The sequence below is a fragment of the Chamaea fasciata genome, unplaced genomic scaffold (assembly GCF_029207755.1).
Source record: "Chamaea fasciata isolate MVZ Bird 193981 ecotype frontalis unplaced genomic scaffold, bChaFas1.0.hap1 SCAF_1, whole genome shotgun sequence".
NCBI lineage: Eukaryota > Metazoa > Chordata > Aves > Passeriformes > Sylviidae > Chamaea > Chamaea fasciata.
In genome coordinates, this window is record NW_027094086.1 from 107,399,317 (window position 1) to 107,504,258 (window position 104,942).

General features: G+C 40.0%; 5 protein-coding genes across 12 annotated transcripts; 3 read left to right on the top strand and 2 right to left on the bottom strand.

Annotated features, from left to right (window-relative positions):
• The first annotated feature begins 1,953 nt into the window (after nt 1–1,953).
• On the top strand, nt 1,954–9,395 carry RP9 (RP9 pre-mRNA splicing factor). Its single transcript, XM_066192562.1, has 6 exons — nt 1,954–2,171; nt 3,834–3,864; nt 4,645–4,774; nt 5,118–5,209; nt 6,626–6,687; nt 7,778–9,395. The coding sequence occupies exons 1-6, from the start codon at nt 1,969–1,971 to the stop codon at nt 7,995–7,997; spliced, it is 738 nt and encodes a 245-aa protein (XP_066048659.1). The 5' UTR covers nt 1,954–1,968; the 3' UTR covers nt 7,998–9,395.
• Nucleotides 9,396–13,679: 4,284 nt separating this feature from the next.
• LOC136294641 (uncharacterized) lies at nt 13,680–22,115 on the bottom strand. Of its 3 annotated transcripts, none has more exons than XM_066192582.1 (6): nt 21,844–22,112; nt 20,859–21,019; nt 18,266–20,158; nt 17,158–17,283; nt 15,186–15,311; nt 13,680–13,952 (listed from the first exon to the last, which is right to left on the bottom strand). In XM_066192582.1, exons 2-6 carry the CDS (start codon nt 21,004–21,006, stop codon nt 13,915–13,917), a joined length of 2,331 nt encoding a protein of 776 aa, XP_066048679.1. In that variant the 5' UTR covers nt 21,007–21,019; nt 21,844–22,112; the 3' UTR covers nt 13,680–13,914. The 3 variants fall into 3 exon arrangements, with proteins under 3 accessions (XP_066048679.1, XP_066048670.1, XP_066048688.1); XM_066192573.1 differs by having other exon boundaries at nt 21,837–22,112; XM_066192591.1 differs by lacking the exon at nt 17,158–17,283 and having other exon boundaries at nt 21,837–22,115.
• Nucleotides 14,007–38,040, top strand: KBTBD2 (kelch repeat and BTB domain containing 2). 5 transcript variants are annotated; one of them, XM_066192615.1, is made up of 5 exons: nt 14,007–14,179; nt 22,727–22,836; nt 31,453–31,980; nt 34,741–34,906; nt 35,322–38,040. In XM_066192615.1, exons 3-5 carry the CDS (start codon nt 31,811–31,813, stop codon nt 36,855–36,857), a joined length of 1,872 nt encoding a protein of 623 aa, XP_066048712.1. In that variant the 5' UTR covers nt 14,007–14,179; nt 22,727–22,836; nt 31,453–31,810; the 3' UTR covers nt 36,858–38,040. The 5 variants fall into 5 exon arrangements, with proteins under 5 accessions (XP_066048712.1, XP_066048721.1, XP_066048730.1 ...); XM_066192624.1 differs by lacking the exon at nt 14,007–14,179 and adding an exon at nt 22,299–22,379; XM_066192633.1 differs by lacking the exon at nt 14,007–14,179 and adding an exon at nt 22,563–22,600.
• A 3,407-nt stretch (nt 38,041–41,447) lies between these two features.
• AVL9 (AVL9 cell migration associated) lies at nt 41,448–82,455 on the bottom strand. 2 transcript variants are annotated; one of them, XR_010722474.1, is made up of 17 exons: nt 82,330–82,443; nt 66,802–66,922; nt 64,656–64,741; nt 62,410–62,481; nt 61,478–61,567; nt 61,041–61,107; nt 60,718–60,758; nt 59,585–59,623; nt 56,086–56,155; nt 54,938–55,485; nt 51,996–52,130; nt 50,989–51,208; nt 49,480–49,597; nt 48,696–48,749; nt 46,878–46,966; nt 45,147–46,041; nt 41,448–44,309 (listed from the first exon to the last, which is right to left on the bottom strand). XR_010722474.1 is itself a non-coding variant. In XM_066192660.1 (16 exons), exons 1-16 carry the CDS (start codon nt 82,393–82,395, stop codon nt 45,947–45,949), a joined length of 1,911 nt encoding a protein of 636 aa, XP_066048757.1. In that variant the 5' UTR covers nt 82,396–82,455; the 3' UTR covers nt 41,448–45,946. The 2 variants fall into 2 exon arrangements, 1 of the variants encoding a protein (XP_066048757.1); XM_066192660.1 differs by having other exon boundaries at nt 41,448–46,041; nt 82,330–82,455.
• A 5,969-nt stretch (nt 82,456–88,424) lies between these two features.
• LZTFL1 (leucine zipper transcription factor like 1) lies at nt 88,425–98,999 on the top strand. The gene is made up of 10 exons (XM_066177590.1): nt 88,425–88,469; nt 90,418–90,542; nt 91,004–91,198; nt 91,703–91,763; nt 92,631–92,699; nt 94,091–94,156; nt 94,294–94,371; nt 96,719–96,892; nt 97,379–97,482; nt 98,056–98,999. The coding sequence occupies exons 1-10, from the start codon at nt 88,467–88,469 to the stop codon at nt 98,072–98,074; spliced, it is 894 nt and encodes a 297-aa protein (XP_066033687.1). The 5' UTR covers nt 88,425–88,466; the 3' UTR covers nt 98,075–98,999.
• The last annotated feature ends 5,943 nt before the right edge of the window (nt 99,000–104,942 follow it).

Consider the following 104,942-nt stretch of genomic DNA (forward strand, 5'->3'; position numbering starts at 1 on the left):
AAGAAAGATAAATGTTTTACCAAGTAAAAGCTAAAGTAATATTAAAACAGTGCTCAATTATTACATTGTTAAATAATGTATAAGATTGTTTTTTACCTTGTAAAGGATAGGCATTCTCAGGACTACGTTTGTCTTACTGCACCTCAGAATCACAGGGTGCTGTAATAGCAGTTACCAACGTTTGCCTTTGATGTGCACCTTTGAAGCACCACAGTGATCACAGTTAAAAAACACTTTCAGTTCCTGGACTTTTAAGATACATTTTCTGCATTTCGCTCAGCTCTTAAGCAATTCCCAAAATCTCATGTGCCCTTGAATTTCAGCATGAAACAAAAGTAGAAATTTAAACTTTGCCTTCCCAATACCGATCTACTCCTACTGCTCATCCTCCAGAGAGATCACAGCCGAGGCAGGAAACTGCAAAGGCTGGGGGTAGATTTGCCTCTCCAGTGGTGCTCATATACTGAAGAGGAGGTTGCCCTTGCTTGTCAGCTAGGTCCCACCACAGCAGCATGGTCCTAGCCAGACCTTGCTGGGTTTGCTTCCAAAATAAAGTCTCTATTTACAGACTTTTTGGCGTTAGAACCTTGCCCCACAACCAACATGTACCTTCTGAGGCAGCAACCCACCCACTAAAAAAAAAAATAAAAGGAAGAGAAACCAAACCCAAGTCTAGGTTTTGGTTTGGATGCTGACCTTCTCCTCCCTCCAGCCACATGTATTTTGGTCACTGGCAAGCACAGAATCACAGAACCGTAGAATGGTTTTGGTTGGACAGGACCTTTTAGATCATCTAGTTCCAACTGCTTTGCCACAGGCCGTGACACCTTTCACTAGACCAGGTTGCTCAGTGCTCCATCCAGCCTGGCTTTGGGCACTTCTAGGAATGGGGCATCCACAATTTCCCTGGGTAACCTGTTCCAGTACCTCGCCACCCTCACAGTAAAGAATGCCCAGTGAGCACTATGATGGGGCCCTCCTTGCATACCCAGACCCCTTCCCCAGCCTCACTCAACTTGGTGAGGGAAGCAACCCCCTCAGCCTTCCCTCCACTCTAGAGACACCAGCTCCCTGACACCTCATAGCTAACCCACTGCCATATGCCCCCACGTGCACCCATACACCTCTCAGTCCCGATGTGTGAATCACAGAAGGCTTTGAGTTGGGAGAGGCCTTCAAGATCACCTCGTTCCAACCTCCTTACATGGGCAGGGGCACCTTCCACTAGGCAAGACTGCTCCGAGCCCCACCAAACCCGGCCCCAGGGATGGGGCAGACACAATTTCTCTGGCCGACCTGTGCAAATGCCTCACCACCCTCACAGTATAGAATTTCTTCCCATTATCTAATCTAAACCTACTCTCTTTCAGTTTTAATCCACTCCCCCTTGTCCTGTCACTACACACCCTGGTGTAAAGTCCCTCTCCATCTTTCTTGTAGCTCCCTTCAAGTACTGAAGGCCACAGTGAGGTCATCCCGGAGCATTCTCCAGGCTGAGTAACCCAAATTCTCTCAGCCTTTCCTCGTAAGAAAGGTGCTCCAGCCTCTAATCAACCTGGTGACCTCCTCTGGTACCTCGCTCCAACAGGTTTATGTCCTTCCTGTGCTGGGGACCCCAGAGCTGGATGCAGGACTGCAGGTGGGGTCTCACCCGACCGGAGTGGTGGCCCTCCCGCAAGGGAGGAGTGACTGCCACATTGGGGGTTTTGTTTGTTTTTTTAATTTTTAAGTATCAGTGTTTTGAAGGCACAACACTCCACACGTTATTCCCAAGCCCCGCTAAGGCGCCGGGCGTGCTGAGACTGCGGCGGGGACAGCCCGGAGCTCAGCCGGCTCCGTGAGGGGCGGGGTGCCGGGGCCCGCCAGCGCCGGAGGAAGTCGGCGCTCGGCCGGAAACCGGGATGCGGAGGGCGGGCAGGGGGCGTCGCCGGGGCCCCGCCGTCCGCCGCGGCTCCGGCCGCCGCGCCCATGGCCCAGCGGGCGCGCCGGGGGCAGGGGCAGGACGGGGAGGAGGGAGTGGAGGAGGAGGAGGCGGCGAGGGGCAGCCAGGCGCGGGCCAGGAGCCATGCGGAGCCCGCGGCGAGCGGCGGCAGGACCCAGGACCGGCATGAGAGGAAGCGGAAGAGGCAGGAGGCGCAGCAGCTCCAGAAGATCCAGCACCTGGAGTCTTTGTAAGGAGCGGAGGAGGGGAGGCTGCCCGCGGCTCCCGCCCCGGCTCTGCCCTGAGCACACTCCGCCGGCGTTTGGGGCTCGTTTTCAGTGCAGGGTTTTGGGGTTTCTTGGGGGGTGGTGATTGTTCTTTCCCTGTCCCCTTAAGGGGGAGTCGGCAGAGGGGCTTCGGGACCACTTGCAGAGATGGCTGGTGACTTATGAAGTTGTTGGGGCACAGAAGGGGCTTGTTGGGACACAGAAGGTGCTCTCCTGGGTTCCTCCAAATCTGAGAGATGCAGCAGAGGTTGTTCCACTAGAATGGACTTAAAAAAAAAAAAAAGAAAAAAAAAAGAAAAAAAAAGAAATTTGGATTAAAAGGTGCTGTAAAAAGTTTTTGTTATTTCACTGAAAAGGAATTATTGTTTTAATGGAATAAAAAAGGTCAGAAGGTACACAAGAACATGATTTTGTTTTTTTTCTTTTCCGCGTGGAAGTGAAAATCAGCTTGTTATTAAATGCACCAAACGGCACTCCGAAGTTATTGTTATAAAGATGGAATGAACATACTTTAACCACCTTTTCCTTGCTGTTCTTATTGTATGAGTATGATTGTGCCTAGAAATCCTATCGCTCTGTGGGGTGGGGGGCGTGTGTGCGCAAGCTAAGCCAATGAAATATCGCCCATGCCATCAAACTTACGGCCTAAAATGATGCACAGCCAGTACAGATGTTTCGTGTCCTGCTGAGTTAATATGTGGATAATGTCTGGAAAGTCCTGTTGAAAAGAGTCTTTCATAAAGCAGAAGATCTTGGGACTCTGGGCTTGCACAGTGCTGTCCTTCTTGTTCCATTGATAAACAAAACCAAAAAAATTTCCATCCTCTTCTAAGGTCACTTTACACTTTCACTAAGGCGGCAGTTTGCAGGAAACAGTGTATCTGTTTAAATACAGAAGAGATTGGAGGGGGGAAAAAAACTCAATACAAATTCAGTTATACAGACCTGCATCTTTCTAAGTAATGTGTATTCTTTACCTCCAGGACCATTTTGTATTGCTTTGGCATTTAGCTCCTTAGCATATGCATTTTTTTTAGTTGCTGTGTGCTCTATGTAGTACCTGTTTGCTACTTGGATTTTAACAAATGTTTCATCTACTGCTAACCCCAAATAAATGCTGCAGAAAATATGGTACTTTGGTCAGTAGGGCTTTGTCTTTAGGTTTAATATGCAGAAAATGATGAAATTACTATGTATTAGGTTTGGTTGGCAAAGCTACATGTAAGGAACAGTCTGACTTGACATTTTCAGCTATGTCTATGATTCAGCAGTGCTGGAGTAAAGAAGTTTGGAGACTGTGGGGAGGGGTGCAGCAGAAGAAGAGGATAAAATGATGAATGTATGGTAACTGAAGCTAAATCAAATATACCACATATCCCCAGGACGTAGCTGTGCTCCCACAAGAATATGAATCTGAAAGATGTTTGCAAGAGATGTGTACTAATAAATGATAAATGCTGTCTCTCAGCTTGCTCTATCCATGTTTTACTGTAGTTATTAGTTATAGGGTAAAACTTAAGGAAAATTGTGAGCTGAAGGTTTTAACTCTATACCACTGAAAAACTTTTTTCAATTTATTTGTCTGTGCTGAACTGCAGAATAACAATATTTCTATTGCTTTTCAGCTATGAGAAACCTCCCCCTGGGCTAATTAAGGTTGGTAATAGCGGTAATTTTTTAGGATTATGAGGGATTTTCACAAAATATGTTCTTTAAGTGTTTGAGTGTCTGTGTTACCTATATAAATTACAGAGAGAAGTAAGTGCTTCCCAGGAAAAACTCAGAGGATCATTACAAGCTGACCACTTTGCCTTGGTGATGCAGAGTGAATTGCCCAGAATCAGATAGAAGGAGACCAGGTCTTTCATCATCTCCCAGCACACTTTGTGCAGTTTTTAATAGTGTGGATAGAGGGGAGCTGTTTATGAAGAGCAGATTTTTGGTTTGAATGACATCTTTTCAGGATCCTTCTCTGTTGATTAGGCCAAAATAATTCTTTAATCATGATCATTACTTTTGCGAAATTTATATACCTAAGCCATAAAGCAATGCTTTTAGCCTAAAAAATAACTGCTCTGTGTTGTAAAGGCTTCCTTGTAATTGTTATGTCTTACTAGCAGGAAGAGGATGACAAAGTCTCTGCTTTGTGTTAAGTCTTCATTTCTATTATTTATTTAAATAAATTACTAAAATCGATGGGAAGGAATGAAATTCCTGTGCAGCAAAGTTCTGGCTGCAAAATTCAAGGGTGAGAAAAAAAGAAAGGGTCAAGTATTTTAGATCTTTTGTGTGTTACAAGGTAAAAAGGTAATGGGGAAAATATGTTTCCTATTAAGTAAAGGTCTGTACACTTGAAGTACTAATTCTTGCAAAGTTAAAAAAAGGAAGTTATTTTATTGTCTTTACCTTTCCTCTTTTTTTTTTTTTTTTTTGTAGGAGAATGAAACAAAACCAGAAGACTGCATACCAGATGTACCAGGCAATGAAAGCGCACGAGAATTCCTGGCACATGCCCCAACAAAAGGGCTTTGGATGCCTTTGGGAAAAGAAGTCAAAGTTATGCAGTGTAAGGCTGAAAATATTCCAGATGTCATTGGACCCTCGTGTATCCATCCGTTTATGGTGGGGAGGGCAAAATATCTGGTGAACAGATGATGAAGTCCAGGTAGATTGACATCATATTGATGTCAATATAAATATAAAAAAGCAACCAGTATCTTTGAAGGCTGTAATAGCCGTGTATTTTCTGGACATTACATTTATCAACATACTAGTTCTATCTATCTGTTTCTTCCAATAGATTGAAAATGTTTTACAGAAATGTGGTTCTGGCTTTTTATACTTCTTCTGATCTGTCTCAGAGGTGCAATTCACTGCTGCTTCTTTTTTTTTTTTTTTTTTTTTTTTAGGTTGGAGATGTAAACGTTATGGACACAGAACAGGAGATAAGGAATGCCCATTCTTTATTAAAGGCAATCAGAAATTGGAACAATTTAGAGTAGTGAGTACCAATATTGTAGTATTACTGTTTGTATTCTTTAGTACTGATAATGTATAATCTTGCAACTGAAGATAAGCCTGTTAGATGATGCTTTATTAAGGACTTTTCCTCTGTCTCTAGTATAATATAGATGCTGAACATCTACTAATAAAGAAAAAGCTACAGATGTGGTTGGATGTTTGACTACTTTGCAGAAAATCTACTCCTCAAGAGGAAAATTAATAATTTTTACACATAAATCTTCAAGAACCTGTTTCAACCATTGTATTTTTTTTTTTATTAAAATGTCAACATAACAAAAATGTTTAGTCAAGCTTGAGCTGCCCACATTACAGCTGCTTCAAGCCTTCTGCTCTCGCTGTGAACAACCACATCATGAATGCTGTTGTCTAGGTCTGTAATCCAGTCATTGTCTCCAAGTCTCATCTCTTCCTACATGAAGCTACATCTCAGTTCTGCGGATTCTTCCTGTGTGATCTCTTTAACTATTTCTGTTGCTATGCATCATTAACCTATATTTCAAGCTGTCATCACTTCATGTCATATATTCTCATTTCTATCCTTGAAAAATGTAGTCTTGGCTTAGTCTATCCAGATTCTGCATTGGTACTGATTGTATGCAACTGCAAAGAGTATTTTTAGCCCTTTCCCATGACCAGACTGTGTCTATTCTTAATTTTCCCTCAGGCTTCTCTGTTGCATCAAACTCCTGTCGTATGTCCAAGGCCCTTCATGGCGCATTCCCAACATCTTTGATTTGCTCCTGACATTTCAATTCCCACCTCTGGTCAGCATCTGCCATCTCTCCTCTCTGTTGGACTTGTTTGCTTAATCTTCCAACAGAAATGAGCACCCCGCCTTTTTTCTGCATTCTTGCATGGCATGAACCCACCTTAAATGTCTACAAAGTTTATTTGCTGTCTTCCTTCACAGCTATCTTTTGCTGCAATGCTATTTGATTTAAGAACCAGTAATGGTAGTGCACAGCATGATAGGACAACTCCCAACTTCATTATCCATGTGTCTCACATTCCTTGCTCCTGTATTCCGGTTTGTTTATATCCAGATTTTTTAAATGTACCGTAAGGGTACAGCTCATTATTTTGAACTTGAGCATTCCATCTATGTGTCACTATTCCCACAGATTATATATGGGATTCTCATAGTTGCCTGTGATTGGAGTGGTAGGGGACCTAAGGAGAGTCCCCTTCTTTGGAGATGTAGCTAGAAAACCTTTCCCTAAAGCAAATGCACCAGTTCAGGTGTACAGTGCTGAGTCTGACAGTGAATTAAGAGCTTGCTAAGCATATTCCATCTTTTGATAAAAGCCTCTTGCATTTGGTTGCTTTGGTTTATTTTTTTTAGGAAATAAAACTATTGGTAATAACACTGTATTTCCCGTTTTCCATTTTAAAGGCACATGAAGATCCAATGTATGATATAATAAGGGAAAATAAGCGTCATGAAAAAGAAAAGAGGTGAGTGTGTCTGTAGTAAACTGCACTTTCAATTTAGTTTTTATTTTGGTAATGTGGCACTAATGTATAGGTGACCTTTTTATAGAAGCTTACTTTCAGCTCAGAACCCTTTTTTAATGGCAGTTTCTTTCTTTTCAGTACTTCTAAATGCTTTTATTCTTTAGCTTCTATATTTTCCCTGAAACAAAGTTTAAAGAGCAGTTGTATGCATTTATGCCATAATATTCAGGTACTTAGGTGTGGTTCTGGTTTAGGCCTGAAAAAACAGTTTGACTTTTTTTTTCTTTCACTGACTTCACTGAGATGTTGTTTAAAATTTGGTCTGTCAGAATGCTTTCAGCAGAAATGAAGGGAGGGGTTTATAAAGCTAGTTCTAGGCACCTGCTATTGCTACTTTTGTGAGGTCATTATTTAGTATATAAATAGGTCATTATATTTAGTATATAAAGGGGCAGTTTTTGATGCTTTCTTGCTTGAGCTGCTTCAGTGGCGTAACTGAACAAACTATAGGTAGCCCATAGAACAGCACTCTTGGAGAGGAATCCTTGAAGAGAATACAGAAGACAACAATAAAATAAGCAAACGCTTTGTCCCTATTTGCCAGTAATCCTTGAAAGTTCAAAGGAAGAGTGCCTTTCAAAAGTATTTCTGCATCCAGAGTAGAGCCTGCTCTGTCAGCTTTGCTGACATCCTCTCTATATCAGCAGGGCAGTGAATGTCATAATATCCTGATCCCAATATGCCTCTGTAGGCATAAGCATAGAACTTTTTATCACCGGGTGGGCTGATGATAGCTGTTGCTTTATTATTTTGCACACATAAATAAACCAATAAGGTAGTCTGCCTTTCCTATCCAATGGGATGGGAAGCCCCTGAAAGCAGAACATCTGCCTGTCTCAAAGGAGTTGCTTTTATTAGCCCATGATATTATCTGTAACTAGAGTATAATTAAGCAAAAGAGGAAGCGTTCCCCTGCCCTTTGCATGCAGCTTCCATTCCTCAAGCCAGGAAGGAAAGATGAAAGCTAGGATAAATTACTAGAGGTAGAGGATAGCTAGAAAGGATTCTCATTCACGTATTTTAAACTCAGGATACAGCAACTGAAGCAGCTCCTGGAGGACTCTACCTCAGAATCTGATAGCAGTGATGACAGTGATGAGGATGAGGAAGATGGCAGCAGCTCCAATTCCTCAGAACATAAACACAAGAAGAAAAAGAGGAAAAAGGAAAAGAAAAAGAAAGAAAAGAAGAAGAAGCGAAAGAAGAAGCATAAATCATCCAAATCTAATGACAAGTCAGAATCTGACTGACAGCAGTCACCTGCTACAGGGTCATTGACCTCTCTACTTGCAAACTGTGAGGAAAGATCCAAAGAATGAGGAGGAAAACACCAGAAAGGGCTTTATTAAACTTGGAACATACACATGTATGCATACAGCATCCTACACTGGCATCCTCTTCTGCCCCTCTGCAGTCAGAAAGAAGAAAGCTGCATTAAATCATATCTTTGTTCTATAAAACCCATGCTGAGAGTCATCCAGCTTGGTTAAACGGGGCCTCTGCACTGCTGCCTGTGACCAGCAGCAGAAAGCAGCGACCACCAAGGGATCACCGACAAACCTGCAGCATTAGCAGACTCTCTGTTGAAGTGTCTTTACTCCATGATGCTATTTTATTATATAAAAAGCCTCATTGTAACAGGACTACAGTTTGCACCATGCAGAGCACTGATAGTTCCCTTACAGTGCTTGTAATGAGCAGGTTGTACTGTATTTTCTTCTCCTCATGCGTGCTGAAATTGTGTACTTATCCTAATATTGGCAGCTAGGGAAATAAAGATTGCTGCAGGTGAAGAAAGGTAATCAAGGGGATTTACTTTAAGACAAAATAGCAGCATCAGCAAGACTTGATTTTTTTGTGTGTGTGTGTGTAACAAAATCTCAATATCATCACCATTAATACATAGTTCTGAAACATCTACAGTGTCTCTACAGAGGTAGTGGGTTTAGTTATTTAAAAAGGGGGAGTTTCACATAACAAAAAGATTAATTTCTGCATATTCTTTAATATCAGTTGTTCTGATACAGGTTAAGGGAGGTTTCCTTTTTAAAAGGTTTGGGAGTAATAAATTCCCACTTTTTATGTTTACTAGACTGGATGAGGTAACATTTTTTTTTTAATCATCCCATAAGAATATAAGTGTGTAAGGCTCTCAAAATAGTTTTCAACCATATGCATGAAGCCACAGAGCAATAGTAAAGAACTTGGAAGCAAGAAGAGAAAGTTCTCTGTACTTAGAAGACCTCATGTACTGACCACACTTTTCTTTTAAATAATCTTGCAGACTCAACCAGGAAGATGGAGATAGCTGTAAACAGCATTACAGTAACCAACTCTCTTTAAAACCTCAAGGTCCATTAGTACAGAGCTGTGACTTGAGGAAGTAGATGATGGATATTGATAGTGTGCAAAAGGAAAGAGAAAAGTAGATTTGCTTTGAAAGAACTTTTATGGAATTTAGTCTCTGTGGGTATGCTAAGATTAAAAAAAACCAACCCACATGCTAAAGCTCTAATATAGTAGAGTTGAGCATTAACAGTGAAGTCAAGGAACCATAGACTAAAATGCAAATAAGATTTTTTTTTTCAAAGCTTTGGAAGACAGAACAAGGGAAAGTATAAATTAAAATGTTTTTTCTCCCTCCTACATGTCTAAGAGTGATTTAGTAAAAATAGCCCCCCATTCCTTGCCAGTCATTCACAATATGTTCTGAGAAAAAAAAACAAGATAAGCAAGGCCTACTTACAAAAACTTTGTGTATCATATTCCCAGAGCTTGAAGGTGGACTTGTATTTTTGCTTGTATTTAGCAATTCCCCGTGATGGGATTTACAGGCAACTCGTAGTTCCCCATATCAGCAGCATCATCAAATTCTAAGGCCCTTGCTCTTTGACTAGAAAAGGATTTAACAGCTGAAATAGCATGGGGAGATCTATAATGGACTGATTCTCTTGGCCAGGTTGGACAGAGCTCTGGGCTAGTGGGAAGGGGCTCTGTGTGTAGCAGAGGGTTAAAACTAGATGATCTTTAAAGCTCCTTCCAACCCAAACCATTCTAGGATTCTTGTATTGCCACACTTGGTGCTGAGATGAATGTCTTTATAGATTACTGAGCAGATGCTGGAAACCTGATACTCACCTGATGCACTCCAAGAGAACTCTTACTCAGGCTTGTCAAGAGCAGGGCTAACTGAAGATCTCTTCAGTTACTTCAGCTTTTGTCATTTAAGATGGCTCTGAAGCTTAGTTTAATAAAAACAAATTCAGTTTTTCCTTTGCAATTCCCTTCCTTGTTAATGGGACTCTCTCTTTGGATCTATCAGGGTTTATTATTTCAACAATTAAGAAAAATACATTAGGAAACCATTTCTAACTTGCATCAAATCTAATTTAAATGTTTGGGATGCCAAATCACTTTTCTATGCCTGACTAAAAGTTTGCTACATCAGTGTCTTTCCAGTCATGGTTAATAGAAGATGCCTCCACAGCAGAGCAGTGCAAATTCTGCTCTTATTTCTGTTACTTCACTGCAATGCGCTCTCAGCCTCTACTGCTGAGAGTACCTGTGGTGCAGGTACTCAGAATCATGGGTTAGATTTTAGTGTTTAGTGGCCTAGGATATATATTTCCTTTTGTATCCACTCACTGCTTATTAACCTTGCCATTTTCCTCAGCAATTAATTCTTCTTCATTATTTATTAATTAGCACTTGGCTTTCACACTGCTTTGTACTAGTTTAATTTCACACACCTTTAATCTTACACTGGAAGGTATGTGAATAACTGATTCCTGTTTGTTCTCCCTATATAATTTCCAGTTTTATAAGTCTCTGTCATATTCCATGTAGGTCTTCACTACAACTCAAGAGTAGCATTTCAAAATTTAACAGTTTCAAAAACTAAGATTTATAGGAGCACTTTTAATAGCCAGGGCTAGAGTGCTGAGAAGCAAGATTCAAGTCATCATTTGGCATTTTAAACGTGCCAAAGCTGTCATTTAAGATAAGTCTTTATAAAATGTGTAGACTAGAGATAAATACCAGCACCCCTTTAGATTAACGAAAAACAGTTCTATGTAGAAGTAAACCCAGAAAGCAGGATAGAAAGTCATGGTCTTGAAAGACTGACTAGCCTTATATTTTAAAACATAACCATTTAATGTTTTAGTTCCAAACTTTTTTTTTTCTGGCCGCCTTTGTAGGCATGTTTTTCCATTTGAATGTTTTGTTGAAGCCCAAGCGATAGTAATAACATAATTATATAGTCCCATGAAACTAAATAAGTGTAAAATGCAGCTAAAACAAACTTCAAAGGCAATACAGCTTCCCAGGTCTTTTATCTTAGTACTCTGCACCATTTTTTGTTAGAAAGGTATTTCAGGTAAACTACCGATGTGCTCCTTATTTCTTTGGCCATTCAGTTAACTGGGGTTTATAGTCTTTTTGAGTGAGACAGGCCATGGCAGCAAGTCAGGGGAAGCTACGGACTCTAAAAAAAGAATTAATTTGTTTTTCCTTGGTATGCCTTCAGTTAGCATGCCAGGAGCATTATGGGCTTTTAGGGTTTAGGTTTTTTTGCCATTGGCTCTGATCTTCCTTTGTTTGATTTTAATAGAAAGATCTGTAGTTAATATTTTCCAGTATAAGGCAGAACACCAGACATTGCAAAAGGGAAAAAAATTATGCCATTCAGGTGCTACCAAACTGAAAATTAAAATACAGAATTAATACCTGGCATGCCAGCAGAACCCACAGCTCCACATCAGTAGTAACACCACACCCACTTTGCAACAGAGGTTTCACTTAGCTACAAATAATGATTTAGAAATCCTGAGCCACAGACAGTAAGTCTGTCCAAACAATGCTCTCAGTATGGCAGTCCCAGAGGCCTCTTAGGTTTGTTGCTAGCGTGCCAAGCAGCAAATAGATTCTTCAGCTGCCTTTCAGGAGATGCTGCAGGAAGTATGTGAAGACTTCCAAAGTAATGCAGTACTGCGACAGTTACAAGTCCTCAGCACTGCCAGCTCTGCAGTGAGTCACTGGGCAGTCAGTCTGGCTTCAGTGGGAACAAAAGCTGACACGTATGTGCATCTGCAAAATTAAATATCACTGTGCCTTAGTTACCTGGCTGAATAAAAAGAGCCTGGGCTTGGATGCACAGCCTTTTAAGTGCAGTTTGTACTTCACAGCCTTTGTGAAGCATGGCTATTTTATCCACTGGAACATTAGATTCAGCTATAAACCAGTTAAGATGCAATTCACAAATTGCCCATGCTGCTGAGTGGGGAAAAAGCCAAGTAGAAGATTTAGTTTTAATGTCTACTGTTGGAGTAGAATACACTGCATCTAACCCTATCAAAGAATAATTTCTTGAACACTGAAGCATTCATGAATACTACTTTAAGTATTGGGCATAGCATGGGTATAATACAAGATATAAGTAGTTTAAAATAGCATTTGTTTTCAGATAAAGAGCTGTGTAAAGTCTCCTACTGCTACTCCCTCAAGTCCTCTCAGGAGCATTCACCAGCCCCTAAATTGCTTATTGCATCTGAGTAGAAATCACACTGAGTAGTGCCAGACTTGTAAAAGGATGACCAACATGATTATTTGGGGTACCTGTCAAGTATTACCGATTCCCAAAAGTAAGAATGCCATCTGATTGTGAGGTCATGAATATTCCTTTATCAGATAAGCAGCAAAAGATACAACTAAGGCTATCAGCAGAAATGGGTGTTAAAAAGCTCCATGCTTGAATTCATTTTAGTCTTTGAGGTTCTGATGCAGAGATTTTGTGCAGCACAGAAGCCAAATAAGTATTTTTATTGCATTCATTTTCTTTCATTGCTTTGAAAACTTGTCATCACAATGACTTCTTCCCCCTAACAGCTTGTGGTAAAGGCTGTAGCTATAGCAGAGCTTTAACTATTAAGCAGGTGGTATTAAAAATAATAGATAAGGCAAGGAAATATCAGTACTCCTCACTAAGAGGGAACAGTATAACTTCAGCTACAGAACTAGTAATAGGTAGGCACAAAACCTTAACACAGTCACAGGAAATGCTGCTTTTATCCATGTAGGTTACTCTAGGGCACAGATAAGAATAAGAACATGGGAGAGGAAGCAAAAGGTAAGTTCTGTCTGCCCATTCACCCCATCCTTTTTTAAGGAAAACCAGATTTTTTTTTTTTGTTGTTGTTATTGGGTTTTTTTTGTGTCCCTTTCTTCTTTACTGACACTATCACTTTATTTGGGAATTATTCAAGACTGGCAACATCATATTTATTCTTCTTACACAGTCATAATAGCCTTCATAGACATGGGGAAAAAGATTACGTATTTTTGAGCTGTCCACCTCATCTAGATCAGTCTGTTACCATTATTCATAAGACAGCTCAGCACAGACCTAGTTTTATCATCTTAGTTCTATAAAAAGACTTCCAGGGACTATATCAACTGTAAGTCATAGAAGTGATCAGTAAGAAGTCAGAAAACAGGGCACACCACTGAAAACTTCTGTTTTACCTTTCAGATCCATCTCTCCAGCTTAGGGTCTCCATAAAGGACTCAAAAATCTCCAGAGAAAAAGGGGAGGAGAGGAAAGCATCACATCAACTCAATGCTTTAATTTTAGTCCTCAGTCATGAGAGAGATCTGAGGAACTGCATTGAAACTTTAAAACAGCACTTGACTTCATACAGCTGAAACTATAATCCTTTCCATTTTGACAAAAACAAATGCTGCTGATAGAAAAGAATCTTGTACTTATGTGCACATCATATGACTATGAGATGACATGGACAGGCTTCACAATCCTGCAGAGTCTAGGAACAGGGCAGCAATAACCGTCATGACATAATAGCAGTTGTGCACATACATTGCCATTTTAAGGTTTTTTGCTACCGTGTAAAGATGGAACACAAGAAGTCTCAAAGTGCAATTCTATGAAATTTATTATTTAAATAGTGGATGTGCTAATTATAAAAAGGTGACTTTGGTGTTAAATAACTTCATTCCATTTTACTTGTGTCCTCAGTCTTTACAGTGTCACTTCTTGCCCTTTTAGAGTGAACAGCAACTTACAAAATATACAAGAGAATAATAATCAAATCTTGGATTTATACAAAACAAATCTTTGGTATTTCCCCCCGTCTGCCCCAATTTTTGCAATTATCTTTTCTTAGAGAGGGTCTTCCTTGTTCCATGCCCTAAAGGTAAAAAAAAAAAAAAAAAAAAAAAAAAAAAAGTTGAGGCATGTATATAATTCCACTTCCAAACTATGTCAATTTACTTCTAAAGACAGACTAGATATCAGTGATTGCCTTTTCCTATTGCAGGCACCAATGGTTGATATTGGAAGTATGTACTCAACTTCCCAGCAAGTATTTAAATGTGCATTAGTGGTGTTGGACTTCAGAATATCCCAGCATAACAGGTAAGAGCTCCATATGAAGCTCGCATCACATTCTCAGTGTGCTCTTATAACTACCTTGTTGAATGTATTCAAGAAATATCAACTATTTCTGGGAAAAAATATAAGTATTTTGGGATTATGCAGGCTTCCTGCATGCTTTTACTAAAAGCTGATCAGCAATTAAAGGTTTAGGACTAACGTTCAAACAACCTGGCTCCAGGACTGACACCGATTTTCACTAGTAAGACACTTCAGCCTAAGTTTGTTTCCAACCTTCCTTACACTTCCAAGATTAAAGTTTAATCCTTTGTCTAATATATGAGAGAGAGACTACCTTTAACTCATGTAATTCCTGATGGAATATTTGATTTCATTTTACTATGCTAACTTGTTCTTTTCCAGAAAGAAATCTGATCTTTTAGGTAGCTTCTTGTATCTACTGACGCTTTTCAATTTACAACCTTTTCAGACTCTTACACAAATGTACAAAAGCATATTTAATGCTGAATCTACTTCATTCCGATTTTTCCCTCCACTGTTTTTCCATCTTCCCCCAAAATAGCCAGAAGTTCCTATTCCATAAAGCTGGAGATCTTAAGAATTATTTATATGCATTTGTGTTATATCAAATTACGAATCATTCGGGCTGAGACAGATAAGTAGCTTAAATAAAAGCATACACTGCAAAGTGACACAGGACCCAGCTCTTTAAAAACACAGTACAGTAGTCTGAAAAGCAACTAGACTAAAACAGCAGGTTTTGGTGGGGGTTTCCTCCCCCATCCTTACATTAAACAAATGAGGAACTTAACCTAGTCAAAGCTACACTGGCATTCATAGCAAGGTGATTAAGTGCTCAAAGTTTAGCTTGCTTCCCCCCGCCACCACCTTGTCTGCATACGTAGCATTTGCTAGTATTTCACAAACTATCCAACATCCCTGCAGTTCAAACCAAGAAAGATCAGTCCCCAAGATAGAAAAAAATGCTTGTAATAGTCATTTTTGTAGCTTGTCACTGTATACCAACCTTTGTGTACACTGTGTTTAGGCAGCTCCCACATTTCTACTTCTTCCACCTCATGTCTCATGGCTCTACGTTTTGACCGTGGCTTGCCCATTCTTTTCTTCTTTGGTTTAACCAAAGGTGGGCACACTAAAAAACAAGATACAAATGGTGTTATTTCCCCAGTGCATAGTCTCAAGGCAAATTTAACATCGACTTTCACCAGCTGGTCTGTGGTGCTCCTCTTTCTCCCTGCCTTTTTTGTACCCATTTTAGTAACATAAAATTGACACTACACGTGTCAAGCAAGTCTTGTCCATCTACAATATTTAATCACTGCCTCACCATAATTCTGGACATATTGAACTTCGTGTAATAATTTGGATAGGTGTTAATGTGGTAAAAAGGGAACCTAGTGCACTGGATAATTCTGCTCTAGTTCACTATTCAAGTGTTCAAGACTAGTTGGTGCTGTCCAAGTGACCCAATTCACCCACTGTCCTTAATAAACTTCTGACTTTTGAAGTTGTGCACTGCAAGTACACTGCTCAAGAAGTCAAATTTAGTGTATGACATTACTGCTAAAGCAGTAATACATCTTTTTTTTAGACAAACCTCCTTACTTGAGGGGCACTTTAATGTGAAAAAGCAATACTAATATAGGCAACATTTTTAAAGAGGATGTAATTTTAATAAGACTTCTGAGGCATCCATTGGCACAAAGAGGGTTTGGAAACCACCAGTTCCTGCTTCCTAACACTGAATGTGATGACTTCTTCAAACTACCTGGGCTGTAAAAAGAAGAAGAGTAAGCAAGGAATAGACCAAACATCCTCAGTTTGCTGCACCATCTATGAGTTCAAAGATGTGGAAGAAGCATGCTGAAAGTTAAAGGTAACAGTTATTTTAGAACTATTATCATATTTTTAGACATTGTTGTAGAGGAGCCAAGAACAATGCTGCTTAAGTAAAATGTTTTCTAGAGCATTCTAGCATTAAAAAAACAAAACCCTACAACACTGAAGTCTGCAGATAGAAAGCCTCCAATGCAAGAGGCAAATAATCCCAAACCCCAATATGCTCAAGCAGGAAAGCAATGCAGACAAGGAACTCTAAGGAATATACTCTGTCTGCTTGGCTGTTGATATAGGAAAGCTGATGTATTTTATCAGTGAAATGAAGAGAAGCAAACCAGTCTGTTCTGAAGATAGCCTCACACCCCATAATTTGATAAACTGATCCTGAGTTACTTGAGATACATGACCCGGGAGAGTGGCAATACATGCACTACAGCAAACTCTATACCCGTTCCAGCAGCACCTACACTCAAACACCCTTGAAAAGCATCCAAACCATTTCTGAACTCCAAGTGAGACATTAACTACAAAGAATAAAAAACCCCAAACATTCTACTTCATGAGCTAAGAAACTATCTAAGCTTTTACCTTGTTAAAATAACTGATTTCTTCATCTTTTTCTTAACTAGAGCACAATGATTTGCACTCAATCATTCTTCAGCGGTGTCAGGGCAACTGCTGGTCCATGCTAGTTTTTCTGAGGACTGGCATATGAAGCTGCCACATAGAACTCCCTATATGTTTTACTGATCAAAATTAGGAGCTACCACCGCATTTGCTATCAAGAGTAGCATTATCTGGATAAAGAATTAATACTACCGTTTTTTATGGCAGTAACAACTTTGCACAAATAAAGGCTTTGCTTTGGCCACATCAAAGCATTTAATGCTTTGATCTTCTATAATACCTTTAAAAAATCCCCAGAAGTAGCTCTGATGCAGCCTTATTACCCTGTTTCAGTTTGAGAAGGCTGTAAATATATCCAAGATATACTGACTAACAGGCATTTCATCAAAATCAAAGCAACAAAGATTAGTTTTATTATTTTCAAATCTTGTACAACTATTACATGCTTGCTATTGCTTCATGTCATGCTTTTGAATGTTCCTTAAGAACAAAACACACAGGGAAAGTTGTACCTTGTTCTTTGCTCTTTACTGGAGGTGAGAGACTACCACGTACATGGCTGGTAAATCTGGGTTTAGCACCACTTCTAATCCAGTATTCTTCAGGTGGTATCCCCATGTTCTCCCTTAACAGCCTTCCTAATTAAAATTTTTTAAAAAAAGTCAATACTTAGTCTTGGTAATTAATGCTGGTGTACTGTTTGATCCACAAGCCAGAACACAAAGTCAGCTACTGGATCTGATTGTAGGAGTCTGTTGAAACAGTTTTCTGGAGACCACACTTAAAAATTACAAGACACATTAACTCTACATATTTTGAACAAAGAAAATAAAGTTTAAGAACACTAAACCTGCTATTAGAGGTAAATCACCCTGTTTTGGTTGTTTTTCACAATACAAGACTGTACTAAACCACAGCCACCTATTGAAGTGACCACATAACTCTTATAATTCTCAGTTTAGATTAATTCAATTGCTAAGAGTATTTTTTTATTAAATGAGTATCAAATAAGTACCTTTGATTAATTAATTAAAAAATAATTTCCAGGTCAAATTTAATACAGTTTCACACCAATTTTCTGAAAATACAAAATTTTTTTTTTGCTAAAAGAGAGCAGCAGCTACAATTAAAAAAATTTGACTCCTCCACTGCAGGAAAGTTACACAAGGTATGTCCACCAGATTATAATGAACTTAATTCTATTTAATGCACCCAGCATTAGTCTGTGATAGGAGAGTCAGACTGTATAAACTTAAATGCAGAGCTTATAAAATATTAAGCAACAGTAAATACATAATCCAAATTATCTTAAGCTTTACAAATTAATAAATTGCCACTAATGTCAGAGAGTTAAATATATCAAATATAACACAAAGGAGAGTTTCTGCATTATTCTCTGCTGCTGTGAAAATGCAGAGTCCTTATGCAATAGGTTAAAAAGTTGCAGCAAACGTCCTCTGCTTCAGAAAAGGTATTCTGCAGGACTTCTGGCTCTTGGCCAAATTTGAAGCTAGAACATGCTCTAATCTTCCCACTAGTTTAAGCTACAATTTGAAACTGCAATTAGGTGTTCTTTGTGTATGCTACTAATCAGCACTTTGTCCTCGGCAATTAGCTCACCTCCCAAGAATTTCCGTAGCATTCTCTGGTGTTCAAGTCCTTCTCTTCTTGTCATAGGCCTCTTTCTTCCATAATACCCATAGTCACTGTATACAACTTCATCTTGTTCTCTCTTCTTTGGCTTGTAAACTACACCAATGTTTTCAACAAGCCCACTCCTAGTTTTTGTTTTCTCTTGAGCAGGCCAGCTAATTAATTGTGCTGGTACAGCATTTTTAGGTGGTTTCCAAAGCACTCTCTGGTCAACTTGGTAGAAATTTCCTTTACTTGGCCTCAAGATGCCATATGGGGGGGCTTCTTGAAAGAAATACTCGATTTCATCCATGTCATCATCCTCTTCCTCCTCATACTCATCCTCTCCATCTTCATCATCCTCTTCTCCCTTCACAGAATATTCTTCAGAGTCCTCAACTTCTGACAAACTCTTAGTTGCCTTTTTGTTGAGAGAATCAATTTCCTTCCTACTAGAAGACCTAGAAAGGGCTCCCAGCTTTCTACCTTTATTGGAAGCCTCTTTGATCTTCATGTTTGAAGAGTTGACATCTTGGTCATTCAAGCTGTTCACATGCTCCTTTCCTGCCATTTCATCTACATTAAGGGACCCACCACTTTTAATTTGTTCTTTCTCTAACTCCTCTGTACTTTTCTGAAAAGTATACATGCTTTTCTGAAGCACATAGTCAGGCACAAAATAAGACACTGGGGCATTATCAATTGATGAGCCTTCCTCTCTAGAGGACATGTCATCAGAAGACAGACTGATTACACTTTGGCGCTTCCTTTGTGGCAAACAAACCTCATAGTTTGTGTCCATACTGTCCAGACAAGCCAGCCAGCTGCTAGAGGGAGCAAACTTCTCAATTGATTTGTCACACCAAATACTTTTTTCTGTCTGACTTTCATTGGTTGCACCATGGCCTAAATTCAGCTTTTTCTGCTGAAAGTCACTCATTACCTCCATATTAGATGGAAGTAGTCCTGCTTGTTGAATAAAGCTGGGCTCTTCTTGAGAAGTTTTTGAAACTGCAGACCTTTTAGTGCTAGATTTCTTAGCTATTACCACTGGTTGATCTACACCAACAGATCTTGCCAAGTCTGTGATTTGCACTGCCATGGTATCACCTGGGGGGGATTTTGCCCGCTTTTCTGCATCCAGCATCACTTCATTTTGGACATCTTTCTCTTGCACAGTTTCAGCACCTTGTTTGGAGGTGACAACAGCTTTTCTCTCATCTAAGGAAGCTCCTGGCAGCATATTCTCCCTTTCACGAGGGCCATATATCATGCCTTCACATGGGCTAACAGAAAATAAGTCACGTGGCACTAAGTTCTCTGGAACTGGTTTACCACTTGCCACATCATACAACGGGATTGTTTCTTTAAAGGACTTCCACAGCTGGATAGCTGGAGAGCCGTTTCCATACTCTATCCTCACTTCTTCCTTCTCAAAGGCATAGCTTCCAGTAGGAAGACTCCTATACTGTGTAGAGCTGGCAGGGTTCTTATTGTGAAACTCTCTGTCTACCACAATAGAAGAGCCAAATGAATCTTGTTTCTCTGAAGTACTTTCAGTCTCTCTACCTATACCAGGAGAAACACAGGCTATATTTCCTGCATCGCAACCTTTCGTTTCTGTACGGATATCTTGATGCTTTTTTTGCTTGCTTTCAGGCTGTCTAGGATCAGTCTGTGTTTCTTTTGTCTCCATTTTCTTCCCAGGGCTATAATGTCTAAATCTTGTTGCATGATAAAACATAGGGGAAGGTGGGGCAGCATTAAAATAAGGCCTTCTGTTAATTCTTGCATGCACTGGATGCTGCGGAACAAAAAATCCAGGGTACTCATGGAGTGCAACAGAATAAAATGGAAAATATGGATTTCCACTTCGAAAGCCTAGACATTGGTGACAGAAAGAAAAGACATTCTGAAATAAGTCATCCTGAGTCATATTTACTTGCATAGACAGGGACAGCTACAAGATCAGACACACTGGTAAATAAAACAGGCCACCTTTGCTTAGAAGCAAATCTGGTGCGAAAACTCAGAGAGAGTTCTTTGTTATGGAATAGCTTATGTCAACATCTACACTTTAACCAAAGCTTGATTTCATCCCTTGGAACATTCCCCAAGTTGTTTTCTGTACTTTTTTTTTTTTTTGGCTGTTTTACAGACTATTACAATAGCATTGTCTTTGAAAGAGACAGCTCCAGAGAGAAGTTCACATAGGTATAGCACTTACAAGGTGTATTTAACAATATTTTTCTTAAGGTTACATTTTTCTATACCTATCATGCATGTACATACGGAATTCATATATGGCCATGCATATTAATTGCTAAGTATGTTCTAGTCTAGACCTGTGTCTGCAGGATGACCATTACTTAATATTTTGCTTAGCTTCCATTCTCCAGAAGCAGATACTTCCCACCACACAAGCTACATATTTAAGGCAGAATTAATGTAGTGCTGAAGTTGTCAAAATCTGATTTATTAAGTATTAGTTAAACACTCAAGAGGCTCATTAACACAGATATTGCAAGAGTAGAGGAAAGAACTAAGCAAAGATCCCACAAAGAGCTGCTGTTTACCTTACCTGGAGCAGGTACACAGTATGGACTGTAGGCATGACCAAGGTACCATGGATTTGGATAAGGCTGTTGAGCTGATGGCTGCGCATAAAAAAAGGGTCTTGGGTGGTTTGTGGAATACGATCCACTTTCTGAAGTTGAGCCAGTATTCATTTTTCTTTAAACACTGAAAGAGGGAAGTGATCATTATCAACCACTTTAAAAACTGCATGACTTTAAAAACTGCATTATTTTTATGCTCTGTCAGAATTTAGCAGACGTTCCTCTCCCTGCCTAAAGAAAACAAAGCTACTGTCTTCCAAACAGAAGGTAGAAAACTGACATTGCTATCAAGGTCAAAGATTTCAGCTGGGCTTTGCTAAGCAAGCTTTTGTACACAGCTCTCAATATTAGTCCTTCAAGGCAACCTTGTAGCATGCTCTAAAGCTGCAGAACTTCAGTAGTCTTAGATGCATACATCTCTAAGTAGTATCCCAGCCAATAAACAAAAAAGCCTTTGGTGAATTAGCCTTGAGCAAGAGGCCACACACACAAAAAGAAGAAGGAAAAAAACTTCACACATTCAGCCATTTTATACTTCACAAAGAAAATGCTTCTTAATGCTAATGCATGTGTTGTTGCATATTACAATAAGAACTTCTTTTATTCAGGATTTGCACTTTATACCATACTTAAGAACAACAACAGCTAACTAACATAGTAAACAAAGTATTTCAGTAACACCCTGCTTCCCACGCTTAAACCAAATGATAGGTAGCAAAAACAACCCCACCAAAATCCTCACATGTACATTTGCATTCAGAGCCATATAAAATTCACAAGACAGAACTTCCTCCCACACTTAGATGTCTCCTCAGTTAACTAATACTTGCAAGCAATACAAGACCATCACACAGAGCTTTATGAGCAAGACTCTAATAAATCAGAACACAGTAGCTCAACTCTTTAGAAGACTCAAGACAAAAAAAAAATTATGTTGAGACCTCTTACAAACTAGCACATGGTTCAGCCTAGACTTTCAGAAGGCTTTAGGAATGCTGGAGCTCTCTTCAGCTTCCATCTAGGGTGGCCCGTGCAGCTCTTGAAAGCACCAAAAATCCTACAGACTCCCTCAGGCCAAATAATTACTTTGACCGTTTAGAAGGAGAGTGGTGCATGGAAGGGGAAAAAAACCCACAAAAACAAAACAAACCACCAAGCAAAACCCCCTACAAGAACTAAGCTAATCCTACCCCCTTAAAGCCCCAAAAACTAATGTCAATGCTGCTGCTGCTGCTGCTTACAGCCCAGCAAAAAACTAACCCAGTCCTCTGCTTACCCTCTTTATGGCAGGCAGCTGCTACTTGTCCACTCCTCCTCCCACCTGAGGCTCATTTAACAGTGATGCAGGGAACGTTTTTCCATCATTGTGTGGGAGGAAAATCAAAACACAAGGATAGGAATAGTTGTAAAAGCCTTCAGCTGGCGTACAGAAAGCTGGCAGTCTCATCTTGCAGATGTTTAAGCTGCATCTCTAAGTAAATCTGGTATTTCCCTTTTATAATGTTGGAAATTCCTTTTTTTTTTTTTTTTTTTTTTTTTTTTTAGAAAAAAAGGAAAATGCTACCAATCTTCTGATTCAAACTGCAGTTAAAAGCACTCATGAAAAAATCCTCAGAAGACACAAGACCAAGGTTTTTTTCAAGGTTTACCAGTTGTTCAGTACTGAGTAGAGGGAGCAATGCTCTTCCATCCTGACATGGCTGAGGTGGCTGACAGATGTTATGTTTTTTCCATATGAGCAGGAGAAACACTTCTTCCCATACTCCACTGGGTGTCATGGGAATTTATGAAATGTGAAGCTGCAATTTGACTCTACCTTGCATCTTTACAGGAGGTGAGAGTCTGAGTTACTGCTCTGGAATTGCACATCTCCAAATGAGAGACCCCTGGTACTGGGAAGGTGGAAGGAGAAAAAGCCCAACGCATGTGCTGTGCAGGCTGGTGAGTGATTAGGAAAAACAAGGAGATGTGGATGCTTAGAGACTCTTCGTGTTCCTGTGTTGGGAAGTTCCCAAAATTTATGGATTTTTTCTTTCTATAATGTTCAGATTAGACGCATCCTTTGTACTAAAACACAAACTATAAAATGTTTGGGAAGGGTTACTGATCCATTCCTTGCGGACCAAAGCTTGTCCTTTCCACTGACAGCAGTTTGTATGACTTGTAGTGACAGGAAAACGAGCAATAGCTACAGAGTGAGACAGGAAATTTAGGCTAGATATTAGTAAGAAATTCAATATTGTGAGGGTGGTGAGGCACTGAAACAGGCTGCCCAGGGAGGCTGTTGGATGCCCTATACTTGGAAGTGTTCAAGGCCAGGTTAGATGGGGCTTTGAGCAACCTGACCTAGTGGGAGGTGTCCACACCTGTATCGGAGGGGTTGGAACTCGACGGTCTTTAAGGTCCCTTCTAACCCTTAACGTTCTAAATGACTCTATAACTTGTCTGGTAAGTTTTAAATCCCCAGCTCTACTCTGCATCCATCATAGTTTCACCTCTTGGAAGTGAAATTCACAGCCTTTCTCTTGGTGGATGGAGCCAAATAGAAATAAAGAAAATAAACAACACTGGATGGCTTTTAAAAAGGTGTATTTTCCTTTCCCTCGTACCTCCCTTCAGCCTCCTGTGCCCCTGTCAATTCCTTCCATCCCAAAGTAAGCTCCAATCCCCACCAACCTCAGGTGAACTTTGCTTTTAGGGCAGTAAACCCACAACTGGCCAAAGGACATTCTAGGATTCCAGGACGGCTGAAGGACCAAAGGCAGGTCCCAGGGGGAGAGGACCCTGCTGGGTGTTAACCCTGAAACCCACAGACCTCCGGGCTGCAGCAAGTCTGGAGCGCAAGTCCTGTGAGGAGCTGGTGTTGTAAGCCCGGAGAAAAGGAAGCTCAGGGCGGACCTTATCGCTCTCTGCAGCTCCCTGGGAGGAGAGTGTGGCCAGGCGGCGGTCGCTCTCCTCTCCCAGGCTGCCAGCGACAGGGTGAGAGGAAACGGCATCAAGTTTCACCGGGGGAGGTTTAGGTTGAACACTAGGAGGAATTCCTTCACAGAAGGAGTGAGTAGACGCTGGAGTGGGCTTCCCAGGGAGGTGGTGGAGTCACCGTCCCTGGAGGTGTTAAAGGAAGACTGAATGTGTCCCTCAGTGCCAGGGTCCTGTTGACAGTGTGGTGTCCGGTCAGAGGCCGCGCTCGGTGATCTCGAAGGCCTTTCCCAAGCCGAGGGATGGATTCTGTGGCTGCGGGCCGCTCCTGCCAGCAGAGGGCGCGGGGGGCCCCGCTCCATGCCGCGGGAGGCGCCGCTGCCGGGCCGCGCGGGCAGGGGGCGCTCGCGGGCGGGAGAAGGGGCAGGAAACCGGGGGCGGGGCCGGCCGCTCCCCCGCGCCGCCGCGCCGAGGGCCGAGCATGCGCACACGGGGCGGGCGCGGCGCTCCGTATCGGCGGGCGGGTGAGGAGGAGGAGGAGGAGGGGGAGGAAGAGGAAAAGGTGGGGGGGGTGGGGGGGGCGGCGGTAACAGCAGCAGCAGCGCCTGCGCGCCCAGGGGCCGCCGCCGCCGCCTCCGCAGCCTGGGAGAGAGACCGGATCCGCCGCCGCATCCTCCTCCTCCCCCACCGCTTCCCCGCGGCCGCCCGCGGTCGGGACGGCCAGGCACGAGAGGAAGCGGCGGTCGGAGGTTTGTCCGGAGCGGAGGGGTGTGGGGGGGAAGGATGGCGGTGGTGGTGGCGCTCCCGCGCTCGCGTCCCGCCGCGCCGCGGCCGCCGGGCCCTTTCCCGTCCCCGCGGGGGAAGCGGCCGCCCCGAGGGGGCCTCGGTCCTGGGGGGGCAGCGGGGACTCTGCGGCAGCCGCTCCCCCCGCCCGCCCGGGCGCGGCTCCCGCCCGCCCCCTCCCGCCGCGGCCGCTCCCGCCCCGCGGCCCCGGGCCCGCCGGGCACCGCCGGGCACCGCCGGAGGTGGCAGCGGGGGCCGTCTCCGCGCCCTCGGGCAGGGCTGGCTCCCGGGAGACCCGGGAGGAGAAGGAGGAGAGGCCATCGCGATCGTTACTAAGCCCGGAGCGCGGCGGTGCTGGAGGAGCGGAAAGGTGCCCCTTTCCTTGTGGGGGAAGCAGGAAAGGGATTAAGGCTGTGAAGGGACGGGACGGCACACCTGGGCATCGGGGAGAGGGAAGAAATGTGTTCCCTCGCCCCTAGTTCAGCATCGCCGCGTCCCGCAGGGGGTGGGGGCGTAGCGGGGCTCCCCTTGGGCCGAGCAGGTGGGGATGTCTGAACCTCGGTGTTTGTGTTGGCAGCGCTCGCAGGGACACACACCGTGGCGGCTTGGAGGAGAACAGCAGGGTAGTGGCACTGCTGTTCCTTGGGGCTGCCCCTGCCTTCCCTACTGATCCATCTAGTTGTGCATGTATACACTGTGGGTACCTGCAGTGACCCGGGGTGGGCTTCTGTGGTCATATGTGGTTTTAAAGAATCACTTAGTTCTTAGTAAGCTTTTCTGGACTAACACATAGTATAGTTTTGACGTTAGCAAATCTGCATGCCGAAAATTTTTCCAGCGTTTACCATTATTTCTGCTATGAAACGGGATAAATACCTGCTGCTTTTCAAATAACTTTAATTATGATTTAGAAATGGATTTGTACTGCACTTAGCATGTGCAAATGTAGAGGTTTTATTGCAAAGCCCCAGCTTGGCTTTTCTACATCATGTACATCTATTTTGTGATCATAATGGGCCCGAAAGGCTGTGTGCTGTTGTGAGCTCAGTTAGGACTGTAGCTACATGAATTTTGTTCAGATGATGTATTTAAGAGGTTATTAAAATGCACACGGAGTATAGTTCAGTTTCTTAGAAATGTATCTGGAGAAATAGGTAATTGCTAGTATTGCATGTACTCTGATGTATAAGTAGTCTCATGATTTGAGTATAGGTGTCACACCTTTTTCCTAATTGTTTTTGTGTGTCGAGTAGAAAGGGCCCTTTATACTCAAAGATGTGTAAGCAGCATCTTTCAGGAACAGACCAAAGAGGAAGAAAAGATGTTGGTGCTTATTGTTGCTGCTTATTTAATATTTTTGACTACATTTTAGACAGACGGTTGTTGTTGTTTTTTTCTTTGCTGAAGCAGGCTTTTTTGTTTTGGTCACATGATTATGAAACTGAGCAGAATTGGTGCAGACCCTAAAATTTCTCTTTCTTGGTTTAGTGGCTGTTGTGCTTTGAGAATAAATTTTATATGCATGAGTATGATATCCATTATAAGACTTAACCTTTCAGGAGCTAACTTACAATTAATTAAGCTACATTAATGACTAATTAATTTCTTACTGCTTGAATTTATACTCGAGTGTCATGTAGTGAATATTTAAGAAAATGACGTGTGCTTTTGAGCTGGAATTTAAGTTGTTACATAAAACAGATTAGCTTCATTAATGTACTGTAGTTCAGAGAGAAAAAAAAATTGTATATACAGGATACATGGCTGGATCTTACTGGAGACATCCATGGCCCACTTTTTTTTAAAGGTTAATTTTCCAAAACAGGTCAAGTCTTCCGCAAAACAGAAACACCCTTGGGGATGGAAACTACCTGTGCTCAGCATAGAAGTCCAGTTGCCAATTTAAGCTGTTGGTTTATCATGTCATAAATGCTAATTTTCTTTCTGAGCAGGTATTTCCTTTAGTGTATAACTTCCTTTAGGAGCAGAAAAACAGGAGTGCATTGTGACCAGACATGTTGTTAACATGGAGTCTGACACTTCTAATCTCTAGTTGCCATGTAGTTTCAGAAAACTCGCCTACCTCAAAGTTGTAACTCACCTCCCAAGCATAATATGTATGGAAAACGGTAGTAATTTCTAAAGAAACAGTCATTTTCAAGATAACATTGTAGACGAAACCTCTCCTTGTTTTTAGTGAAATTTCACATTGTTGTCTTATTAGAATCTCCTTGATGTCGTCAGTTTTCTGGAATACTGTGCTATCAAAGACACCTTTGATGGCTGTGGAAGAAAGGAAAACTTCCAAGTCTGGAACTGCTTCATCAATTACCTTTCTTTCTCACTGCCAAGGATGCAAATTTGATACATTACTCAAGAATCTAGAGCTTCCAATTCCTTTTTCTTCTTTCTTTCCTATCTTTGGGATCTGTTGGCTAGGTGTGTTGATTTACATAATTGATACCAATCAGTTTCAGTGCTCACATTCCCCCTTGCTATTAGCGGGTATGTTAAGTTTGAAACTGGCTGGTTTGTAACTCAGAATATCCCTGAGAGTAACCAAGTATTGAAGTGCCTGAGCTGGGCACAGCACTGTGTTGCTGGCTGGGAGGATTGCTATCTCCACACACCAAGGCTTGTGTAGTTTGGCTTACAGTTGTTCAGGTCTAAATTCTGACCTTTTATTATGTTAAAAATAGTGAATGACTCACTTCTTTTGACGTGTTTTTACTTGTGATTTGTATGAATCTGCCCTTGGAAGGAAATAGGAATTTGATTAAAAGTGCACAAAAGTAGTATTTAAACTTTGGTTTGGTTTTGTTTTAATTAGTTAAAACTAAATTAAATAAATTGAATGGGCAGGGAGATAAGTTTGGGTTGTTGGGCTTTTTTTTAAGTTTTCTTCCAGACATATGGAAAATAAAGTGTGTTTTTTAAAGTGTGAATTGTAGTTAGTGAAGTTAGACTTCAAGAGGTATTTAGATGGCTGAAGATGCAGATGGTAACCTGTGACACTTTCACAGATCTTTTACATGTTTCCCACCATTTTATGGGAAGTTAGGCATCTACTCTGACAGACTAATTAATGAGATTTTCAGAAGGACTTTTCTGAGAATCAGAATCTCTAAAAAGTCCCCCCACCAAAAGATGCCTATATTTATTTTGCCGTTGTTATAATTTGGGGGGGAAAGAAAATATTTTAAAGAAAGTAAGTCCAGTTGAAGAATGTTATATCTATGTATCTTATACATTTCCCTACTAAACTGGAAATAGTCAATATACCTATTCCATGTTACAGAGTGAAGTATAGTGCTCACACTGCCATGTATGTAATGCAATATAAATCTCTATCAATCTTTGCCTGACCTCAGAAAATAAACAGATTCAAGGAAGGCAATTAATAGCCTATCCCATAACTCATTAACATTTGATGACTAATTTTTTGAATGGTCTCATTCAGATTTGAAGTACATGAACAAGTGTTAACAAGCCACCTCATTAAAATTACTTAAGCAAAAAGGAATAATTACTTGAAAACAAACCCTCTTATCAACTTAATGTTGCTCTCCAGTTTGATAGGGAGGTGCTTTGTATCACCCGGTAATTACTTGGTTTCATTTGCAGTGTAGCACCCTGTGGCCTTCCAGCAGCTACCTGCCAGTCCTGTTTTGGATAGCTGGCTTCCAAGAAATACCCAGAACAAAATGGTCACTCCAGTGACATCATTCAAGGGGAAAGTCTCATTCCTAGAACTTGTATTCACAGGGATTATTTTTATTCTATCAGAGTTTCAGTTCAGGATATTAAGCTGACTTCAGCCATAGATCTTTTCATCCATAAATGAGAAATGTCCACTGATGCATAGTTACTGGGACTACAGCAGACAGTAGTGCATCTGCAGACATTTTTTCAAGTCCACAGTTTTTCATTTATCTCAGATCCAATGACTGTATGCCAGCCAGGCACAGCGCAATGAGAGGGGTGTTGGGGTGGGACTGGGAAGAGCTAAGCCTCCTTGCTTTCCTCCTTTGGAAGTACATGACTTTGGACAAGCTGATTTTTATTTCAATGCCTCAGTTTTTCAGCCTCTAAAGTGAGGAGAGTATCTCCTTCAAAATTGTCTTGAACTCTCCAAAGAGTTGTGAGAGAGGTAGGTAATCCTGGATGATTTTCTAGGCACTAAATGATGTTCCTACCACTTATACCAATGTTTTGAACAGATTCAATTCTCTTGGGAAAATGACAATATAAATTCTGGCAATTTTGGACCAGAAACTCAAGAGAGCCTTGATATATTTATTTCCGTTACAAGGCAGTGGGATGTGAGTCCTGACTTTGTGAAAAGACAAAACTTTGTTCTTTAGCAAATGGTTATTGTTGGCAGTGAAACACTGCATGTGTGGATGTGGAAAACAGGAATCGTGTACGTAGCATGTTCCTACCATGTGCACTTCCTGGAGTACGCGACAGATGGTTTTCTATAAACCAAAGACTCCAGCTTTGTAAATGTACGGTTCAAAGGTGATCCACATCACATAGATGTTCTGCAACAGGATTCCTGTCATCTCCTCAATCTTTTCTGCTACTGAGGGTCGTACTCAAATGTTCTAGTTATTTATAGTAATTAATTTCACAGTTTCAAGTCATCTTCTGCTGAACAGGTCTGCTTTTTCAGTTACTGACTGTCAGCAGCTAGCTGCCAAAAATGTCTTTAATCTTACTAACAGGTGTATATAAATTTCTCCATGGCATCCTTTACTTGTTCTGGTACCTAATGACTGAACCAGTGCATATTAGTTTTCTTTTTTTTTCTTGTTTGTGAAGAAATATTTATATTCTTTACAATTACATTAGAAAAGGAAGTTTTGGTATCAATGAGTTCTTTGCTAAAGCTTAGTGTTACTGATGCTCTGCCCAAACAGAGCTTAATCCACCAGCTTGTATTGTTCTTGAAACTTTACTCCTAAGCCAGGAAAAACAATGCTGTAGAGAGACTCGGGATACCAGCAGAGCCACAAGCTATTTATTTCTGTGGGCCTAACACACTTAGGAAGTCTGTGTATCTCTGTAGCCCTTTAAAGTTCAGTGCAAAATCTGTCAGTGGATTGGGTTGCATGGTGAGCTGTTCCCGGAGTACCAGGAGGGTAGGCACTGGTGCAGAGACGGGATGCACACTGTCTTGGTGGAAAGAAGCTGTGACCTGAGGCAGAAGGTCATTGCTTTAGATGGAGCAGGATTTCTATATCCTCGATGTATTTATGGTTTAGTGACTTCAGAGGTTACCTGAAACTTGAAGGTCTTCAGTCAAGACTTGTGCTAGTACCTGTTATTGCAGCACACATTGGAGTCTACTCCTTCCCCCAAGTATCAAAGCCTTTTCTGTTTTCCTTAATTAACTGCCTTCACCTCAACAGTGAGCATTGGGTTTGACTCGTTGGACTGTTTTCCACTTAAACAACCAGGGAAAACTAAGAGTTTGAGGTTCCTGTTTGTGTATATTTATCACTGAAAAAGAAAAAGATCAGGGAAACTAAATTAGTACTAATTAAAGTGGCATTAATTAAGCATATCTGTTTCAAGTGAGTGAATGTTGAAAGACAGCTGTTTCTGAATTGTATTACAGGCAGGGCTATGTTGAAATAGTAGATCTTCGGTGTGGCTGGCAGATATTTCTACAGCCTTCATCTTATGCTAAATCTCGTGTTTTTGTGTGGAATTTAAGGAATGTCATTTCACGCAAGTTGTTTCTGCATTCTCTGTTCATCATGAACTGTAGTGGTAGCAATATCTCAGACACAAGACAAACATGTCCTGGTTATTCCTCAGCTTTGGAATGCAGAAGAATGTTGCAAGATTAAATAAATCTGGAAGCATTTGATAGCTGTGGTACTCTGGTGGCCATTATGATGGTAATTTTACTGTCACAACTATCCCATTCTTAAATAGGTTTTTGTGTTCACAGAGAAGATGAAATAAAACTTGACCCCATTTTTAAGAGGAGAAATGTCCAAACAAGATTATAAACCTTGGAGCCACTGTAGGTGTTTTGAGCCCTGCTATTCCAGCATCTCTTTGCTCTGATTATCTCCTTGTTTTTCTTTTCTCCTGTCTTCCGCAGTGAAGCTTACCTGGCTGTATGGAAATTACTCAGAAAGAAAAACAAGGGAATGTGAAATATTAATAGGTGAAGCCCTTCTGCGTGGAGCAGAAGAATTTAATATGCATTAGAACTATAGACCTTTAGGGTTTTTTTCTTTTGGGTTTGTTGTTTTTTTTTTTTTTTTAAATCCATAGCACTAGTTCTGCTTCATCTCTACTAGAATGCCAAAGGTGAAATAAACAGGCTGAGAGTTTTGTTGGAAAGTGATGGAATGTTAAAATTACTGTATTTATATTTTTAGTGCCCTGGTATTGATAAGCTTTAAGTAGATACAAGCAAAGAAGCAGAAAAACTTGCTGTTTAATGTAGAAATGGGGGAAAAAAAAGTGGTTATCTTATCAATGGTCGAATGAAATTCACAGGTGTACTCAGTGGGAAATCTGGGTAATTCTTTGAGGAGGAATGAAGTCTTATTGAACTTTGTTTTAACTCTCCAGCCTTAGGAGCTGTGTTGACAAAATAAATTATTTTAATTTGTGAGTCTAGGTCCTATGAGAATTAATGTATAAACTCCTCTGCTTTTCATTTCTCTTTGATACCTTTGTTGTTTAATTTTTTTTCTTAGAAGGGTTTTATTGCAAACAATGAAGTACTAATTTAGAAGTGTTTATTAGACAACTGCTTCTAAGGGGTAACTATGAAAGGTTTTTCAAGACATGCTAATATGTAAATTAATTTTGTTTTCCTGCTTTCAGTCAGTCAAGTGCAGCCACTGATTACGAGATGTTACCACAAAATCTACCTCAGACTTCACTTTTGTTCATTCGTTTGCTGCATCATAGATCTCAACGGGAGCTCTGCAGACACTCTTGAAAGTCTCAGAACAGATTGGGACATCAAGTCAAAGCATGATGACCTAATAGGAGGTCAAAGTCTCAAACATTGATTCAGCAGTTCAAGATAACACTGCCCTTTTATCAGTATCACTTCTGAAGGCTACAGACCTCCTGCCGTTTCTTTCCTGGCTACTTCAGAAACACTCAACTGAACTTTCTTTGGTGAAGAGATCTTGACTTTTCTCTCTGGTCTTGGAAATATTAATGGAATACAGTCATGTCTACCCAGGAGGAGAGGCAAATAAATACAGAGTACGCTGTATCCTTGCTGGAGCAGTTGAAATTCTTTTATGAACAGCAGTTGCTAACTGACATAGTGTTGATTGTTGAGGGCACTGAATTTCCCTGCCATAAGATGGTTCTTGCAACGTGCAGCTCATATTTCAGGTAAGTATTCAAATGCTATAAAATCTGTGGTGCCTCATTTTGAGTGTAATAGTAATTGATTGACAATGTCTTTAGGGAGACTTAAAGATCAGTAACTTAAGTACAAAACCTAAATATCCTTACTTTCCAACACAGAGTAAAATAAAATTTCTGGCATTCTGGGACTTATTCTAGATATTTATGGTAGTTTCAACAATGAGTGTGAGGGGGGGGGGGAAAATCACACTTGTGATGGCTCGTTTTCTTTAGGGAGTTAATTGAGTCTGAATAATTAGTAAATTTCTTATTCTTCACACTTAATCTTTAAAATACTTAATCTTTTTTTATTTCCCAAGGTAGGATAACAAGGGATTATTGAGACTTGACTGCGGGAATTCCATTGTCATGTTAGCCTGTAGTTTCTTAGTAGAAGCATCTGCTGAAAGCAGGGATTGCTGTGCAAGCTCATGACTTTCTTTTCTGAATCATCTGGTTTTCTCTGCTCAGCAAGCCAGAAGGAAGTCTTCCCTTGCTTGAGTGTTGTGGCAATGCAAGTGAAGTTTTTCTGTGTGTGGTTTGGGTTTTTTTTTTGTTTCATGGTCCCCCCAACCTATGGTTGAAATTTTTAGTTCAGTAGCTCTTGTTTTCCAAATGTCCTGGTTCTGGTATTTTAAAACATTTTTATTAATAAGGTGTGTTGAGTGCTACTACTTTTTGCAAATGCCTTCATAGTAAGACCCTGGATGATGAGGCACCATGGATTTTCTGCAATGATTATTAATCATTTTTTGTTAGCAACATAGTATAATTAATCTGCCTGTCTGGAAAGAATTTTGAAGCTTGAAACTAGTCTGGGTGGCATCCACACATTTTACCTTCCTGAAGCATTGTGGAGGGATTATAACTTTTCTTTCCTGTTTAATCACAGGAAAGTTTAAAAATTCACCTTCCCTGAGACGGGCTCACAATACAGAACACATCCAAGATGTTTTCTGTACTTTGTCTCATTTCTTGTAGAAAACTGTGTAAGGATTAATTTATTACTTTCACAGAATTTTTTGTCCCTGCTGGCTTTTCTTTTTTTCATCTCTGATGAATCTGGTCCAATTTTTAGCCACAATTATTGTGTGTTCACTAGATAATAATTATTACCATTGGCCCTGTGCGGATGACATAGTTCCAACAATTTGTAAAATAACAGCCACTGGAAATGTAGCCAGATTTAATGTGGGTGGTTAATCATAAGGCTGGAAAGCTGTCATGAGTCCACCCAGTGTGCTGCATCAGAGTGTGCAGTCAAATCTCTTATTCATATGTGTTTGTTTATTATTTATGGAATGAGGTTTTGGCACTAGTTAAAAGAAGTATCAAACTTGTGGTTTTGTCATGTTCTGTTTTTCTTCTCTACTTTGGTTTACAAAAAGATGCTCAGCTTCCTAAATTTAGTTTTATTATGAAAAATTGATAGCCCTGAAGGAGGGGGAAGGAAAGCAAAGCATCTTTCTGTGTGATCCAACCACTGTGTGTGGTTGCAGCCAGCTTACCTTCCGTCTTTGTGTCTGAAGGGTGTGCAGCCCTGCTCCAGCATGGCAGTGTGTGAGCAAGAGCCAGAGCCTCCTCTTCCTTTCTGAGGAGTCTCTGTACTCTCTTGTGCCTTCTTGCTTACCTTTAAATAGCTGCACAGCAAGTTGATTCTCAGTCAGTGATCCCTGCTAAAATGCAAGTTGCCTTGAGTTAAGGAGCTTAGAAGAACACAGAGAAATGGGGATGGGATACTTTGTATCAGATGCTTTCTGGAATGGCTTGGCTTAGGGAGTATCTCTCCATGTCCCCTTCACCGCTGCAGCCAGAAGCCGGACTAAAAGGTGCACCCAGTGTCTCTTTTAACTTTTCTGGTGCCTGATTTCCTAAAAAAACCCTAAATAAATATAAAGAGCCTTGAACTGAATTTTTAGCACAACCATAAATACTAAACCTGAACCTGAATATAAAGCTCTTTAAACCAATATCCCCTGTTTTAAGAAAATGGACAACTACATGGCTTATAGTACCAGATTGCAGTTGGTTCTTAACTGTGTTACAGTTAAAATACCGGAATGGGCAAAAGGTGTATAAAGCATTAAGGAAACAATAACCATGTTTTAAATTGCCTTTCTAGTCTTTTTCAGGAAGATGTAATGGAAATACTCGCTCTTTTCTTTTTCCCAGACTAGATCTGATAGGTTTTTCTGTTATTGATTTTTGCCTGCAAATTTGAAGTTTACTGCATGTTGTGATGAATGGTATATAAGAAATAATTCATAGAGCGCTAGTCCTTGCTCCATTTCTTCTCCTCCCAGAGGAGCATCCTTTTTGATAGGACTTAGCTCAGTCCCTTACATAAATCTGCTTCTTTTGTTTTAGAATCTAAAATCTAGCTGTGTATGTTTCAACAGTATTTTCTGGAGGATGTTTCTTCCCTCTTATCACCTATCATAGAAAATATTTAAATTGTATCATTAAAATTCTAAAATCATTAGAGCTGTTTGCAATTAACACAGAAGGGTTTGCATGAATATAACGTATTTCTGCAGAAGGCACTGATGTTACTCTTTTCATGTTCTGTCCAAATGCTTTATCTTAAATAGTAAGTGTTAGCCTAAGGTAAATCCTCACACCTGTAAACAGGCCTGCAAAAGGACTGTTCACCTTTAGAAGCGTAACCACCAAAGGCTTACAGGTGACTGTTTAAGATGACTTTACTCACTGCTGATCCTTGTCTTAATGTGTGTTTCTCCTCAGAGCAATGTTCATGAGCGGGCTGAGCGAGAGCAAACAGACTCACGTACACCTGAGGAATGTGGATGCAGCCACTCTGCAGATCATCATCACTTACGCGTACACGGGTAACCTGGCAATAAGCGACAGCACAGTAGAGCAGCTCTATGAAACGGCCTGCTTCTTACAGGTAGGAATGTTCAGAGGAGGAAATAACAGCTTCTAATCTCTGAACCGCTTTATTCTTGTTAAAAGATCCTTCCTCTTTAGTCATTTCAAAACACTTTTGTTCCGTTTGCTCAGTATAGATGGCAGTTGCTTGCCAAATTTGCTTCATGTAGCCATCCTTCCTTGCATGACAGTCCCTTTGGAAGGCTGGAAGTAAACCAGTGCACTTCTAACATTTAGAAAATTAGTTTTGCCAGCAGACATAATCACGTTGTGTACTTGATCTGTTTGAAGCAGTTGAGTGAGTCACTGCTGTATTTTTGTGTATGTATAGTATTCCATGCCTGAACTGTGTTGTTCAACACCAGATGCAGGTACTTTATGTGCGAAAGCATAGATTGCATGTGTAATACTTCGTGTGTTTCTTTGTTTTACAGGTAGATGATGTGCTACAACGATGTAGAGAATACTTAATCAAAAAAATTAATGCAGAAAATTGTGTGCGTCTATTAAGTTTTGCTGATCTCTTCAGCTGTGAAGAGTTAAAACAGAGTGCTAAAAGAATGGTGGAGCACAAGTTCACAGCTGTGTACCACCAGGAGGCTTTCATGCAATTGTCACATGATCTACTGATAGATATTTTAAGCAGTGACAATTTAAATGTGGAAAAGGAGGAAACAGTGCGTGAGGCTGCTATGTTATGGCTGGAGTACAACACAGAATCACGCTCGCAGTATTTGTCCTCTGTTCTTAGCCAAATCCGGATCGATGCACTTTCAGAAGTAACACAGAGAGCCTGGTTTCAAGGCTTGCCACCTAATGATAAGTCAGTGGTGGTGCAAGGGCTGTACAAATCGATGCCCAAATTTTTCAAGCCCAGACTTGGCATGACAAAAGAGGAGATGATGATATTCATTGAAGCTGCTGCTGAAAACCCTGGTAGTCTTTACTCTTCTGTCTGTTACAGCCCACAGGCAGAGAAAGTTTACAAACTCTGCAACCCCCCCGCTGACTTGCATAAGGTTGGGACGCTGGTAACTCCTGATAACGACATCTATATAGCAGGTGGGCAGGTTCCTCTGAAGAACACAAAAACCAATCACAGTAAAAGCAGCAAGCTCCAGGCTGCCTTCAGGACTGTGAATTGCTTTTACTGGTTTGACGCGCAGCAAAACACTTGGTTCCCCAAGACGCCGATGCTCTTTGTGCGCATCAAGCCGTCCCTGGTGTGCTGTGAAGGATACATCTATGCAATCGGGGGGGACAGTGTCGGCGGGGAGCTCAACAGGAGGACTGTGGAGAGGTACGACACCGAGAAGGACGAGTGGACCATGGTCAGCCCCCTGCCCTGCGCGTGGCAGTGGAGCACGGCCGTGGCGGTGCACAACTGCATCTACGTCATGGCGCACAACTTGATGTACTGCTACTTCCCTCGCTCGGACGCCTGGGTGGAGATGGCCATGCGACAAACGAGCAGATGTTTCGCCTCAGCCGCTGCTTTTGGTGATAAGATATTCTATATCGGAGGACTGCATATTGCCAGCAATTCTGGGATAAGGCTCCCCAGCAGTACTGTGGATGGGTCTTCTGTAACAGTGGAGATCTACGACGTGAATAAAAATGAATGGAGGATGGCAGCAAACATCCCTGCCAAGCGCTATTCTGACCCGTGCGTCAGGGCCGTTGTCATCTCTAATTCCTTGTGTGTCTTTATACGGGAGACTCACATGAACGAGAGAGCCAAGTATGCCACCTATCAGTATGACCTGGAACTCGACCGCTGGTTCCTTAGGCAGCACATATCGGAACGTGTGCTGTGGGACTTGGGGAAAGACTTCCGGTGCACTGTAGGAAAGCTGTATCCATCTTGCCTTGAAGAGTCCCCGTGGAAACCTCCAACATATCTCTTCTCACCAGACGGAGCTGATGAATTTGAGCTGGATGGGGAGATGGTTACTTTACCACCCGTATAGCTCCCAAATTAGACTGCACAACTGAGTCTGTGCTCAGTTATAAAATAATAAAAGAAATAAATGGCTGTGAAAGAACAGGTCTGGGGACGGAAGTCTCAGAGCTGTCTTTCATGAATTGTATTTTTATGCCCTACCTAACACTTGCCGCCATTCAGTATGAATTAGTGAAATGAGCAGATATGCTTCCATAATCTCAAATACTATTATCAGATAATTGAGAAAGATATATGTATATCATGAGCTTGAGCATCTGACTTGTCTAAAGAATTAATTCCTAGTTCTATAAAGTCTCAGTTCAAGAAAATTAGCTTCAGAAAAAAAGTAGTTATTGTTTCTAGGATGATCTCACAACTCTTTTGAAATGTATCTTCCAGTTACATTTGAACTACTTCTGGATATTCTACTTAAGTGCTAGTTATATAATTGTCAGTGTGGCCTAATTAAAGGACTGTGCTGCACTTACTAAATACTAATATCTATGTTGGTATAGTAATGCCATTAAAATAAAAAGAAACAAATCCCATGGATCTACCTGTGGTAGGAAGGGTAGATCTTCCATTGTATGGTAACATGCTGGGCAAAATGACTGCAGGTTCAGTCAAGCTGTATGATGAGGTGCATGTATTCTATTTTCACTAACTTATACCTGTCTATTTAGAATACAGGTCTTCCAAGCAGCTGGTAGATTACCAGGTGTGGACTTAAGTTGCTGGGCTTGCAATAGGAATTGCCAGCCCTCATAGTGCGGGTCTATGTGGGGCTTTAATCAGTAAATGCCTCCACATTCTGTATTACAGTAACATTGGCTCATGTATATTACTTCCTGCTGCTGATGTATTTTTCCATTGTAAAACAAAGTTTTAGTGTGGATTAACCAGGTCTTTATTTTCTGTTAATTTAATAACAAGCATTACTGTAGTGTGATTGTGTATAGATATCCCTTAGCTGTCAGGTTTTTTACTTTGGGGGGGAAGCAAACTTCAGGAATATCCTGTGCTGTGTGTGCAGGAGAGCAGATGCCTAGTGCTGCTCTGGCATTAATCCCAGGAACCACTAGCAGTAGCGAGGTGCCGCCAACCTAACATGAACACAGGTGCTTCATGACAAACCTTACTAGCATGTTCAGCTGCATCATGTTCTGGCACTGTATTTTGAATGACATTAATTTATTAAAAAAGACTGAATCCAATTGCCTGAGTGTGCTTTTTGGCTGAAATAAATAGAGCTGTGCCACCCTCCCACCACATGCACACTTGTAGCGAGTATCTTAGTGAAGGCAGCTAGAAATAGTTAAGCTGCAAAAAGCCTGGAGATGAGTATGTTGACTCTGCTCACTACTACTCAGCAAAAGCTGGAAATTAGGTATTGAAGTCAAACTGAGGATTACATAGGACTGGAATCCCCTGCTATCATATTTGTACATCAGCACTTCTCCAGTCACAGTACAAACTCTGCCCTACGAAAGCGAAGAACAGCAGGCATTAAGGAGGAATGTTTGCTGTAAGTTCAGAAGATGGCAGACCTATTTTCAGTCTTCAGTAATCAAGAGCAAATTTATTTACTCCATTGTCCAGACTGTCACTGATTTTTCTTATTGCAGTAAATACAATTGCAGCCTTCACTAAAGACAACACCTATATATTGTTTGGACTAGGTCTCAAGGAGCTGTACAAAGTTTTGTCTTGTACAGTTATTAAAGGTTTTGACTAGAAAAGGGGCTTTAGATAAGAAAGCTGCCTTATATAAAACTTCCTGATGCTTTGGCATTTTGTGCCATGTGAGGATTTATGGGATTCAGAGTAACAACTGCCAAGCTACCAATTTTTTTTTAAGAAGGTGACATGTTTGCATTTACCATTACATAAACTTTTTTTTTAACGCCTACATTTTTTAGATAAGAGGTGTGAGGTGACTCAGGAGCTCCTGCTGATAGGTCTGTTTATATTGCTTTCATGTTGCAAGCCTGTGCAAGGGAGCATACATAAAAAGAAAAACAGAGATACTCCTTTATAGTGCAGCTTGGAGAATCACATACCTCAGGCAAAAACAGGAGCTGTATCCGAGTAACTCCAGCCTGGATGGGCTGCTCAGTTTTGTGGCTCATTCTCACTTCCCCTACTGTTATCAGGCTGCATTAGGCTTTAGGACGAGGTTTTGCTGTTTTAACTGCACTATGGCTAGTGAAGGAGTAGAGTGGGCTCATTCTGTTACTGAGAACTTTCAAAACAAAACAAATTGAAAGGGTGTGTTTGAATAGGAAATAAATACTAAATAGGAAATACTAAATTGTGGTGGCTCTAAGTCACAACTGCCTCAGAACCTGGAAGAACTTGATTTTATCCATTCAAGAACATATTTTGAAATAGAGACAGTCTCCATGACTTCCTGCTCATCTGCATATTTTATTTTTTTTTCTGTACATTACCTGTATGTTTTGTTTTTTATGTGATCCAAGATTATAAAGTAACCTTATGTAAAATGTATTTGCTATTAATAATATGGCATTTAAAGACTAGTCAAGTGATGAACAGTTCTCTAGTGACTGCTAAAAACATACTAGTAGCTCACTTACACAGCTAGTTGCTGAGCCAGTATTCATCCCCAAAGACAAACAGCTGGCAAATGCTATTCTCCAGTCTAAATTCTTGCCTTGCATAATTCCAGAAGGAAACTGTGCAGCCAAAGCATTGTCATCTGCCTGGAAGTGGTCACTAGTGGTAGAATTAGAGAAAGACTTCTGCAGGAACAAAGACAACAGCTGAACAAAATGCAGTTCTCATGTCATAAATAGGGCAAATATTGTTAAAGCCTCAACAGAGAGCTAACTAGTGTCCCAGCACAAAGCTTCAGCCTCATCTAAGCCTATTCAACCTGTACTTGGCTTTGAAGTACATTTACATTTAAGTTTCAGTGAATCAACTCCTGTCCTCAAGTTCTGCTACATTTGCAAAGAAGTTTACCTCTTTTCTGGTAAAGCTTATTTAAGTCAGTCTTATATAGTTTCAGTTTCCCTTAGCGAAAGTAATAAAAAAGTGATCTGGCCTCTGCTAATTTTTAATGCATTCAATCATTTTCTTGCAGTAAACACATACATAATTGCAAGTTTCATTTTTGTCGTGAAGGATCAGTCAGATCGGGGACAGTGAATTGTGCCAAGGTTTGCAGAGAACAGAATCAGACAGGTAAATTTGGGGTGAAAATAATTTGATAACATATTAAAGATTATTTCAAGATATAAAGCACTACTGTTTTTCACAGTATTGCTCATTTCACTTCTCAATGTCTTTGTTAAGATGCACAAGCACCTGCCACATTGCAGTACAGCTAAGGGACACGGGTGGACAAACCTCTAGACCACTGAACTTACTAGCCAGGACAGTGTTTTTCCTCCTTTGTTTCCCATTTCCAGCTACCTTCAAGTTGTTTTCTGTTTTTCGCTCTGGATTCCTACATGAAAGAAACTGTAATTTAGGCAGACTCTAAACCAGACTCGCCCTTAAAACCAGTTTCTTTCTACTTCATGCTTAACATTAGCCACATTAAGTTCTGTTTAGTTCTACTTTCAGAAGTATTTAAAATACCTCCCTCCTACAACATTTCTCATGAGTTCAGTTCAGCAAGGCAGAGTTCTTACAGAGCCTATAAACCCAGAGGAGGAGTGTGAAGAGAAAAAAAAACATTAAACCATTACCAAAATTTAAGAGCTGACATATGCTTCAGCCAGCTCTTTGGCACACGGCAAAATACATATACACACAAATTTTTCACAGCGGCACAGTCAGTAACCACAGGTCATATTAGGCAGTATGTTAAGTTCAGTGGGGTTTTTTGCCACTTTCTGGTGTGCCTGGACTTTTAAATTCTCCACTGTGTTTCTGTGTGTATTTCTTCAGTTGCCAGAGTTCCCTTCTCCAACTGAGTTCTCTTCTCCAGTATTTTCAATCTATTTCATATAGGATGCAAGTGATGTTATTTCCCCTATTAGTTTTTAAGACAAGATGACAGCTGTACATCTGCCTTCACTTCAAACAACTGTTCTCCCTTCAGTCTTCTTGCTTCATTATGCTCACCTGATCCAGAAAGCAGTGCCACATTATTGGTGATCTGGATTCAGACAAAAAAAAGAAGATTGTGTAGGTGTTCTCTGCTACTATTAAGGCAAACAGTAATAGTGCTTTCATCAATATTAGTCAATAAATTCAGGGGTGGAAGAAAAAACAAAAAAAGCCCACCTTATTTGATCAGTTGATTTTGAAGTATTATTACAAGAGGAGCAATGTATGATTCAGCAATTTTGACTTAAGACAGCTAGTTTCAAGTTCCATCCCAACTGAGATTAAGCCACCTGTGTACAGATGTTACACACACATGATATCAATTTACAGGGAATAATGTAATCTGAGTAAGGGTCACTATTTAACTGACAGAAGTGATCCATTTCCCTATTTTGTTATGAATCCAAACACTGCTTCTGATGTTTGTTAAAGAATGGGGTTGAGACAAGAAACATCACAGAGGTAAAACACTGTGCCTGCTATTTTAAGTCAGTCCCTTCTCTAATATAGCATTAAAGACTCAAAACACCAGGAAGCAATTTGTCATACATCTTTAATCATAATACAATAATGTAGTGTTTCTCCCTTTAATGAATACTCTTCATGTTGCCCTTTTTAATGAAAACCAAATACCTGCAAGATAGTGAAACTGCAGTGCATAAAAACCATGAAGTAAATTCATCTTTCAGTGTCTTTGCACAACTACTTGCACATGGTCGGAAAAACCTTAACAAATTTTAGGGAATTGCAACCATTCTCTAGACATAACCTTTGTCCAATTCATATCTAAACATTACCCAAGGCAGTTTCCTCCTTCTGGAAAACCCATTTACCAAATCATTCTCAGACAGGTACAGTAACAGCTGCAGTAGAAGTTCTGAAGTTTTAAAACATTTCACTATGGCAGAGAACTGGATGTGCAGCAATTGATTTACACAGCATCTTGCTTTTGACCAGATGTCACAATCCACAAAAACTACAAGTTACTTTGAAGCTAAATCTACACCAAAATTTTAGTTGTACTTGAAATTCTTACTGATGTAAGAGAGGTCTGTGACCTCCTGAGGACTTCAATCAATTCACAACAAGCAGCACCCCACAGGGAATAAAAAGTCACTCTAGAGGATTCTTCTGTCCTAAATTTGCAAAAAGCAGCATCCAAAATCAGTTTAAATGGAAGACAAACTTCAAAAAGGCTGCCAGTGAATTACAAGCAGCTACCAATATCAAAACCAGATGCCTGCAAGTGTCTTCTGGTAGAATTAATTTACTAAAATAATACAGCTTTCTGAGCAGATGGAACTTTAAACAGGCTGGATGTATTTTATTTTTCAAGCAGCACAGGAAAAATCAAATACATTACTTGTATGTTCAATTATCAAGCAATAGTTCCTATGTTTAAAAACTGTATTCACACCTTCACTTTTACAACTAAATGCTGCCACATTAGTTCCTCTGCTTAGTAATAATTTATATGGAAATCAGAAGCTTGTTTAGGCAAAATATTATATTTAATTACAAAGGTGCTTGAAACAGAAGTACCAAGTCAAACAAGTGCAATGTACCAGAACACTGACCTAAAAATTCTAATTAAATTGTGACATTTGAGGAAACCGGTGTGAGATGTGTACAGGAATTAAGGTTATGACATGAAAATGACTGATGAAAGACACTGAACAGTCAAACAAAATATAAGGTCAGCAATACTTAAGTCTTGTGGGGTTTTGGGGACTTGCATCTCGTATCTATGCTCAACAGGCAGTTCCTCAAAATGCTGGCACATGCAAAAAGCTGAGGTTGATGCCTGCGATGAGAGCAAGTTGAGAGGTGTGCTATTATGTTACCTGTAAGTCAGTGTGTGCTGCATGTTGACAGCCAGAAATACCTTTGCAACATCAAATCAGGACAGAGCTGTAACAACACACTCGCAGCTGATTGATTAGAGGCACTATCACCAATTCACTTAGGACCCATTGTTTCTTACAGTGCAGAAATAGATGTCAGGGCTTTTGAAATGGAAGTCGACTGTCTAAATCTTTCTGAATAATTAATAATGCCTGCACTGGAAATATTAAAGCAGGAGAGGGAAATAACTTGCATTTGCATTGGATTTAACTAAAGAGGTTACAAGCATTAAGAAGAGAGTTACATGAGCTTAGATGAACCTCAGTGGCTGCATGCCTTCCTACAGCCCAAAAGTAAGCTTAAGCAAATGTTGGAGAGCAAACGTAGATGTTAATGAAGAAAATTAATTATGAAGATCACTTCATCTCCATCTACTTGTAGAGTCTTAATCACTGTTTAAATCTGAGTTTAAATTTCAGTCCAACTTGCTAGCAGGGTGCCAGTTCTTAAAAAGACTGAAGAGTAACAAAAGAGTAACATTATGCTGTCATTTGTAACGAAAGGAAAATTCTCCTAATCAGAGTGTATGTTTGGTTCCACAACAGAGACAGCTGGGACAGTGAGAAAAAGGCTGCAGAAAAAGATCTGTCTGGTCTTCTTGCCCATAAGAGAAAAATTGTGAAATATCACAACAGAATCACTGTACAAAGCAACACGCAGCCAATGAGGGCACCTCCTTCTGTCTTTCCTCAGATTAATCCACCAGAAAACAAACAAACAAACAAACAAAGCTCAGCTTTCTAATACCCCTAGGCCAGCGATGGAATCTGTGGTAACAAGGGGAATGCAGAGAGCTAATAAATCGGCCATATACATTTGGAGCATTTGAGAATTCAACAGAGAAAATCCAAGTGAGGAGGTGACAAAGACAGGGATATTGAAACGGGATCCTTGAAGGTCTTGCTTCTACAGCTTGTACATGTAAATACCAACCACTTGCCTGGCTTCTAGAACTCACCATTGTGAGCTCCTAAGCCTAAATCTACCTAGGTATGCCTTAAGTTGCTGGAGTTAGTTTTATAGGTGCTTAAATCACTTAAGGAACCTTTCTTCCGTCTTCATTATAACATGGACTGTGACCACTTAAATCCCAGAGCACATATAATATGTTAAGCTTTTCACAAAAGCAAGTGATTATTTTGGTTTATTTTCTTATCTGCATGCTGATTCAGAAAGCTCTAGACTCACCATGAATAAACAGCGCTAGTCCTAATTCACTGTATATAAAGTAATACCTAGTCTTTAAAAAGACGTAAATGTCTATTACAGAGTTGTGGAATAAAACTGAAAAGAGCATCAGAAGTTTTGGCAGAGATACAAAGACACACAGAGACCAGGAGCAATAGCTGCAGTTTGATAGATACATTTTACTTGTGTGTCAGAAGCAATAAATTAGTAGAGCTTTAGGGGCCTTTTTCGCCCTTCTCAAATCCAACTACTCAAACTGGCTGTTTGCCTTTAGGTTTTCCACAGTCATTCCATCTAGTCTGTCCTGGAAAAAAAATTAAAGAAGGCTTTAAAGCAGATCCCATGTTTTCAAATCACTGAAGCAAAAAAACTGACAACCAAGTTGCTGAACAGTGACAATGTTATGCAAGTGTGGCTTTTCTATTAACTTTACAAATGCACATAAGGAATTAAAACTTAATTTCCTAAAAACATTTGAGCTTTCCTGTTTATCTCTTGTGCAGCTGCTGCATTTCATTTGAGGAATAGGAAATATAATCATGACTACAAATCTTGGCCCCAGAAAAGAACATGGCAAAATGCTGACAGATACTGATGAGGCAATAAACTAAGAGCCTTTTGGTACAGGAAAGTCGGAACATTTGATATCGTAATGTAGAAAGTGTTAAGAGCAACATGTGGGGATGTCAGAAGGCATCTAGAGGCACACACGTTGCAAGAGAACAGGAAATAATCTCCCTTAGAATCAAGAAATATAGGAAGTGCAATAGGCTTGCATACAGAAAACACCACATGCATGTTACATAGGAAATACAGCATTATGCCACATCTTTTCAAATAAACTATTATATTTCTTCACATAGGAATACGAACTGAGCTCTTCTAGTTACTCTCAATTCTAGTGTTACTTTCCTTATGAAAAAGGCAATTATCCAAACAGCACATTCCCTGAGTCGACATAGAAAATCCATATAGCTGATTTTCATTTGGAAGAGTCCTCATAACTTTACTGGGGGAAAAAAAAAAAAAAAAACCAAACAAAAACCAAACCACGCAGAGTTTGCTACTGTGCTAGTTTTGGGTGGGTTTAGTACTTCATATCTATGCAACTACATTAATGTTGTAATTACATGTAACTTACAACACTGTCTATGATCCAGTCCCAGTTTGGGAGAAATGCTTTGTAATTCTTTCCCTGAAGAGATCTCTCCAACTGGAATCTCATTCACGTCCCAGGGGAAAAACTCAGCCAAAATATGCAAAGGTATGAAGGCCTACTGTATAACATGAAAAAACTACTGATTTTGCAACTGTCACACAGATTTGGAGACACAAAGAGAAAATACAGATTCATTCAAACAACTCTACATGGATACAGAGGATAGAGGAAAAAAAACCCTTGTCAGCCACAGTCTTACTCTGCACCTTGTTGACTTTAATTTGCAGGTAAAAGTGTGAAAGTTTCACCCTTTAAGGGTTGCAGAGATTCTCTCAAGTCCATCCTAAAAGAGGAATTATTATTTTTATTCTGCTTATTTCTAATAAGAATTCACAAACATTTGGCTATCTGGATTGAAAAATAGAACTACTTTACATAAATATCTTCAACATCCAAGAAAATGTACAAATCTGAAGTCAAACACATTTGGCTTGCAACAAGCCCCGTTTGCTAATGTCTTTATAAAGGCTCAGTTTTAAAGAGAAGAAGTAATTTTAAATATAACCAATACACTGCAAATGCCATCCCATTTTATGGTGACACCATTCTTCTATACTTCTAGGGAAAGTGAATAGTAACATTCCACATCTGCTTGCAAGCAACATATACCTTATTTTGGTCCTGGGTAGGTAATTGCCACTCCTACATTTTGGAGTGGTCTTTTTACAGCTCAGAGAAAGATTGCACCTGAAATAGTCTGCAGCATTCTGCCAAACCAGCATTTAGTCCCCAAGGCTTTGGGTTGAGTGTGTGAAAGTGGAAAACCATGATGACATTGCTGATTTTGCACTTGTGAAGGCTCCTCCAACAGACTGACCTGCAATACAAAACAAAGATCAATAGTGAAGTGTTATCTTTACTGAGCTGCTACAAAGAAATATTAAAAAAAAATTACTCAATCAGTTGTCCAATTTGAGATTTAAAATCCAATTCCAGAGTCTGTGCCAGAAAATATTCAAAGAACTTGAACACAGCAACTCAGCAGAAATGACCTATGGTGTCCTTTGCCTGGGAAGGCTTGGTAGACTTTGGGCTGAAAGGCACTCTTGACCAGAGTGCACCACAGCAAAAAGAAGAGACAGACTCCAACGGAAGAAAAGAGAAAGTTAAAGTTTCCGGCACAGCTATTGCCAAATGCCTATCAGACCCCTTAATGGATGAACTCCCATAACTCACACTGCAAGACGACAATGGGATGATGCCCCTGTTCAGGTGCAACAAGTGTTTCTCCAGAAAGTTAGAGACTGCTGCAAAATCTGCAGAAACTGACACAAGGACTTTTTCTGATCTCAACCAGCTTTGGATACTTTCAGTCAAAGTGATATCAAAGTTGAGAATAACTCAATGCAGATGGTGGTCAAAGTATTTCCCAGATTACATGGGATCTCCTACCTGAACATCTCTCTTCCCATATTCACCTCCAGGCCACACTGGAAAAGGAATGTACACTAATTTCTCTATCTAGCTGCTTCTCTTTCTGCCATTACACAATATATGGGGCCTCAATCAGCAGCTTTACCCTTCAAAATGTTGCTTTGATTTGTGCATGTTATAAAGTACACTTTGACTAAAACAAAATATAACTGAAAAACAGGATGCTTCCTCAAAAAAGATCCGGCATAGATGTAAACTGATTTTAAATAGATTTCTTACCTACAGCTTTTCCTGTTTGCACCACATTCCGGCTGGTAGAAACCATCACATTTCCAATCTTCTTTCCACGTTCACTGTTTTGCACTGAGCTGAACCAGAGAGATATTGAAGACTGTTAGTTGACTGACTTATTACTCCCAGGTATAAATAAACTAGGTAAAGTATGTATCATTACACACAGATGTACACAGTATATGTATATATATATACATAAATATATATTTATGTATATTTATATATATGTTTATATATATATATATATAGTTCACATATATGGTCAAGCCCAACTCCTGCATTCATACACAGAGATCAGTTAGGCAAGCTTCTCAGAGAATGAAAAGATGCTGCCAGCAGGACAGGAAATCAAAACACCCAATGTTCAATGCTCAATCAATCTTTCCTAAATGTTTACCAAAATGCATTTATGATCAAAATTACAAAGTCAGATTTGCAGTAGGTTTGGGAATTCTTAGCCCTAATACATAACCTTTAAACAAAACAGCAAGTGTAACTGATCAGTCCTTTTTTCTAGATAGAGGTCACTTTGTATCTTTGTCCAAGACTAAATTTTTGATCAAGGACAAGATTACACTCATGGTCTTGTTAAAGAAATGCAAGAAAATGACAGACATGATCATCATTTGGAAAGAAAAGCACAAAAGCCATCAGTTCTACTGCAGAAGTACAATCACTTGAAAATAATCTCATTTAGTTTTAAATTATAACTTTCAAATCCACATTTCAGGCTTTGCAAACCCATTAATGTGAAACTTAACAACACATCATGCCACATTCTTTTTCCATTTTCAAAATCTTCAGTGTAGAGTGAAAAAGCAGAAAAAACAGAATACACCAAAACCAAGTCTAGGCTCAGTTTGCAAAGGCAAGTAATTTTGATAAGGATCTGGTATCAAAGTCCCACCTGCAGAATAAAGGTACTGTTGTAAAAATATTATTGTTAGAAGCACACTAAGAACAACTGGTCCTTTTACACCAATGTTACACTACCCAGAAGAGTTAGTAACTCCCCTTTCAAACAAGGGGACAAAAACAGGCCAACATTATAGACACCTCAGAGTTTTCAAATTAAGACTTTGTCGAAAGATCATCTATTAATAAAAAAAAGAGAGGCTGTTGTTTTATGGTCAGCACAGCTAAATGAGAAAAGAATACATTTTGCCTGGTGCTTAAACCCCAGACTTAATTCTGGCTTCAGTTGGAGCTGAACAGCTATGGAAAAAACAAGCAGCACTGAGTTCTAGACTTCAATTTTAAAGGCAGCAGTTGAGATCAACTTAAAGTTCATCTGAGTCTGGTACAATAATGCTATGCAAAACTCATTTGAAACTTGTAAATTGAAGGAACTGAACCACATCTCACTATGCATACAGTGAACTTTGAGTTTTAGAACAATGCTCTATTAAAAACCAGCTAATTAGAAAGAAAAAAAGAAAGCTCTTTTCTCCTAATAATGAGACCTAAAGTCAAATCACTAATGAAAGTTTTAACAGCTTTAATTGACAAATTTTAACATAAACATACAAAAGCCTTATAATTGCAATGCAAAAAAAGCAAGACTGTGTTATGTAAAGTCCAGCACAAAATAGTATATTTGCCTTTTTTTTTTAATTATTATTTATTTCAGGCAAATGTTTCATCTTTAGATGTGGTGGTGTTTTGCAAGAGAATTTTGAGTATAGTTTCATGAAGACGGCCAATTTGAACCCTTATCTTGTTTAGTTCATGACAGCAACAGTTACAGCTACTGATATTTCACCATACCTCTAAAAAATACAAATGAAAGTACTATGTACTTACTGTGACAACCTTAACTTAACATCTGATACAGAGTACTGTCCCTGGAATGGATGGCTAGAAGAGGAGGAAAAACCCAAGAAAACATTAATTTCTTTTTCGTGATGAATCTGTATCAAGCAATTATTGGCTATATTCCCCTCTGTAACTTACCAAAAAACAAGTTTAAAAAATATTTTGCAGACTACTACTCTACCACTTCCCAGAAGTCTGGGTTGCAGTGACTAGTCAATGACAGATTTCTTATGAACCACCTGAAAGGTGCCTTCTAATTACAGATGAGATATTAACATCCTTTTCATTCTAGGTCAAAAGCATCTCCTTCCAGCAACACATGACATGGCAAATAGAAAACATCCCTTACATAGACCTAAAGAGCTTTGTAGGTCTAAGGAGAAACCTTTTTCAGACTACAGCAACTGACAGAGTAAAAGCAAACAAAACTCCCTGCAGCAGAGTAATAACCCACACTAAACAGAACACATGCACAGCCAACAGTGGTACCAAGCCTGGCACTGTCAAATCTCTCAATGAAAATACACACGAAACAGCCAGCTCCCCTCCAGCCCACCACTGACGACCTTGGACACAGCTGCTCCCTGCACACCTGGAAGCAATTCATAAAAAGCAGAACCATGGGAGGACAATTCCTGAGGAATGACAAACTTCCTGTAGCTAGGGACAGCTGACAATCAACTTGAACAAGTTTCACTTCTCTGGACTCTGGATGTTTATCTTCATAAAACTACTGCCCAGAAATAGAGTAAATACTACAAAGTTTCCTTACCTAGAATTTACCTCTGCAAGAGCTGGATGCTTGTTGCTGTTCCATACTCTGTAGTTGTGGGTATTTTTCCAGGCTGTTACAAATGCTGTTCCAAAGTCTGACAAAATCTTTTCATTGTCTGATAAATTAAAATAAAGATGAGAATTTGAAGAAATTCATTAGAGATGTAATAATTACAAGACAAATTACTTTTTTTCTTGTAAGAAAAATTTCATTTTTCCAGACTCTTATCAAGTCAGTAACAATTAAAACTCCAGTACTAAAACCTGGGTACTTCAAAAATGGTTTATTTTTATTTTAAAGTCTCAAAAATATATAGTATCAGGACAAGAGGGGAAAAAAAAGTGTTAAAAAATTAATTTTCTTATTTTTACTCATTTATAAAGCTCTAAGACCTCAACTGTGAAAAAAAAATCCAAATCTATGTCTCTTGACTTTTTCTCTGGGCAGTGACAGGAAACGGAAAAGAATGGCCACATAGCAACCAAGAACAAAAAAACAATTTGCACTGGTCTTGGTCAGATACATTGGGCTGTACTGTACTGTTATTACTCATTCAAATTTAGTAACTCCCAAATCCATTCCAAAATTGCAGTAGGAAATACTGTGGAACAAACTTATCATAACAACAATCCCTTTAAAACACTGAGGACTACAGGAAGTAATTTAACAGCCAGCCAGTGAAGTAGTATGAGTTCCCAGAAAACCCTGATATTTCATATCAATCTGGTAATCCTCTTAAAATATTAATTTTGTCAGACCAACAACTTGGCATCTTCCAGGCTTTAAAATCAGGTTCTCAATTCCATGTTTTCTCACATATACCACAAAACAAAATCTGAATTTAATTGCTGTGAATAGAGAAAAATCATCATGATAATGAAATTAACAGGGTAAATACAGGGCAAACTAAACATTTTCCACAACTAAAAAAACCACTGATTCTTTTATTTATATTCACCCAAAAGGATGGAACACAGAGAATTCCTTCTGAGGTAAAGCAAAAAATGTTAAGTTTTTAGGAAACAAAAGCTTATAAAGCCTGTAGATACTTTTTACGTATGTGAATCTCTACTTCAGACCATGGCAAGAAGTGAAAAGAGCTGGATCAGTCTAGCAAAACTTCCTGAAGACAGATGCTTAACTTCATGTCTCCTTGAATCCAAGCAGTTTCCCAAAATTAACTTCAGGTTGCAACATAGTCTAGAAGACACTCAAATTTGTCTCATCACATACAAGTTTCAGGTACTTCTACTTATGAGGAAAACTTAATTAAATCAAGGAGAAGAAGACATTCTAATAAGAAAGTGTCTGTGAGACTGTGAACTAAGGATTAATAACGAGCTTGTGAAGAAATAACAAGGATAGCCAAAGACAACTGAAAAAGCAGCCTAAAATGAAACTTTAGGCAGAGGGAGATCCACTGACAGACCACACATCAACAGCAACAGAGCAAATGCTTGACACGTCCACCCTCATCTCCATCCCTAGACAAGGTATCTGTTCTACCTGGTTGCAGCACAGCAGCAAGCAGTGCATGAAGATAAGCACTGAACTGAGCCCTGATCCACTCGTCTCCTCCTTCCCATCCAGTGCCATCAAGGAATACATCATCTCTGTTCTCAGTTACATGCTTCACCAAGTAATCTGAAAATCTTAGGTCAGCAGTTGTTGGGTTCAGGATCTTACGGAGTTCTGGATCATGGATTTGCACATGAGCATCCTCTATCTGTTTGAAATAATTCCAAGGGTAAACATTTATCTAAATATAACTGCTTATACAAACTTAAACTGCTACATATTGCTACCTAAATCTAAACACTCATTCCCCCAAAATACAAAGACGAAACAAATGGCCGAAGAAATAATGAACTAACTGTTCCCAGAAAGTTAGATACTGCTCTGATCTATCCAGAATTCGATCATTTCCCTGACACACAGTAAAAGCTGCTTATTTGACAGGATTTGGCAGAGAGTTTGGCAGGGGAAGTATGGTGCTTTTTGATTACCACCTCTATTTATTAAGTTGATTACCTATATGGAACCATCTTAGGTTACCAGATGCTGAGTATATAGTTTTGTCTATTTGCTAGAAGTGACACAGTGGGTGTTTTAGATACTGTGTTTTTACCCTCTTGATTAAATCAGATGGAAGTCAAATTAGTACCTGCATCTGATTCTCATCTGCAAATTTTCAAAGACCTCACTACAAAGCCATGAAAAAAAACTTGATATGAAAAATGAAATTACATCACCAACACAAATAAAAAAAATTAACTAGTGCCCTGCGAATTCAAATATCAGGTACATATAAAAACATAAACAATAGTTTTGCACAGCCGATCTAATCCTGTCCTCTCAAGTCATAGAAATTTAACAAACTTCTGCAGCTGAGAATTCATTTCATATGGAAGGAATTCAAAATTCAGGCATACATGTGAAACTGTAAAGCTACATTTAAAGCAGAACCTCAGCTTCCCCAACTCTTCCCCCATTTCAAATGCAAAGGTCCATACTTCCACAATTGCATCACTCAGGTGTTTCTGCTGACGGAACAGGATGTTGGTAGCTCCTGCAACAAAGCCACGGACTGTCACATCCGACAGGAGATGATGCTGCTGCAGAGCCATGTACGGCAAACAAAGGTACCCCTGGAGCAACAGAGACATTCAGAGAAAAAACATTTTAAAAAAGTGCCTGTATTCAGAGGTTTTCCCAATAAAAGCCAGCATTATTTCACCCAGAAAGAACCTTGGTTATTACAGTTTTGGCCACAATCATCTGTTGTTTTGCTACATGACATTTGCAAAGCGAAGCCACCAGATTCCACATGAATTAAATTTTTCAAGAGATTGTGTTGCCTTCCAGTCTCAGGATTGAAACTGAAATCCAGAGCAAAGGACGAGAATTAAACATGTTTGTAAGGCAACAGAATAAGCAGTATAAGAGCAATTATAAGCAGGAAGAATGAGGCCTCAGGTCAGTTCAAAAACAAGAAGCCAGTGGAGATAAGGATTCATCTCTCCAGTTGTGCACATGACGTCTTCTGGTAGTTGTGAGGCACATAATGCAGAAAAGCTACAGACAGCTATCCACATTTTGTGGGTGGAGATTTCCAGAACCCAGAGATAGCAATCAATTTTTGATAAGCATATGCAAGCCAGCTTTAAGAAGGAGTAGGACAGAAAGCAAAACACTGTGCTTTTGAGCTGCTTCAGGGTTGTAAGTTAATCTAGTATCCTACACTCCAATTAAAAAAAAAACAACAACCTGAAATATTTTGAAAAAAGGCTTTGAGGTACTGAGGGATTATTGAGAGGCAGATATAGGTAAACTTCTTTTTAAACATAGGATCAACATATCGCTGACATCTAATTCAGCAGTTCCACTGCATAAAGCTCAAAGCAATTTATTCACGAGGGCTAATGGCACACTGGACAGAAACAAAGAGCACACACACTTTATCACCCAGTACGTGGTAATTGGAAACATATGGAAGAAAGGAGCACAACTACTCCCTTTTGTTATATTAGACACAGGGATGGCCTTAGAGATGACAAGCACTTATCAGCTGAAAACAAACAGCCTGTGTCAAAGGAACAACAGTGCTTTGAAATGAATCACAAACCTAAAATGGAAAGTTTTCAAAAAATACAGCTTAAGAAGCAGGAAAGGGAAGGTTTCATTACTGTATACTAAAGTAGCAAAGTCTGGGAAATCTTTCACTATTTAAAGTATCAAATATCAGTTTACAAATGCACATTTGTAAGCACAACAACTTTTATTTCCATGAACGTGTTCCATTCTTTTTTAAAAGACTGCAAATGACTATTAGATCTTACAGAACTGGTACTAAAGAAACAAGTACCACAAGCTATTTTCCCTTATGCTCAGGTGTACCTGGAAAATGTATTATGCCACCTGGCAAAACCTCCTCTCATTCAAATTTGTCAGATTTATTAGTCTGTCCATGGCATGGCATAAAACAATCCTGAGTTAAGAGCTCTAAATGAGATGTAAACTTTCCAGTAAGCGGTTAAAACTGTAACTTTGAATCAGATTTTTCTAACTCAGACATGCAAAGCCTTTTCCGCTTTAATTACACTGGCTGAACTCAAGTGAAAAGTGCCTTTGTGGAACAGAAGGTAAACATGCAGAAAATGTCAGCTTCCTTAAAATCCTTTTCCATTTGATGAGCTTAGCAGCAAACAAAAGTTTGCACTCGGAAGTCCCCTTATCAATTATTTTATTCCTGCTTTCCATCTAGTATTTTCAAAGAGCTAGACTAAATGCAACTTACAGGCTATAGTGCACATTAGACAGATCATAAAGACAAACATCAAATGCAGATCTTTGTTGAAAAAGCATTTCTAATGGTGATATGAGGCAATACAGGGCAATGACATTTGAGCTGCTCACTTGGGCCCACACAGTGTACTATTTCCAATGAAAGCTACAGTGATAAGCTTAAACACAGTCATAAAATACAATATGCTGCAAGAAAATTCAAATAAACCCCTGCAAAGGAAAAACAAAAAACCACTTTGAACATCAGCAGCTTGAGGAAATAAATCTGAATCTTCTATCTTCTACTATGGGCAAATGTTCATTTAAAAGTTTTTTACATCAAAAACAAAACAATGAAATGTATTATATGACTTCTTTTATTGATAGCAGTATCTCTAAAAGGGATGCATTTTACCTGTTTTTTTTATGGGAAACTAGCCCTACTAACCAGGCCTGCTTACCATTCCTATTGCTTGTTATTTGACTATGCCTATAAGAATCCTTAAGAAATCCTGGAATACCTGGAGTTCTATTAGGTATCAGTGCAAGCTTAAAATTCAGCAGCTCAGCACCATGCACTGAGAAAGAGACACAGGCAAACAGAGTTATCACAGACAGGAGGGTGAAATTTCATCTTATGTATTTTTTACATGTGTTTATACGTATATATGCATTTATATACACATTCTGTGCATATATAGACATATGCATTTAAAAATACATATACAGATATAAATTAAAAGAGGAAAACATAGACTTAGGTGTCAGCAAAGGTAGAGCTTTCAGAATCTTTGTTTAGATTAAGGTATCTAAAGGCTTCTGAAGTACTCTTGATCTTGCCCTACATAGGTTAGATCACCAATTCCTCAGATGAAAAGAAAACTGTAGTTTCTGCTACATACAATTTATTAACCACAGTGGGGCTGCAAGTTACCACCATGTGAAATTGCAAAAAAATTGCAAATAGTATTAAAGTGTAGGTATGAAAGTGGGATGCAAATATGCATGTGCATGACCCTCTCAGGCCTTTCCACCTCCCCAGGAGAGACCATACTTACATGTTTTGTAGTACCCTACTGTCCCCCTGGAGTTCACTACCCAAAATTATTAGCCACTTCTGGAAAAAAAGAAGTTTTTATGAGTTATCGGGTATCACAAAGAAGATTCTTACCTTTGTAAAAATAGCCAGTGGCATCCCATACTGGTCCTCTTCCAACCCAGACACCAGTCCTTGAACAAGCACGGTGTGGCCCGTGTTTGCCTGGGGCTGCACAGTGATGGGGAGGCTTTCGGACCTCACGCCTTTGCTCCGAAGGTTTTCCGCCTGTTCAGATGCTGGATTCTCACGTTCTCCTTCTTTCAAATTAGACTCCTCCAAAACGCTGGGATCCAGGGTCTCCCAGTCACTTTCTGAGGATGCTGGAGAAGCACGGGAAGGAACTTTCAAGCGCTGCACACTACCATTGGAGGACTGAGCTCCATTGCAAGTCTTCTCAGGCTGGGCGAAAGGCACATTTGCTTTTTGACCTTCCAGTGAATCATTTCCTGCCATGTTCCTGTCTCCCTCTCCCATTCCTAAGTTTGCATTTGAAGCATCAGCAGCAGACACAGAAACATAGTCATCTAACTGTGGTCTATTTTCCTGCAAGCCAGCATCCTCTGATATGCTCTTTCTTGGTCTGTACTGTGAGCAGTCACTAAGACCATGTTCAATCATTCCTGGAAAGAACAGCACATACGAATATCAGCATCTCAATCAAAATTTAAGTGACTTTTGTAAGGGGAAAAAAAAGTACTGTTGCGTACATAGAGGATATCATGTATTTTAAAGCACTACTTTGGAGAGGGAGGGTGTGTTAAAAAACCCAAACTCAAGCCCTACACTTTCCTAAAGAATCTGCCCTGACATTTTGCTTTTAGAAGATTGGTTAGAAACTAAGGATTAGCAAGGTTAGCAGTTATATTTGTTTGTTTATTTGTTTTTTAAGAGCACACGTGGAAGGAAAACTTTATCTTTTGGGGTTTTAAGGAACTCAACAGAAATGTGTTACTTATTCAGGGGCCCCATCTATGTTACCCACAGGAAACACAGAAAATCCAGTGGCTCCAATTAAGCACAAGAAACAACCCATAAAGTGCAAGTAGTAAGTGTTAGGAGGTGTGTCCATAGTACCTGGACATGCACACAAGTCACCCATTTTTCAGGCCACATATCAACCTAACTTCATTATCACATAAGTTGATTTCCAAATGACAGCACAACCTGTCTCAATTATCACCAGAAAGCATATAAAAAGAAGTTCAGACTTCTCTTCTTACCAGGAAAGAGTGATAAGACAGTCATCAGAGCTCCCACCAATCTATTTACAGGAGAAATATAAAACAGCACCTGGTGGCAGGAGAGAGGGCAATGGGAGGAAGAGAGAATGCAAGAGAGGAAAGGGGAATTAGGGAGGGGAGAATGAGAAAAATAACATTACACGTATGCATGACAAATGACCCATGCAAACTATTCAAGGCACTGCTTTTTATGTTATATTAGAAAGTCTGCTTACTGACAAAACTTCCTCCAACAGTTCAAAGTAAATACTTAAATATGTCTACAGAGTCCTCATATAATATTTGTAATATATGTTTTATACACACACACACACACACACACAACACACACACACTTTTGTAACACACTTCTCAGTTATTCAGATTTTTGTACTGGTTTTTAAGATTTTTTTCCAAATTGATCCAGTTACTGAAGAACTGACAGAAAAAAAGTTGTTCCTGGCATGCTGCATAAATTCTTGCTCATTTGTAGCACATTAAATTCTCTGTTATAAATCAAAGAGGCCAAATAATCTCCGCTCCAGAATACTGACACAAAACTATGCAAACACATTTCTTTTAAGGATAAATGTAGATATATGTAGATAAATGAAAAACAGGATAAATACTGCATGCTTTTATTACAGTAATATTCATATGTAACAAGAAAGATTTTTTGGAAACAAGACCTGACTGACACTAACTTTGGTAAAGCACTTAAGGCACAACATGGGAAAACAGAATCTCCTTAACTAAATCAGAGAGACTGGAATTAGTAAATTAGTTAAGAATTCAAAAGGTGGCGTCAAAGGCTAGCAATGAAAGGAGTAACAGAAGCCAGACTGAATATTACTACTGGAATTTCTTCAAAATAGGCCTTCAGAAAAAAAGGGGGGGAAAGGAAACACAAACAAAACAAAACCAAAACAACCCAACCCCAAAAATCCACACAAAAGTAAACTTGTTTAAAAATGCCATTTTTACATCCTTAATCAGCATAAAAAAACATACATGAGCATTACAAGGAATCAAGAATGCAAAGGAATACAGAATGATCTAACTTTATGACTTTGCAGTCCAGTTTAATAGGCATATGATGTAATTATAAGTGCAAGTTTGTGGACTTAGTCTTAATAAGAGACTTCTGCTGCAAGAAAGAAAGACACTTTAGAAGAGACTGATGAATAATAGCTCACGTCCCACTAGTATTTGCCAGTCTACAAGCTAGTGAATTGATGGAACAAAGGAAAAACCTACATAGACTTAACGCAGGCATATTTAATGGTACCTCAGCTGAAAACAGACTATGTACATTATCCTAAACATACTACAAAGAAAAATTGTACAAGATAGGTGAATTCAAATTGCAACAACCACTGAAAAAGCCTGATGAGAAGAACAAGCAGCTCATCTGTGGAAAGAGTTTTGGTTGACTCCAATGGGAATAAAAATGTCTAACTTTAAAGATGCTGCTTTATAATGTATGTATACAAAATGCATGATGTAATAGCAATGAATTACAACAGAAAGCCTACGATGCTCCCACAGGTTTAGATTCTCAGACACCATACACTCTTAGCCAAGCTTATTTTTAAGCCTACAGAAATAATTAAGCCTATAAAGAAGTACCTCGTTTTAAGGAAATCTATTCCAGTCTAGGTTTTTGTTTAGGTATACCACTTACTTAAGGCAAATACTTTTCTGTATTTCTTTCATCAGGTCCCTCTGCCATCTTTTTGCCTACAAGGATGCACAGTTCCTTACCCCTCCCAACCCCACTACACGGGCCACAGCATTTACATCAGCAAACTGGGTGGTCCTGGCAGCAGAAAGTGATATGATCACCATCTGGAAGTAGTCTTCCAGCCTAATAGCAACTGAGAGGTGAAAAAAATTCTTTTAGCCTGTGGAAAAACATCAACCAAATTGCTACGGATTAAAGGAAATTAGTCTGTGGCATTTTTCAGATCAAGGAAAATTGGCATTAAGAGTGGCTTCTTGCATATTATATTTAAAGTCTTTGAACATAAGATTCCCACATTTAATCTGAAACCATAGCATTTGCCAGAAAACAGGCAGTGCCTGAAAACCAAAACTTTCTTTTGAAATTGCAAGTGTTGCCTTCCTGTCAGAGCTTAGGGAAAAACAGACACAAAGAAACCTGCAGGTTTGCTCCACAAGCATTCAGTTACTTTCAAAACAATTTCATATGTTTGAGTAATGTGAACACACTTGGGAAGCCCTCTCTCCTCTCTTCCTGTGCAGTTGTGTCTTGTGGTTTGAGCAGTTTCAGAAAAGAACTGTAGCTCAGTGAAGCATTTCCTTTGTGTATGTCCAAATGCTGAACTGATCTGGTGACCCCTACCGTGCCATAATTGTATTTTCTCAAGTATACCTTCTGCATAGCCTTTAATGTAGTCATCTTCAGCACATATTCTCATCAACAAATACTGAGAGAACTGTCAAGGTATATCTGACTTACAGAACTAAGTGACAAGGGCAAAAGCTTCGGAGAAGCTGCTACATCTATTTTAAAATGGAATAGCATGTTTACTGACTCATGAAAAATATCTAGGTCTTGGATATAGACTTTAAAAGCACCTCCACAACTGTTTTGATAACTTATAGAATAAATCCTACTGACTTTCCAGCTATAGCTAACAGGAAATTCTAACATGCCTTCCCAGCACTCTGAAAAACTTGGGTTTTAACACAGCAGGTTCACTGAAGAAAAAGGACATTTGGGAAACTGAAACAAAGCTTTAATAACACTTTTAAACCAAAACAAAATCCCTACATAAATATGTCTGGCAGCTGATACACAGTCATTTCACTCAAAGCTCTTGCTCTAGGGCATTAATAAGAACACAGAAGAAAGCAAATGTCTCAATGTCACATCTGCTTTTACATTTTGCATAATACACCTAAATTGCTAAAACAGCATTGCTTCTGAGGCAGTAAGATAGCCCAAAGCAAGTGCTGAGTCTAGAATTCAGCAGTAATTACCAATTTATAATCTGAGTTCAGCCTGACCTAACAGATAAAGCTGTCTTCATTGTCTCCTGCAGGTGTCCATGGAATTCAGGTCTGAAGCACACTTGAAGCACTTGTTTCCTTTGGTCTGTCTATTTAAAGCCTGAACCAGAAGTTTTACTTACTGAATCTCTGTAAAGCTGTATGTGCCCTTTTAGGCACCCACATTTCCTATCAGTTGCTCCACACAGGTACCTATCCACATGATGTTTACATTAGGTTAAGTTTCTCTGGATGCACTTCATCACATTTTACCTGCTCTGGCTGGGATAGCAACTAAAGAAGCGAAGTGTGGACATAACAGAAGTAGACACAAATTTATAGGTCAACACACAGCAGCTTCTTTTAGCCTAACAACCCAATTTATATATTGATGCACAGTTGTTGATACGAGCTTTTATGGATGAAAAATATTTAACAGTTGCGCTTCTCTTTAAACTACCTGCCTCTGCTTACAAAACATTACCTTTTTCTCTAGAAGAATCAATTTAAAAAGGATCAAGACCTGAAAAAAAAGCCACAAAAAGAAAAAATATGGTGAGTGAACCACTGCCATTTTTCAAAAATAATGTGCAAGCATAATCTCTTGTTCAAGGTTTTATGTTAATCACAGCAGAACAATCAAATGCTTTTGACCAGTGAAAACCAGTGTTCCAACACTCTTTCTCCACCTGAGCAAACATTTAAAAAAAGCATGAGATTAAAAAAACCCTCAAAATAATCAAAACCTCCACAAACAAGAACACTGCAATTTGAATCATATGTATTTTAGCAGAAAGAACACGTGCAATTCCAGATTTTTGAAAAACAGTAAACTGCACAAACATAAAAGATTTCCTCCACAGAATTACTAAAAAAAATCTAGCAAAATACCAAGAACAGTATTCACCTCAGCTAATTTTAGGCATCTACAGATGAGGCATCTAGATCAGAAGTGGCTGTCCAGACTCTCTACACTCAAGGAAAAACACAGATGCTTCTGGGTTATGATGGGTAGACATCTGAAGTTAAATAAAAATGAATTCTACCCCAAAAAATCTACTGAGCAGGTGCAAATACACCATGAAATTCAGATTCTCAAGGTTGTTTCCTTGATGCATCTCAGTTAATAAAAGGTTCTAAATGCTATTTGTACTTTTGCTATAGGATACATTCAATACGAACAGAAATTAGGAAAAAGAAGAAGAGGTCCAAGTCCCCTCAGGTTCAATGATGGCAGAAGCTACCAAATTTACAAAACACAAGGAAAATGCTCCAAGTTGTGTCTGTACAGACTTTAGCAGTAGTCTTTTATTACATTCATTGAACAAGAAACAGAGATAGCATTTGCACTTTGGGACAAGACTACAAAATGTCACACAAACCTAGAAATTTCCAGAAATCCCTCAGACTAAAAAAATTCCTTAATCTGGAACGTGCTTTCACTGAAGTTAGGCAGGTGGAATGGGAGGGAAAAACCAGTAATCAGCAGTACCTAGGAAGCAGTCTTCTTACTCCCTCCTCAGGTATGTCTAGATAAGCTTATTTTTCTGTTCCTCACAAAGCATTTTACTCCCCAAAATAGTGCAGTCCTTTTTATATTGAGTAGAAAATGCCTACCTTGTGTCTAAAATGGAGAACAAGATCCCGAGGAGACAGACCTGAGGCACCAGAGAGAGAGCAATTACTACAGTTCAACAGCTGATAGGGATACTAATTTACTTCTTGTCACCATTTTTCAACGTGAGGGAGATACCCATTATGAAACTAAGTCTTATTATGAAAGCAACACTACATTTTACATTTATTTAAATCCATTAATACAGAAATGCAGACTTCTGGTGCTTAATCTGTTAATGCACATAAACAAATTAGCTCAGGAGAGGCATGTGTTGCGTTGTGTAACATCATCTCTACTGTCTTGTAAAAAACAAGTCACTTACCAAGATAAACTTGTGACCCTTCTAATGAAGTACTGCCCAAGGAACTATTCATGTGATCATAAAGTTCCTGTAAAAGTTAGAATAAAGGCAGAAAAAAAAAACCCAGAAGGTGTTAATGGCACATGGTCACACAAAATCCAGAATAAATAAAATTCACTTATTCAAGGATTTCATCGGCTTATTCCAGAAAGGAAGCAAAATTTTACTAATGGAATCAACAGAGATACAGGCTGACAACTACACCTATATCTCATAACAAATCAGAAAGTTGACTCTCTGTCAGATTAGGGTAGTACACTTAGTTCATGTTAAAGTGTTACAGCAGCTGAGTAAATGAATGACTTACGCAAAAGGAATATTTGAGCACTAAATTAAAATACTAAAGTTTGTGGCCATACACTGAAAGCTGTTCTGTGTGGATTTTACTAGAAAGTTACCTTTAGAATTGAAATTTGTGAGAAGTCTTTTTCTTCAAAATATGCATGTGTGATGAGTTGCAGTTTTGCCTGAAGTAACCCATACAAAGGCTAGGAAGAAAAACAAAATAAAACAAAACAAAACAAAACAAAACAGGAAGTGAATAAAACTATTTAGTCACTCATTTTGAACTTTAATCTTCTTCCATGCTTATCTTGCAATACTGACACTTTATTATACATGAGTTCATGGATGAGCAGTCCTCAGTGGCCAACTCCCAGCATCTTTCTTCTGTGCTCATTTTAAATGATGATAATTTCATTTTCCTTCCATTTGCATGTACCACACCATCACTGAACATCTTTCTGGAAAAGTAGCTTCCTGTTTTAACACTGTTCATAATAGTAATAGCTCCAGCGAGAGTTTTTTCTTCAGCTTTAAGCACAAAAAGAATTTGTACTCCCTGCCTGGTGACCAGCAGCTTTTGATGAATAGGTAGAAATAAAAGATACCTCTTCAAAACAAGAATATGCTGCATATGTGGCTATCAGGAAACTTCCCTCACAGCGGAAGGTAGTAGCCACTCTCTCCAGTGACAATGCTACATGATCTTTGAGGCCCATTCCAACCCTACCCATTCCATGATTATACTAGACAAACTCCTTGATTCTACCACATGAAACTGAGTTAGTAGCATTAAAGAAGGATTAGAAGTGCAAATAGGTATCCATCCATGACAATAGGCAGACACTTTTCCAGTTACAAGCAGATACCACAAATCAAGGCAACTCACTCAAATGCCACAGTCTTCCAATTTGATTTTACTCCAATATTTTGTTACTCTGCAATGGCTAAGACAGATGTTTGAAGATAAATGTTCCAAATAAAAATATGGAAGAACAATTGTTAAGGATACCTGAAGGTGTTTTGGGAGTTAAACAAACATTCTTACCAGCTGACTGAGAACACAGACACTTTTCTGTACAGTTTCTCGGGTGATGTCTGCTTGCCGTACTTTTAATGCCTAAGAAATACAAATATTACAGAGTTTTTACCCAAACACAAATTCAAAAAGAATTCTTTCCCAAGTCTAGTTCCCACTACCCCACTATTTAAACAAAATTCTAAAAATGGCTATCTTAAGTGGTGGAATATCCAAGCCATGCAACAGTATGGTCTAATGTTTTCACAAGGGATAGTCTGGGAAGGAGAGGAACGGGTGTCGTCTACTAAGTTAAGGAATGGCTAGATTGTGAAAAGCTGCCTCTGAGAAACAGCCAAAAACAGGTCAAGAGTTTGTGGGCAGGAATCAAGGACACCCGGCTGGGGTCTACTATGAGCAGCCTGATCAGGAGGAGCCTGTTGACAAGGCCTTGCTTCAACTACAGGAAGCATTGCGCTCACATGCTCTTATCCTAATGAGGAATTCAATCACTTGGATGTCAGCTGGGAAAGCAATGAGTCTGGGGGTGCCCCATCCCTGGCAGCTTTCGAGGCTAAGCTCATGGGGCTTTGAGAAACCTGGTCTAGTGGCTAGCATCCCTGCCCATGGCAGGGAGTTGGAACTAGACAATTGTTAAGATTCCTTCCAACCCAAACCATAGTATGACGATTCTGTGATTTTACCTAGTAAAAAGGGTCATAACACTGACATGTCAGAGCTGTATTCTCATCTCATTATGTTAGCAAAGATCCAAATACAGCTGAGATGACTGGCAAAGCACTGTTTAAAAGACACTAGAGTGAGAAAAAGGCAACAGCCTGGAAAAGGAAATGGCATTTTAACTCAGAGGAATGTACAGGAGAGAAACAACAACGTATCACTTGCTCTTCTTTAACATCATCTGTGAAAATGGACCAGATTAAAATGTCTCTGCCTAGAAACTGTTTCATACTCAAGCATTTTTTTTTTTTGAGCCATCCATAAAATAAAAGCTTATCCACAAAACAAGCTCAGAACAAATGCTCCCAGCACTTAACAGCAAACCTAGAAATGGTGAGGGCAGGATATACACAAATGATTCACTTAACTATACAAAACAGAAAATGTATGGACTGCAGCCTACACATCAAAAAGGACAGATGGAGGGAGTGCTAGAGCTGTCATATGAAACATATTGGATTTTATTCTAGTTGTTCCAAAGAGTTCATTTTAAACATCTATTTAACTTCTTAATTGGTTACTAAAAAGCATAAACTGGAATCAAGAGCACAATAAAGCCAAGTTATTACATAGTGAAATACAGCAAGACTCTAAATCACAGAATACAGTGAAGCCTGGTGCAAAAATAATAAGTGAATGAAAATCAACATGGAATTGAGTTGAAAAAAAATGGAATTAAAAACTGTATGAGTAAAATTTCTCCTAGAACAAGAACAGGAATTTGAAATACAATCAAGATGCAATTAACACAGAGTATGTAAACGAGTCATATATTCAGAGGGTATAAATTAAAACTCAAACCCACACGACATTCCAGATTTTTGGCAATTCACTGAAAAAATAAGTAATTTTAAAAGAAATTTGCAATAACTTCTCAATTCTAAGTGCACAGATCATACTACCACTACTATTTTTGAAAACATGGGACAACTTGAGCAGATCGAATGCTTAATTTCTTCAGTGTGATCATGTGCACACTGTGGTTCTCCTCAATTATTCAGTTTTACTGCTAAAGTTTGGTATCACTAAGCAACTACTATGAATGGGAAGATTCCAGTCTACTCTGCAAGCGTACATTTGGCAAAGGAAGTAGGTGAAGAGAAACATCCCAACACTTGCACATCCCAACACTTGCAGGGTCAGACCCCAGGAAGTACTCCAATTCTCTATGTGGAGAAATTTCAACTTTTTTCACCCAAAAGGCCTACTGCCTGGAAATCTAACTTCGCCATGTGACAGACTATCAGTTGAGTTTTGCTTCTTGGTGCTGATGGCTGGATTGGCCCTCAAGAAACAAAATGTATTTTTCAATTGCCTTGAACATTTCAAAAGATCACAATACACCTGCTGATGTATGGGAAAGAATATTTCTCAAGTTCTGAAGCTACATACTGCGAGCATTTTCACAGATTTTAATGTAAGACAATCATGCAGGTTTTGCCTGTTGATGTAACACAAGCCACTGAATTTTAGGTTTGTTAATGCATTGAGCCTATTATTCATTACTATAATTAATTCTCAACTTGGAAAGTTACCTTTGCTTCAATCTGCCGATAGCAGGAGACACCATACACCGTGGTTCGATCCCCGCATCTTGGAGGCAGATGGAAAAACACAGTATCTAGAAAAAAAAAAGACTATTTTGTAATTCACTAACAAGAGTTTGGTAAATTTATTTTCAGCATCCCTTGAAGGTTTACTGCAGAAAGTACTGGCACACACTTGTTTTCTAAAATTTAAAAAAAAAAAGAAAAAGAAAAATGAACAAGACACCTATAAAGTTATGTCTGGACTCAAATTGGTTTTTACATTGCAAGATAATTTGTGGAAGAATCTCCAGGTGTGCAGGACAGCTTCATGTTTAGCCAGACCAAGCCAACACTGCTTTTCAGAAGCAGCTACTGACAGCAGAGAAGCACCACTGAAACCCACAGGCATGGTGCTTTCTCAGTTCAGGACAAAAGAACAAAGGTAAGGCACTGTGAGTCAGTGTGTACAATTGGGAGTGTGATGCCATTAAGAAGGCAAACACAACCAAGACAGGAAAAAATAACCCAAACACCAAGGAGGACAGACACAGTTGAAAGGTTAGAGTAGCTCCTAGCACTGCCAAGGTAGATATCTGCATCACCACCAGCCCTATATTTCCAAAAAGAATTTGTGAAACCTAGTCTGACAGAAAAAGAATACTGTCTCTGTGCAAGTGCAAAATGAAAAAGTATCTAGAAAATATGACAAGAGAAAGACTTTTATGGGTTGAGATATACACACACACATATATACGCACACCTGTTGCTACTGCAAAAAAATTACTAAGTCCTAAGCAAAGAAAGACAGTTGTCCTCTCCTTTCAAAACATGAGTGAAATCTTTTTTTAAAACCAACTATTAATTTTTTGTTTACTTCACAGGAAGAAAATGAACAGGAGAGACAATCCCATATGCTTTATGACCAACAGAGAGAGGGACTTTTTATACCAAAGCTTACTACCTTGATCAAGTTTATATTCTGGAGATCAGAATAGGGTTTTAGAAAGCCTGTAAGACGATTTCCTGTATCAAGTCACCCTCTTTGCACAAATGCAACTATCCATGGGAATTAGTTTAAAAATTCAAAAAAAACAGATATCTAATAAAGTTACAGTAAATTAAATACACTTATTATCAGAAAAGCTACTTGCCTGGCTCAAGTTCATGTGTATTCCTGCCTACAAAACACAAGGATATGTATTTCCCCTTTGATGCCCACTCTTTTTTTTCCTTACCAAACATAAACACTTATATTCTTGTAGTACAGCAATAAAAATGCTCAAAATTGAGTACTACCTGGAATGGTACTGAGACAAGAGAGAGCAGATAAATCCAGCTGCATGCAGCTTTGAATGTAGCCCACTTCTTGTAATGTATTTAACAATGCAGAAATTCAGCAAAAATCATGACCCAGAGCAGTCAGAGACACTCTTATTGCTGCTAGAAAGGGATTCTTTTGATAAACTTCCGTTTTTTCTAAATGAGATCTCCAAAAGCTGGATAATAAGGAAGCTAAGTATATCAGGTTAAGAAATAAAACAAATTAAAAGTAGTATTAAAGGGTTTCTGTGATTTTGCTGTTTAAAGTGACTTCCTTGTTGTCTGCTCTGCAGAAAGAAAAGATTAAACAACTGGACACAAATATAAATGTCAGGGATGAATAGAACTGCTAATAAAGGAATAAATGCAATACTAAAAAAAATAAAAAGTGCCACAAACTTGATGGTGACTATATGGCAAATGGATACTTCTATCTTTATTCTGCCAACAAATACCCTTTTAAAGATCACGCCATTACACTGACATGGCTTTCCACGACTTGTAGGTCATTTTAAGTATCTCTAAATTATTGGAGGAGAGTTTATTCACCCTTCAAAGAACTTCTGAGAAAGCCAGTAGCCTTGCTTTGTGCTAGAACTATGCAAAATCGATATGTAACCCAGAAGTTTTTACTGACATCTGAGTTCTGGATGTAGGAGGTACACTTTTACTTTCACCTAAAGGAACATATCATTGCCAATGTATTTTTCAACCCAAACAAAAAGTGCAGAAGTCTAATATTAAAAAGAATCATTGGTTGGCTCTTCAGATACCAGTTTTTTTCTTTGGGTTGCAGTAGAAGTACACACAACTTTTCTCTCTCACTGCTCACCTTCCTGATAGTTGTGAGCGCCATCCGGTAAGGCAAGAAATGGCAAGTACTTCCATTCCTCAGGTAAACTGTGGCTGTCATGTCCTTCTCCAGGTTTTAGGGGAGGATAGGAAAATTCAACCTGAACAAACAAATGAAAACAAAGGGGGGAAAAAAGAGAGAATACATTACAGTTACCATACAAGCAGGCCTCTATGATACAGCCTAGTGCTTTTTTCCTATGAATATTATGGGGGAAAAGTGATTTTCTTCCAACTAGCATTCCTTGTCTCTTCCTTCAGTGCACCCACAGACTGACTTGTGCAGTTTAACTGACAGGCCCTGGGCAGATTTGGCTTCTAGAGCCTAATTCCTTTTCCTCAAGAGAAATGAAAAAAATCTTCAAGCAGAAAACAGCACCCAAGAGCTGAGTAACTTCTTCCCTGTGTGCACAGAGCCAGCAGCACATCAACATCAGCAACATGAGCAGGGGTCATTGCTGGGGCACACATATCCTGAAAGCAGATTTGACTTCCAAACCCTTCAAGCACTCATGACCAGGTAATGCTAACACATGCAGGCCTCTCTATTACTCTGCAAGATGTTGAATCATCTCAGAAATTACACTAACAGCAAACACTGGCTTATATATTTTTATGTCCATGACTGCAACATGTTCTACACAATCACGAAAAGCATCTCCTTTTCCTAAGAAATCCCGATTTTCAGTTTTGCCTTTCATTTAATTGCCATTTACCTCTTTTTCCTAGAAATAGGGACAACTTTTCCATTTCTTGCACTACACTACACATCTACCACAAATCCCCACAATCAGCATGTTTAAAGTGCAATCTTCTTTTCCTATGGAGATCCCTCTGGGTTTTCAGCCACTTCCACAAACTCTTTTCCACATGGCATTTCTTAACTCAGTGAACAAAATCTAACTACAAATTTCTCAGTAAGAGAAACTGTTTATTGATACTGCAACTTCTCTCCAAGGATATTTAATTAGTGAGCATAACTAGTGAGCTATAAAGGGTATGTACGCATGGAAAATAAAAAGCATGACAAAGCAAGCATATAAATAATATTACCATTTGATGGATAATGAAATATAATAATAATAATAATAACAACAACAACAACAACAAAAGAAAAAACCTGTGAAAGATGAGAGTACCAAGGAAAAGTGAAATTCTTCACCTTAACACATGATGTCACTGTCTACAACTGTTGCCAACTTGAGTAAAATGCTCAAAGGACAAGAAAACACCACCAGAAATCAGCCTTGCTACTTGTATCAATTTCAAGTTTTCCTATTCCTTGTTATGGTGGGTTGACCCCGGCTGGACACCAGGAGCCAGCCAAGGCTGCTCTGTCACTTCCCTTCTCTCCTGGGCAAGGGAGAGAAAATATAATGAAAAGCTCATGGGTCGAGATAAGGGCAGGGAGGGATCACCCACCAGTCACTGTCAGGGGCAAAACAGACTTGGCTTGGGGAAATTAACTTTATACCAATAAAAGAGACTAAGATAATAAGAAGTAGACATAAATCTTGAAAACACCTTCTGCCCACCCTGGGGTGGGTTAATTCCTTCCTGGACTTAACTTTATTCCTGATTCTCTATCTCCTCCCCCAGCAGTGCAGGAGGACGAGAATGGTTCACGGTCAGTCCATCACACCTTGTCTCTGTTGCTGCTTCCTCCTCAGAGGGTGGACTCCTTCCCCTGCTCCAGCATGGGCGCCGTCCCCCAGCACACTGCTCCATGAACTTCTCCAATGTGAGCTCTTCCCTTAGGATGCAGCCCTTCATGAACTGCTCCAGTGTGGGTCCCTTCCACAGAGTGCAGTCCTTCAGGAACAGATCCCAGCACAGGGCCCCCATGGGGTCAGAAGTGCTGCCAGGAGCCTGTTTCAGCACAGGCTTCCCATGGGTCCACAGCCTCCCCCAGGCTTCCATTCTTCCAGGCTTCTGCTCTGGCATGGGCGTGTCTACAAGTGGATCTCTGCTCCACCTCGGACTTCCCTGCAGGAGGACAGCCTTGCCTTACTGTGGTCTTCATGACAGGCCACAGGGGAATCTCTGCTCCAGCGCCTGGAGCATCTCCAGCCCTTCCTTCTTTGCTGGCCTTGGTGTCTGCAGGGCTGTTTCTCTCACATACTCTCATCCCTCTCTTCTCTGGTTGCAGTTTGCTTCTCTGCAATAACTTTCCTTCTCAAATACAGGATCCCAGAGGTCCTGTACCACCACCCCTGACAGGCACTGACCAGCCCTGGGTCTCTCCTTGGCTCTGTCAGACATGGAGGAAGGAAGCTTCTGGCACCCTCTCAGAGAAGCCACCCCTATAACCCCCTGCAACTATGTGGAATCCATAGAGTCTTTTAAACAAAATATCCCACTAAGAAAAAAAGAGCATATGACTTCTAAATGAGAGACAAACACTGCAATTAGCATCCACAGAAGGAGCAGAGAAACTGTCTGCCATTCAGTACACATGTACATCCTGAGAATTCCCTGCTATCCTTTTCAAGTCACAGATAAGAAAATTAAAATGGTAGGAATTTCACACAAATGTCGGCAATATCATACCTTTTGCTGATACATACATACATACATACATACATACATACATACATACATACAGCTGATATTCAGATTCAAACTGGCTGACTGAAAACACTGTTTACAGATTTATTAGTAGAATCTTGCAGGAGTAACTTTAGCAAAAAATACAGCATAGTTACTAAGTTTAAAACATAGATAGTCAAGGAGCATCTATACTTTTGTCCTGACTCCTGGTATTTTATTTCACTGCATGGACAACAGAGAGAGATTCAGATTCACCCTCTGGAGGAGCTTCTTTCTAACAAATACAGAAGAAACCTTGAGTTCCTTAGATTCCAGCAAATACCTTCAAGGCATCATTCCCGACCGCAAAATACTATAAGTTAGGATTTAAGACATCATTGCTTCCAAGCACCTTCAGAATTACCACTGTATTTTGCACTCCAGCCAAATAATTAATTAGGAGACAAATTTAAAGGAAAGAAGGCTAAGACGAGTCAAGCTACATGAAAAACGCGTATTCACTAAAGAACACTCCTTTTTAAAGTCCAGAATAAAGCCAAGAAATCTGGCTCCTGTGTTCTTTTTACAGTGTGAAATTTGCTGAAGGACTACTTTGTTCTAGCTCACAATATGCTATCAACACCTCAGCTGCTATCAGATAATCTCCAGCAACAGGGATTTCTGCAGGCTCTGTCAGTTCCAAATCCAATAAACTGCACAGGCATTAATGACACTGATGACAATCTTGTTTTCTATTAGTCATCTTCTTTCAAAAAACAGTTTTAATATAAATTTCTGTATGCATGAGTGGGTATAAGCGAGAAGATCATAAAATTCAGGCAAATCAAAACTAAAACTGCTTAAGTGGCCTTGAATAATCTATTTTACAAATATACTTTATGATAGATCTGATTTACATTATGACATACTATTATTTCTTCTCCTCCCCAAGAGGATCCATATAGGAAGTATCCTGGTTTCTAAGGAGGAACCACATTCATGTAGTTTAATAGAATTGCTGCTGGCCAAAGTACCAGAAGTGTGGAAGTGACAAAGAAGCAGGGAAAAGGACAATCCAACAGCAAGAAGAGCACATAGTGCCCTGGAGGACTTCCTTCCATCTCTCCTCCAACTTAACAGCTCCCAGTGATGAGAAAGTTTGACTTTTTGATATCAAATAAGCAGTCACTACAGGTGGGACTCATGTCAGCTGGCTGTAGATCAAAATGCAAGATCTCCAAGGCAGTTTTCCTAAGCGTTTGCAAAGTCAGAGAAAAGAGACAACTGCAGAGGGTGATTCATCTGATCTGTTTCTTTTGACCATCTCTGAAGAGAGCTAGCTCTAAGTCTAACTTGCAGATGGCTGACTCAGTGCAGATGAAACTCACCCTAACTAACCCCAGCCTCTAGATGTTGTGCTTGAGCTCTCCAGCTCAATTTGCAGACTTGCATCAATTGCAGTTAGGAATTCTTTGCATGGAAAGAAACCATTATTTTAAAAACAAAGTATTATAAGAATATTGAATAGCCTTTAAAAATGCCTAAAACCTCACAGTTCTTGAAAATTATGAAACTGAGCAGTGCACATGTATAAAGGTGGTATAATGGGGTACACAGAATTTCAGTTCTATCAGTTCTGAGTTTTCAAACAACTGAAGTCTCACTAAAAACCTTTCCCAGCCTGCATGTGCAAACTACAGAGCAGTGCTCCTAGGGAAGGAAACTTAAAAAGTTATTTCTTATCATTTTCCACCTTAAATCTAAGACAAACCATGACAGGAGGAAGAGATGGGACTACTGAAGAGACCTGTCTCACACCTCTTTTTCACCATCTTCACAGAATGAAGAAAGAGGAGCTCATTTTTTATTTAAATATAATGGCTTGTTATGTAAATCCATCCATATATGTATGTGCATGCATAAACATGCACTTAAATGTCCCTGTATGTCATTAATATATATATCACTACAAAAATGCCTGCAAATGTGAGAAAAAAAATCTTTTCATAAAGCCCAGTAGTCAATAGGAAAAAAGATAGACACACAAGTTTTTAGAGTTGACTGCCAGAAAAAATTTTACAGGTTTTTGTCTGCTCAGTTGAATTAAAGACTCCTCAACAAGATGAAATTCAAATTCAAAGCTGAACCCCTGAGAGACTTCAAAATAAACTACATAAAACATGAACTAGTCTCTCCATGCATTTCTTACTCTTCCAAGTGACAGGGATCTTCATTTCAGCTGGAAATATTGCTCATGCCTGTCAAGGGGTTTTGATGGCAATGCTTTTTGCCTGTTCAAACTGTCATGTTCTGTAAGCAGATAGGTCCTGATGGATTTCAGAACTAAAAACAACACAGGATATTGTCTTGAGGTTTAGGGGGGAAATAAATAACTGTGGTCTTCACCACACAAAATACTCCAACTCTTGTGAATTATCAAGTCAAAATAAAATATTAAATGGAAGTATAACACAGTTTCTGGAACTAACATTTTTTCTTTTTCTGAAATTCTGCAGCAGTAACTAACCTTTAACATGCAGTTTGTGTTGAATCTAACAGCTTGGATGCAAAGCATCAATGAACACACAATTCCAGTGGAAAAGAAAACCAGGCAGTCTAGTCTGGTTTTGGTCCTTGTAAAGGCACTTCCTAGCTAGAATAAATTTACTACACATTCATTAAGTCACAGTAGGAAAACATGAAAGCAGGCAAGGAAAAATGCATTTCAGTTCCTACATCTAGGAATTAACATGAAAATTCTTCTTTAAGAAAAATGCATTGATAGTGTCTTCTACTAAACTGCAAGTACACAATCAGAAGAGAGGTTAAAAAGGGACACTGATAAAAGAGGAATTTCCAAATATATGTGCATGTCCAGCTCAACTATTGCACTCAAACATTTTACACGCAGTTGGCATTAATTTTACAGTCAGGTTAGGTTGTTCTCCTTTTCTGTGAAAAGTGCTTAATTGTTAATCAAAGTAGCATCATCAGTGAGCACTGAACAGTGATAATCTAAAATATGCTGGCATTTGCTTCCCATCATGCCCAACTTCATCTGCTATCACATTTTAATTATAGTCGCGACATAAGCTCTCCTCTTTAGTATAACAGGTATTTTGGAAGATTTCTCTACAGATAAGTTATGAAAAAAAAAAATCTGGATCCAAGTATTAAGTTTTTGGATTGGTACAATGGTGTGATGGTTTAATCTCAAAAAAACCGTGAAATCTTTAGAATGACAGCATTATGTTAAAGACCCAGGATGCTTCCAGTAAGTTACAGAATCTGGTTTACAGGAAGCAAACCCATTCCATCCTCTAAACAATTGCATTGATTTCTGCCATGGCTTCAACTGCAACAAACAGGTAGGCAAATTGCTTGAAATGAAGAAAAGGAGATCAGCAAAACCCTATTTAGAAAATCTTTTCCCTTCATAAATCATTACAACACATTACATTTCAAGGATATCAACCCTTCCTCTCTAAAAAAGAAAGGCTAAATAGAGTATAACTCTAAGTGGCAGTAATCAAAAAAACCCAATAGAAAATTACACATAAAAAAACCTGTTGATACCTCTCTATAAATAAGTCAGTATTTGTTCTTCACTCAAAATGGGGATTTCTAAAATCAGTTTTCCCAATTTATTAGTCCTAGCACAGCCAGACCCAGAGAAGATCAGCACACCAATGACCTTATCTGAATCACCATAACAACTGCAGCACGCAGCCAAATGAAAATCTAAGAGCACTGTTTGCCCTTCAGCACTGAGAACAATTTATTACTTAAACAACAATTGAATTTAAATAACAAACTTCCCCCATTTTTGCACAGCAGAACCGACAGATCAGGATCTGCAAGTTGAAGAGCCCATGCACATAACAATAATGCCGATGCAGTAATATAATGACCTCTAACAGCAGATTTAAATATATGTTATACATTTAAATAAATATGAATATTTGTAACAACTGTGTATGATAAATGTATACATGCATACAAAAATATATATGATGAATACATATAATACATACTTATATAAATATATTTTAAAATACACTATATACACAAATAGCAACAGCAAAAGAAATCCCTGTATTACAAGGAGGCATGTTTCTATCCTTTCAGCTCCTGAAACTGGTACTTCCTCATATTTCCATATTGCTAAAGCCATAGAGTGGCCACTTACACAAGTTCTAAGGCATCATTTGTAGGCACAATATCACCATTCAAGTTTGCTTCAAAAACTCTGACTAGGTTAGCAAAGTTCCAACACTTACTGAGGCCCTTAAAAGATAAAATAACCTGAAACACCAAAACCTTTGTTTTCAACATCATGCTAGCCTGCATTCTAGACACTCCTTCCAATTATTTAACACTTTATTTTTATAGTCACAGAGTTCAAGCCCTACATAAATACTGTTCATTTTGGAGGTTTGGCTCTTACCAGTCTCTTCAAATAAAGAAGAAAGAAACAACAACAACAAAAAAAACCCCACACTCCTCCCAGAAAAGGAACTTAATACTACTGCAACCATTCTAGCCAAGGGGACTTGCCAAGGAATTTCATGCCATCAAGACAAGATTCATACCACTACAGAAAGCAAGAATTCATAAAGGATGAACTCTGGCAAGAGAGAGCAGCTTTCCTGATGAAACAAGCGAGGGCACCCCAATGTCTACCCCTAACAGAGATGTCTGTCCAACACAGCAGCCAGTGGAGACTGGGATCAGCAGTAGCCAATTGTTCCCCTACAGATCAGCTCTTAATGCCCACCTCGGGCTCTTAATGAGCACACCCAGCCACAAGGACTGTGGCATTTCCCCTCTCCAGGGACAGCATCCAGACCTCAGCCTGAGACTTCAGACATGCAACTCTGCTCCATGCACTGGTTCCCAATAGCAAGGAAGTGGCAACAAGTTGACAAATGATACACTGAATCCACCTTCCCCTGGGAAAATGGGAGGACCAGGACAGCAGGCAGGCTCCTAAGTGCTTTTACTCATCGGTTTAGAAATAGCCATGGAGCGTCACTCACCCAGCATCTACTGCTGAACCAACGCAGTCAAAACGGGCCATCACTTGGTCTATGGGCCAACAAGCATTCAGGCTCTTTGCCAGAGGACATCTGATGGGTCCAGAACACATTCTGCTCTCAGTGACCCCAAGGAAGCAGGCAGGCAGCCCTGGGTCCTGCTCCTCGGCATGGTGAGGCAGCAAGGAGCTTGCTCCACATCTTGTACCCACAACTTTCTTTGCTTTCAGAAACAGCATGCTGTCTAGGTGTATTAATTCAGCACCTCATACAAGCTATGACATGGATTACCAAAATTAGGCACAGATCATCAAGTCAGGCAATATTGGAACAGGGAACACAAAATTGAGCCTTGGAAGTTGCAATTTACTCCAGCTGGAGTGACCTCTGTTCACTGATTTTACAGCTTTGAACCTCCCTCTATTCTACACATATCTAAATTACACTGCCACCTCAAGTGCCAAGCGCCCAAGTCACTATTTGAAAACACTCTGAAACAGGCAAATGAAAGGTGCTGCAGAAATACATGTTTTATTGACTTAGCACTCATTCATTTATTCAAGAGAAAGGCTGAGATTCCTGGCACAGAATATTTAAATAACTACTCAGATGTTATGACACATACAAAGAACAGACAAATCACAAGATGAAAGTTAAGTATGATGACTATGGGAAGCATTACATAACTGCAAATGGGTATTTAGGAACCTTCTCTCAACTTCTGTATCAGGACAACTATGGAAAAAATATCCAGTATGGAATCCTTCCTTCAGTATGGTCCCGGGCAGCACTTCACAGAAGTGACTGCAAGATTATCAAAGTACAGGGTCCTCTGCAAAACTAAACAAAGAAACCAAATATAGAAACAAACAAATCAAGCATACCCCGAAGTTTTTCTTGAACACCGAACACTTAAGTACTACGTAAATGGATTAAAAAGATATGCAAAAAATGGAACTCATCATTAACTCTACACAAGAGATTAGAATCTGCAGTGTTTACAGAAGTACATGTGTACTCAGCAATTCATCGTGTATATAAAATTATTATCACCCCATGCCAATTAGAGTAGCCATACAAATAAAACCTAAAGGCCTCTTTAAAAGTTACAAACTGTTGAGCATAAAATCCACATATTTTAGACAAAAGACTAACCTTTGATACTTGATGTATGCTATGATTAACTTTATTAGAAGATTTCATGCTCATAATGGTCCTTTAAAGTGCTTTAATATTATTAAAGCAGGGAACAAAACCAAAGGAATTGTGCTAATGTTTACAGGTTATCAACAATAGAAAATAGGAACAAAGCACTTCAGCTTGATTCCAGCTTAGTTCCTTTTCAACTTATTTTTCAACTGTTGTTCCATTAACAAGATCTTGTTTAATCACTAGACAAGATTACCTATTGCATAACACTTGCCTACTACCTCCCCCAAAACAAAGACACAAGGAATTTAAAGACAACAAAGCATACACTTCATTTGCATGTTTAAGAGCATCAAGCACATCTAAGAGAATCACAGCAACTACTGGAGTGACAAAGATCAAGAAGGGAAAAAAGTAATTCTCCAGTAAAGTAGAGTCTTAGAAGAAAGGCAGCAAATCTATGGAAGAGAACAACTTCAATATTTCCCTCTTGAAAGAATGTGCTACTATCAAGAATGCAGCAGACCTGGAAACGTAGGCAGTTTGCAAGAGTTGATAAAAAGTGCAGACTGACCTTGCTCATTCCTCAGACATCGCCTAATTCTGCAAAGGCAAGCCTAAGTTGCCAACATTTCTGCTTAAAGACACCTCCTTCCTAGGCACCAGTGAAAAAGGCCATGTCCATGGATTGCTCAGGCCATGTCAGGTGCCAATTTCTGCAGATCACAACAAGCACCATCTTCCAGAGCTCAAGTATTTGAAGCTCTCAAATGATGAAGATCACATACACAATTCAGGAAGAATTAAATCCTTCCCTCTCAAGGATTACATTCAGTCTCTTCTCTTAAACTGGGTATCAGCTGTTTCATTCCTGATCTTAGGTTTCCTTTGCACGCCAGGAAGAAAAACTCTGGTCAGGCAAGAGAGGGGGATTGGTCTTCAGGCACAGTCCACACAAAAACAGTCTCACACAGACAAGCACTCAGACACTACTTTGGAGAAAGCAGGCATCACATTAACATTATAAAGTTCAGTACCTTGAAGATCCTTACAGCAAACTTTAGGATTCCATGGAAATATGCCTTCTGGTATTTACAGTAATCCATTCCCATGACTGTGGGAGTTTGAAATGTCATCCTCCACAGAAGTACAGAGAAGTGGGTCAAGATACACTGCTGTTACTTCACAGATCGAAGATCCCAGGCACACAAAATTGACCGGCAGCACAAGTATTCCAGGAGACACACAGCGCTTCCTCACTTTCCCTACCATTCACAATTTAATTTTTTTCCACAATACACTAAGAAATGCATATGTGAAAGACAGCCAAGAGTAAAGTGGAATGATTTTAAGCTCTTAAGAGGATACATGAGACAATGGTCACCTGCTGCACAAGATGAGCAGTGATGTGCACAACTGCTCAGGAGACCGAGGGCAGAAAAGCTGGGCCTTGCCCCAGATGAAGTGACATTCTGTGCAGCCTCACTGGTGGTGACACAGGCCTCGAGTTCACTCAGATGTGATTAGCTTAGAAGCCTTGCAGCATCAGGAGAAGGTAGGGATTGTTGTGGCAGGTCAGGCACTGCAGAAGCAAAAGGACCATGCACTTCCTCAGCAATCGGACAGGGAGTTTAGAGGGATTTGTGCCTAGCTCTCCTACCCACAAGTTTTTTCAGTTTTGCTGTCATGTTTTCATCCTCTCATTTACAAATACATCAGTTCTCATTTTAATTCTGCATTCAAAATCGATTATTTCTGGAGTAGTTGTGATATTTTAGGACTTCCTACACCCTCAGAGACTATTATCTCTCTGCTTCTCCATGTAAATAAAGCTTGGAGACAGCTCAAGTGACGGTCACAGCACACGTCATCACAACTAGAGAACTGCATCTCAGGACTTTCAGTCTTCCACCATCACTATACATCAAAGTTCTTTCCATGTATTTTCAACACAACTTGCAGCTTCTAGTTAAGGTCTGCTCAGGTTACATTTTTGCTAAACACTTCTACTATAAAGTAGGTAAGGATCTTCCATACTAGTTAATGCTTTCAAAAATTAAAGTGTTGTAAGGCAAATTAGGTGCTTTACCACTCACTTGTAATGAGAGAAGGTGTTTCATGATTCTGAAAATAAGCTTTCCCCTTTTTTGCTCTGAAATCACTAGTCACTCACTACTGCAGTTCCTCAAAACTACTGAGGAATTTATTTTCAGCTGCTCCAGAAGAAAGGCACAAATAGTCCCAAAGTCCAAGTCCTACCACCCTACACTGAATCAGACCAACAGAACCTGCTGCAGTAGGTAGTGAGTTGAGCAGCCACAGATACTCCAAAACACATCAGACCATTTCCATGGCAGATTTCCCTTACTGTCACTTTGTGCCCCAATGTTTTTGTGCCTTGAGTCCTACAGAGCCTGAGAAGTGTGTAGAACTCCTACTGCACCAAAAACGTGCCTTACATTAATGGGCAAGAGTTTGAGCAACTACGCATGACGCAGTGCTGTGTTTGCTGTTACTTTTTCCTGAGGCCACTCCTCTTATCCATAGCAAAAACAAATCAAAAAAGAAATTTTTAATGTTTGTAATTTCATTTCAGATGCATGAAAACCATGATTGAATGCATACCGGCCACGAGTTCCGGCTGCTCAGGACATTTACTATTTAATGACACACTGAGGAGGGTTCCCATAATAAGTCAGCAGCAGGTACAAAGCCAAGAAATCAGTCACCATTCCTGCTTCCTGCCAATTGCCATTCCCTTCCTTAATGGGCCTATTGAAGGTGTGTCAAATACTAGGCGGACCTAGGAGTTCGCAGCCAAGTTTCTCCTCCCATTCTCTGGACACAGCCACAACTAACCTCTAATCCTTAGCAAAAAGAGACAGCAACCAGCACTATTTGCATATCTCCTTAGATCCACAGTTCAACTCAGCACTCTAAGGGGCCCAAAGAAACAAGAAGAAAATTTGCTCATGTAGACAAACTAAAGACTGCAGGTTCTCCAAAAGTTTACTCCATACTTGCTAGAGAAAACTCCTCCCAATGCGTTCACAATTTTTACTGGTTTGGTTTTCAGACAACACAAAGACTTTATAACAGTGAGAGGCAACTCCCAAGCTTTTAACAACTGCCTGGGTAACTGGATCCCCAGACTTAACAGCGTACATATGGCAAAACTTCACTTTGTCTCTTATATTCCAGCAAAAAGACCCCCAGTTAAACAGTCAGCCCTTGAAAGGAGCATGAGGAACAATTGTGGCACTCAATTTCCCAATCCAAAGGCACACATAAAGAGATTCTGACTCTCCTTCTCTCTCAAAAACGAATGCATATGGATTGTTTTTCAAGCCTGTGAAAGAAAAAGATATTCCTATACATTTCCAAACTGCACAGCAAAGCCTTTGCATGTTACACATTTCTTATCCTATAAGTTAACCAACAGGAAGAGCTGTACATTTCAAGTGACAAAGCTTCAGAAGCAAAGGCAGCTAATGAAAGAACCTAGCATCAAGAAATCCACAGAAAACCTTTACTCCACATGCATTTCCTAGTAAGACTACAGAGAAAAGAGGTGTAAAGAGAGACTGAAAGGAGCCTTGTCAGGCAAACCAGGTTGATTCCTGTTAGGACAGGCAGCCTAGCTCTATGATCTTTCAATTTTAAGCTTTCCAAATTCACTCTCAGTGATGTCCATTTGAGCACTGCCGTAGACCTTTGCTTTTCTGGACTTCACAGTTTCAGGTATGCAGTCTGCAGCAGCAGCACATGCTCAGTTCACATCCACTGGTTCTTGTGCCAACACTCATTTAGATTAAACAGCTGGTTTCTACTCCTCATTTTTTACTTTCCAACAGTTTCTTGGAAGGCAACTACAGTGTTTCAATGAATACTTCAAAGGCTACTATCAATACTTTAAAGGTCATTGAGAGCAGCCCCCTGGGGAGAAGGATTTGGGGGTGATGGGTGATGAAACACTCAACATGAGCTGGCAATGTGCACTTTACACAGTGTAGCCCAGAAAGTCAACCACATCCTGGGATGCATCAAAAGGAATGTGGCCAGCAGGTCAAGAGAGGTGATTCAGCCTCACCGCCTTGTGCTGGTGCGTATGCCCTCTGCAGCTGTCCAGCTGGCAAACAGAACCTGTGAAACAACTACCTCAGAAGCAACCCACCGAAACAAGGCTTGCTTTTTGGACACCTCAGTTCCCCATTTCAGCTTACTACAACTGCCTCTGCTTACCAGTTGTGAAGAGGCAGGAGAGGAAAAGGGAAGAATGCTCCTGTACCTACAGAGGTGAATACAGCCTCCAAATCTACTTTGTTAGCCTACCTAGGGAAGCTCTTCTACATTCTCCTTTAATACAGACTGCCCAGGGACTATCTCATCCAGTTCTGGAAGAGAGATTTCAAATCCCTTTTTCTGAAAAGTGGATCAGCATCAATAAACATATAATCACACAGTACATTGTCATTCCTGCCCTCAAATCACACTGCTTTGGTGACTTAGCCTCAATCACACGTGGTCTCATTTCTCTTCCAGACATTTCCTCGTGTCCGTTCCCAAGCTTATACTGTTATTATTCATTCCAATTGCACAACTTCATAAGGCACCCCATTTTTATCAATCCAGCATTCCTTATTGTCCAGCTCCTGAAAATTTTCCAGTTTTCCTTTGAGATACCTCAAGTTTGCTTATCATAGTTCAATTTTATGGTGTAAAATTTCAAAATTTCAGCACCACTTTCAATCTTGAGAAATACTTCTTGCCAGCACCTTTCCAACCAATCGTTCCTCTTCTGACTCAAATCTGTTTCTGCTTCCTCTCCTTCATACTACTCTTTACCCAAGTACCAGCTCTTGCCCTAATCCTCCCATATCTCTACCTTAAAAATAAGTGTGATCCATTATCAAGTTCCCAGCAGATTAGAGCTACTCCATTTCTTTCACAGAAAAAGGAATTCAAACACTTATTCTTAAAAAAGATGCAGGTCAGTCAAGCATGATCTATCTTTAGCAAATGCACATAGGACCCAGTCTACCTAGTTTCATGTTGTTAATTAATTCTTTCCTTCAAAAATTCTCTGGAATCTTGCATACTACTGATGTCAAACTCATTAGGTTATAGCTGTGCTGCTCCTCGCCTCCAGTTCTTTTAGGAAACGTTCTCCATAGTTCGGTAAAAAAACTGCTAAGTCAGGGGCAGGATACATTTAAAATTAGATTTCTGTTTAGCTTTCCCTTAGGAAGCCTGGCTGGTTCTACTGAATGTCATTCTATTCCTGCAGTTCTCCCTGTGACTCAGCTACCCTGTATGCCTTCCTCTCCAGCTTCTCCAGGTCATTTCTTGAGATAAAGAAATCTTCAGTTCAGAGGTATTCTAACCTAATTTTTGACAACACCTCAAAACGTACTTCTAGAAACATTTTACTGGCAACCAAATAAAATTCACTGCTACTAATTTGTAGTTTGGGGGTTGTTTGGGTTTTTTCCTCTTTATTTTTCTTGCATCAATAGTGCTTAATGTGAAAGAAAATCAATACACACCCCAGAAGAACAGAAGAAACAAAAGTAAAGGTCTTTTCCAAGAGGACAACAACAAGGAGAGAGCAAAAATATGTTCTTCCTCCTACAGACACCCAACTAAGGCTCACCTTGTAACAGTGTTTGACAAGAAAGTGCCTGATAAATATCACAAACCGCACAACCCAGATGATCTAATTACTTCACAGAAACTGATCCTGTGAACATCCATATGCGAACAGCACCCAGACATCCTGAGGAGAAAGAATGCATTCGAAAACCATGCACATCTTTCAGAAATTGAGTTATTGTGCCTTAGCCTCCGAGGAATTGTGCTTGGATTTTTTGTTGAAGCAATAATTTAATTCTCAGCTACCTTGTATGGAATGTGTTTATGACAGATCAACCCTCGTATAACATAAACCATCACGTTCATTAGTGTCTTGGCAATTTTTATAAAGGCCAAGAAATCGCTATGGAAAAAGACTCACTGGAAATCCAACATTATGTCTATCTGCTCTTGTCATAGCAAAGCAACTGTGTGGGCAGCCCAGCTGGGCAACCACACCTCCTGCTTCAAGGGTTAAAAAAAAGAATTAAAACAATCAGAATATAAACCAGCTATGAAATACATGACATAAAACCCTTCTACCTTACAGGCCACATGAAGCAGTCAAGCACTTAAAAGAGCGGGGAAGAGACAGGCAAAGAAAACTTAAATCCAGAGTGGGCTTGTTACCCTGGGGCTGTTTGGTACAAGATGTACCTGTGAGCACTCAATGGTGGGCCGGCAGGGATAGAGGAAGGTAGATTAAAACACCATTTGGGGTTTTTCCCTCAGAATTGTCTGTCTGAATGCATTAAGCACGCACAACTCGAAACAGACAGGGTGCCACGGCGTGCGCCGTCGCCCCTCATTCCCGGGAGCTCACCCCGCCGGCCCTCGCTCCGCCTCGCTCCCGGGAGGAGGGGCGGGAATGGAGGCAGCTCCATGACCACGAACTGCCCGGGGCGAGCCAAGTCACGGCTCAGCCAGGCATCCCCCGGCCGGGGGAGGCCGCGGCCAAGCGGGGCCTCGCCGGCTCCCGGCCCCTCCTTTACCGCCCCCCGAGCGGAGCGCAGCCCCCGGCCCCGCCGGACGCGCCCCTCCCGCGGAGCTCCCGCCGCCGGGCAGGCGCCGCTCGGCCGGGGGAGGGCACCGGGGGAGGGCCGGGAGGAAGCGCAAGAGCGGAGCGGAGCGGCGGGAGCCGAGGGACACCCGCTCCCCCTCACCTGGCAGCCCTTCTTGTGGTGGAAACCCACCACCACGATGTGCAGCACCGGGCCCCGCTTCTCCATGGAGCAGCCCGGCGATGGCCGCGCCGGAGGATGCCGCCGTGCCCGGGCTCTCGCTCCGCCCCCCGGGGTCCGGCGGGGACGCAGCCCCGGCCGCCTGCGCTTCCGCACCGCCCGGGCCGGGAGGGCGGGCACGGCCCTCAGCGCCGCCCTGCGCCCGCCCCGCCCGGCGCGGAACTCGGGGTTACTTGGGCTGGGGAAGGAAGACCTCCGCCATCGGCAAGTGCAGGTCCGACAGATTAGTGGCAGCCCAGAAAGGAGCCTGGGGGTTGTCTCAGTACGGTTTAGTCAGGCTGGTTGCTGAATGCTAAAACTGAGGAAAAAATCGAGGAAAGGCTTCTTCCCTCAGGGGGCTAAACCTCCAAGAAGAGGGGACTCAGGAGGGATCAGCGCTCTCTACAAGTACCTGAGAGGAGGCTGAGGCCAGGTGGGGGCCGGTCTCCTCCACCGGGCTTGCAGTGAGAGGGCAAGAAGAAATGGCCTTAAAATGAGACAGGGGAGATTCAGATTACATGTTAGAGGGGGGAAAAAAAACCATCAGTGTTAGTGTGGTCAGGCATTGCGATAAGCTGCCCAGGGAGGTTGTGCAGTCACCATCCCTGGGGTGTTTACGAGGCCTCTGCCTCTGGATGTTACAGTGGCAGTGCTGGATGGACACATGGACTGGATGATCCTAGAGGTCTCTTTCAACCTTGATGATGATTCTGTGGTTCTATAAACATGTCTTAGTATACCCTAGAAAGAAGGCAGTTTAAAGACTTGTCCAAGACCATGGGCAAATTTAGTGTAAGAAAAAAAATTTAAAAACCGTATCTTACTGCACTCACACCGTGCTCCTTCTTTAACACCTTTGTTGTGATTCAGTTCTGGCTGCTTGAATCAACAGCATTTGGTAGAGGCTGTACTATTAATAATTAGGATTCTCTGTGGAAATTGGAAGATAATCTTTTTGAAAGAACCATAAAAGAATAGTGCTTAAAGAAAATCTCATCACTAACACGGTACCCAGGGGCTCAAATTATAACAATACAGCATGTAATCACATATTGTTTTTCAGCTTCAACAGAAGTGCTGTTATAGAAAATGTATACTGCAGGGAACACAGAAAAAAACTACAAGGAACAATCCTTCTGGCAAAGGAATGGTTTCTTAATAGTATTAGCCTGTAGCTGACAGTTTGCTATACTTTCAAAAAAGAATAATGCATGCAATATTGGCCATTATCTCCTGCAGTAATGAGATATCCCCCCAAAAGATGCATGTGAGTGTTTACAGTTCATTCTCATTTCATTCAGGAAAGTGCAGTCTGGCATCACTCTTACTGTTATGGATTATCCATTATAGAGGCCTCTCAGTGATACTAGATAATGGCGTCTTATGGCTTCTCTGAATTGATTATTACATTTTTTTTCCTGCTTGAAATTCTCTTTCCTCCTAAAGCAATAAAAATGTTGAACTGACAGCATCAGTCTACTCTAGGAAAATGAACTAGTTGACATAATCTATGCTGTTTTCACAGTTCACACTGTGTGCATTTATGAGAAAGAAAGGCAAGTGAAAGCTGCTATGAAACAGCTCTCGGAAAAGTCTCAGAATTTTCCTAAGGGAATTTTCTTTCTCCATGCATAGCTAATAAGTAGCAATGAAAACTCAGCCCTACAGTTCTTCTGTTACTCAGAGACTTTGCTTAAGAACCACCAGCTATGATATCATTACCATAGTAATAGTAATTTGTTAGTCATTCTTCGAGTCATAGCAATAAGGCAGAGTTCTCAGCTTATTTGCAGTGAGACTTCTAGAGACAGATAGCCTTTCTGTGGGCAATACAATAGTTTACATCTGGAAGTAACACCAGAGCTAAGCAGTGCCCATGGCAACTCATAGCTCTCCTCTATTTGTCAGGTACAGCCCAGCTTCCTAAAGAACAAAGCTCTGAATTTGTGGAGACAAGCACGTGAATAAAAAATAAATGTCCTTTGATTTCTGTTGAAGAAAAGCATAATGAAACCCTGGCATGGATCTGAGGTTTGTATCTAATTTCTTCTGGATGGCAAGCTCATTTTGTGTTTGCAGTGTGTTTTCTTTGAAGCTCTTATCCAAAATGAATGCAGTAATTCCCCTAGAAAGTTAAAATAATCTTTTTCTTTTTTTTTTTTTCAGTCAACAAGACCAAATGTAATTTGAATTGTGCATTTAGTTGCATTAGGGCATCATGATGTAGGAGGCGGTGTTCCAAACTGACTTCCCCATGGAAAATACTGCATTTCATCCTGTGGGAATGATGATGTCATTCTCATGAGATTGATAGGACTCTCAAGCAAAAAAGGGGAGTTTGGATTTTTAGGGAGGTTTGCAGACACAAATGCAATGTATCTTCTCCTGCAACTTTAAAGAGGCTTCCATTTGGACAGCAGAAACATTGGTCTCAAATCCTGACTGTTCTCCCCACACAAATACTCTCTTGTCCTGACCACGGTTGACATTTTCACTGCCCCGGGGTCCCCACTCACTTTGGCTGGAAGGGTTTGCAGACCTCTAACTCCTGCTTCTTCTGGTCGGATGAGACATGTTTGAAGAAGATAACTGGTCAGATTTGTTTCGTTAGAAAATATTGATTGTGATTAGTAAAGCAGAGATCTGTTCCAGTGAGTTGTAAGGGGAGCAGAGAGAAGCTTGGGACCCCAGATGCAGCTGTTAATTATTCGTGAAGTAGACACTGCTCTTTGGGGCCTCTGATCCAAATGCTCCCCCTCCAAATTCTACCCATGAAAGGTGATAATTTTGTTTGTAATTCTGTACTATTTTCCTCAGAAGCCTGTTTCTGCCCTGGTGTTCTTTGTAGAAGCTCTGGAGGTTGGCAACAGCAAGCACAAAAATCCTTATCACAACTTAATGCACACTGCAGGTGTGACATGGATGGTCTGTTATCTCCTTTTGTTCTTTTCAAGACTGACATAGCACTAAGGACAGGAGACAGCTAAAGCCAGACAACACTGACAGGAACGGATTGAAAGCTGAAACAAAAAGAAATAATGAGCATATGGTACATTCCCACAGTGGTTGTCAAGACAGACAACAAATATCTTTGAAGGTGGGCTAGAGAAATTGAAAGCAGACAGATTCCAGAATGGTGATCAGCTACTGCAGTTTGGGTTTGGCTGGCAGCTCAGAAAGTTGCTGATCCACTCGGTGGGGAGGGTAAATGGAAGTGAAGGCTAAAACTGTACAGGATACACATGTATCTCATTCTGTTCCTTTTCTTACTCCTGGTTATTGCCACAGCCAGAGAAGGAAACAAAATGCTTTTTAGTCTGATTCTGTGTGACAGCTTTTTGGCACCTGTTATTGCTTTCATCTTTTCCTGGCATCTCATTTGCCCTTGGTCCCTGCATTGGCAGAAGCGTAGGGGCAAAGGTATCGGTGAAAGGGAGGTTTGTTCTCTTGTTACACCTTGGCCATTCAGGGGTTGCTCTCTTTGTGGCTGGTGCTTGAAAACATGCACTTCTGTTCTTCTGTGCTTCATTTCACTGGGGTCTCTTCACTAAGAAGTATGCAGAAGCAAACAAGGTCAGGACTTCCAGGTGCAGGGATCTTTGCAGTACAGAGCAGGCAGATGAACCCAGATCAGCAGAAGCTGAAGCTGTTATACTGCAGCTCAGGCCTTTTTGAACATTCAATCATTCCATTCATGCACAGTCATTCCAAGCTCTGTACCTAGGAACTGTTGAAGAGGAGGAATGAGAGAAACTCGTGGTTGAACATGTTTTGGCCCAACCAAATGCCAACACTTTCTATGCCATGAGTACCTTAGACAGGCTATACAAAATCCCCATAAAAGTTGCCAGTCAACATTGCTCATGGCAATGTGTGTTGGTAACATCTTTTTTCTGCACAGCTTGCTGAGGAACCTGAAGAAGTGATGCTGCCAGTGTGTACCACGTGGTGGAGCAGAGGACAGAGAGGTGCAAACTCACAGGCCATAGCACAGCTCCTGACAGGTCTTTTAGGCAAGTTTCAACTACTGTAGAGCTGCTTATGCTCAGAACAACCTTTGTGCACATGGTCTTTCTGCACTCCTTTGAGGGCCACATGGATGTTGTTTTCAGTTCTGAGGACAGACCTGGATGCCCTTCCCTGAGGGCATGCTCCAGGGCCTTCTGAAAACATGTACTGAGTCTTCTGTGTTGAATGTAGACTCCACCTGTGACTTGTGTTTACTGAAACAGATTTGGAAGGAGGCAGGCTTTATCTGTCTCAAGAGTTGATGCAGATGTTTTTGATGGAATTTTATCACTTGTTCCTGATTTTGTCTGAAGTAAATAGAAATTAGGTTAGATTTGCCACCAATACAGATGCCTACTCAAAACTGCCCATTAATCCTAAATTAGTCACTGCTGCTTTTAAGGCCATTACTAAATGAAAATGCACTGCAGGCTGTGGTCAGTAAGATAAATACAATGTTGAGGAATGCAAATTACAAAGGATCCCGTTTTCCCCTCTCAAACTGTGGAAGAAGGGAACTTTTCCTTTGGGGTCACTCTGCTCTGGAAAGTGCCTGGATGGAACAGCAGCCCAAGTGCAGCAGCCCTCCTGCCTGTGTGTGTTCCAAATAGCCTTTTCCCAGCTTGCTGCTTCCTGGTCTGTTAGTCATTTAGCTGTGTCATTCTGGTGCTCTGCTTTCACAGCTTGTCTAGATAGGGAAGGTGATACTGGCTTTTGAAGTGTCCAGTGGTGTCATGGGAGAAGGCCATTACATCCCTTCTTCCCTTCTTTAATGGGACAGGGTCAATGATCAACATTTCCTCTGTCTGTGGCTCACTAATATTGCATCTCTGCTGTGACAGATCTGGTCTCCTTCTGCAGGCCTTGAGGACAATTCATGAACAAAATCCATCATTTCAGTGTTTACTTACTTTTACTCCTTTTACTTACACTGGAAAATCGCCAGCTCTGTCAACCTTACTTTCGTCCTGTCCTTATGTGCAATCAGGGTTCAATGCAGCTGGGCTACCTGCAACGGGGTAGATTTTTTCCATACACTCAGCTGATGGACACCACAGTTACCCCACCTGGGGGTACTGCATCCAGCTCTGCAGTCTCCAGCACAGGAAAGACATGGACCTGTTGGAGTGAGTTCAGAGGAGGGCCACCAAGATGATGAGAGGGATGGAGCACTTCTCCTATGAGGAAAGGCTGAGAAAATTCGGGTTACTCAGCCTGGAGAAGGCTTTGGGGTGCCCTAATTATGGCCTTCCAGTATCTGAAGTGAGCCTACAAGTGCTTGTAGTGACAGCACAAAGGAGAACAGGTTCTGACTGAAAGAGAGTAGGTTTAGATTAGTTATTAGGAAAATATTCTTCTCTGTGAAGGTGATGAGGCACTGGAACAGGCTGCCCAGAGAAGTTGTGGATGCCCCAGTCCTGGGAGTGTTCAGAGCCGGGTTGGATTGAGTAACCTGGTCTAGTGGAAGGTGTCCCTGCCCATGCCAGGGGGGTGGAACTAGATGATCTTTAAGGTCCCTGTCAACCCTAACCACTCTATGGTTCTGAGCTGTCCTGCTGACATGCTAATGCTTTGCAAAAATCCGTGTTTAGTGAAAAAGCCTTTGGAAAAAAAATCTTAGGTGGTGTAAATAAACGCGGGATATTTCCCATCGCACGTAACTGCCCCTACAGCTTCAGCAGCTCACTGCTACACAGTAGAGTTTTCCAAATTGCACTTGAGCGCGTAGGAAATGCAAAGGTAAAGGAAAAGTAAAGGAAAGGTAAGGAAAGAGAAAAGAAAAGTAAAGGAAAGGTAAGGAAAGAGAAAAGAAAAGAAAAGAAAAGAAAAGAAAAGAAAAGAAAAGAAAAGAAAAGAAAAGAAAAGAAAAGAAAAGAAAAGAAAAGAAAAGAAAAGAAAAGAAAAGAAAAGAAAAGAAAGAAAAGAAAAGATCGTCTTTATCTGGTTCCGCGGCGCGCGGGTCACGTGGGCGCGCCGCCGCCAATCGGAGCGCGCCACGGACGCTCGCGAGGCTTCGGTCTCCATGGCAACGCGGGGCCCGCAGCCGTCCGAGCGCCGGCGGAGCGGCCGCCATGGTGAGTAGCGGGACGAGGCCGCCGGCCGGCGTTCCCGCCTCCTCCCGGCTGCCCGGTACGGAGGCGCTCCGCGTCGGGCGGCCGGCCCGCAGGCGGGGCACGGGTGCGGCCTGTCGTCATGCGGGAGCCGCTCGGGGCAGCTGCGGCCGCCACTCGCCCTCCTGGGCATCCCTGCCATCCCTGCAGAGGCTCCCAGGACTTGGGGTTTTTACGGGAGCCGGTGGCCCGGTGGCTTATCTGCGTATCAGCGTGTCTGACTTGGAGATCACGAGTGGCCTGTGTTTATGTGTTTATTTACTAGTATGATTTCCTTTCTGTCTCTAATGAATAGAAGCTTTTCAACTAAAAAAACTTTCCAGCAACAGCAAGGAGGACATTAACTTAGATTTCCATATGATCCCTCATCTGTAGTATGTGGGACTTGGTGGGTGACATCGGGCCTGCAGCCCCACTCTAAGAGCTGGTTTCATTTAGTGCTGGTGCTGCTTCCTCGGCTGCATTTAGTTTCTGGAATATTGATTGTTCATCCAGGTATCCCAGGATTGCATTGTCACTGGAGCTTCCCTAAGGACAAGGTGATCAGATGAACTGTTTTGTCTGAGTTACTGTCTCTCCCCAACATCAGCCATGCCAACAAAGCACATTGGAGTGAATGAAATGCTCCTGCCTTTGCATCAGCTCTCCAGAGACTGTGGTGATAAAATCCCACTCGTGCCCTGTTGTGCCTCCTTGTCACTCATGCTGCCTGCATGAGCAATGTCGTTCTGATGTGATTGCCCATGCCAATAATTCTTTGAAATAGAGGCACGCATAAAAGGGCTAGTTGGTCAGGTCTGAAATGACTTTTGTCTTAATTTGCCCTGTCAGTATTTGTTTCTGGGCAATATGCTGTTGAGAAACAAATTCATATTATCACTTAAAATCTTCTTCATCAAAAACAGCATGGCCCTCAGGTCAGGGGAAGTGATTCCCCCCTCTGCTCTCATGAGACCCCATCTGGAGTGCAGATTCTGGTGTTTCCAGCAGAGGAGGGATGTGGAAGTGTTGGAGCAAGTCCAGAGAAAGGACGTGAAGCTGACAAGAGCACTGGAGCACTTCCCCAATGTAAACTGACAGGTTGGGGGTGTTTAGCCTGGAGAAGAGAAGGTTGTGGAGAGACCTCATGGCAACCTTCCAGTATCTGGAGGAGGCCTACAAGGTAGCCAGAGGGGGACTCTTCATCAGGAACTGCAGCAATAGGACAAGGAATAATGGACACTAATTGAAAGAGAGTAGGTTTGGATTAGATATACAGAAAAATATCTTTATTGTGAGGGTGGTGAGGCACTGCAACAGGTTGCCCAGAGAAATTATGGATGCACCATCCCTGGTGGTATTCAAAGCCAGGCTGGATGGAGCTCTCAGTAACCTGGTCTAGTGGGAGGTGTCCCTGCCCGTGGCAGGGAGTTAGAACTAGATAATCTTTAAGGTTCCATGCAACACAGACATTCTGTGATTCTATGATTCTGTGAGAAGTCTCAGGAGTTTATATAAAAAGTAACAAACATAACATACTTTCCTCTGGGTTTTTTGCTGGTACATCTATGGAAGGGACATCATTCAGCTACATTATGAATGTGTAATGTAATACCAAGATAAATTTATCCAAGAGCTTCCTCTCCTGTATACTCCTTCTGGTTCTGATCCTCTAATTGCCTCTGTCTCTCTGTTTTTGTATGACTTCTTTGAGGCTACTTGAGCCCTTGCCTTCAAGTACTGGAGCTTTCTCACCCACTTCTGAGAGGTGTATAAGGATTAGACATACGAAAATATGTTTGTTTTTCATTGTGCTAGTTAGCATGCTAACCCCATGAAGGCAATCACAGAAATGAGTCAGAAGGCAAGTATTCACAGTAGTTATGCTCTTTTTTCCTTATGTTTGTCTTTGTGCTTGTATCCTCCTCTGCAGGCAGAGCTGGGCGTGAACGAGCACCACCAGAACGAAGTGGTCAGCTACATGCGCTTCGCTCGTTTCAAGCGGGGCATGTGCCTCAAAACAGTGGATTCTTGTTTTCAGGACCTCAAGGACAGCAGGTACTGTGTGGGGTGGTTCTGAGCAGGAATAAAGCAAAATGTGCTAGCAGCATTGGCAGGTTTGAATACTTTAGAGAACGACTTTTCTCCATTTAGGTTTGTATGTTCCTGTATTTTCCAGAAGTTATAAGTCAAATGCTTTTAAACCCAAGTTGCTCAAATTCATAGGAATTAACAGGGATATTGACAGCATGACATTGCTTCGTATCTTGCTTCTGATATCTAAATTCAATGCAAGGCTGTAGCTGTATTAATATTTGTGATTTTAGTGATTTAAAGAGAAAATTCAAATAAAATAACCAATTAGTAATGCTGTGATCATCTAATAATGACTGACAGTGGATGTTTTTAGAAAATGTTGCATTATATGAGTGGTACCTATGCAGTGAGATCTCATAACAAGGCAGAATGTTACATAGTTACCTTTATCATACCTGACTCATCTTGACCTCTCTGTTTAGACTTGTTGAAGACACCTTCACAGTTGACGAGGTGATAGACATGCTGGATGGACTGCAGAGTGTTGTACACAGTGAAGTGGAGTCAGAGCTCATAAACACAACTTACACCAATGTTTTACTTCTGCGGCAGCTCTTTTCACAGGCTGAGAAATGGTACCTGAAGTTACAGACAGATGTCTCTGACTTGGAGAATCGGTAACAGCTATTGGACTATACTTGCAGCAATAAGAAAACTTCAAAGTGTTGACTATTTGCATTCTTTTCCTAATCATAGAAACCTATTCTTTTAGTATTGTATCAGTGACAGGTTGCCTTCAATGTTTCCATCTATAGAATAGCAAGATACAAAATAATTTCAAACTTGTGACCAAGATATTTTCTTTGTAATATTCTTGCTTGAATTAATCATTTAAGAGCAGGTGACTGGACTCAATTTAAAAGCTTGTCTGGTTAGATTATATTTTAATTAAGAATGCTAAACCTATTGTAATGCACGTATCATGCCATTGCATGACATGATCTGTTGCATTTATGGTATTTGTGTAGGACTTCATCCTATACTTCTAACAAGAATTTTACATGCAAAAAAAGTATAGCACCAGCTTGGTAAAATGTGTCTCATAGTGTAGTCTCTTAGTGAAGAAATGCCTCCTTATATTTTTCTTTGGTAAATAAATGCCTTTTTATTTTTTTTTCAAGAGAATTATTGCACCAAGTTGCTGAGTTTGAAAAGTCAGAATATACATCTTCAAATGAAAAGGTAGGATTTTATTTTAATCAAATCATAATCAAATGTCATGTAGAGTCATGACAGATGTTTAAAATGCTTAGTATTGACTCTCTGTGCTTAAGAGAAAACCAAAACCCCATCCTTTTTTGTCAAAACAGTCTTTGAAACTGTCCAGAAGGTAGCATTTTGCATTTCGACACCAAGGCTCACTCTGAATTGCCTTGGCTGTTTCCAGAGTGCCTGTTCTACATTTCTGGAGTGTGCCTCACACACTTCGTCCCAAGGTCAGCCAGCCCAGGGATGTGTTGAAGCATCTGCTTCTGGGTTCCCTTCCCCTGGCACCTGGGGTAAAACTGGGACATTCGATTGTCCCAACAGGAACTCAAGAGCTGAGAAGATTGCACAGTAGATATCACTCTAGCTTGTCTTGCATGAATATGGTTGCACCTTATTTGACTTGTAGCATAAAGGTGTATTTATATATATTATATTGCATTTATATATATATATATATATATATATATATGTTATTTTTAATACCTTAAATGAGAAAATTATTTGTAAATACTTTTTACTCTTAAAATCACTCGAATATTATCTTCTCCTTACTCCTTTGTCTTTTGGTTGCTGCAGGATGGTTAGTCTTCTGTAGAACCACGTTTGCAACAATTTTATGTCTCTTTGCAGTATCTTTGTTTAACTTAAGCTCAAGGTGAAGTCCATAACTTAGGAGCCAAGGAAACAGTAAAAAATGAACTTGAAATAAAAGGTTGTTCATTTGCCTTGCCAAAGAAAGCTTAATGGACTATCAGTAGTTATTTTACAGGCTAAAGGAGTACTTTTCTTCCCCCTAAAAATCTGTATAATTTATTTTTTTTGCCTTTATTATTTCTTTAGTCCACTGCAGATCCCATTAAACCAAAACTTGCTCCATTAAATGAAGGTGGGTCAGAGCTGCTAAACAAGGTAAGAACTTGACTGTTCATGCAGTTGTGGTCAATGATCATTCTGCTTTTGCAAGTGAACTGAATTACTGTACAGTAATATTTGTATAATGTGTCTGTCACTATACAGACATCATGGTAATATACCCCAGAATGTAAAGTAAAGTACTTGTAAATTATTAAATACTGTAAAACATCAAAAATGTATTGTGAGGTTATGGTCTCTAACATATATCGTAATATTAACCCTTTTTTTTGCCAAGACATTTTGGTCTTTGTAGTAATTTATTTTTCCATTTAATAGAGTAAAATAGTAAATTAGTTCCATGCAGCTATCTGGTGCTTCAATAAAGAAGTAAAATATGTATCTGGCTGAAATTACTAGGTTATTGAACCTTTTTTGTGTCACTTGAAGTCAATCTTATTACATCCATTCTTTTCTGTTTTGTAAGATGGTAAACTTCTCCTGAAGAAACAGACACTTAAAGAATTTGGAATTTACTGGTTTTGAAAACATCTGATTTCTCACTTGCTAAACATTTTTAAAATTACAAAACACTTTCCAGCACTTAATATTATCAGTAGTTTTTATTAGGTATTGTACTAATTTCATTCAACTGAACTTTTCTAAAATGTCACACTTTTTACAATACCCTTATAAGTTTTTGATAATCAAGATAATTAGCAAGGAGTTTTATCTTCTGTCTTCTGTCCTGCATTCCCAAAATTATGTGTTGAGTACAATGTCTGTCTCAAATTGTTGTTACTCACTACAATAATTAAAGCATTCAGGAATTTAGACTTGTATTTTTCTTATAGGTTAATGTAGTTGTCTTTCAAAAATAATTTCAAAATAATAACAGCTTTTCTTGAATATGTACATCTGTTTGTTGTCTTTTTTTTTTCCCCCAAATCATTCAAAGTTCATCTTGTGAATTTACTCTGACTGATAAAACATAGGTATTTCCTGTGACACAGAACAGGATATGCAGTAACATGGTACTTGTCTCTTTTGAAAAGGAACTGCAGATAAATTCTTACTTGCCTGTTGATTGAAAATATGAATTATGAGCAACAATGAGTTTCACATCCCTGATCATGCAAATTTCAATCATGAATCTTGATACTAATAAGATACTGATCTCAATAATCTCCATGCAGTAAAGCATCTGTTTAAATGAATAGTCCTATATGTTACAGTAGCATCGGAGACTAAAATTGCTTTCTCACTGAGGCAAAAAAACCACAATAAATTAATGAATTCTTGGTTTGTTATGAAGACCATTTTTATAAGCATTTAGGACCTCTTTTGCTTTCCTAAGTTATGAAGTGTATTTTCTTCCCTGAAATATTTGCAAAATCCAAAATGGCACAAGGGTGTTCACAAGCATTTTCTTGTTCTTTAACCTAAAGACAGTTGCTTATCTCCAAGAAGAAAATGAAAAATTGAAGACCAGACTCAGGACCATAGAAACACAGGTAAATTCCCTTGTAATCGTGGATGGTTAATGTTGGTTACATATTTTAAAATATCTAAACAAGAATCCTGTGGTTGTTATTCTTATGTTTTCAGTTAAAATACATTTCTGAGGTTTTAAATTTTCAATGTATTGCAGGCAACAGCTGCTCTAGATGAGAAGTCCAAGCTTGAGAAGTCACTGAGGGATTTACAGGTGATCCAAGGAGATCAGAAGGTAAATATAATTATATCCCTCACTCCTGTTTAACGCAAATGTTGCCGGTACATCCAAAATATTGTACTATAGGGCGTGTTTCTTTTCTGGCAAATGCAAGAGTTTGAGTTAGTGTTGTTCCTGCTGACATTGTCTGTTCCCTCTGGTCTGTCAGTCAGCAGGTAATCTGTAATATTAGTTGATGTTATGACATGTATTCAGGAACTATCAGGAAGTAGTATTCCAGAATTCATATTCCCAGGACTGATATTTGTATTTACAGACACAAATCTGTTTGTTTCTTCATGTTTACTAGTGAAAGAGTGATACCTAACCTGGTTTTTAGAGCAATAATGAAACACTTAATTCTTTCACACATTTGTCATTTGATGAACAAGCCTGACTTGCTTTTTTTGTAGTTCTCCCTATGTCAGCATACTGTTAAAAATGTTTCACCATTTATTTTTATTACTTCAGGTTCTTAATCTGTTTTATAAATGGGGGCTCCAATATGGTGAGTTGCTGATGGCAAAAAAAATAATAAACCTCAAATCATGTTGACACAAACAAATCTCTTCAGGTCACCTTAGTATTTTTCTAAGTTTCTACCTTTATTTGTCAATAATTAGAATTTTCTAATGTTCATTCATGTGTAATTGTTTCTTAAATATAAAACATTTCAATTCAGGCTTTCAGCAAAATTAGAACACTTTAATCCCATTATTTTGTGTAAGTGATTTTTAAATTCCTGACGTATTTACAGATTTGGAAGTGAAGTTTGAGATAATAAAATACTTTTATTTTAATTTTCATATTTTAATCCTTATTTCTTTTTATTTTGCTTTCTATCTGGTTTATGGTATGTACTTGGTTTTCTTAATGTGTTAAAAGTTTACTTAGTAACTTTCAAAATTGTATTCAATAATATTTTTAATAGGAAACTTGGTTATCAGTCATGGCAAATATTTTCTTCCTCTGTTTTGTTAAACTTTAAATTATGAAAGGTTTAAAATATTAAAGGGGTGTATTAAATCCTGGATAATACTGTTTGTAGTGTTAAAAGATTGGAACCAAATCTCATCCTGCTTTTCTGGATAAACATGAATTGGCCTCAGTGTCAGGTCTGCTGAGTATCTTCAGCTTTCATGTCCTAATTTGCTCTCTGTAATCGGTCACTTTCTGCCAGTTGCTCATGAAGCAGTAGATTTCAAACTCTTTCAACAAATAAATGACTGCGAAACCACAATTGGTTCATAAGGACCAACTCATGAGATGGATTTTTTTAAATTAATATTTAATAGAATGGTTCCACATAGAACGTGTGAGTCAGAGTGACTGTAACTGGGAGTTACTCCCAGCAGTAACTGGGAGTACTGCTCTGTTGAATCAGTTTAATTTGAGGATTTAGAATTTTTGCATAATTGACTTATGTCATGGTTAGAAAATAGCAACTCAAACATACAAAATGTATGTAATGCTTTTCAACAGTGCTGCCTTGGACTCTGTCTTAGAATTCAAAATAAGCTTTTCTTCTGTACAGGTGCTACTATCAAGTGGTTTCCAATTCTCAAGTCTTAAGTTCCACACAGAGAAAAGAACAGAGCTTTCTTAAGTTTTAGTTTTTGTTGGTTTTAGGGTGCTTCTGCTTCAGCCTCATCCTGCATCATTACACTTTTGAGTTTGAAATTGAGCTTTAAAATCTGAGAATGTTTTGTTTGGTGTTTTCGTTTTATTTAAATGAAAAACCATGGAACAGTTACACAGCTATTATGTTTTATGACCCAGAACTGATGTTCAGAAAAGTTTGAGTTGTTTCTTCTCGTAAGGAAACAGGAAAGTTGCTTTGCACCTTGAAGCCTCTTTGTGTAAGACGTCTGAGAAAGGCACAATGTTGCTACCTGGCTGAGAGTGTGAGCCTTAGCATTTCCAGCCTTTCCTGCCCTTTGTGCACAAACGGCTTTGGAAATGTTTCAAAAATGCATTGTAGCATAGGCATTCAGATCTTAAATGGTAATTTACTGTTTCTGTATGGGAAATAACGTCTTGTGATATGATTCATCCTCTGGCTCTAACTAATTCTTAAAGAAGCAAAGTACAACTACTTAAAAATCTCATCTTGGCTGAGAAGACATTGCAGCTATCTTTAAAAAGCATTTATTAACAAATTTTTAAGTTATAAATCAGTTCCTACTCTAACTTTTTTTTTTTTTTAATTGAAGCACTTGTCATTTAGGCTTTACAGGAGTGACTTGTACATCATTATCAAAAATGAAGACATACCTACTTTGTGTGGAATTTTGCCATTAAAATTTTAATTATTTCTTCTCTTGAATTTGACTTATTTTAAATTTTTTTGTTGTTGTTGAAGAATAATGCAAACCAGGATATCACTGAACTGGAGAATAAAGTGGCAGCTTTGAAATCCCAGTTTGAGAAGACTTTGAATGACACTACTGCAAATCAAAAATTCTTGGAAGAAGACTTGATGACAACAAAACATGACTTACTGAAGGTTCAGGATCAGCTTTCCACAGCTGAAAAGGTTAACATTCTATTGTAATGTGAAGATGAATTCCTTACTCACATTTTAACTGATTAGTAGTTTAACAAGCACAAGCTACAGGATGCAGAGTTTACCAGGCCACACTTTTGCCCTTGTATTTTTGTTATTTCAGTGGAAAAGCATGTTATACATAAAATAGCAAACCGACAACTAACTACATGGTTATAACTAGATGAATATTAAAAATTTGACTATTTGTCTGGATAGAGATTTCTAAATGAAAAGCGTATTCCCAGTCTTCTGAAGACTTTTAGCCTGATTTTGTTAGAAAATTAAGTTGGTGTTTCTATGGCTGCCCCAGTAATCTCATTTGAATCTACCAACTGACTTTATCTAAATTTGAATAAGTTACAGAAAACTAGTATTGTCAGACTTGAGGAGGAAAAGCTAGTAGTTTGGGTTTTTTAAAAATATTTTTGTGTAGTCTTCATAATATGTAAATAATATGTTGATGTTATTACATAGGAACTGGAGAAGAAATTTCAGCAGACAGCTGCCTATCGCAACATGAAAGAGATTCTCACCAGGAAGAACGAACAGATAAAGGACCTCCGTAGAAGACTTTCCAAGTAAGTGGTGCTGCCCTGTCTGTCTCAACAAGATCCTTGTTCTGGATCCATGTTCTGCTCCCATTTTGTCTCTGAAACAGTCTATACATTTTCCTTTTAAAAGAACTTCTAATAGGCTGTGCACTGATTTTTGACAAACCAGTCCTTTGAATGGATGTGTGGTGTGTTTAGGGCTGGTGTGTGCAACAGCAGCCTCAATGGAATAAGTAAGAGAATTAATTACAGAGAAGATACAGGATATTCATGGCTGTGCTAGATAAGGCCTCAGGTGCTACACACAGAGATACAGATGGGAGATGTTCCAGGTGCTTTGGCAATTGTTTGGATTTGTGGGTAGGTTGTTTCTTCATTCTACTACTTGGTAAACTGGCCAGTTTTAAAGGTAGAAAATAGTCTGAAAAGTAAATGCCTTTGTCTGTGACTTAAGTCGTACAGTGAACCTTGACAGAGATGTGTCACTCTTGGGTGTAATTTATTGCTTTGGTTTTGTATTTTCTTTAGAGACAAAATGTCTTTGGGGTATTTTCTAGTCTGTTTTAATTACTTTTCTATTCATTCTTTTTTAATCCTCAGATATGAGTCAGAAGACTGAAATACCAAAAAGCATCTGATCCATCAGAAGTTATCATGGAAAGAAAATGTAGACTGGTATTATTTTTCAGTAATTTTTGTTTTGAATGGTGTATTCTTTGCTTCTAGTGTTTAAAATAACTATTAATATTAATTTCACACTTTACTTCCTTGTAAACCTATAATTTATAGGTATTACTTTCTGCAGTCATGTTTTTAAAGGTTAGCCATTGAATTCCTTGAGAAATAGCAAACAGGACCTTGTTGAAGAACTGAGAACATTCCCTACAAAAAAAAAAAGGAGTTTATTTTTGTAAAAAAAAAAAAGGGGGGGGGGAGGGGGGAAAGACCAAAAATATATACATAACAGTTTTTGATGTCTTCAATGTGGAAACTCCAGTTGTTACTTTTGTGTAGTTAATGTAGTTGTGAAGTATCATTATATGTAAAAATTGCATCAGTGAAAGAGTAGGAGGAACAAAAAAGAAATGCTGATTCTGTGATGTTATTTCACACTGGACAAGTCATAGCTCAGCAAAGTGTGGTCAGTAGCATTTTTCTAGAGGGTGTTCATTAGATGAGATGAATATGCTTTATAGCCAAGGTGCTGGACCCTTTCAAATAAAGTTGTGCTTTTTCACTTGAATTGATTTAAAGCAAATTTGAACATCAGAAGACAGATTCTGATTTTGCCAGTATTCTTAATATTGAGATGATAATCTAAATATGCATAGGAAAGTTAGTGGAGCAGCTTTTTTGGGAAATAAGTTATTTTAGATGTTTACATCTCCTTTCTTAATGTAACCTCACAAAAAAACAGCTAACGTGTCTCGAGTCTTCTACTTGCAATTCTCTGCCTTGCATTTGTTTGTCAGTCGCCTAATAGTGCATTCTACCTGTTCATCTGTCCCTGTTCGGATGTATCTTGTATTTTACTTCAAATAAAATACTATGTTTTCAAACATTTAATCTTTAAGGAGCTGGGTTTTTTATAGCTATTCATAAAAGCTTTGTATAGCTATTTTTTTAATAGGAATGGGTGGCAGATCAGTAAAGAATCTTGCTAGAAAGAGAACATGTAAATTACAGATTTGTGCTCAAAGCCACGTCACATCAAACAGCTGTAAGAGAGTGCCAGTGACAGGGCTGGGGAGAGACAGGGTGTTTGTGTTACAGAAACTGGCATTTAACAATGTTTTTCTCAAGAGCTGCTTGAACTGAAACGGATCTTTTTTCCTCATTATTCCTTTAACGAGCAAAGCTGTTAAAATTGCTTAACTCAAATCTGCCATACACTTGCAGTCTAAGTTCTTCTTTTTTCTCTAAGTTTAAATTTTCTCTAAGTTCTCCTGTCTTTAGACTCCCATTGGTTATGTGAGGTTGGTTTGAGATAAAGTCGGTGCTGGTGGAAGGATATTATTGCTGTAGCACAATAGTAGTGTGTTCTGGGGTGGCATCCTCTTCAGGCAGTGACAGTTAAGATAAGGAAAGGTATTCTTTTGCCCCTTGTACAGTCACTAAAATGTTACGTTCTTAATAGGCATGTACCAAAGAGCTTTTTGACCTGTGTTTGCTCAGAACAACAAAAGTACTTGTCTGGATGAATGTTGTGGGTTTTTTCTTCACAATAACACTCACTTTAATGAGACCAATTACTATTTCTAAAATGGCAGGTAAAGGGTGAAGAAAGCCAGAGATTCTCATGACTCCTGCTGGACTTCTTTTCTCATAAATTTTTGACTCTAGAATAATGACTCTGTCATCAGCCTTCATTATCTGCTTAGAAAGCATCTCAGCAAGAAAGTACACTGTCAGCAGCTTCAGTATATGGCTAGGTCTCAGTGAAAAAAGTTGGCTGTAGACAAGCCACACACCTTGTTATCTCCTCAAATAAGTAAGGCAAGTCTTGTAAAGAATAGTGCAGTCCAAAATTGAAACTCAGACTTTGATTTCCTGCCTTGCGATTGCCAGTTTAGCGAGTGTGAGATCACTGTGATGCTTTTTGTGCTGCAGAATGGCTAATTAAAAGTCTTGTGTGGAGCTCTTGATGAAAAATACATCATCTTTGACAAGTGATGTACCTGTCAAAGAAGACCTGTAGCATCGTACAGTACTGACTTTTTTTCCTTGAGATAGGTACAATATTTTTAAGATGGAAATGATGTCTGAACCTCTCCTGACAGTGCCTGATGTTTCTAAAACTTCACTTCTTTCCCTGAGGTGTAAATTCTAATACTGCTTTTAGCAGCCTTTGCTCTTTTAACTGCTTAAATAGACATCATCCATTTCTTCTACTTCAGTGGTTAATTCCCCAATTATGCCTGAAGGGAATGTTTAAAAAAAAAATTTCTGTATGACTGGCTGCTCTGCAGAAATCACATCTCTTTCAGGCTGGTTGGGGTTTGGTTTTTGGTTTTGTTTTTTTTCTTGCAGACTGAAGAATATGGGAATGAAATCTAGGCATCTCAGCTTTGCTAGTACTGACTCTGACAGCCAACAAAAAATGTCCTAAGGTGAATACTAATACATACATTGACACTTAACTTGCAAGTGCATCTTTTTGTTTGATAGACTAATATTTAGAACAGCTGAAATCTGGACATTTCCCATATACCTTGCTTTTGGGGAACCCAGTCATCTGCCAGGAGCTTAGATTTCAGTCCAGCCAAAACATTTGTAAGATTCCTTAGTTTGATTTCCCTTTTCTGGCATTATCAAGGACAAGTCTTGACTTCTCTGTGATATGAAATGCTGTGAAACCACAGTGGAATCTTTACTGCCTCAGGAAGCAAATGTGAATCATGTTGTATCACATGGCTGAATGGATCAAGCTTAAAAGGTTTGATCTGGTCTAGAAGGATGTGCCTTCTAAAACATTTTGAAGTAATTTGAAGGTAAGTTTGTATATGAGCAGGTGAGAATTGTTATTGTAATTGTTACCAGAGGGTTTTCTGTAACTGACTTTGAGCAGAGAATGTGCTTAGGGGGTTACCTTATGATTGTTAATTTTGACAACATCCCAGGGAAAGGGCTGTCCCAGGACTCCTGCCCTGCTTTGGCTGCCTACAGACTCTCCCTGAAGATGTCTAGATGTGCCTTCCTTAGCAGGGTCTCCTCTTGGACATATCCTGCCACATTAGGCAGCTTCTTTGGAGTCAGCTCTTCTCCAAATGGAAGTGGGTAAGTGTTGCAGTTTAGGCCATTCTGTTTCAACAGAAACTTTTGTTTGTTAATTATTTTTTAATTATTATTTTTAGGAACTTGTTGATGTAATGCCTTGGAGTGTCTGTGGTAAGTTATGGTGATGCAGAGTGGTTGGTGCAGGACTGTGGCAGGGCAGCTCACGATTGACAGCTGCCAGTGAATAAGAGAGCTGCCCTGAGACCTCCCCACACTGCAGGTAAGCTTTGACACAGAAAGTGGGAACTAGCAGGTGACAGGCATAAGAACTGACTGAGTAATCCAGCTATCTTTTAGTGACATGTCAGTTTCTGACTCTCATTTGACACAGGTCAGTTTTGAAGTTGGGGTGAATTAGGTGCAATTCTGCGAATCCAAACTTCATTGATTGCACCTTTATGGAGTGAGTACCCTAAAAAACCACGCAGTCAGAAGATGGATAGAGCTGTGATGCTAAGGACAAGCAAGGAAAATAAAAAGAGAGACTGTTTTCAGGTGTGCTTTTCTTGGGAGGTTGAGGTAAAGTGAAACAGTGTTAAGGGTGATTAAGAATCCTAAGCTGGAAATTACTTCATAGTCATTAAAGGCATCATCTACAGTTTGGAACTAAGCAGCAAGTAGTAGTGATAAACTGGAAGGAATCATTGTAATTCTAGTAACTGCTTAGAAGAGTAACTGTAATCCTCAATTACACGTAGAGCAAATGCCCAACAATTGTTATGGCCTATGAGTTGTCAAAGATCTGGAAATCCAGAAGGATTCTTTCTTTCTCCTAAGATAAGGAAATAGGCATCTTAGGGTAGCAACTGTGAACAGTGAATCCCAACAGAAAACCCATATGTGGAAGCTGCTACTCCCTTGTATATCTGCTTCCCTTGACAGCATCAGTAAATACATGTAGACACTCCGTGGCTTTGCTTTGATAGGCATCTGGCACACCAGCAGATACATGCTAGCAGTGTTTGCATTTGGAAGTGAGTGCCTTCAGGAACTGAAGATAGTAAACAGCAGAGCTGCTGACACTTTGTCCCCCTTCCGCATATCTGGCTCATCAAGGCAAGCCCAGAGTGTTTATTTTTAAATCTTAAGGGGTATAGTGATACATGTTGGAGGTAGCTTAATCAAGGTCCAGGCTACCTGGTAGAATTTCTTCCCTTGTTTCCATGACTTCTGCCAATTAAACTATTAAGCTTTTCTCACACCCTGAAATCATGGTCCCCAACCTGTTGCTAGGACCCCAGATTCTCTTTTTGTCAGCATTTTAGGTAGCTGGGAGAGGCATTTGGCTTTTTACTGTACTGGCATCAAGAGACACAAGACCAGTGTTTTTAGTTGATACCTTCACCTAAGCACTTGAGGTTTTGCTTCAGTGAGAAATGGGATTCTTTGCTTTGTTTATCAGCTTCTGACTAGGTTTACATAGGGCAGTTCTCCTGGGCAGTCCCATCAGTCCCCGGTCTGTTATGCAGATGAATCCCTGCCCTTCTCAACCACTCCACCAAACCCCACATCTCAAATTTGTTAGGTACTGGAAAAAAAAATTCCTTCTAATCCTTCTTTAATATGAGCAGTTACATGATCAAAATTTCTTGCATATGTCTATTAGAGGCGTGTCTTTGTCCCTAAAGATAAAGCCCAGGCCCTTCCCTAACCCAAATGAAAGCAATTCAAAGGAGATAAAATCATGAGCAGCATAAGAAATAGCATATTGATAATCTGAGGTGTGTATAGGAAGTCCTACAGCAAGAATTCCTAAGCGTTGTCTGTTTAAATACATTTAAATATATTTAAAGTGTGTGTCCCAAGGAGCCACTAGATGACAGGCACTTTGCTGGGTGCGTATGTGCATGACCACCTTTAAAAAAACCTCACAGCAGTCTGTGATCCGAGCTACTGATGAGACTGACATTTGTGAGAGAGGCAAGGATTCATCTCATGCCGCCTGAACTTCCTGATCTGGCCTGACCTGACATGAGGACGTCACACCTCTGCCTGCACGATCTCCTCCAGTCCATTAGTAAACTAGTTTGAAATGTAATGGGAAGGAGGTACAGAGCTAAGGAAATCTTTAACTTGATGATGCTCATCAGTAGGAGTAATCTATTCATACAGAAGCATCCCAAGTGACAGTGATGTGCTATTTTTTAAGGCTATCCTGTTAGCAAATTATTTAATACTGTAATCTATTTATACACAGCATTTATAAAAAATCCCACTGCCAGGGACAGGCATTTGACTTTTAAATAGTTTGGAAAAGTTTTTATGATGTGAGACAACTCACATTTTTTGTGTGTGTCTTTCAGTTTAACAGCTTATGGATTTAAAATTACCTTGGATTATTCCTTCCACCAGAATTCTGGGTTATACCCAAGAGACATATTATCAGGGCTAGCTGGCATGTTGCAGTTCTGCAGGCAGAACAAGAACTGTGTGTATACTGCAAAAAAAGTCACAAACTCCCTCAAAACTATACTACAGGCAGCTTTGGCAAACCCTGATGTTTTCCAATGATGACTCACATCTCTAGCACCACTAAAACACACCCCAAAGAATGGATGCACTTTTGGGAAATGTATAAAACTCTTGCAATCACCTTTTTTAGCAGACAGAAAAGTGGTGTCCCACTTTGTGGCTTCGGTAATACAAGTGGCTGGTCAGCAGGTCCACCAGAGTGCTGCTGCTGGGCTCAGCAGCACTGTACAACGCACTCGGCAGTTTGGGCTCCTGTCCAAAGGCCCCGTGGTTGGGGTTCTCACCCGAACCCACAGCTGGAAACCTTGGCTTGGCCAGTGCCCACTGGGATGCTGGAGCAGCACACACGGAACTGGCAGGGAGCAAATTCCTGGCACTGGAGGAATGAGACTGACAGCAGCTGAGCAAGTCTTACTTGTAAAGTGGTCCTGAAAGGTGTCCTGGAAAAAAACCGTTGAAACAGCGGAAGGAAGCTGAGTCCTTTGAGTTGCTCAGCTACTTTTTATTGCTACAGCCTCCTTCACTGGGAGATCTGTCCAAAGTGGTTGAGCTCAAAGTGTACCTTGGCAGGGGCCCAAACACATAGGGTTCATGTTCAGACCTGGCACCTCAGTGTGCCTTCAGAGGACCCAAAGGCCCTCTAGATCCTTCTGCCTCCACAATGGTCACAGACACCTTTTTCCACTGGCCTTTGTATTTGCTCCCTGCTGCTTGAAAGTATTTTAAAATGGCAACCCCTCAGAAAAGTTCACCTGCAACAGTGGGGTTGAGCATGAAGGTAAGTGAAAAGAGGCTGGCTGTTTCACACTGTCACACACATGCAGAGTATGTAGAGAGAAGGCAGTATTCTGGGAGGGTCAAACTTGGGTGTTGTCAAGTGTGCACCAGTCTGGGGACCTGCGTGGCTGATAGGACTGTTTCAAGGCTGCTTTTGGAACTAGGGAATGTGCTGGGTTGGTTGAGGTGAGCACCAGAGCACAGTGATAGGATGTCTAAGGATTCTGTTTATTTGTACCCTAAAAGCACTGACAGTCTCTAAATCCACTCCTAATGGTGTGGGAACCCCTCTTTTGTGCAATCAGTTTCAAGCTGGTGCCTCATGAACATGAATGCTGCTCAGTAGGAAGGGAGCCCTGTGGGGAAGCAGTGTCCCATTTCCAAAACCAAACGGCAGCCCCAGTGTTATTTCCTCACAGCTTCAAATTGGCATGTGAGTAGATAAAAATCCTTCAGCTCAC

Coding starts and splice junctions, on each gene's coding strand:
- RP9 (XM_066192562.1), top strand. CDS start 1,969: ATGGCCCAGCGGGCGCGCCGGGGGCAGGGGCAGGACGGGGAGGAGGGA. Junction 4,775..5,117: donor AGAAGTCAAAGTTATGCAGT/GTAAGGCTGAAA, acceptor TTTTTTTTTTAG/GTTGGAGATGTAAACGTTAT. Junction 5,210..6,625: donor AATTGGAACAATTTAGAGTA/GTGAGTACCAAT, acceptor TCCATTTTAAAG/GCACATGAAGATCCAATGTA.
- LOC136294641 (XM_066192582.1), bottom strand. CDS start 21,006: ATGAATACTGGCTCAACTTCAGAAAGTGGATCGTATTCCACAAACCAC. Junction 17,284..18,265: donor GCTACGGAAATTCTTGGGAG/GTGAGCTAATTG, acceptor AATTTTAATTAG/GAAGGCTGTTAAGGGAGAAC. Junction 13,953..15,185: donor TAAACACAGTGTACACAAAG/GTTGGTATACAG, acceptor TTTTACCTTTAG/GGCATGGAACAAGGAAGACC.
- KBTBD2 (XM_066192615.1), top strand. CDS start 31,811: ATGTCTACCCAGGAGGAGAGGCAAATAAATACAGAGTACGCTGTATCC. Junction 31,981..34,740: donor ACGTGCAGCTCATATTTCAG/GTAAGTATTCAA, acceptor GTTTCTCCTCAG/AGCAATGTTCATGAGCGGGC. Junction 34,907..35,321: donor AAACGGCCTGCTTCTTACAG/GTAGGAATGTTC, acceptor TTTGTTTTACAG/GTAGATGATGTGCTACAACG.
- AVL9 (XM_066192660.1), bottom strand. CDS start 82,395: ATGGAGAAGCGGGGCCCGGTGCTGCACATCGTGGTGGTGGGTTTCCAC. Junction 66,923..82,329: donor ACCACAAGAAGGGCTGCCAG/GTGAGGGGGAGC, acceptor TTGTTTGTTCAG/GTTGAATTTTCCTATCCTCC. Junction 61,108..61,477: donor CACAAATTTCAATTCTAAAG/GTAACTTTCTAG, acceptor TAACTTTTACAG/GAACTTTATGATCACATGAA.
- LZTFL1 (XM_066177590.1), top strand. Junction 90,543..91,003: donor CAGGACCTCAAGGACAGCAG/GTACTGTGTGGG, acceptor CTCTCTGTTTAG/ACTTGTTGAAGACACCTTCA. Junction 91,764..92,630: donor ATACATCTTCAAATGAAAAG/GTAGGATTTTAT, acceptor TTATTTCTTTAG/TCCACTGCAGATCCCATTAA.